The sequence below is a fragment of the Aulonocara sp. 'chitande type north' Nkhata Bay genome, linkage group LG13 (genome assembly GCF_057382095.1).
Source record: "Aulonocara sp. 'chitande type north' Nkhata Bay isolate Kocher_YH1m ecotype deep benthic linkage group LG13, A_spYH_male_GT1.1, whole genome shotgun sequence".
NCBI classification, from domain to species: domain Eukaryota; kingdom Metazoa; phylum Chordata; class Actinopteri; order Cichliformes; family Cichlidae; genus Aulonocara; species Aulonocara sp. 'chitande type north' Nkhata Bay.
The window spans coordinates 12,069,916-12,212,203 of record NC_141356.1 but is presented as its reverse complement, the minus strand read 5'-3'; the positions used below and the strand labels follow the sequence as shown (position 1 = coordinate 12,212,203).

General features: G+C 41.6%; 3 protein-coding genes and 1 pseudogene across 5 annotated transcripts; 2 read left to right on the top strand and 2 right to left on the bottom strand.

Annotated features, from left to right (window-relative positions):
* Positions 1-16,666: 16,666 nt before the first annotated feature.
* Positions 16,667-18,248, top strand: LOC147315747 (uncharacterized). Its single transcript, XM_086258068.1, has 3 exons — positions 16,667-16,795; positions 17,218-17,408; positions 17,518-18,248. The coding sequence occupies exons 1-3, from the start codon at positions 16,709-16,711 to the stop codon at positions 18,089-18,091; spliced, it is 852 nt and encodes a 283-aa protein (XP_086114194.1). The 5' UTR covers positions 16,667-16,708; the 3' UTR covers positions 18,092-18,248.
* Positions 18,249-19,826: 1,578 nt separating this feature from the next.
* On the bottom strand, positions 19,827-23,804 carry LOC147315746 (uncharacterized; annotated as a pseudogene).
* A 4,408-nt stretch (positions 23,805-28,212) lies between these two features.
* LOC147315745 (uncharacterized) lies at positions 28,213-29,001 on the bottom strand. The gene is made up of 2 exons (XM_086260166.1): positions 28,823-29,001; positions 28,213-28,729 (listed from the first exon to the last, which is right to left on the bottom strand). The coding sequence occupies exons 1-2, from the start codon at positions 28,921-28,923 to the stop codon at positions 28,213-28,215; spliced, it is 618 nt and encodes a 205-aa protein (XP_086116292.1). The 5' UTR covers positions 28,924-29,001.
* Positions 29,002-64,441: 35,440 nt separating this feature from the next.
* On the top strand, positions 64,442-124,473 carry kif20ba (kinesin family member 20Ba). Of its 3 annotated transcripts, none has more exons than XM_086258742.1 (34): positions 64,442-64,595; positions 65,180-65,285; positions 67,405-67,494; positions 67,761-67,883; positions 68,079-68,217; positions 69,309-69,493; positions 70,591-70,642; positions 70,813-71,013; positions 71,136-71,247; positions 72,533-72,604; positions 73,029-73,175; positions 73,859-74,021; positions 74,373-74,525; positions 74,640-74,756; positions 77,119-77,258; positions 77,358-77,475; positions 78,639-78,807; positions 79,079-79,233; positions 79,491-79,910; positions 80,302-81,434; positions 82,483-82,609; positions 83,306-83,428; positions 83,608-83,668; positions 84,117-84,242; positions 84,570-84,706; positions 85,705-85,860; positions 87,793-87,960; positions 91,195-91,320; positions 93,305-93,415; positions 96,017-96,226; positions 119,215-119,289; positions 120,171-120,288; positions 121,924-122,069; positions 123,552-124,473. In XM_086258742.1, the coding sequence occupies exons 2-34, from the start codon at positions 65,181-65,183 to the stop codon at positions 123,630-123,632; spliced, it is 5,559 nt and encodes a 1,852-aa protein (XP_086114868.1). In that variant the 5' UTR covers positions 64,442-64,595; position 65,180; the 3' UTR covers positions 123,633-124,473. The 3 variants fall into 3 exon arrangements, with proteins under 3 accessions (XP_086114868.1, XP_086114867.1, XP_086114866.1); XM_086258741.1 differs by having other exon boundaries at positions 82,483-82,621; positions 93,308-93,415; XM_086258740.1 differs by having other exon boundaries at positions 64,443-64,595; positions 82,483-82,621.
* Positions 124,474-142,288: the final 17,815 nt, after the last annotated feature.

Sequence of the window (142,288 nt, the reverse complement as noted above, 5' to 3'; positions counted from 1 at the left end):
AGGCCAGTCTAGTTCTTCCACACCAATCTTTCTCTTCCATGTCTTCCTGTCTGTGAGTTATACTGAAAAGTCTATGCTTGACTGTGACAGGGTTAGTCTTAAAAAAACACCTGGTTTGTGTTGACAACCTGTGTTGACAGAGTGTTTTGTGTGTTTTTGTAAAAAGTTTAAAATTAAAATTCCCAATAAACACATTTTATCTTAAGATTGGAGTATTTTTGTCAATTCAAGCTCAGTCACATTTAAATGTGTCGGGGAACCTAAAACTGTGACTATGAGCGTGCAGAGGAAGGTTTTTTTTTGTTCCGTAAAACCAGAATTCCAGAAAAGTAGGGACATTCTTTAATGTGAACAAAATGAAAATCTATGTGTTGATGATAAAAGCCTGAAAATGTATGTGTGCATTTTAATCTTACATAGGATATATAAAATATTATATGAAACGGTTGATCTGAAAAAACACTTGTGACTTCCAGTCATGCGAAAATAAAGGTTTTGTGCAGAAACTTCCACCCAACCATTCTCTTCGCTTATCCAGTTCAGGGTTTTTGAGGGGCTGGACCCTGTCCCAGCTGCCACAGGGTGAAAGTCTGTGTACACCCTGGAAAGGCCTACTGCACCTTCAGCTCTTTCCCTCATCAGACACTCACTAAAAGATGTGTAACCCTGGTGTTCTAGCACAGTAACAGGCAAAACAACAACAATAAGAAAAACTTATTGTCTTAAGTTTATCCTGATGAAAATTCACTGCTGCAATCAACAATTTCCAATCATAAGTCAGGCCATTTTACTTACTGAGAGAATTCCCTCAAATCGTTGTCACTGTTGTTTACATTCATCCCAAATCTGACGTCAAAGCTGCTGCCTGACGCCATTTTTGAAGTGATACACAACCTGCAGTCTCTCTCTCCAGATGCTCCTATTTTTAATTTTAGGCGAATTTAACAATTGTAATCTTAAGAAATCACTGAACAATTTCTTTCAATACCGTATTTTCCTCACTATAGGGCACATCCTTTAATTTTCTCAAAATTTGACAGTGCACCTCCGGTGTTGCTTATGTATGAATTCTGCTTGTGCTTACTGACCTCTAACTGATTTTATGTGGTCTATCAAAAGAGTTAGTACGACTTTGTAAGCTACGAAGAGCATTACGGCTGCCGTATTCAGGAGCCTTGAAAGGTAATCTGGGTCCTAAACTCTGTCCATTCAGGTCCCAAAGTCAAACGAACACTGCGGCATCACTGAGAGTTTAAAACTGTGTAAATCCTTTCATCTTTAATAAAATGATCAGCGTTGCTGCTTTACCAGGTGTAACAATTAAGTTTAACATCCAGGCATCCATGAAAACAGAATATATTCAATTCACCAGAGTAAGAAGTTAGCAGGAAGTTAGCTCGCTAGCTGGTGTGATTATGCGAACGTGCACCCGGTCAAATCCTTCTGCTCACCGGACCTGGAGTACCTGATGATTAAGTGCCGGCCATTCTGGCTACCGAGGGAATTTACAGCAGTGATTATTACGGCTGTTTACATTCCCCCACAAGCCGACACTGACCGAGCACTCAGGGAACTGTACAGCGCGATCAGCAGCGAGGAAACCGCACACCCAGAGGCGGCGTTTATCACAGCCGGAGACTTTAATAAGGGAAACCTGAAGAAAGTCTCACCCAAACTCCACCAACACATCCACTTTAACACTCGTGGAGATCGGCTACTCGACCACTGCTACACCTCTTTCCGGGATGCGTACAAAGCCCTCCCCCGCGCCCCATTCGGCCAATCAGATCACCGCTCCATCCTGCTCCTGCCCGCCTACAGGCAGAAGCTGAAACAGGAAGCTCCAACCCGGAGGGCGGTGCACTGTTGGACGGACCAATCGGACTCTGCGCTGCGGGACTGTTTTGATCACGCGGACTGGGAAATGTTTCACGTGGCTGCTACTGAGTCTGTGAATACACAGACTCAGTCTGCGGATTTATCAGGAAATGCGTGGAAGATGTCGTCCCATCCAGAACAGTTAAATCCTTCCCAAATCAAAAACCCTGGATTAACGGAGATGTTCGCGCGGCACTGGCGGCACAGAGCACCGCCTTTGCCTCCGCGAACACATCGGACTACAAACACGCACATTACCAACTCCGAAAGACGATCAAAGCAGCCAAACGTGAGTACAGGGACAGGGTGGAGCAACAGTTTGACAACCCTCGGAGTATGTGGCAGGGACTAAACACGATCACAGACTTTAGAGGGAAAACCAGCACACCGCAGACCACGGCCTCTCTGTGTGAGGATCTAAACGTATTCTACGCTAGATTCGACACAGCGAACACCATGAGACCGGACAGTGTGCGCACCGCGGATGACGTCAGTGCGCACACTGTGTCTGAGGAGGATGTGCGGAGGTGCTTCAGGAAGGTGAACGCACGCAAAGCTACTGGTCCGGACGGGATTCCCGGCCGCGTCCTCAAGTCATGCGTGGCCCAGCCTATTACATCTAATCTTTCACTGGTTAAATGATAAATATACATATGTGGCATCTTTATTCACACACTGAACCAACTTCCTGTCTGTCTCCCCACACTCAAACACCTGCACTACAAGTTCTGCAAAGGGTAAAGGAAATGATTCTATGTTTGTGTATAACTATGAAGTCATTCTTAAGTACTGAATAAAGTATTAGTTAAATGTAGAAATTCATGTCTAAGCCTATGGCAATTTTCCAGGCTGTTTTAGTGATTTTACAGAAACAACCAGTTGTTTGTACCCACAAAATAAATAATCATAGTCAAGTCATTAATTTCTGTTGTCCTGGAAGACAGGGGGGGTCTCAGGAGTGGCTGCAGGAATCCCTGAAACAAAAGTGCCATTTATTAGAGCTATGAAGTGGAATTAATACATTAAAGCTAGAGTTACTTTAAAACAGGCACGGGTTAACAGATCGACCAGTATACTAACCGTGTGTGTGTGTGTGTGTGTGTGTGTGTGTGTGTGTGTGTGTGTGTGTGTGTGTGTGTGTATGGTGTCATTTACATGTTGTGTGTTTCTACATTGTTGTGCTTGAGAGTCACCATCTACCAGAACCAAGCTAAGAGCATTAAAATTTAAGAACAAACAATAGAATGGAATAAGAAAAAAATAGAATAGCATACTATACAAAATAGAATAAAATACTTTGTTGTATCAGGAAAATTGCACTTGGTAATATCAGAATCAGAAATACTATTAACAAACAGTGAGTGAGAAAGGTGACTGAAGAAGAAACACTCAGTGCAACATGGGAATCTCCCAGCAGCCTACACCCATTGCAGCATAACTAAGGGAGGATTCAGGGTCAGCTGATCCAGCCCTAACTGTATGCTTTAGCAAAAAGGAAAGTTTTCAGCCTAATCTTTAACTGGTAGCTGGTTCCACAGAAGAGGGGCCTGAAAACTGATGTTCTCCCTCCCATTCTACATTTCTGTTATATTGCACATCAGATAGACAGGGCGAACATTACCACACACTAAATGTGTGTGGTCATCTGTAGAGACCATGTTGTAGAGTTTGACAGCAGTAGGGAGAAGAGACCTGCAAAATCTCTCCGTCCCACACCGTGGGTGCCGCAGCCACTGAAGGAGCTGCTCAGTGCTGTCAGAGTCTCTTGCATGGGGTGGGAGATGTTGTCCAACAGGGATGACAGCTTAGCTACCATTCTCCTGTCACTCACCACCTCTACTGGGTCCAGAGGGCATCCTAGAACAGGGCTGGTCCTCCGGATCAGCCACCCCAGCAGACTACACCAGTATCTTCCTGTGTCCAGACCACACCATAAAAGATAGCTGAGGCCACCACAGAGTCATAGAAGGTCTTCAGGAGTGGCCCCTTCACTCCAAAAGACCTGAGTCTCCGCAGCAAGTACAGCCTGCTCTGCCCTTTTCTTTAGAGTGCATTTGAATTGTGAGTCCAGTCTAGTTTATTGTTCAGACGAACACCAAGGTACCTGTAGCTGTCTACCGTCTCAATGTCCATGCCTTGGATGTTCAGTAGTTGCAGTGTAGGATGTTTGTACCTGCCGAAGTCTACCACCAGCTCCTTGGTTTTACTAGTGTTGATCTGGAGGTAGTTCTGCTGGCATCAGTCCACAAAGCCTTGTGTCAGTTCTCTGTACTTCCTGTCATCCCCATCAGTGATGAGGCCGACTATTGCAGAGTCATCAGAGAACTTCTGCTGGAAACACTGGGTGGAATTGTGGGAGAAGTCTGCAGTGTAGATGGTGAAGAGAACGGAGCCAGAACTGTTCCCTGCGGGGGCACCATACTGCAGACGACCCTGTCCGACACACAGCCCTGAGTTCTCACATACTCTGGGTGGTCAGTGAGGTAGTCCAGTATTCATGTAATGAGGTGATGGTCCACTCCTGAGTTCTCCAGCTTGACCTTCAGGACTGTGGGAGGAATGATGTTAAAGGCACTGGAGAAATCAAAGATTTTTACAGTGCTCCCAGCGGTCTCCAGGTGAGAGAGGGAACGATGTAGGAGGTGAATGACAGCATCATCCACTCCAATGCCAGGCTGTTAGGCAAATTGAAGTGGGTCCAGTGATGGGCTTACCAGGGACCGAAGCTGAGCCCCAGGACCAGCCGCTCCAGGGTCTTCATCATATGGGATGTCAGGGCCACCGGCCTGTAGCTGTGGAGTTCCTTGAGATGTGGAGTCTTTGGCAATGGTATAACGGAAGAGGTTTTCCAGAGCTGTGGGACTCTCCCCAGTCTTAGGCTCAGGTTGAAGATGTGCTCCATAACACCACACAGTTGGTCTGCGCAGGGCCTTACAACGCTTGAGCTGATGCTATCTGGACCCGCTAACTTCCTGGCTTTAATCCTCTTCAGTTCCCTCCTAACCTGGATGGCTGAGGCTACGTCCATACTAGCCCGGATAAATTAGAAAACGTCGTTTTCGTCTGAAAACACTCCACGGCCACACTATAGTTTTCAGTCGTTTTCACAGAGTTGTGCGTCCACATTGAAACGGCAGAAAACACTTACGTTCCAGTACTGCGCATGAGTGAAACACAAGACGATTTCTCATTTCTGTCTGATGTTTATTTACTTTCCGGCTCTTTGAAACGTTGCAGCAAAATGTTGAGAAAAAGCACAGAGTTTTTTGTGGAGTCCGCAGACAAGGTAGGAAAATATATCAGGCTAAGTCAATAATAGTTGGTCTTCTGGGTTTCTACTCCACTGCCGTTATTTCATACGGGTCCACATTTCCAATGCAGGCTATTTTTTGCAAGTACCGTCTCTTTGCATCCGGACGCAATCTGTCTCTATACCGGCCTTTTTCTTTTGAACTGCTTTTAAGTATGGTTCATAGCAATCTTCCTTCCAACACAGTGTGTTTGTTTTGATTCGTGGCATGCTAAAATGGTGCCGCGCTTCCACAATGCATTGCGGCGTGACGTCAACTCCAAAGCCCTATACTGAATGCTGTGGTTGGGGGTGCAGAGTAGTGACCAGGGTGTGTGGAGGTGTGAAGTGGGTGAGGTGTCAGAGATGAGTTTGTGTTTGACTAGGGACACATCAAAAAGTTGCAGTACACCGACCCTCAAGGAATGGAGCTCAACACAGCTGTTGGAACTTAAGCCTGACATCCACCTAACCACAGCAAATACTAAATTTAGAGCAAAGTGACCGCAACATGTTTCCTCAGGTTAGGTGCTGAGTTTTTGTTCGCTGAAATGTCATTTTGTTTTGGCTCACACAGAAGACACCGCATTATACAGCTGTTCTTATGTACTGCTTTTAAACTAAACATGCTTTGTGTGAAAGTCAAAGTCAGCTTCATTGTCAAACACCATAAAGCTGCCTTATACAGGAATTTGAAATTGCAATGCTCCTAAGGCCCTCAGTGTACACTAAAACAATATAAAAATAAAAAGACAAAAATAAAATAGAAGTCATATGTACAACACAATACAATGCTATACAATCTTATATAAACAGCAGTGTCCAACACAATCATAGTGATTGTGGGAAAGTTCGTGTACAAGTGGGAGTGGGGCAGTCAGTGAAAAGGCAGTGGTGGCGGTTCAGAGTTTTTTTTATGTTTGGGGGGTTCAGAAGGAAGAGGTGAGTGCAGGTCTGGAGTTCGTGCGTGAGAGGGACTGAATTCAGCATCCTGATAGCCGAATGAATGAAGCTGTCTCTCTGTCTGTTGGTTCTAGCCAGGAGGCTCTTCAGTCTCCTTCCTGATGGCAGCAAACTGAAGAAGCTGTTGGACGGATGAGTGGGGTCACCTGAACTGCAGAGGGCTTTTAGGGTGAGGGGGGTGCAGTAGATGTCCTGGAGGGAGGGAAGAGAGGTACCCCCAATCCTCTCCTCTGCTCTCACTACCCATTGTAACTTTTTCCAGCAGGACTCGGTGCAGGAGCCATACCACACAGTGACGCAGCTGGTGACGATACTCTCAACGGTGCCTCTGTAGAAGGTGCTCATAGTTGAGGCTCTTGCTCTCCTCACAGTGTTGGGAAGGTTACTTTTAAAATGTATTCCATTACAGAATACAGAATACATGCCCCAAAATGTATTCTGTAACCTATTCCGTTACGTTACTCAATGACAGTAACGTATTCTGAATACTTTGGATTACTTAATATATTGTGGCGAGTTCAGACAAGGAGGAGACGGAGGTATCGTTTGGTCTTGCTTCCCGTGAGCTAGCCAGGGAGCACAGCCCTTTATTACATTTGCAGAAGAACACACTGCCACTAGCTAACTGCTCAGCGCGGCAACCACAACACACATAGGGCGCCCTCTGACCCCGGAAGGACACACCGTCGCAGCGAGAGGGCGTCACCCGTCACCATGGCAACATACACAAAACATAACTGTACAAGCGGAACCCCGAACAGCCCTGACCCGCTACAATATTATCATGCTTTTTACAACAACGTGAATGTACTATTGCTGTGTGATTTATTACTATTACTGAAGGTCCGCGACTCCGGCAGTGCAGCGTGTGATCTGGACACAAGCGATGGAGGCACAACCTGTAGAACCATCCGAGCCCTTTCGATGTGGCCTCACAAAATTATCACGACCACAACAACCGTGAAAATAGTTGGATTGACACTGCTGCTCAATCACAGCTGCCTGACCAATGTTTTTCATTAGCAATTTAGCAAAGTTGATGGTGGTGGTGTGTCTGTGTGAGTGAAAGACGGAGAGGGAGAGCGAGCGACAGAATTTCTGTTATAACCTTCATTTTTATGGACGCACAGTGTGAGCGCTCAGGTCGCATCAGAGCATCGGGCCGTATAGTGTGAGACCCTGCATCGTGACCTATGAACTTCTAACCCCTGCGAGTCAATCGTACAGTTTGAGCAGGAGCTGAATCGCGCGACTGAAAAAATCGCACAGTGTAAGCCCAGCATAATACGGCGGGGTCCCTGTCGGCTGGTAGCCGAAAAATAGCTCTACTTTGTTGTCTGGGTCAACTTTTCTTGCGACAGACAGAGAGAGGCGTTGAAAGACTGCTCCAACGGAACTTGTTGTTTTCGGAGGAAAACACGAACACGGTGTACAGTCGAGTCTTAATAGCTTACTTACAACTGGGCTCGTCAGGCACTCTTCTTGGCTGCAGTGGTTATTATTATATTTACATGCTTCCAGCTCCCGTTTTTGCTCGATGACTGCTCGTACCTTTCCACTCCCCTTTTTCTCCCTCCTCGCGCTCACAGACACATAACGTGTATGGCAGTCCATTCTCCCAGCAGCACGGACTACACTGAACATGATGCTACATTCTTTAGAGCTATGCTTGTAGCATTCTGCCTGTTAGCTTAGCACAACAACAACAACAACGAAAAGGCACTCTCTCACCCAGGAAACACACAGTCGCAGAGAGAGAGAGCGTCGCCCTGTAACCATGGCAACCGTAACGCTGCTGCCTGGAACAAAAGAACGTAGCTGTCAAACAAAACCCAAACAGTCCTGACCCGCGACAAAATGAAACAGGGAAGTACCCCAGTGTATTCCATTTATTTCAACAAAGTAACTGTATTCTGAATACCACCTTTTTAAACGGTAACTGTAACGGAATACAGTCACTCATATTTTGTATTTTAAATACGTAACGGCGGTACATGTATTCCGTTACTCCCCAACACTGTCTCCTCAATTTGCAGAGGAAGCAGAGTTGCTGTTGGGCTTTACTGACTAGTGATGCTGTGTTTTTTGACCAGGAGAGATCTTCTGAGACGTGTACACAAAGACACAACACTGCCTCACTGACTTCAAAGTGAGCGTAAATAATCCAGTTTGTTGTGTAGGGAGCGCACGCTGGACAGTATGATGGTGGGGATAGCGGGTTTGTGTGGATTAGCCTCTAGCCTACTCCGGATGCCTCCATGCTTACCCCTCTTCTGTTTCCTCCCGCCTGAGACATTTCTACTGTGGGCGAGATCTAGTGACGGGGGTTGCTGATGGTAGATGCCTCCGAAGCAGTCTGCAGTTCCTCAGTGTAACTTGTAGCTCTTCCGTGATTGAAAAGTTTGTGAATTTTCTTCTCTTGATTTTGAGGAGCTCACCATTGTACGAGCATTGTGAAAAACAAGAAAAAGAGCAAAACAAAGACGGGAACCTTGTTTTGTTGAGACAGAGAGCAGTTAAGGCATCTGAGAAGGGATCTCAATCCCTCTGAGATCCCTTCCCAGACGCCTTAACGCCCACTCACACCCTGGGTCATCTGACCTCAGGAAATCACATGATAGGGTGCGGTTAGGTTTCACAATGAGCTCACCCAAAACCCTGGCTGATTGTGACCCACACCCTAATCACACCTTGGCTCATGTGATTAGGTAGAGGATCATCAGGGGGTCCTTTGTCCTTCATTGGGGGAAACTCCCACTAGGTTTAAATCTGGGACTCTCCACCATTTGACCTTAGAACTGAAGAAGCTTCTCGGATGAGAGGTGAAACGTCTTCAAGCAACTTAAAGAAGTCCAGACGCTTTTCTTTCCAAGATCCTAGACTACGATGACCTGGATGACTGAGAACCTTCAACAGACAATGTTAATGGTTGTATATAACTATAAACACGGGAAGGCAGACAAAGAAGGCAAGGAAACTATTTTTTAAAAAAGACATGTAAAATCAGAAGTAGGTAAAATTAAACCCTTGACCCTCGGGTTAAATAATGATGGGTTAAAGGGGGGTTAAATAACAGTGTCACGGTCTGAGCTAGCAAACCGTGTGGAGAGGAGAAAGAATGCAGACACATTAAGCGGAGGTGAATGTTTAACAAAAGGCGAGCCTTTATTGTTGGCTACACAAACACTACAAAAGGAAAAGCAGGAAGGGAACTAACAATACCTAAACTGGAAACAGCTAAACGTGAAACTGCAAAAGTAGAACTAAAAAACCTTAAACCGACAGACGATCTGACAGGGAGCAAAGGAGAACACACACTAGTGTAATGAGGAAATGGACAACAGGAGGGTAACACAGCTGTAATTAATCAGACAAAACGAGATCAAAAAGAGTGAAGCAGAAAACATTAACAAAGGACACGAGAGTATCAAAGGAAAACAGGAATCACACAAACAGAGAGACAGCAAGAACAGAGCAAATAGTGAGCACAGAGACAAGAGTAACTTAACATGAAACGTGGAACACAGGGAAGACTAGGTAACTAAGAATATAAAGAATATAACATAAGCAGAAAACAATAATGAGAATCAAAAACCATGAATAAGATCAAGGAATATGATTAATCCACAAACAGAAAACATTTGGTCACAGACCCTGTGCCATGAAAAACTGTAATTTAAACAAGAGGGTTAAATAATAATGGAAAAATAATCCAAACTCAATGTGTTGCTGATGTATATACTGTGTTTTGATGGTGGTAACTCCTAAATAATGGAGACATATATTTTCTCATCGGCATGAGCTAGCTGCTGTGTTGTTTCTTCTGTGTGCATAGAGAGGAAATAGGTGGCGCTGATGTAGTTTAGTCATAGGCAAGACATCAGGATGACGTCACCTCTTCTCACTGATACTTCCTCTGTAGAATATTCATAAGAATGGCCTGACAGAATTGCTCCTTATATTCTACATGGTGCCCTGTATTGTATGAACATCACCTTGTTTTTATCATTTTGGCTACATTTGACTTTTTTGCACAGCTTATTTCTCACACCATGTGTCTGACTGTGTACTTCAGGTTTCCTGGAAGAAAAGTCAGACTGATGATGTAAAAGTCTCAAAATCTCTTTTATCAAAAGTGATACACTTGGCGTTATGAGGTTAAACACTAACCTCAAAGAAGGCAGTGATAGACAACACAAAGAAACTGCTTCTTCCATCTAGTGGTAAATAGAAAAAATGCAAGTAATAAGAAATAATTCTTCAAAAATATTGTCGAAATCAAATTTTGAACTTTTGCTATGAAATCTGGCATACTGAATAATAAAAGGCAGTGGCAAATGCCATTTCATTAAAAGTCATAGATGTTGTTCAGTAACATTGATAACAATGTTCAGATTTTTTTCTTCTTAACATTTTAGGATGGTGGAGAATGAGCGAGCTAAGATCCTGTGGGATTCCAGATACAGATGGACAAAATGGTGATGATTGCTAACCAACTGGACATAGTGGTGGTCAGGGCTGGACTGGCCATCGGGCATACCGGGCATTTCCACTCGTGATTGTTCGTTTTTATGGGCCGATGGGGTTTTATTTCTTTTCTTTTTTTAACGGTATAAATGAATGGTGGTGGATTGGCCAGTTGGTCATGATCGACTCTGGGCTGGACCAATCGAACTTTAAAGTTGAGGTGAAAAGGAACACGATTTGTCCCGTACTACTTCATGAAACTGATCAGTGATCAGCTGATCGGCTTCTCTCTGCGCCAGAAAGAGGAAACCAGCGGTTGTCGCGCTAAACAACAGCAGCACGTTTAAGCTTGATCAGCTGTTGTTAGAATTTATTTAATATTAATTTCTAGTATCAGCTGATGTTTGCTGGAGCCACAGCTGTTAAAGCTGCTAGTCTTGATATCGGTTTGGTTATCTGGTGAGAGGGAAACGTGAAGATGAAACCAGGAGATGTCCTTACTGGATCACCAGAGCTGAACAGGTGATGGAGAAACAGGTTTACCTTTTAGGTGACATGAATGAGTTGAAGGGAAGTTATGAACTGTTTCTGAGAGACAAATAACACCAGGATCCTTTTTTAGGTAGCTGACAGCTGGTAACTGTCCAGGGGCGGATCTAGCAAAGTTTTGCCAGGGGGGGCCAGGTAGGGCATTAACAGGGAGAGGGGGGCACAAAGAAATACTTTTCTTTCTTATTCTTATTTAAAATGTCTCGCTTTTAATAAATAATTATCTGCATCAAAGTTTTCATCTGATGTAAAATGTATAGAAATCCATTATTGTATTCAGTAAATATTAAGTCTAGTATATATCCTAGTAAGAAAAGTAACAGATTTCTGTGCATTTTTTTTATACGTGCACTAAATGAAAATCGGTTTTGTCAGTTAAGCATCTTGAGGCAGAGGGTGGGGGAGTGGTTTCCTATTTTTTTTCTTTTCTTTTTTTGCTGGGAGTTGGCAACCCTATTAGTGAGCTATATGTAATTATAAATTAGGTTGTTTTATATTTTTTTTTCTAAGTACTGTTTAGAATACCAGAATAGGGAGGGTGGTGTAGGTTTAAGTTTATTATAAAGGCTTTATGGCTTTTCCTATAATACCATGGTGGGCTGGTCACTGTCAAAATGCCCGGGCTGATTTTTTGTCCCAGTCAGCAATGGTGGTGGTGAACAAGCAGAAGAAGACGGCTGTAGTGATAGACATAGCGATACTGAGTGACAGCAACATCAGGAAGAAGGAACACAAGAAGCTGGAGAAGTACCAAGGGCTCAGAGAAGAGCTTGAGAAGATGTGGAGGGTGAAGGTAACAGTGGTCCCAGTGGTAATCGGAGCACTCGATGCAGTGACTCAGTCCTTTTATGGACTCGATTCATTTCAAAATTTTATTTGATAATTTCTCTCCCATTTTACAGTGTTAGTTGCATATTATTTATTAAATAGGGAAATCTTTTACATTGCAATGTTCTCTTCAGTTTAAAATTAGAAGGCAAATTTACTTCCATCTACAGAACCGTTCGTCTCTGCTTTTTCCTCTTTTTCTCTAAAATAATTTAATATAAAACAGTGACTATGTTTTCCATTAAAAACAGTTTTGTTTCTTTGTTTTTTCTTTATGATGTTATGAACTTTATGGTTTGAAATGCTGTTTGTAATGCTGTTGTGCTTTTTCCAGGAGGACTCATGAATCACATCACCGTGGCTGTATTTCACTAAGGTCCACAATGAAAATAAATATTTAAACATTTTAAAATTCATAATGATAATTGTTTTAATTTTGAGAATACTATTTAAATCTCTCAGTGCTCCAGACTTTTTAAATATACAATTGACCACTAGATGGAGCCATGGTGCTCTCCACTTCGTGTAGATTTGAAGAATCAGAGAAAATAATCCACAGTGTGAGCCTCTTGGCAATAACTCTGTAATAGTTTATGATATTTTTCTGAGGCCACATGTTTTTAATAGTCAAGCTGAGGTCTACACTAGTGATTTTCACCAGATGTAATAACCTCAAGCTACTCTTACTTTTCATTTTATGTGTGTGGATTTAATGTGGTGAGAACAGGAAAATTAAATTTATTAGAATTATGGTTTCATGAAAGAGTTGCCAACTATTGTTTTCAAAAATTTGGTTACTGGAGTTTAATATAGAAAAAAACGGATTGTGTTTATTTTTATACATGTGCCAGTGTTTGCAATGTTATTATCTTATTGTTTGTTTGTTCATTTATTTCCATCATGTAAACAATATACAGGTACATTTTGCAAAGAAAAGAAGAGAAAAAGCACTATACAACATAAAGCTATTACATTTCAATATTGCTTCTGTTGTGTTTCAGTTACATATCAAAAAGGAGTGGGAAGAAATACAGACTTATTTAATCCCACCCCTCTGCCATAAGCTATCAGTCAATATTTAGTCAGTTTCCTTACTGATATTATCTGTAGTAAAAACAGCAAACAGGTTTCTAAAGTAATATATACATCACATCATGAAATGTTCTAAACAGAGACATTGACTTAATTTCAACATTTTCCCTGTCTTTATAATGAAAGAAGATCATGTCTTTATATTTATGTACAGGGTGTCAGGAGGGTGTTTCAATTATTTTACAGATTTAGTAGTCAGCCAGTGAGCAAAGTTAATCGTCATAGTCAAGTCACTGTTTTGTGTTGTGCTGAAAGACAGAGGTCTGCTCAGCCTGCTGTACTCGCTCAAGCTTAAGTTGAATTTATCAGAGACATGAAGTGGATTTAATACTTAATCCTAAACAAAGCTGAAAATAAAAATGGTTTGACTATTCTCATCAAAGCGTGTGAATGTGCTGCCACAGGGGCTGTGGGGTGGAGTTTATAACCCACCACAATTTCCTTTTTCTGATTCGCTCTGATAAAAATATCTTAAAAGTCAGAATGCTGAACTAACTATTGAGTTGGAAGCTGCGCTGAAGAAAGTAAGGCTGATGTTTACTTGTATTCACTTGTATTATCTTAGAAGAGTGGATGAGACCAAGTCAGAATTTGAAGTTACAGGAGGCGGTTACTTTATTCTTTTGTGCTTCCCTGTAAACAGCATGAAAGCTGCTTACATGAAAACCAAATGAAAACATATTTATTGATTATGCTTTATTTCTGCTTAATTTTGTACTCCGGTTAACTGGCTTGTCGACAGATCAAGCTTCCTTATAGGTAGTCGGGTACAAGTTTATTAAGTACAGCTTGCTAATGAAGTTAATTCAGTTAGGTTCAAAAGTTTAGCTTTTTTTTTCATCTGTAGAAAACAAAATCAAGGGAAAACTGATTCATTAGTCCAGATGGCTTTGACTCAATATCGGACACATTCTTAGATGTTTTAATACCAGATTTTGTTAAATTTTGTTTAAATGTTCAATAACAAAACAAAGGGTGTTTTTCTTTCCCACTGTTGCCAAAGCGCTTGCTCGACGAGGGTCAGATGATTGTTGGGGATTCTTTGTTTTCTCTGTTATTGTTATTGTAGGATCTTTATGGTACAATATAAAGAGCCTTGAGGCAACTGTTATTGTGATTTGGCATTATGTAAAGAAAACTGAATAGAATTTAAAGAACTTTATTAGATTCAATTTAATTCAACCACTATTTTGTTTTTTCCCCTTTTGTTTTATTTCAGCATAATTTTCTCTAATATCTTTAGCTATAATTTCATATCAAAATAACAACAATGTTGATCTGCTCACTATTTTAACACCTCCTGTCAGAGGTGGGACCAAGTCATTGTTTTGCAAGTCTCAAGTAAGTCTCAAGTCTTTATCCTCAAGTCTCAAGTCAAGTCTCAAGTAATGTCAGGCAAGTCAGAGTCGAGTCTCAAGTCACTGGTGTAAAAGTCCGAGTCAAGTCACAAGTCTGAAACTTTGAATTTCAAGTCCTTTCGAGTCTTTAAAAAAAAAAAACAACGAAAAAATAATGTTGCAGTTATGCTAAATGTAAATATTAGACCATGTAATTTTTAAATCTGTGTTTTTCTCAACACATGACAAAATAGTGAACTTAGAAAATATACACAAATTGTGAAATTGCACCTCTTTAAAATGCAGCTCAATTAAACCTAGCTCCAAGAATAATTTTCACCGACATTTCTGAGATACGCTGCATGTTATTCTTGGATGCGGTTGTAGGACCGGTGTTGTGCCAAAAAGTGATTGTCTGCCAAAAACTGATTTCCGGTATTTGCCAAAAACTGATTGCTCGTATTTAAACTGCTATAAGTAACTTGATGGCCTATAATATGTGAAACATATGTCAAATGCATCCCTCATGGATGACACAAAGTCATATTGAGCCACAAACAACATTCGTGTAACCAGGTAGAAGCCGCAATCAGTTTTTGGCAGTGACTTTTATAGAACCTTTATTTATGCAGTTGAAAAAAAATCTCATTAACATTAAAAATGTCTTTTGTAAGAGTAAGACAGCAGAAATGGCAGCAAATATTACAATAGTTCAGTAAAAATATTGTAAGTGGGGGAAAAGGACCGGATTGGTTATAATGTGAGTACAATAACACAGAGTTATAAAGATACTTGAAAAAACAGATAATCTTTTAATTCTATATATAACCCCTTTGTAAACGCTGTTCACCGAAGTCTATTTACCAACATACGTAAAGATATTACACATAAAAAATACACGGAAACATTGGAAATCACTTTTTGGCAGGCAATCACTTTTTGGCACAACACCGGCTTTAAAATCGCATGACAAAAATATCATACACATTAAAAAAAACTGTATCACCAACGTAGCCTGGACAACATTTGCTAGTTAGATGAAGTCAGCTATCTCATCGTAGCATATTTATATGCATATTTATAATTATACGGTTCTTGGAGTGAGTGCACACACTCATGAAGTTTAGTAACTTCAGGTCACTGCAACAAGCCCAGGTACAGTTTACCGACGGATGGGTGCAGGACCTTGAAATGCACCGTGTAGAAAGTAAAGACCATCGTACATATCATAAGTTTACCAGTCTCACAAATCGTCGTCATAAATATACATTCCTTAACCGTTTATTAATAGGACCTTTGAGCTCAACGGTAATTAATTAGTAGTGGAAATAATTTCTGGTAACATCACAGAAATGTAGCAGTGACAATAATATTGTATGTTGTAATCGTACTGGGCAATTAGTGATACAAAAAACCTGTTTTATCCTGTGAATAAAAGTATATGTTTTTGTCAATGTACCATAATAACAGAAGCGAAACGCAATATTGTGTCAGGACAATTCACTATTTATGCACAATAAATAAAGGAGCATAGCGCGACAATTTCTGTTCAGCGCCAGACTTGCTTGTAACCTATATCACTAATTATGTTATGAAAATGACGTATTAACTACTAAAAAATACTGACCTTTGTGTAAATGCTTGGAGCAGACTAACCTGTGAGCTGGAGGGTTCTGGGACGTTATATTTGGTCATTGAATGGCTGCAATCCAGGCCATCCGTCGCATCTTTGTTACTTCGGAAACATGGCTCGAACAATTTCTCTTCAACGACGTAATCCGATAACAACCGATCTCTTTACCCGTCGGCTTCCCGTGGCTGTCATGCGACCGGCTATTGCAGTTAATCATACAACAGCTTCTTGACATTTTTGTGTTTCTTTTTATCGCTGTGTGACTGATTTCAATTGAAAGCCTGCGTGCGCTAGTACCGCTTGCCACGAGTTCCCAGAATCCTTTGCGGTTCTACCCGTGAATGACATCACATTTTCAATCTCTATATAATATGCATGTTAAATTTTATATTTGGGGTAAAATATCAAGTCTTTTCAAGTAAACCGGTTCAAGTCCAATTCAAGTCCCAAGTCATTGGTGTAAAAGTCCAAGTCAAGTCACAAGTCTTACAACATTTTTTCAAGTCAAGTCTAAAGTCATAAAATTAATGACTCGAGTCTGACTCGAGTCCAAGTCATGTGACTCGAGTCCACACCTCTGCCTCCTGTTGCACTCAGGCAGATCCTTTGGCAAAGAGAAGAGAGTGGGTAGAGCTTTTATAGCGGATCCATCATACAGAAAGTCAGCTGGAGATGGATAGCGTGGATATAATGTTCCTGATAAGCGTCTGTTTCTGCCTTCCTTTAACTATGGCAGTGAGCTGTTGGGTGTTTTTTGTGGTACGTAAATGAGAGACTTTCATTACTTTCTATGTCTCACTCCTGCTGAACTAATTCACTTTTACAAACAGTCTAGTTTTATAAGATTTTTCCACTTTGGTCACGTTAAATGTTCATTTTCTGAGTTAATAGTTCATAAAGTTTAGTTCTGAATTCATCCGTCCATTTTTTTTCTGCTTCTGAAGTGGAATTTTATCCCAGCTGTCACAGTGTGAGAGGTGGAGTGAAACCTGCACTGGTCACCAGTCTGTCACTCTTTTTAATTCCATCAGACCATTTTGCAGCGTTTACACATTTTTCAGTTGTCCGTTATTCTATATCACACTAAAGATATTTTCTGGACACTCCACATTATTTGCAGTTAATATTTAAATGTTTAGTTCTGAATATCATGTTTATTACTGCATTGATATTTTCTGCAGGTACGAAGGGAGCAGGTCCCCATAACCTACTACACAAACCTCCTTATCTCCAATCTGATCCAGTTCAGCACGTTGATCTTCTTCTTGATTTTCCACTTAAACCATGCTCTCTATCATTATATTTCTTTTGGCATTTTTTGCTGTGCCGTGTTTGCTAATCTTGACTTCAAGATGTGCATTGCTACTGAAAGGTACCTGTCTGTCTTTCTCTGTGTGTATTGCATTCAATCAAATTCTCAAGCGTCCCTCTAAAGATAAATGTCCTCCTGTAATGATCAGTATGTCTGTCTTGTGTTGCAGGTGTTTGGTCATCACCCGTCCACAGTGGAACTGCATCAGACAAACTAAAGGTTCTGTGCTGCTCTCTGTTCTGGTCTGGATCCTGTCTATTATCTCTGGATTTCTTGTTGCATTCTTCGATATGATTTCACTCACTGTGTTAATTTTTTTTAACCTCGTCCCTTTTTTCCTGTTCGTCTTCACTTTGGTTTGGACCCTCAAAACTCTGCCTGCTGCCACCTCAGTGCTCACTGAAGAAAAACAGAGAATTGTAGGAATCTTAGTTCTGTTGTTAGTTAATCATTGTCTGATGTTCCTTCCTCTGATCATGTTTTATATTGTATCAATTTCACTTTATTTTCTCGCTTATTTTTCTTATTTTCCTGTCCTTCTAATCCACATGAATTTATTTCTGTTCAATCCTTTCATGGATGTGATTTTTGTTTTTCTGATGCGGAAAGACCCCATCGACAATCAGCTGTTGTCTCTGTGCTGCTACACTGGTGGAGAGGTAGCTGCAGATAAAATGCTACAGCTACAATATTGCAGTGACTGTAACAGCACAGTGCTGTACACAGCACTGCAGCAGATGTAGCTGCACATAATCAGACAGGTGGTTGATTGTAGATAAATTAAGCGAACTACTATTCTGCTCCTCTGTAATTTGTATTTCTTCACACATACTAAGAAAGAGCATGGTACATGAAAGCCTGGCTCACAGTCTCTGTTCTAGTTCATCCCAAAGGTTCTATCAGGTTGTCAGGACTGTGTGCAGGCCTGTCTAGCTCTTTCACACCCATATTTCTCTTCCATGTCTTTATGGACCTTTATGGACCTTGCTTTGTGCAGTGGTGAGCAGGGCTGCCACAAACGATTATTTTGATAGTCGACTAGTCACCAATTATTTTTCCAATTAGTCGGCTAATCAGATCATGCATCCATTGGCCGTAAAACATACAGCTTATCAGTCTTGAAAAACACCTGGTTTGTGTTGACAACCTGTAACTGTTTTATGTGTTGTTGTATGCAGTTTTTAATTAAAATTCCTAATAAACACCTTTTATCTTAAGATTGGCGTATTTTTGTCACAATATCACTCTGTTGCATTGTGTTCCAACACAAACAGTTATGTTGCTTTGGGAATTAAACGATCTTAATATAACCACTTCCTGTTTTCCATTGTGATCTTTGGTTGAGAGAGAGAGAGAGAGGGGGGAAGAGAGAAAGACTGATGGGGACATCAATCTACTGGAGAGTAAAACAGCTCAAAAATGTGAGATCATTAGAAACAAATGAACATGACTTATTGATGTGCAGAATTTAGAGGTATGGGTGGCGGTAAGATGGGTGGGCTCGTCTATGACACGTGCAGGAGATTTACATCATTAATAAATCTTATGCTTTTTTATTTATAAATATCAGCATTATTGTTATTAACATGATGCATATGAATACAGATTGTTTATAAACAAAGATAATTTATTCTGTGTTAGCCTGTTGATTTATTCAGTACGTGTGGGTTTTGAGGGATTTTATATTTCCTGTTTTTCTTTTACTGGTTCGTTTCAATTAATCTACTTATTTGTTTGTAACCAAGTTAAAACTGCCATTTATTAAAATGTGTTGAAATGTTAAAATGATGAAATAAATGTTAAAGTGTAAATTAAAAAAAGTTTAAAGTATTTAGAAAAAAAATGAATTTGCATTATCTATGATTCCTTTGTGTAAGTATTGTGTTTTATTGTGAAGAGAAGTGAATGTGGTTGTTGTCAGTAACAATACTGTAAGATGTTTCATATGAAAAAAGGACACATTCTATAAATCAGACACAGGCATTAACTGATGACATGACAATTCACTCTACATGATCTCAATGATGTAAACTGGAGCAGAAAATCATTTTTTACCTTTTATGAATGTAATATTTTTATAAAAATGAAAAATAAGTCAATACAAACTCCATCACACAATCCAAAAAAAGCAATAAAAATAATTATCTTTCCGTGTGTACAAAACAAAGCTAAGTGAACAATAATTCACATACTGGCAGACTTTTACACAGTACAACATTACTATTTATGCATAACACTTAAAACTTTATTCACCTTTCCTCAGCAGATTAGCAGAAAAGAGAATATTGTGAAGGCACACAAAGAAGAAAAGGACATCACTGAAAATATTATCTAAATATAAAAGGTAAAATTGAAAAAAAAACTGAATCTATTGTCAGCTGACACTTATAACAATATTTAAAAACAAATTTCTCTTTTTAATTTATCAGCAATCTCACAAACCATTTTCTCTATTTTCCTCTCTCCAATGAACTCTGACTACATCAGCCCACCTCTCTGTGCTGCCATCAGTCCCACTGATGCGGTGCTGACAGCTGCTGCAGTGCTGTCCATCCTGCAGCAGCACAGACATGCCAGCAGCTTGTCAATGCAAATTTTCTACATGAAAACAAACAGAATCAAGTCCAGAAAAGGATGTAGCAGAAACAAACTAAACACCACAATTTCTATGAAACAGCAGTGAAAGGGAGATGGCACATAGACCCAAGGAAATAACCACCAAACAATCCATATTTGAACCATCATCAGACAGTAGTTAAACAGCAACAGAACAAGAGTTCCTACAGTTCTCCGTTTTTCCTCTGTGGGCACTGAGGTAGCAGCACGCAGGGCTTTGATGGTTCCAGCTAAGCAGACGATGAACAGAGGAGCAGGGAGCAGAGCAAAAATAGGGGGGATTATAAACTGTTCAAAGACTGTGGCAGGAACTACAGTGATAATGCAAAAGGCCCAGACCAGAGCAGAGACCAGCAGAGAACGCTTTATTTGTCTGATGCAGGCCAGCAGTGGGCAGCCGATGAGGGAATATCTGCAACAGAAAACAGACGATTTCTCTAAATATCACAGAATATGCAGCCAGATATATGCAAGTACACAAAAACACAGTAATAAACACTGTTACCTTTCAGCAGCAAGGCACATTTGGAAGTAAACATTGGCCATCACACTGATGAAGTAAAAAGCAACGGTGATGTCATGATGCCATCTTCCTGTTGTTACAATCCAAACAATCTTTGCACAGATCTGGATTACGTTGGAGATGAGGAGGTTTGTGTAATAAATGGTCTGGGCCCGATCTCTTCGCACCTGCAGAAATATTTATAAAAGTCACAAAATGCAAGAGAAGCATCTCATATTATCTCAAACAAGTTTAGAACAAAAAAACAGTGATGGTAATATCAGAGGTTTAAGTGATCAAGTACATTTGACTTGCTGTTGATCTCATGGTTCCCACGTCGCTGACTCAGTGCTTTTAGCTTTTTAGTCTATTTTTCTTTATTTTTCCAGGTCTGGTATCTTAGTTTAATCTTTTCCTGGTTTCATTTTGTTGCTTGAGGGCCTTTATTATTCTAACCTCCCTTGTGTTTCCCTGTCTGTCCTTTAGTTTCATCTGTATTTGGTCTCTCTTTGTTCCCCTTCATGGGTTCCTCAGTCCGTCGTGTCTCCATGTTTGTTTTCCTTTTATCCTTATCAGGTTCGTCTCAGTGTTAGTTTCCTGTCTCGGTCTTTCTTTGTCTCATCCCCCCTCATTACAAGCTGTGCATCCAGTGAGTGAAAGTGAGTTCTTAGCCTACTTTCATTGTTGCTTGATTCTCAGTTAACCAGCTATGAAGCTGTTTCTGAGTTTACTCGTCCTGCATTTCGGGTCTCAACCTGCCTGCTGCACAGCTACATACTCTGTTTGTCTGTGTCTGTATTTATTGTGACTTATAGAGCAAAACAAATGTCATATATAAATGAATCAAAGTCAAAATAATGATGAAATGTTTTCATCTCTGCAGCACTACAAATGTTTTTGGATGATTCTTCATATCATTCACAGTCAGACTGATATAAAAGTGATTAATAAAATTCAACATTTACATACCACACAACAGGCGAAGACTATGGTCAAAGGCAGGCACACAAAGATGCTACTCAGAAACACCAAAATGAAAAACTCCATCTCTGGTTTCTCTCTGTGTGACGGAGCTGCTGAAATAAATTCGTTCACTTTTTCTGCAGTAAAGAAAAACAGTTGTTGAATATGCAGCATGTTAACATTGCTCTTATATCAGTTTGAAATTAAAGATGAAAACAAGGCTGAAGATGAAACTTCGGCTGAACTGAATTATTTAACAACATTCTGGCATCAGAAATGTAACCTAAAAATGCATCACAGCGCATTTCAAAGCCAGCATGGTTTTTCAGAAAAAGATGATTTTCTTGAAATCTTCGTTCTTTTCTCAAAAGTAGTAAAAAAAAAAAAACCTTCTGACTCACAAACTTCAACTTAGTTTTATCTGAACTCAAAACCAGCGGATAAAATGGGATTCATCAAGAGAAGGTTGGGTGTAAGAGTGAAGTGTGGGGAACAGAATTATTATGAAATAAGTCACAAAATAATTTAAGATTTTTCTTTGTGTGCAGGCCGTGATCAGCCCGACAGCTGAATTCAACAAGATATTAGCACATGTTAAACCAGAAATCAAGGCTGATTTTAATCTGCCAGATAATCTAAAATTTGTATCAAATGTAAATGTGGTGAGTAAAACTGATCAGCATCTAAACACAGCCTTGTGTGGGCCATTATCACCACAGTCTGCTCTGTGCCAGCCGTACCTGCAAACTTCACCACACTACACAGTTTAAACTGGACTAAACATTTTATTCAACTTTCGAATGACATATAAGTATATTTCAATATGTTTGGGTGGTAAGGCAGAGTTAGAAGTTGGTGTCATGCTCTACACACACACACACACACACACACACACACACACACACACACACACACACACACACACACACACACACACACAGATCTTTGGTCGTTTTGAAACGATAACAGAAAAGCATTTCTGTAATTTCAGCAATAATATGATTTTAGTGAAAAAGGGGTTTAATTTAATTACTGATGTTTACCTGATAAAAAGCTAACTGTATGTCCATATACACTGTTACATATATTAGATTCAACACTGGAATCTATCATCATCATCAGGGTCTTTCAGTTAAAAAAGTTAATACAGACATTTCCATTGGGTTTTCATTTATACAACACCCATGTCATTCATATAAAAGCACCTCAAACATTAAAAAAATAAAAAAAAAACACAACAAAGAAATCAGTAAAACACCTTTGTGTAACTTCCTGTCTCATAATTCTGATTTGTGCACATGAACATGCAGTTTCCTTAAAACTGATCTCCTCCTAAAGATAATGTGAATGTGACTCACCTCAGGACGGCTTCCTGTTGAGATAGTTTGTAAAATCAGCAGTCTAACGTTTCGACAGAATCTGAACGGGGAAATTGTGGTACTTTATATACCCCACCCCTCACGCATGGGCACACAAACACACTATAAACAGAATAGTCAGTAGATTTCAGTGGAGCTCTATTTAGTTGTAGTTTTAAAAATCAACACTTCTCTGGAAAATTGTCTTTTTATTTTAGAGAATTGTGAAGTGTTGAGTGGGCCTCTGTCTGCTGGACAACACAAACTGCTGTCCTGCTGCTAAAATCTGTCAAATAATATCATAACTCAGTGTTTTTGCATAAGACACTAACATTTTTCCAACACTTCAGGAGATGCTAATGCATAAATGACTTTCTTTGCCCTCTGAAGAACTTCCCTGTGCAGCTGAGGAGCTTTATGCGGTGAGAGGCAGATAGAAAATCTATCATGTGAAGCTGGGTCTGGTTAACATGTTGAGATTGTGAGCTGAAGAATTTCAAAGTATTAGCACAGCTCAATAAGTACAGCTCAACATTTCACATCATCTGCTGTTCACACATGATCTTTCAGGACTGTGATCAATAGTCATGCTGACAATAAGCAGGTTAACAGTTCACAGGGGCGCAGTCGCAAATGTCAAAGAAACCAGAAGCAGAGTCCAGGTCCTGATAATATATGTGGCCGGGTGCTTAGAACATGCGCTGAGCAATTATGCAATATTTTTTATTACATCTTTCTTTTATCTCTTCAGCAACAGAAGGTTCCAGAGGTATGGAAAAAATCAATTATTTCTCCAGTTGCTAAGACCACAAAACCTACATCATTAAATGATTTTAGGCCTGTCGCTCTAACATCCTTAGTGATGAAGTCCTTTGAAAAACTTGTGAGGAAGGAGATCCTGCAGCAAGTAGAGAAGCTTATCGACCCACTGCATACAGGCCTCGTAGAGGTGTTGATGATGCAGTGGTCACTCTGTTGAACTTCCTCTATCGCCATCTTGATGGCGCCAAAGCTCATGCTTGGCTCTTATTTATTGATTTTTCTTCAGCTTTTAATACTATCCAGCCACATGTTTTAGCTGATAAACTTCTTAACCAGTTTAAACTTGATTTTAATCTCGTTGCTTGGATTTTAGACTTTTTAACTGACAGATCTCAGTGTGTGAGAGTGAACGGCTGTTTCTCCAAACAGCTGAACTCTTCTACTGGCTCACCACAAGGTTGTTTCTTTGCAAATTTGCATCATAAGATTGTTTTTCGTTTTTTCTGCAGTATATAAAAATTGGTGTATCTAAAAAAGAAAACTATGAATACACTCAAAATAAATTTCCTGTTGTTGTAAACTATTTTTTGCAACTTTTTTGTATCTAAAGTTTTGAGGGATAAACCTTTTAAATTTCTCCAAGTAGAAATATGTAAAGAAAAAAAAAAGATTTTCAATTTTTTGTAGTTTATTGCACTTTTTTGCAATTTATGTCGTTACTATGGACTTAATGCATACATATTATTAAAATGTGGGCTATAACGGTTGTATTGATGTATAGCAACTTGAAATGCTCCCTAAAATGGCACTACAGCATGTAAAAATATAAAGTAAGCTCTGGCGGCCTTGGTTCTATGGTAGGTGTTAGTGTGAAAACAATAGGACTTGAATATAAATACTGTATATCCAGTCATATATAATTTGGTACATTTTGATATATTTTTGTTGGTGCTGATTTCAAATCGTTTTACTCCCTTAAAGTTGCAGTTTTACTGTTTGTAGGAAGTGAGGAGCTCTGTGTGTGTTCTCATGCTCTCATTAATCAGGCATTTCAAACATGAGTTGTAGCTCAAGCTGTGCTGTTCATTGTCTCTGCACCTCCAGATGGTACCAGGTGATTGTAACATATTCAAAATACATTATGAACAAACATAATAATGCATTTGATGGTTTATTGAAACATGTTTGACATTATTATGACATCATGGTGCATCAACTTATTAGGAGGATGAAACAAAACTCTGTTGAATGAACTTGATGTTCTTCTTCATGTAAAATAAATGTGACAAACTGAAAACCAGTTTGTGGATAATGAGTCATAGATAATGAGTGAGAAGTCACAGCAGCTTATCTCAAGTTGTCTTTTATGCTCAGGTTCAATAAAACTCTGTCCTAATGCTGTGCATTCTTCTTTTAAAACGTGCTTCAGCTAAAATGACAACCCAATATTCTCTATTGTTAGCTGGCTGCCCACCTACTATGGAGGTCAAACGTTATTAGAAAGAAAATCTGATCAGGGAGCTGTTAACAAGTCTGAATCATAATCTGCAGTGTTTGCTGTAGTTTTTTTTTTTTTTTTTAAACTTGGTAAAAAAGAAATTTGCATTGAAGTAGCAAATAACCTCGTCTTTGTGGTTTCTGTCAGAGCTTATGATACTAAAACAAAACAGTTTCACTTCACACACACACACACGCATGCACGCACGCACGCACGCACACACACACACACACACACACACACACACACACACACACACACACACACACACACACACCTTTTCTGGGTCATCAAATTTTGCAGTTTTGTCTGATGCTCCTGACTCCTCCCTGTCATACAGGACGCGTGATTTTCCCTCATAGAAGCACAAACTACTGATGCTGACTGATGATAGATAACCATCTACTTTTAGATATTTATAGGGACTCTCTAACAGGACAGTAGAGTGTACCACTGCCATTGTTCACTTAACCATGACACCACAGTTTGCTCCACATTCTGATGAGCAGCAGCAATGTTGTAGGAGCCAAAGATGATTATGTATAAGATGGTTTCAGTGTCTAATATTACTTTGTTTGAGTCTGCTTCATCTAGTGGCTGTGTGTGAAGTGTAGAAGTAAATTTAGTAAGAGGTACTTACAAGGGTTATGGAGCTAGTTATGTACCCATTTGGTGGTTACATAATTTGATATTTACATGTTTACACATCCAAACCACACATCAAACCATCACGTTATACAGGTGATGCTACCTGAAAGATGTGACTGGAGCAAGAAAGATGATTATGTATAAGAAGGTTTCAGTGTCTTTGACCTCATGGCCTCCAATCTAGGCCTCTATGGGCTCGTGTAGGACAGGTGCAGGAGATTTACACCATAATAAATGTTGTATTTTTTTTATTTACAAATATCAACATTTTTGTTATTAACATGACACATACAAATACAGATTGTTTATAATCAAACACAATTTATTCTGTGCCTATTGATTTATTCAGTACATGTGGGTTTTGGGGGATTTTACATTTCCTGTTTTTCTTTAACTGGTTCATTTATTTTGACTAATCAACTTATTTGTTTGTAACCAAGTTAAAACTGTTATTTATTAAAATGTGTTGAAATATTAAAATGTGTTGAAATCCATGCTAAAATGTAAAACAATAATCCATATTTAGAAAACAAAAGGCATTCCTTTTAAAAGCAGCACAATGTGTTTAATAAGTCTGAAAGAGCACTTGCATTAAATATGGTTCATTTTTACAAGCATCCTGTTTTATTGGGAAGAGAAGTGAATGTGATTGTGATCAGTAGCCAGACTGTAAGCAGTTTTTGTGTATGTTTCTTTCATTTCTGCTCCACCGAGCAGCTGCTCACTTTGTTTTAGCTCAAGAGCCCGCGCCATCTTGGTGATGTCCGCTGATCACTCCGCATTCCTTCACACATTGCTGTTATGATCTAGTCCCATTTCAGAAGATGGCATTTTGTTCAAGATCATTTTAAAATAACTTCATTTGATCGGCTCAGCCACAGATGATAATTAGAGACGCATACTAAGCTGTAAATAAAGCTAAAGAAAATTGTACTTTTGGTATGCAGAAAACATGTCCTGCACCCTCTGGAGTAACACTGTTGTTGACTCTGGTGAGTAAGACTGTTAAATCTCAGGAAACAGAGGTTTCCTCCGAGGACAGTGTATTACAAGCTTCAAGTCGAGCGTCTGACTCTAGATCTTTCTCCGTTTCATCTCCAAGAAAACATGCAGAGGCAGAAAGCAGCCATCATGATCAGTATGGTAAAATATTAATTATGCTGTTCTAGCTACAATCCACAATTTAGGATTTTGTGACATCATATTTGACATCAATTTGTAATTGAAATACTCAAATGTATAAAACTAAAACATCTCTCTGATACAAACTATGCATAACTTCAATAATTTTCAAAACACTTTTCCAAATACAATATGAAACCTACTAATCAAAGTAAGTAAAGTTATTGCAAATACAACAATTATTAATCATTAATTCATGTGAATTCAGTTTTTCAACTATAAAGTGCAAAACAGACTAAAACTAACTGAGACATACAACATGAGCTCACCAATCTTAGTGCATCACGGCCGAAGACAATGGTATGGCGTCTCTCGGTCGGAACATGCGGGGCTCTAAATAACGTAACGGGGCTTTTTTTTTCCCTCTTTAATGAGAGTAATATGATGTATCAACATGAACAAAAAAAAAACATAAGTTGTGCTTCAAGTGTAACCTTACTTCTGGAAGATAGCTAATAACCAGCAAACTTATGTGCAGCAGCCTCTCGTGAAGTAAATGTAGCAGCACATCACTCTTTTCCTCATGCCAACACACAACTACACACACAGGTAGCAGGAACACAGAGCAGGTAGGTGGGACATACAGCTGCAGGCTGCATTCCCATTAATCAAAACATACTGGAACCTTTGTTTTCTGATTGGTTGGGCTGGCCGTCCATCTTTCCTCATTTCTATGACTTCTTAAAGCTTTTATGTGGATTACAAAAGCAAAAGTGTGAACACACCACCATAAAGGTATACGTTCTATAAATGAGACACTATGGCATTAACTGATGACATGACAATTCACTCCACATGATCTTAATGATGTAAACTGGAACAGAAAATCTTTTTTTTTTACCTTTTATTGATTTATTACTTTTGTAAAAATGACAAACGAGTCAACACAAACGATATCAAATAATCATAACAAAACGAAACCAAAGCAATAATTTCTCTTGCTGTGAGAACACAAGAAAGCTAAATGAAATTCACATACTGGTAGACTTTTATGCAGTACAATATTACTATTTATGCATAACAATTAAAACTTTATTCACCCTTCCTCAGCAGATTAGCAGAAAAGAAAATATTGTGAGGGCACACAAACATGTCCAGAAATAAAAACTGAATATCACTGACAATATTATCTGAATATAAAAGCAAAGTAATATTGATATAAAGAAATTAATATTATAAACAATTTTAAAAACCAGAAGCTAAATCTACTGTCAGCTGACACTTATAACAATTTTCTCTTTTTAATTTATCAGCAATCTCACAAACGATTTTCTCTATTTTCCTCTCTCCAATGAACTCTGACTACATCAGTCCACCTCTCTGTGCTGCCATCAGTTACACTGATGTGGTGCTGACAGCTGCTGCAGTGCTGTCCATCCTGCAGCAGCACAGACATGCCAGCAGCTTGTCAATGCAACCTCTCTGCATGAAAACAGACAGAATCAAGTCCAGAAAAGGATGTGGCAGAAACAAACTAAACACCACAGTTTCTATGAAACAGCAGTGAAAGGGAGGTGTCCTACAGGCGTGAGAAAGGGAACACCAAACAATCCATATTTGAATCACAATCAGACAGTAGTTAAACAGCAACAGAACAAGAGTTCCTACAGTTCTCCGTTTTTCCTCTGTGGGCACTGAGGTAGCAGCACGCAGGGCTTTGATGGTTCCAGCTAAGCAGACGATGAACAGAGGAGCAGGGAGCAGAGCAAAAATAGGGGGGATTATAAACTGCTCAAAGACTGTGGCAGGAACTACAGTGATAATGCAAAAGGCCCAGACCAGAGCAGAGACCAGCAGAGAACGCTTTATTTGTCTGATGCAGGCCAGCAGTGGGCAGCCGATGAGGGAATATCTGCAACAGAAAACAGACGATTTCTCTAAATATCACAGAATATGCAGCCAGATATATGCAAGTACACAAAAACACAGTAATAAACACTGTTACCTTTCAGCAGCAAGGCACATTTGGAAGTAAACATTGGCCATCACACTGATGAAGTAAAAAGCAATGGCGATGTCATAATAGCATATTACTGGTCTGGGCATCAAATAGACTCTTGCACAGAACTGGATTACGTTGGAGATGAGGAGGTTTGTGTAATAAATGATCTGGGCCCGATCTCTTCGCACCTGCAGAAATATTTATAAAAGTCAGAAAATACAAGAGAAGCATCTCATATTATCTCAAAGAAGTTTTGAACAAATACACAGTGATGTTAATAATAATAATAATGGATTGGATTTATATAGCGCTTTTCAAGGCACCCAAAGCGCTTTACAATGCCACTATTCATTCACTCTCGCATTCACACACTGGTGGAGGCAGCTACGGTTGTAGCCACAGCTGCCCTGGGGCAGACTGACAGAAGCGAGGCTGCCATATCGCACCATCGGCCCCTCTGGCCAACAACAGTAGACGGTAGTGTAAAGTGTCTTGCCCAAGGACACAACGACCAGGACAGAGAGCCCGGGGATTGAACTGGCGACCTTCCGGTTACAGATACGCTTCCCAACCCCCTGAGCCACGGTCACCCCATAATATCAAAGGTATCAAAGGTTTTAGTGATTAAGTACATTTGACTTGCTGTTTATTTTCAATTCAATTCAATTTTATTTATATGGCGCCAAATTACAACAGCAGTCGCTTCAACGTGCTTTATATTGTACAGCGACAGTGGGAAGGAAAAGCTCCCTTTTAACAGGAAAGGCTCAGGCTCAGGGAGGGGCGGCCATCTGCTGCGACCGGTTGGGGTGAGAGAAGGAAAACAGGATAAAGACATGCTGTGGAAGAGAGACAGAGGTTAATAACAGATATGGTCCAATGCATCATGGGAATCCCCTGGCAGCCTACGTCTATTGCAGCATAACTAAGGGAGGATTCAGGGTCACCTGGTCCAGCCCTAACTATATGCTTTAGCAAAAAGGAAAGTTTTAAGCCTAATCTTAAAAGTAGAGATAGTGTCTGTCTCCTGAATCCAAACTGGAAGCTGGTTCCACAGAAGAGGGGCCTGAAAACTGAAGGCTCTGCCTCCCATTCTACTTTTAAATACTCTAGGAACAACAAGTAGGCCTGCAGAGCGAGAGCGAAGTGCTCTAATAGGGTGATATGGTACTACAAGGTCATTAAGATAAGATGGGGCCTGATTATTTAAGACCATGTATGTGAGGAGCAGGATTTTGAATTCAATTCTGGATTTAACAGGAAGCCAATGAAGGGAAGCCAAAACAGGAGAAATCTGCTCTCTCTTTCTAGTCCCTGTCAGTACTCTTGCTGCAGCATTTTGGATTAGCTGAAGGCTTTTCAGCGAGTTTTTAGGACTTCCTGATAATAATGAATTACAGTCGTCCAGCCTGGAAGTAATAAATGCATGAACTCGTTTTTCAGCATCACTAAGAGACAGGATATTTCTAACTTTAGAGATGTTGCGCAAATGGAAGAAAGCAGTCTTACATATTTGTTTAATATGTGCATTGAAGGACATGACCTGGTCAAAAATTACTCCATATTTCTAAGATTTTCAGGGCCGAGTACAATAACCTCAGTTTGATCTGAATTAAGAAGCAGAAAGTTAGTGGCCATCCAGGTCTTTATGTCTTTAAGACATTCCTGCAGTTTAACTCATTGGTGTGTGTTATCTGGCTTCATGGACAGATAGAGCTGGGTGTCATTTGCATAGCACTGAAAATGTATGCTATGTCTTCTAATGATGCTGCCTAAGGGAAGCATGTATAATGTAAACAGAATTGATCCTAGCACTGAACCCTGTGGAACTCCATAATTAACCTCAGTGTGTGAAGAGGACGCTCCATTTACATGAACAAATTGTAGTCTATTAGATAGATATGATACAAACCACTGCAGTGCAGTACCTGTAATACCTACAGCATGTTCTAGTCCCTCTAATAGGATATTATGGTCGACAGTATTGAACGCTGCACATTCGACAAGGCTAAGCATCAGGCTTTCAAATGAATGAAAGCCCCCCCCCCCCCCCCATGAATCGCTACCATATCGTGGTGGAGGGGTTTGTGTGTCCCAGGGATCCCAGGGGCTATGTTGTCTGGGGGCTTTTGCCCCCTGGTAGGGTCTCCCATAGCAAATTGGTCCTGGGTGAGGGACCAGATAAAGAGCTATTCCCATGACCCCCATGAAAAGACCATCAAGAGAACAGTTCACCCTGCCCTGGATAGGGTTACCGGGGCCCTGCCCTGGAGCCAGGCCCGGGGAGGGTGCCCGAGGGCGAGCGTCTGGTGGCTGGGCCTTAGTCCATGGGGCCCGGCCGGGCACAGCCCAAAAAAGGGACATGGGCCCATCTTCCTGCAGGCCCACCACCCACAGGAGCCACCGTAGGGGTCAGGTGCAGTGTGAGTAGGGCCTGGCGGAGCAATTTCCGGCTACCAAGACTGGCAATTGGGATATGGAATTTCTCCTCTCTGGTGGGGAAGGACCCTGAGCTAGTGCGTGAGGTCGATAGGTACCGGCTAGATATAGTCGGGCTCACCTCAACGCATGGCCTGGGCTCTGGAACCAGTCTCCTGGAGAGGGGCTGGACTCTGTCTCAGTCTGGAGTTGCCCCTAGTGAGAGGCATTGGGCTGGGGTAGGTATCTTGGTATCCCCTCGGCTTGCTGCTGGGATGTTGGGGTTTCCCAGTGGACGAGAGAGTTTGTTCCCTTTGCCTTTGGGTCAGTGAACGGGTCCTGACTGTCATCTGTACTTATACACCGAGTGGCAGTTCAGAGTACCCAGCCTTCTTGGAGTCCCTGGGTGGGGCACTGAAGGGTGCTCCCCCTGGGGACTCTGTTGTCCTACTAGGAGACTTCAATGCTCATGTGGGCAACAACACTGAGACCTGGAAGGGTGTGATTGGGAGGAATGACCACCCGGATCTGATAGGTACCGACAGGCCAAGCGAAATGCGGCACGGGCGGTGGCGGAAGCAAAAACTCGGGTGTGGGAAGAGTTCGGAGAGGCCATGGAAAAAGACTTTTGGACTGCCTCGAAGAGACTGTCAGGCAACTCAGGAGGGGAAAGCGGTGTTCTACCTGAACTGTGTATAGTGCCGGTGGAGTGCTGCTGACTTTGACTGAGAAAATTGTCAGGCGGTGGAAGGAATACTTCGAGGATCTCCTCAATCCCACTGGCACGTCTTGTTGTTGTTGTTGCCTGGAGACCAGCGGCAGTACCCCTGGACTGGCAGACCGGGGTGGTGGTTCCCATTTTTAAGAAAGGGGACCGGATGGTGTGTTCCAACTACAGGGGAATCACACTCCCCAGCCTCCCTGGGAAAGTCTATGCCAGGGTGCTGGAGAGGAGTCAAGTTAGTCAAACCTTGGATACAGGAGGGACAATGCAGTTTTTGTCCTGGTCGTGGAACATTGGACCAGCTCTTTATCCTCTCGAGGATACTCGGGGGTGCATGGGAGTTTGCCCAACCAGGCTACATGTGCTTTGTGGACTTGGAGAAGGCATTCGACTGTGTCCCTCCTGTGGGGGTTGCTCCGGGAGTAAGGGGTGTCTGGCCCATTGCTACGGGCCATTCAGTCTGTCACGGTTCTGGGTCAGTTTGACCCAGTATTTTGAGTTGTCATGTTTTTGCAGGTTTAGTTTAGTTCCATGTGTCATTCTCTCTATGTCGAGTCTGCGTCTTAGTGTGATGGTTTCTTGTTCCTGTTTTATTGTGAAGGTCTGCGTCTCATGTGAGTGTGTTCAGTTTTACCTCTGTCTCGTCTTGTTGATTATTCCCAGCTGTGTCCACCACCTGTGTGTAATTCCCCTGTGTTTCTCTGTGTATTTAAGTCTGGATAGTCATATTTTGGGGGGTTTAATAAATTTTCTAGAAATGAGAGCTGCTCCATCCAAATTGGGATGGATGCCTTCTCCCCTTAACAAGACCAGGTTTCCCTCAGAAGGTTTGCCAATTATCTATGAACACCACATCGTTTATCCCAGGTCGTTGACTCAGTGTTTTTAAGTTTCAAGTCTTTTTACTCTATTTTCCTTTATTTTTCCAGGTCTGGTATCTTAGTTTAATCTTTTCCTGGTTTCATTTTGTTCCTTGAGACCCTTTATTATTCTAACATCCCTTGTGTTTCCCTGTCTGTCATTTAGTCTCATCTGTATTTGGTCTCTCTTTGTTCCCCTATGTGGTTCCTCAGGTCAGTCGTGTCTCCATGTTTTATTTTCCCTTTTGTCCTTATCAGGTTTGTCTCAGTGTTAATTTCCTGTCTCAGTCTCTCTTTGTCTCATCCCCCCTCATTCCTTCGAGCTGTGCATCCAGTGAGTTCTGTGTTATTTACCAGTGAAAGAGTTTTTAGTTGATGTCCAGCCTACTTTCCTTGTTCTGCACCTTGATTCTCATTAAACCAGCTATTAAGCTGTTTCTGAGTTTACTAGTCCTGCATGTTGGGTCTTAACCTGCCTGCTACACGGCTGCATACTGTGTTTGTTCACCTCTTTATTTATTGTAAGTTATAGAGCAACAGGAATGTCATATCTAAAATCAAAATAATGATCAAAATCATCAAAATAGTCAAAATAATGATTAAATGTCTGCAGCACTCCAAATGTGTTCAGATGACTATTCATATCATTCACAGTCAGACTGATATAAAAGTGATTAATGATAGTCAAAATTTACATACCACACAACAGATGACAATTATGGTCAAAAGCGGGAAGACGAAGATGTTACTGAAAATCACAAAAGTGAAAAACTCCATCTCTGGTTTCTCTCTGTGTGACGGAGCTGCTGAAATAAATTCGTTCACTTTTTCTGCAGTAAAGAAAAACAGTTGTTGAATATGCAGCATGTTAACATTGCTCTCATATCAGTTTGAAATTAAAGATGAAAACAAGGCTGAAGATAAAACGTTTGCTGAACTGAATTATTTAACAATATTGTGGCATCAGAAATGTAACCTAAAAATGCATCACAGCGCATTTCAAAGCCAACTCGGTAGAACTCAAATACATTTTTTCAGAAAAAGGATGATTTTATTGAAATGCACATGTTCATTTCCATCTCCCAGACAATATAAAATTATTTTTGAATGCAGAATTTGGTACTTAAAACAATCAGCATTGCTGCTACGAAAACCTCTCACTGCGTATCGCCAATACACAAACTGTTTTTGGTGTAAATAAATGATGTAAATAAACACTGATTTTTGCATATAAATATCTTGTATTTTGACTACCTTAAAATTGAAAACATTCAAATGATGGGTGGAGAGCAAAGGACTGCAGTACTTTATTTACAATTTGTCATTGATGTAAATTATATTAACTTTTTGTAAAGTCAACAAGAGTTTGAACAGCAGCACAATCACATGAAATATTGAGTACTGACCTGAATGAAACACACCAGTATCTGGTTCTTATTCTAACATGATATAAGCTAACCAATGTAACCTTTTGTATTTACACACACACACACACACACACACACACACACACACACACACACACACACACACACACACAGATCTTTGGTAGTTTTGAAACGATAACAGAAAAGCATTTCTGTAATTTCAGCAATAATATGATTTTAGTGAAAAAGGGGTTTAATTTAATTACTGATGTTTACCTGATAAAAAGCTAACTGTATGTCCATATACACTGTTACATATATTAGATTCAACACTGGAATCTATCATCATCATCAGGGTCTTTCAGTTAATTAAAGTTAATGCAGACATTTCCATTGGGTTTTCAGTTATACAACATCCATGTCATTCATATAAAAGCACCTCAAACATTAAAAATTTTTTAAAAAAAACAACAACAAAGAAATCAGTAAAACTTCTTTGTGTAACTTCCTGTCTCATAATTCTGATTTGTGCACATGAACATGCAGTTTCCTTAAAACTGATCTCCTCCTAAAGATAATGTGAATGTGACTCACCTCAGGACGGCTTCCTGTTGAGATAGTTTGTAAAATCAGCAGTCTAACGTTTCGACAGAATCTGAACGGGGAAATTGTGGTACTTTATATACCCCACCCCTCACACATGGGCACACAAACACACTATAAACAGAATAGTCAGTAGATTTCAGTGGAGCTCTATTTAGTTGTAGTTTTAAAAATGAACAGTTCACTTCTCTGGAAAATTGTCTTTTTATTTTAGAGAATTGTGAAGTGTTGAGTGGGCCTCTGTCTGCTGGACAACACAAACTGCTGTCCTGCTGCTAAAATCTGTCAAATAATATCATAACTCAGTGTTTTTGCATAAGACACTAACATTTTTCCAACACTTCAGGAGATGCTAATGCATAAATGACTTTCTTTGCCCTCTGAAGAACTTCCCTGTGCAGCTGAGGAGCTTTATGTGGTGAGAGGCAGATAGAAAATCTATCATGTGAAGCTGGGTCTGGTTAACATGTTGAGATTGTGAGCTGAAGAATTTCAAAGTATTAGCACAGCTCAATAAGTACAGCTCAACATTTCACATCATCTGCTGTTCACACATGATCTTTCAAGACTGTGATCAATAGTCATGCTGACAATAAGCAGGTTAACAGTTCACAGGGGCGCAGTCGCAAATGTCAAAGAAACCAGAAGCAGGCAGAAATCCACCATTCAAATCAATAACAAGCCTGAAAACCAGTCAGAGAGGCAAACAGAGCTGGTAACAAAATATATAAATAAATAACTGAATGAATGAAGTTTATCAATCTAAAATCTGTTTATTGAGAATGTTATTCAATGTTTATCCCAACTTTAATTAAAAAATACAGAAATCAGACAGTGTGAAAACAATAACTAGGACTTGAATATAAATACTGTATATCCAGTCATATATAATTTGGTACATTTTGATATATTTTTGTTGGTGCTGATTTCAAATCGTTTTACTCCCCTTAAAGTTGCCGTTTTACTGTTTGTAGGAAGTGAGGAGCTCTGTGTGTGTTCTCATGCTCTCATTAATCAGGCATTTCAAACATGAGTTGTAGCTCAAGCTGTGCTGTTCATTGTCTCTGCACCTCCAGATGGTACCAGGTGATTGTAACATATTAGAAATACATTATGAACAAACACAATAATGCATTTGATGGTTTATTGAAATATGTTTGACATTATTATGACACCATGGTGCATAAACTTATTAGGAGGATGAAACAAAACTCTGTTGAATTAACTTGATGTTCTTCTTCTTCATGTAAAATAAATGTGACAAACTGAAAACCAGTTTGTGGACAATGAATCATAGATAATGAGTGAGAACTAACAGTAACTCATCTCGGTCCAGCAGATCTGCCTGAGAATTATTCTGCTCCAAGTGGGCTGAAGTATTGTTTTTCCCTCCCTCTGTCTCTCTTTCTCTCCCTCTGTCACCTGGGCGGAGTTCATTGTGGGTTCCCGCCTTTGCCAAACACACCTGAGAGATGGTGAACACCTGCGTCTCATTAACCAGCTTCTGCTTAAGGGAAGAAGCGAGACCGCTCTTTGCTGGATTGTTGCTTTAGTCGTGTCAGTGAAATCCTGGCTAGGACACTATAATTTCCTTGGTTTTTGCTTCTTGTGCTAACACGTTGTTTCCCTGTGTACAGACACCCTGGACCTGCTCTTGTTCCTTACGAAAAGTCCAGTGTGAGAGAGGTGTGAGACACTAATGAGACAGAAGAAAAGAGAGTGTTCACCCTCCTTTTCCCTGTGGATTCCCTGGAGACCTGATCCCTGCACCCTTGTTTATAGCACTTTTCCACTGTCACACATTTCACTTGTTGTTTTTGAATAAACCCCCATTCTTTCTTTGAGCGAAAGAGTCCTGCGCTTGAGTCCTCCAGTTACCATAGCAAATTAACTTTATGTTCTTCTTCTTCATGTAAAATAAATGTGACAAACTGAAAACCAGTTTGTGGATAATCATAATCATAAATAATGAATGAGAAGTGACAGCAGCTCATCTCAGGTTTTCTTTTATTACTTTTAAATTACTTTTAAAGACCCAAAACGTGCAAAGTTAACGAGTGCTTGATATACATGTCCAGGGCCAGGACTGTTCGCTCGCCCTTTTTGTCTCTGCACTGACAACACATAGTTTGGAGTAACTATGAATGGCCAAAACAGCTACTGCTATTGCTGTTATAGTTATCGGTGCCTTGCTTTTCTATGTTCATAACCCCCCCCCCCCCCCCCCCACCCCAACACATCTCCCCTCTTCCCATTTTCTTCCTTTATGGGCTACATTTTCTCAACACCGCATTCTTTGCTAAACTCTTACTATGCCCTCAGTAAACGGACCACTGACCAGCACCACTTTGGTTAGCTAAATCTCTGGGGACTAAACCATCCAGTTAAACGCAACAAAATAGTCTCTCATCTCAATACATTGAAAAGTTGCATTGCTTATTTACAGGAAACCATCCTGATGAATAAGGATCAGTCTAGACTTCTTAGAGTCTAGACAATATTTTCACTCAGATTTCAATAGTAAAAGCAGAGGAGTGGTTATTCTAATACATAAAGATGTGCAGTATGGGGAGTCTAAAACTCTTAGGGATAAGAATGGCCGCTGTATCATTACACAAGCCAGTCATTCTTGCTAATGTTTATGGTCCCAATTGGGATAATGTAGATTTCTATAGCAATCTTTTTTCCCTTCTACCAGATCTTGAGTCACACAATTTAATACTGTACATAACAGTGAAAAATATCAAGTCCATATGCCAGCCCAAGACATTCTTTCTCAATCTGAGCTTATTTGGTTTCAGCCTTAGTCATGGATCTAGAAGCATAAGCAACTGGTTTCCAGCTCCCCTCTTCAGCTTGAAGTAAAACAGCTCCAAGCCCATCCTTTGAGGCATCTGTTGAGATTTTCAGACTCTTATTTGGATCATAATATGCAAGCACTGGGCGCGTTGTCAGTGTGGTCTTTAAATCGTTCCATTCTTATTCATGCTTCGCTGTCCATTTAAATTCCATGGAATCACAAAGTAACTCCCGTAGTGCTGATGTTCTCACTGACAAGTTAGGTATGAATTTTCCAACAAAGTTGATCATTCCCATCACTCTGAGCACACCTCTCTTATCTGTCAGCCGTGGCATGGTTGCAATTGCTTTTATTTTTCTTTCATCTGGCTCAATACCTCCAGCAGAGAATGTGTCTCCCAAAAATGTTATTTCCTTTACACCAAAGTGACACTTGTCACGACTGAGCTTTAATCCATTCTCACTCACCCGTTGCAGCACCTTTAACGGTTTTTCATTATGTTCTTGTAGGGTGGAGCCCCAAATAACCACATCATCAACATAACAGCGAACACCTTGTAATCCCTCTAACGAAAAATCTCAGATGCTGAGATTATGCCAAATGGCATTCTGAGGAATCTGTACCTACCAAAAGGTGTATTGAAAGTACAGTATTTTGAACTTTTCTCATCCAGCTTTACTTGCCAAAAACCCTGTGCTGCATCTAGCTTTGAGAAGTATTTGGCACCTGCCATTTCTCTTGCAATCTCTTCACACTTTGGTATCTGGTAGTGCTCACGTTTTATGGCTTGATTTAAATCGCCAGGGTCCATGCATATTTATATTTGTCTCTGTATTTATATATGTGTGTGTGTGTGTGTGTGTGTGTGTGTGTGTGTGTGTGTGTGTGTGTGTGTGTGTGTGTGTGTATATATATATAACAATTCTGTAACTGTAACTTCGGTCGTTGCTGTGCTTTTTGGAAGTCGAATTTCCCAGAGGAACCCACCCGAGGGATTAATAAAGTTCTATCTTATCTTATCTTATCTTATATTCTCAAATCATTGTCTTTATTCCTTTTATCCATGCACACCATTGAGTTTACCCACTCAGTTGGTTCTTCCACTTTTGTAATGACCTGCAACTGTGACATCCTGTCCAGTTCTTTCTTTAAATGGTCCTTCAGTGGAGCTGGGACTCTACGTGATGAATGGATCACTTGCTTTCCATCATCTTTCAGCTGGATGCTATAAGTGCATGGTAGACATCAAACCTTTGAAGACATCCTCATAATGATGTACAATGGAGTCACCTGCTCCTCGTTGTCCAGTTGCTGCTTCTGCACAGCTGATGTGGTACACTCTTTCTACTAGATTTAATCTTTTGGATGTCACGCCACCCAGCAGCGATTCACGACCCTCTGGTACAACATTAAACAATACATCATAATCTTTGTGTTTTATTGACACTTTAAGTCTGCATTGACCACTGCTTTCAATATTCTTCCCATTGTAGTCTTTTAGAGGTACTCTTTTCTTTATTATTTTGGGCTTTGGTTTCATAGCATTGATCTCTGTCATGCTGATTAGGTTTACATGTATCAATCCTTAGTGTCACCAAAGTTTCTTGTATTGGGAGTGAAATACTCCACATGTCTTCATAATCTGAGCGTCTCTCGCTGTCTTCTGCTTCATTATGCTCAGTTTTTACATCCCCAAGTGACACTATGCCCACAAAGAAAGTCTCACTTAAGTCAGTCACTAAATGCACCGATTTGGGTTTGGTTTCAGACAGACATTGTATGGCAAAATGATTTTTTCCATTGCATTTTAAACATCTTTTGCCATAAGCAGGACACTGTCTAGGTTCATGTCTGGCACCACATCGCTTACAGGAGTACAGTGTATCCTCTTTGCTGGACTTTTGTGACATATTCTTCCTTAATTTCTTTTAACCACAGCTGTTTTTGCACTATCATGTACTGCAGTGACACTTGTCTCATTAAATGTCTTTGCATGCTGCAGGGCTAACTCACTTGCATGACACAGTCTTTCTGCTTCATCCAGAGTTAGTTGGGAATCTCTGAGCAGCCGTTCTCTAGTACCTTTATTATGGATCCCATACACAATTTGATCACAAATCATAGACTCTTTCAGCTCTCCAAACTCACACGACTGTGACTTTAGCTTCAAATCAGTCACAAAGCAATCAAAAGTCTCTTCTGGTTGCTGCATCCGAGATCAGAAAACATACCTTTCATATACTGTGTTCTTCTGTGGTGAACAGTGTGCATCAAACTTTTTAACCACTTTGTCGTACTTATTCCTGTCACCAATTTCCTCAAACTCAAACATGTTGAAGACTTCAATGGCTTGAGGAACAGCTACCGTGAGCAGCAATGCAATTTTCCTGGCATCGGGTTTAGAGTCCAGTCCCATGGCAGCCATATATACATATAAACTGCTGCTTAAAACACCGCCAGTTGCTGGCCACATTCCCCACCAGTTTCAGTCCTTCCGGTGGCTTCAAACTTTCCATCTCAAACAGAATTTTGAACGGCTATCACTTCCACTCTTTCACTTTTACTCCTGATACCATGTGTTGTCTTCGTAGCGCTTGACACAGCATCCACTTATGGTTCCACTTCTTGTGGCCGTGTCTTGATTTTCTCTACATGCATGGTTCCCACAGTAAAGCATAAAGGTGGAGGTGTGATGGTGTGGGGGTGTTTTGCAGGTGACACTGTTGGGGATTTACTCAAAACTGAAGGCACACTGAATCAGCATGACCACCAAAGCATCCTGCAGCGACGTCCCATCCCAACCAGTTTGCATTTAGTTGGACCATCATTTACTTTTCAACAGGACAATGACCCCAAACACACCTCCAGGCTGTGAAAGGGCTAAAGAAGACCAAGAAGGAGAGTGATGATGGAGTGCTGCACAAGGTGGCCTGGCCTCCACAGTCACCTGACCTAAACCCAATGGAGATGGTTTGGGATGAAATGGACCACAGAGTGAAGGCAAAAGAGCTCAGGTGGTAGAGCAGGTCATCTACTGATGGGAAGGTTGGTGATTCAATTCCTGGCTTCCTCTAGTTTGCATGCCAAATATTCTTGGGAAAGATACTAACCCCAAGTTGCTCTCCAGTGCATCCATCGGAGTATGTGTGTGAATGTTACTTAGAAAACACCTAGAAAAATGTGCATGGGTGAATGCACAAGTTGTGTAAAGTGCTTTGAGTGCTCAGACGAGTAGAAAAGCGCTGTACAAGAACCAGTCCATTTACCAAAAAAAATCAATTAAAATAAAAAAACATGCTGTATTTTAGCCTTACTGATTGATTAATGAATTGATTTTTCAGAGTGAAAACAAGGAACTTGTCTGTGGTACACTACATGCTCCACCCTATTTACACACACACACACATACACACGTTTTAACATCATAGTGAGAACATCTGATTGACACAGTTTTTCCCCGAGCTCCTTAACGTAACTAACTTTAAACCTAAATCTGCATTTTGAGCTGCAAAAGTCCCTTCAGATTTGTTCAGACTATGGTAAATACTTTGGTTGATCTGTTAGCCAGTGCCTATTTTAAAATTCTACTCAATGCTAGTTATTAATGTATTAATTTCACTTCATATCTCTGATAAGTGGCACTTTTATTTTAGGGATTCCTGCAGCCAGTCCTTAGCAGTCCCATGTCTTCCAGCACAACAGGAAACAATGACCCTGCGTATTTGCCATTTTTATTTTAACAGACTTTATTCAATTCAGTTCTGTGTAAAAACTTGATAATAGGGCTTTGGAGCGTGATGTCACGGGGGTGGGCGTGGAAAGGATTTTGGCCCGATCCGCCATTTTGGGGGTCTAAGTAAGGAGCGAAAGCATAGCCATGGTTCGTACTTGCTGTGTGGTCGGCTGCAATCTTACGACCGGCACGGGAATAAGTTTCGATTGTCTTTTTATGCTTTCCCAACCTGGAAGCAACATGAAGGAGCTCATGTATCGGATATTACCAAACGAAGGCGTCTAGGCTGGATAGCAGCCGTGAGACGAGCTGATATCAAGTTCTGTTACGTCTCCAGATATCAGCTGGTGTGCTCAAGACATTTTCATTCCGGTAAGTTCTAAATATGTTCACATCACACTTTATAGCTGAATAATATCATCGTTGGTGGTCTCGGAAGTTATAGAAATTGCGATCAAACATAGAATGGAGTGACTTGATTGGTTGATGTAAAGACAATAAATGAAATGAGACAGGAAGGACACAAATTGGCGTTAATAATTTACCTGATTATCAATGTGTTAATTTACATGTACTTTACAATTATGGGCATATAATATGATAACGATATTTTAGCAGTTCAATGATAAATGTGTAACATTAATTATGGTGGGGGGTGGGAAATGGCTATTTCACTCGATGCACTCCAGCTGACTTACTTTGGTATGAATGACGACGTACTCAGAGTTTGGCGGCTTGAAAATAGCCAAATCTTGCTGTCATAGCCATTTGTAAATTGGATGTGCGCCTCCAGTGACTTGTAATTACGAAACTGGTTCGCTGTGTAAGCGCTTACTCCACAAACAAGATACGTGAAGATATCGGGGTAGGACAGTGGCGGTAAGTCGTCTGGGTCTTTACTCCACTGACGTATTTCATTTGGGTCCATATTTGCGATGCACTCTATTTTTTTTCAAGTACCGCTGCTTCGCCTCTGGACGCAATCGGTCTCTATACCGTCCGTTTTCTTTTGAGCTGCTTTTAAGCATCTTTCTTGTCGTCGTCGTTCCAACACAGTGTGTTTGTTTTGATTCGTAGACCCCGAAAATGGAGCTGCGCTCCCACAATGCATTGCGGCGTGACGTCAACTCCAAAGCCCTATTACACACAAACCTTGAATAATTTCCTTTACCCTTTTCAGAACTTGTCCCTGTAGTGCAGGTGTTTCAGACAGGAAGTTGGTTTAGTGTGTGAACAAAGATCTCTCATATTAGGTTCATTTACCCTGTGAAAAATTAGATGCAAACGTCAGTACAGACTATAGCTGCAATGTAATGTACATATGATATGTAATCAACATGTTGCATGAGCATTTAATGATTGTGTCTCTCAAGGAAAAATAGTGGGACATGTGTCTGGACAAGTTGATGACAAGAGTTAAGTTCAAATAGTCACATTTCCTTAGAATGTCCTCACTGACATAGATCATCACAGTACAATAAGTGAAAATAAGTCAGTTTGTCAGTTAACATATTCCATAAACCCATAGTTGAAGTCTCCATGAAAATAATTACTGACCCCTGAATTCTTGTGTAATGGTCATATTTGTTTAGCACACACACAGTAGACTGTGATGGTGAAGGTTTAAATGTAAGTAGTTTACTCTAACAGGTCCTGCATGCTGAGAAACAAGCAGCAGTAACCACACGGGGAAACATCTGTGGCTGAAACAAGAATCAGTATATTAACTGTGGTGACTTTCAGGTTGCACATGGTAAGAAGACATCTTTACCATCATGTACATCCCCAACATTGACATCTGAGTGTAGGTAAGATAGAGGTTTTTTTTGTTTGTTTTTTGTTTTGTTTTGTTTTGGGGTTTTTTTTTGGGGGGGGGGGGGGGGGGGTAATCCACAATGGGTTATTACTTTTTTACTTCACCAAGCTGTTCACATTTGCATGAATGCCAAAAAACAACAGAATGAGAAGAACAATGCAAAGTGTCTGAGATCAACTGCTTGTTGCCCATCTTCAGGATAGTGATGCTGCAGACTCATGTCAGCAGCATCAGCTGTCATAGCCGTCTGCATCTCTTTGTCCTTTGAATTTGTAATACTATCTATCAGAATAAAGCCACAATCAAAGTCCAGGATAAGTGTTTGAGGAAAGACAGGTGGGATTTGGGGGGTTATTAAATTAGGATTGATTATCGCACTGCAACAATACAATAATATCTTCTGCTCTGGAGAAAAAACAGTCTGGGATATAATTTATTCATGTTTTTAATCATAATTCATTATGCTTATGTAAAATACTTGCATTTGAACCTTTACCATTGTTTCCCAGTAAAGTGTGTCTTTGCTTGACAACAGTGAGCTTTACCCACAAGCTGAAAGGTGTCACAGTAACCACGGTGACCCATATTTCAACCACAAATGTTTTCCTGTGATGTTACTGTTGATCATTTCTCCTCATACAGGAAATGGTTGAGCAATTTTTCTTTGTCTTCATTTTGGATTTATAAATTCAGTTTCCACACACTGCAGTAGACTGGTGATCCTGTCCAGGGTTTAAAATTGATGTAAAATTTAAACACACACACATTTTGAGGCTAATATAGAAAACGGAAAAATAAGTAATAACTGTGGTTCGTTCTTCATTCACACGATGACCTTCAACCTTCCTGTCATGTTCGGGTCAAATCAGTGGGGCACCATTTGTAAACTGAATCATGCTGAAATTAACGCCAATATTTTTCCACATTTAACTTAAAACCTTACAAAAACATGTTTTTTTGAGTCATTTTTTACAACATTTAGTAAAATATTTATAACTTTTTATATTTAAAACACAATGTTAAATATTAAACGTTAAATGTTAAATCTAAATATTATATTTAAATCTAAATGTTAAATCCATTTAGCTAAAAACATGAGAAGAGCCGTTTTGTCGGCTAATCAACTGTTCAGCAGTAGAGCACCCTCAGCAGCTGCAGTCTCCACGTCGCAATTCCCGCAGCACAGCTGGCAGGCAAGAAGTGAAGCAGCTCATGGCGGCGGAAGTGACCATCAGGGAAGAGCAGACACAATCTGACCACTATCGGCACACATTAGCACCGGAGGGTTTCGTAAACCTTTTATTTTGGTATTTCTGTTGACCTGTACAATAAAAAATACATTTGCATGTTAGCTACATTTTTATTTTCCTGTAACATTTAGATTTAACATTTAACATTTACATTTAAATATAACATTTACATTTAACATTTAACATTTACATTTAAACATAACATTTAGATTTAAATATAACATTTAGATTTAACATTTACATTTAAATATAATATTTAGATTTAACATTTAACATTTACATTTAAATATAATATTTAGATTTAACATTTAAAATTGTGTTTTAAATATAAAAAGTTACAAATATTTTACTAAATGTTGTAAAGAATGACTCAAAAAAACATGTTTTTGTAAGGTTTTGAGTTAAATATGGAAAAATGTTGCCGTTAATTTCAGCATGATTCAGTTTACAAATGGCACCCCTTACAAATCTGACCGATTTACAACTTAAAAGAGTCATAAATATTGAGTTTTACATCTGTTTGCTTCAACACCTTATGATATCCTCCACACTATGCACACATATAAAAGTGATGAGCACCACCTTTCACTGAATTTTGAGTGTTTTTATCAACCTTATGTGGTGTTCCTGGTCAGACTGCCATGGGAAATGAATGGGAATCAATATTAATATTAATAATAGTCCATATTAAACAGGTCAGATTAAGACTTCATCTTTAATTTGATGTCATTATGTCATGTTAATAGTTAAAATGTTGAAATTTAATCATTCTTATTAATAAGATGTATAAAGACCTGGAGAATTGTACATCTGTAGAAAGTCTTTAGAAGCAGAACAAGCTTGTTTTGTGCAAACATTGCAACAGTTAAAGTTTTACAGTCAAACTCCAGCATTCATTAATGTGAGATGAGTATCTTCCCGTCCACTTAGGCTTGCAAAAAAATGACTTCAATTTTGAATGATAAAAACTGATAAAGACTTCTCTACGTCAGATATGAGGAAGTCTCTGATTAGTTTTTGACTTCCTATCTTTAAAATGTGTTGCCATTTCAAACCCTATGTCTCCATCTAGTGACCAAAAAACTTTCTTTACATGGTCATACTCAATGAATAAGTGGCTGTAGCTTCACTAACATATCATTTGGATAACATGTGCATTTTAATTTGGTTTTTTAATTAAAAAACTAAATGTATGATATGATGATGGTACTTGGTCTTCGACCCAGCAGTCTGAGTTTGTGTTGACTTTATTGTTTATTTTTTTGGATTTAAGAGAAGATTTATAATCTGTCTCTATTTTTAGTGTCGAGTATATTATTTTTTCATGCATCTGAGTTTATTTTTTCTGAATTCTAATATTGATCCTTTGTTCCTCATGATGTTAGTTTCAATGTCAATGTCCTGTTTCCCAATAATGTCCCTGATCATGTCTGTCTGTGTTCTGTCTCCATGGCTCTCTGCATTTGTAGTGCTATGTGTTTTTCTCAAATTATGTTCCCATGTTTATGTCTCTATGTTTTGCACCTTTGCTTTATCAGGTTGTCATGTCTCAATGTCTGTTTATCCCCAGTCCCAGTGTCAAGCCCTCATGTCTTAGTCTGAGTCTCAGTGAGTGTGTGTTACTTCCTGTTTTATGTTGATAGTCTGCCAAAGCTTTAATTTTTGCTTCCCTTGTCTCATCAGTCAGATTGTGTTCAGCTGTGTCCCCCAAGTGTGTCCCCTCTCCCCTAATCTCCTGTGTATATATTGTCTGAGTCCCTCTGTGTCACATTGTCCCCACAACCTGTGTGTTCCCATGTAGTTTCTCAGTTTGTAGTTTCATTCTTTCTTAAATATTTGTGTTTGTGTCATCATGTACAACAATAAACCTGCCTCCTTTTTTTATTCATCACATCTGCTGCAGCATCATAGCTGCAATGTTGTATCTGCAGCTACCTCTCCTGCAGTCTTCTCCAAACTGCAGCAACACAGAGATAACAGCAGCTTGTCGATGGAGCCTTTCCACATTAGAAATAAAACAGAATCAAATCCATGAAAGGACCGAGATCCAAATTGAAGATTTGAAGGTCAGGAAAATTAATGGGGTAATGAAGTGAAATTGTTACAATATAAAAGAAAATTATGGGAAGGAACATCAACCATTAAACAACAAGAGAACTAAGGTTTCTAAAATTGTGTTTTTCTTCAGTGGGCACTGAGATGGCAGCAGGTGATATCAAAGTGTGCTCGTAAATCTGCACAAACTGGTGTGTTTAGTCACCAGATGGTGGCATAAAGCTGCAAATGGCACTCTGTATTAAATATATATGCTAGAGGGTGTGTTAAGCAGCTGCGCTGGTTTTAGTCTTCAGTCATGTAATAAGTACATGGCTATGTACCTAAGTATTCACCATCACTGTCTGCGTGACATGTATTCATTAATGGCTTTCACTGATATTGATTTTTATTTTTCACTGATGCTGGAATTCATCTCTTTAGGCTTCAGTCACACAGTCCTAGAAACCGGTCAGTGACCAGAGATGGGCAGTAATGCATTACTGTAATCCGATTACTTTTTTCAACAAGTAAAGTAAGGGATTACTATTGCAAAAACGGTAATTAGATTCCCGTTACTTTCCTGTAGGAACGCTGCATTACTGCGTTACTCAAACCGTGATTTTTTTTTTGCGAGAATGTCTCACGACAGTGACGTAAGCGAGTGCGACGTTCGTGACAACAGCTGTGTGCAGATCAACAATGGATCATATATCGAGTGCGGGAGAGAGTATGAGCGTGCAGCGTTTAAAGCATGGAAGTACTGACCTTACTTTGAGTTTGATTCCATACAAAGTGACAAAAACATTAGTGTCCGCTGTGCGTGGGAAGAAAACTTGTTTTTACAGCGAAAAAAAACCCTAAACTTCCAAGGAAGCACCGGGTGCGCTACCACATAATGGGAAATTCACAGAGAAACTCGCTGATTCTTCAACTGACCGCTGCGGCTCACCTGCACCAGGGTAAACCTCCGCCTACCCCACTCCTGCTTTACAGGTGAAAATAGAGCAACAGGACCGCTGAGTCTTTGACTTTATTTATTTTCTGCTGTGTTTTACTTGCATCTATTTGAAAGACTGAGTGTAAACACAAAAACTATTTTATTTTATGTGCTGGAATGTGCAGAAAATAGGTTTAAATGTTAAACTAATTTCTTTCAGTCAGAGAATGTTGCATATAATTTAATTTTGCTTGATGTATAAAGTTAAAAGATTAAAACTAATAAAACAAATTTTAAAAAGAGACTTTTCCATTTGATTACATTTTGTATGATGGATTATGCAGAAAAAGTAGAATTGGGCTGAAAAATCTATTTCTTTATCACCTATTCAGGTTGTAAATCATCTTTTTAAAAAGTAACAAAGTAATTAATTACTTTTGAAAATAAGTAATCAGTAAAGTAACGGAATTACTGTTTGGGGGAAGTAATCAGTAATTAGTTGCTGATTACTTTTTTCAAGTAACTTGACCAACACTGCTGCTCAGTAGACCATTTTACACTTTTAATTTCTCACAAAATTACTTCTAGAAGGGAGCTGCGTCCTGCATGACACACTGCCGCGAATCTTGAAATGGCGGTATGCGCTAACAGTTTTATCACCTACCCCATTCTAGGCTAAACAATAGTTACACAAGCATTCAGTAGTCGCGCTGCGTAGCGTACTCAGGGGTTATTGTCTATTAGCTGCAACACACCTTTTCTCAGCTCCAGCGAGGCTGCGACCTTGTCTTACTTCTCCTCTGGTCTTTTCCCGTTATCTCGACTTTTTGCAGCCAAGTGTGGGCGAGAGTCTCCTGCAAACTTACTTCTAAGAGAGTGATACGCTGTAAGAGCCTTTATTATTCAGGGCCGAGTCCATTTAATACTGCACTATACAATTAGAGGGCACTTTGGTTAATATAAAGCATATATTTAAATAATTTCATCTCAACAGTTATTCCTTTTTATTTCAACCTGAGTGATGGAGTGATTTTTTTCACCAAGCTGTCCACATTTGCATAAATGCCAAAAAACAACAGAATAAGAAGAAACAATGCAAAGTGTCTGAGATCAACTGCTAGTTGCCCATCTTCAGGATAGTGATGCTGCAGACTCATGTCAGCAGAATCAGCTGTCATAGCCATCTGCATCTCTTTGTCCTCTGACCTCGTAATACCATCTATCAGAATAAAGTCCAGGATAAGTGAAGACAGGTGTGATTTTTGGGGTTATTAAATTAGGATTGATTATCGCACTGCAACAATACAATAATATCTTCTGCTCTGGAGAAAAAACAGTCTGGGATATAATTTATTCATGTTTTTAATCATAATTCATTATGCTTATGTAAAATACTTCCATTTAAACCTTTACCATTGTTTCCCAGTAAAGTGTGTCTTTGCTTGAAAACAGTGAGCTTTAACCACAAGCTTAAAGGTGTCACAGTAACCACGGTGACCCTGTCCAGGGTTTAAAATTAATGTATAATTTAAACACACACATTTTCAGGCTTTTATAGAAAATGAAAAAACATGTAATAATCGTGGTTCTTTCATTCACATGATGATCTTAAATATTCAACAGGTCAGATTAAGACTTCATCTTTCATTTGATGTCATTATGTCATGTTTATAGTTAACATGTTAAAATGTAATCATTCTTATCAATAAGATCTATAAAGGCCTGGAGAATTGTACATATGTAGAAAGTCTTTAGAAGCAGAACAAGCTTGTTTTGTGCAAACTTACCAACAATTAAGGTATTAGAGTTGAACTCCAGCATTCATTAATGTGACATGTGCATCTACCAGCCTCTGAGGGTGTGTTATAGTTGTCCTGTTGTTATAGTTTAGTAGTTTTTATGTTCCCTTAACATAAACAAACATAAACAAATATAAATCCATCCAAGTAAACACTGACAAAAAATGTCAGTGTTATAAAACAAAGTACAGCTCTGCAATGTCCATCAATGGAACACTTTTTGTGCAACCTGAAAAAGGGAATTTACTCATCTAAATAAAAGTGCTTATGGGATTCAACCAAAATATCAAATCTGAGATTTTACATGTTATCGTGTTTTCTCAGTGTTTATTTTTAACTTCCAAATTTTTGTGCAGGAATACAAACTGGTCGACATGCTCAGCTCTCAGGACACTTCTCTGTGCATTTACTGTCTCCTGCAAAGGAGAAAACTCTCTTTGCAGAGACACTTGTTCCAGGAATGCAAAGGAAACTCCTTGCTACTTTGGATAGCTGTTCATAGTCCTTCCACCAACGTAGAGGATTTCCTGTGAGATGCAAAGGGGCCTCATCTCTATACCTCTTGATCTGCAGCAACATCATGTTCTGATTTTGATACAGTATCATCACCAGTAGAGGTAAACGTAGCTCCATCCAAGTCCACCAATGCACATGAGATCCTTGGTCTCCTTAGGGGTGGCTGAGGGATGAAGGCAAAGCTGTCTTTGATATGTGGATGATGAGCCTCCTCTTTGGCATTCTCCTCCTCCACCCGTTTGTCAGTCTTATTCTTTTGCTGCTGAAAAACATTAAATCCAACTAGTATTAATGTCACAAAGTCAAAATTCAAATCCAAGATTTACCCTGTTCTGCACTAATATTTACTACAAATGTCTTCAATACAATTTTTTTTTTACTTTATTCACTTGCTTATAACTTCAATTGAATTTTTCCAATTAAATTAATTCATTTATTTATTTACATTTTTTTTTCCTTCTTTATCACAGTCACCACAGTGTCCAACAGTCTGGAATAGGTCTCACTGGTCTCTGCTTCAGACAGGAAGGTCCTTAAACCAAGGATCAACAGTTGACGCCATCAATAGTGTCGCCCTCTCATTGACATATCTCTTTCCCAGATCTTCTGTTATAGCGGTCTTAAGGTCCCTTACTGTTGGGGTATCATCACTTCTTGTGCACCCATTACAAGCACAGCATGATGAGGAGCAATGATGGACAGGGTTGGCATGCTCTCCTCTGACATCACCAGGGTGGCGTCCTTTACAGGCTTCAGCGCAATGACAACTTCTGCACATATGATGTCAGACTCACTTAATGTAAAATTTCTTTTTCACTCTTCCTAACTTCAGCAAAAAGCAGAGCCGCACAGATGGCTGGTTGCTGTTCTAAAAATCGTTCTATCACATCATAGGAGCTGTTCCATCTTGTAATTATGTCCATGATCAATGTGTGAGCTGGTACCTGAAGGAGGCGCTGTTTCTGCTTCAACTGATTGCTGGCTGTGGTGCTGCGCCTGAAAAAGGCTGTTACATGTCGGATCCTCCCGAGAAGTTGCGCCACGGATTGTATTTCCAGTGCTTTCTGTGAGGCAAGATTCAGACTGTCTGCACAACGTTGTATGTGCATCATGCCTGCAAGTCTAGCAGCGACAGCCACGTTTGGTGCATTATCGGTAACAACAACAAGGTCCTTTGCGTTGAATTCCTATTCAGCCACGGCGTCAGTTAGTAACGCTGCAATGTGTTCACCTGTGTGACTGCCATGCATGGCTCAGGTTTGTAGTACATGAGACTGAAGGTTCCACTGGTCAGTAATGTGATGTGCTGTAACAGTTACGTACGATTCAGTGGCTCTCGAAGTCCAAGCGTCGCATGTCAAAGCAACTGTCTCTGCCGAGCTGAGAGAGTCCGGCACTGTCGCTTTGGCATCTTGGGTCAACTTTGTCAGAGCAATGTCCGTGATGTGTTGTCAGAAGAGAACAGTGTAACGCGGCTCCAGCATTTTAATCCTATTAACAAATGCTTTATTCTCCACAACACTTAAAGGGCGCATGTCATTGCAAATAAAAACAAGTACTGATTGCGTTATTTTTGTTGCACGAGTTGAAGTTGCTCATCGTTTCGAACTTCTTCAATTGGCCATTAAGCGGGATCACCTCGTTTCGCTTTAAAATTAGCATTGGACGCTACGTTGCTATATTGTCTAGACACATGTGTTCATACATTTGTTGTGTTACTTGAATATTTGACTCTGGCAGTGCAGATTTTATAGACTGCATTGCTCTTGTCATAGTCTTTACTAACTTCTTTTGTCCTGAATCCAAAATAAGTCCACACATCAGCTTTGTAAGCTGCTCAGTCAGCAGTTAGCTGGCACCATTTGCCACACATCCACTGTTATACTAGTATACACTATATTTTCACAAGTATTCACTCACTCATCCAAATCACTGAATTCAAGAGTTCCAATAACTTACACAGGAACATAAGATCAAGCCCCGGGTCAGGCACACTGCTTCTACAAATATTTCTGAAAGAATAATTACAGTCCTCCAAAACTTCAAGTGGCCATCAGATTAGCTGAAGAACGGTGCGTAGAGAGCTTCATGGAATGAGGCAAAGCAGCTGCACACAAGTGTTACACCAAGTGAAATGTAATGCTTCTGATACATTACTGTGAAACACGACACCACTGAGCAGTGCAGACGCGTTCTCTGGAGAGACAAATTACGCTCCTCCGTCTGGTAATTCATGCTCTCAACTTTGTGGGAACAGTTTGCGGAAGACCCTTTCCTGTTCCAACATGACTGCGCACCAGTGCACAAAGCCAGGTCCATAAAGACATGGATGAGCAAGACTGATGTGGAAGATCTTGACTGGCCTGCACTCCTAAACCTTGTGGAAAGCCTTCTCAGAATAGTTGAAGCTCTTATACCAGCAAAGGGGATCAGACAGTGTGAATTAAGAATGGGATGTCAATCAAGTTCATTTGAAGTCGAGTGGCTTTATTGACATTTCAACCATGTGTAGTGGTACAGTACACAGTGAAATGAGACAACGCTCCTCCAAGACCATGGTGCTACATATGACATATAACAGACAAGCAACCCAAGACTACATAAAGTTGCAAAACAAAAACAAAACAAAGACAGTGCAACACCAGACGGAACAGACACAGTGCAATAGAAAAGTGCAACGTAACAGTCGAATCAAATCAAATCAAATCACTTTTATTGTCACATCACATGTGCAGGTATATTGTTACAGCACATGTGAGTGAAATTCTTGTGTGCGAGCTTCACAAGCAACAGAGTTGTGCAAAATACAATAATGTAAACAAGCAAAATACAAGAATGGCTACATCTGAAACTAATAAATATATGTACAATATATAATAGTATATGCATTTCTGGATGTGTATACTAAATATTTTTCTACACGTGTGTGTGTGTGTGTGTGTGTGTGTGTGTGTGTGTGTGTGTGTGTGTACATATTTTACAAATTAAATAGAGTAAACAATAAATAAAATATATAAAAATATACAGAGTTGAGACATGCGCAAAACAGTGGCGTTACTGTACAGTATGTAGTGCATAATGTTAAAGTTCCAGTAGTGAAGGTGAGGTGTCTATGACGTGTTCAGCAGTCTGATGGCCTGGTGGAAGAAGGTGTCTCTCAGTCTGCTGGTACGGGACCGGATGCTGCAGAACCTCCTTCCTGATGGAAGCAGTCTGAACAGTTTATGGCTGGGGTGACTGGAGTCCTTGATGATCCTCCCCGCTTTCCTCAGGCAGCGCTTCCTGTAGATGTCTTGGAGGGAGGGAAGCTCACCTCCAATTATCCGTTCAGAGCACCGCACTACTCGCTGGAGAGCTTTGCAGTTGTAGGCGGTGCTGTTGCCATACCAGGTGGTGATGCATCCAGTGAGGATGCTCTCAATGGCACAGTGATAGAAGGTCCTGAGGATGCGGGGGCTCATGCCGAATCTTTTCAGTCTCCTGAGAAAGAAGAGGCGCTGCTGCGCCTTCTTCACTGTTTTGTTTGTGTGTACTGACCACGTAAGATCCTCAGCCAGATGTACACCAAGGAACCGGAAGCTGCTCACTCTCTCCACAGCAGCGCCGTTGATGGTGATAGGGGTGTGTACTTCTCTGCACCTCCAGAAGTCCACTATCAACTCCTTTGTCTTTGCGACGTTGAGGGTGAGATGGTTGTCTTGACACAAGTGGGTCAGGGCGCTGACCTCCTCCCTGTAAGCCGTCTCATCACCATTGGTGATAAGACCCACCACTGTAGTGTCGTCCGCAAACTTCACAATGATGTTGGAGTTGTTAGTGGCTGTGCAGTCGTAGGTGTGGAGTGAGTACAGGAGAGGGCTCAGTACACACCCCTGTGGAGCACCAGTGTTCAGTGTGATGGGGGATGAGGTGATGCTGCCCAGTCTGACCACTTGGCGTCTGTCAGACAGGAAGCTAAGGATCCAGCTGCAGAGGGAGCTGCTCAGTCCTAGATCCTGCAGTTTCCTGTCCAGCTTCGAGGGAACGATGGTATTGAATGCTGAGCTGTAATCTACAAACAGCATTCTCACATACGTGTCTCTCTTCTCCAGGTGTGACAGGGCAGTGTGTAGTGTCAGGGCTATGGCATCATCAGTGGACCTGTTGTGGCGGTATGCGAACTGTAGAGGGTCCAGTGAGTCGGGTAGTGCAGAGCAGATGAAGTCCCTGACCAGCTTCTCGAAGCATTTGCTTACGATGGGGGTCAGGGCTACAGGTCGCCAGTCGTTCAATGAGGAGATGGTGGAGGATTTGGGTACAGGGACGATGGTGGCCATTTTGAAGCAGGCTGGGACTACAGACAGAGAGAGGGAAAGGTTGAAGATGTGCGTGAACACTCCAGCCAGCTGAGCCGCGCATGACTTGAGGACGCGGCCGGGAATCCCGTCCGGACCAGTAGCTTTGCGTGCGTTCACCTTCCTGAAGCACTTCCGCACATCCTCCTCAGACACAGTGTGCGCACTGACGTCATCCGCGGTGCGCACACTGTCCGGTCTCATGGTGTTCGCTGTGTCGAATCTAGCGTAGAATACGTTTAGATCCTCACACAGAGAGGCCGTGGTCTGCGGTGTGCTGGTTTTCCCTCTAAAGTCTGCGATCGTGTTTAGTCCCTGCCACATCCTCCGAGGGTTGTCAAACTGTTGCTCCACCCTGTCCCTGTACTCACGTTTGGCTGCTTTGATCGTCTTCCGGAGTTGGTAATGTGCGTGTTTGTAGTCCGATGTGTTCGCGGAGGCAAAGGCGGTGCTCCGTGCCGCGCGAACATCTCCGTTAATCCAGGGTTTTTGATTTGGGAAGGATTTAACTGTTCTGGATGGGACGACATCTTCCACGCATTTCCTGATAAATCCGCAGACTGAGTCTGTGTACTCGTCAATGTCCCTAGCAGCCACGTGAAACATTTCCCAGTCTGCGTGATCAAAACAGTCCCGCAGCGCAGACTCCGATTGGTCCGTCCAACAGTGCACCGCCCACAGTGAGTTATGCAATATGCGTGTGAAGACAGACGAATATGTAACCCAACTTACGATTTATTATCAAGAATAACCCACTAGCCAGTATCAGAAAATCTAGGATCGGCAGGAGCCCAAGGTATAAACACCAATAAGGAGGGACCACACCAGAGAGACTGTTAGCTTAGCTGCTAGCGGACTTTCCGTCCCGTTATGTCTGCCCTTTTCTCCTTATCAAATTAGGTTTTCCCCACTTTTCTTACTCACCGATGACATGATGAAATTTGCTTGCAACTCTTAGCAATTCGACTTTGGTAACATTCGTTTCTCAGGCACATCGCTTTGTATGAACAGGAACGAAATGGCAACTACAGAAAGTCATGTGATCAAGGTCAACAGCAAGGGTAGCTGGGAGCTCATTGCTGATTGGCCAAGTAATACAACAACAGATAATCTTATTTGTCCACATCTTCCTTTAAACAAAAGAAGAAAGAAATAACTAAATTGTTTACATCATACACTGAAAAATTACTTTCCACTGCTCTTTTTTTCTAGCTGGGCTACAAATACTTTTGGGATTATATAGTGGTTTTCCGTTCCTGGTTTATTTGAAGACTTCTCTCCAAAGCCACCGTGAAAACTATGCAGCATTAACATAATAAAACTCAACGTAAGGCACACATGTTTGGCTTGCAGCCTGGAGCAGACTGGGATCAAACCACAGACGTTCTGGTTAGAGGCTGACCTGAGCTACAGCCACCCCGTGCAGCTACGTCTGGTGCGGTAGCATAGCAAACCAGCTGTTCGTAACACTTCCCACATTGAAACAGACGTCAGCGCGAACTATCGCATGTCCGCCATTTCCTGTCCGAAACCGGAAGTGACGCCATATTCGCGGAAAATGTAGTTTTTTTACTTGTAGGCCTTAAAAGCCTATACTGGTGTTTTTATAAGTCATGTTTGACTTTTCTGAATAGTTTCTGGGATGCTTAGAACTCGAATTGCACAGCTGGAAATAGTTTATTTTGATGCTGTTTTCTTTGCAAATTTGCATCATAGGATTGTTTTTTTGTTTTTCCTGCTGTATATAAAAATTGCTGTATCACCAAAATAAAACTATGAAGACACTCAAAATAAATTTCCTGTTGTTGTAAACTATTTTTTGCAACTTTTTTGCATTTAAAGTTTTGAAGGATAAACCTCTTAAATTTCTCCAAGTACGCCACTACGGAGCACTGGCGGACTCTGGGCATTAAAACTGCAAGGGCGGCAGACAGCGCCGTCTGCACCGCTGTGGCTCATCGCCACAGCAAAAATTAAAATGTACAACTCCGCTATCAATATCGACATAAATGACGACAGAAAACTAAACAGCAGTGGCATGTGTAGGGTTACTGAAGTTGGGCTAGCTGGTATATAATTATGTGCTGTGTGGTGGCAAGTGACACAGCTATGGTTAGCATAAAATAAACACAGTGAAGCTGGAGGATGAACACTAACTTTTTTTCACTCGATAAATTTAACGTGACGGTTCCCGATAGTTAGGGACAATGCAATTGCATGGCATGATGCTGTAAATGGACCAAACTTCAGTCAGGAGAACAACTGTAATATAAGGTTAGTCATTAATATACTGATGCATGGGCTGGGCTGTAGTTACATCGTGAGGTTTTAAAAACCTCACCAGGAACACAGGGGAGGCACAGAAACTAGGAAATTTTAAATACAAGTTATAAAGAATATAGCTTAAACCAAAATTACAAACACTACCTCACAGACTCGAACTGTGACCTTAATAATGGATTGGATTTATATAGCGCTTTTCAAGGCACCCAAAGCGCTTTACAATGCCACTATTCATTCACTCTCACATTCACACACTGGTGGAGGCAAGCTACAGTTGTAGCCACAGCTGCCCTGGGGCAGACTGACAGAAGCGAGGCTGCCATATCGCACCATCGGCCCCTCTGGCCAACACCAGTAGGTGGTAGGGTAAAGTGTCTTGCCCAAGGACACAACGACCAGGACAGAGAGCCCGGGGATCGAACCGGCGACCTTCCGGTTACAGATACGCTTCCCAACCCCCTGAGTCACGATCGCACCTTGTCAATACCTAAGTAGGTGCCTCTGGAGCATATGCTCCATATGATCTTCCAGGACAATAACATTAACATGTCTCTGGAGCATGTTATGTTATTGTCCTGGAAGATCATATGGAGCATTGAGCACACAGTGCAGATAGTATGAAGTGTTTACAGACCATCTAAAGTCTTTGTCTTTCACAGATGAACATCAATATATGAATCATTTTATTCCTATATTGTGTTTTGTTAGGTGTAAGAAACCTTTACATTTTTTTGGTCTTATATAACTTATTATAGTGAAGGAATCCAAAAATAATGCACCACATTTTCTTTTTATTTGCAGGCCCTATATAAAATGATATAAAGTGGACTTAAAAAGTCTGCATACATCTAGCACTTCCCAGACACACACACACACACACACACCTCTTTCAGATGAACACACTCGTCCACGCTCAGCACAGCCACAGTGTGTCTGACACACTCTGCTACCTGTGATTGCTAAATGGAGATCTGCAGCAGCTGATGGAAGTTTGTTGCTTTCATTTTTGCTTCTAAGTAATCTAACTTTAGCTCATGCTTTTGTAATTGTTTGAGCTTTTTATATTTATGTTTCAGAGCACTAGCTTTATATTTGTGCTGGATTTGTTATATTACTATGTTTAAATAAACTGTAGTCAAAGGGAGGAAACAGCTGTGACAAACCTGATGGAACCAAGCACAAAACACTTGTGGCTGAAACACGAGTGAGTATTATCTGTACAAACTTCGAACAGCTGGCAAAAAGATCTGCATCATGTATGTTAGTGCAACAGGTTTCTGCTTCACTCTGCTGTAACAGGCCGGCCCAAATAAACTCCTCGACTTTGCCTTGTGTTGTATTTTTACTAATACAAAACTCTGGAGCGGAGGTGTCATCAAGTACACCCCCATTCCAATTGTAGAAGGAACAAGCTGCATTCTCGGGAAGTCCGGACTTCCGTGTGAACTTAAGAAGTCAGGACTAGCGAGAACACGAGTACCCAGGGGCGGTCCAACCCCCCCCAACACGAACACAGACACATATAACATATTAAGGATTGTACATTAACATATTTTATTGTAAACACTGTTGTCATAATCAAACTAAATTTAACCAGAGAAACACATAGATAGAGAGAGGGATACAGTACTGTCAGGGCTGTAGACTTTCTGCCACGGTTGCACTGGTGCTCCTAACTTTTGTGTGTGTGCGCCAAAGAAAAAAATTTAGGCGCACCTACAAAACACAACAAACGTTAGCCCGCAAAGCCACAGTGAACAAAGCAGCATAGCGCAACAAAATTCAATTCAAATCAATATAAGACTTATTTGTAACCTACATCAACAATCATGTTATGATAAATTACGTAATTACAACTACAACAGAAGACTCACCTTTGTGGAAATGCTTGGAGCAGACTAACATGTGAGCTGGAGTGTTCTGGAACGTTGTATTCGGTCTCCGTCGGCTCTTTGTTACTTTGGAAACATGGCTTGAACAATTTCTGTCATGCGACCGGCTAATGCAGTTAATAATACAACAGCTTCTTGCCATTTTTTGTGTTTCTTTTTATCGCTGTGTGACTGTTTTCATGTGAAAGCCTGCGTGCGCCAGTACCGCTTGCCACGCGTTCCCAGAATCCTTTGCGGTTTTACCTCGTAATGACGTCACATTATCAATCTCCTTTTGTTCCTGGAGAAAGTATTTAACTGAGAGCCATGTTAGGCTCAGGGAGACTCTCCACCAAGCTTGGTTTTCTGTTCTTTGTTTTTGATTAAACAATGTTAGCTACCGCTCACCACTTGTCTGCAGGTTTTATTTAATGGAAAACTTCCACAACATTAAGATCATACAACCCTCCAAAAATTGAAAACCACCAGACCAAATATTTAGTTATTTACATTGGTCTTGATTATTCAATACAACATAATATCATAGGGGCTTATCCCATCTGTCTATCCCCTCTGGCAGGCGGCAGGGGACACCCTGTCACCAGTTTATCACAGACCCAATATAATAAAGCATTATAATCTGATGAGACTTTAGGTTTTTTGCTATATTTTGTACATAACTTGGAGTATGATAAAATGGCCTTGCATACCGGAGCAGAAGGTGAACAACTTATGAAACAATTTATTTTCATGGTGTTGAAATCTCCCAATTCTTTGAATCTTTGGGCTGAAGGAGGGACAATACTCGGTGTATCAATGCTCAATCAACAATCATTTATTTCCATACAATTCAACAGTCAGAGCATTACAACGTCCGGACGGGAGAGATGCTACCAGAGGGTCAGGCACATGTCTCAAAATGGTGACGGGTTGCTCAGCTTTTTATAGTCTCTAGTGGCCCCCAGCTAGTCGTAAAAGCCAAAACCTCACATTTTTTCTCTGTTACAGCGCCTAAGTTATGACCTCGGCAGTTGTTTCTCTGCTTTCTGTAAGGTGGGGGTGTGGAATGTGGTCTATCTATCTCCCCTGTCTTTAGACACAGAGTCTCCTGCTTACAACCATCTCTTCATGATTCAACAATTAAGCATGTCAAGAAAACAGTGTAACACATTCCCAGCAGATCAAGGATACAGAGTGATGCACATTTATCTAATGAACTAATATGTGAATATGTTCTGTTAACTCAAAAGTATAATGAGAACTAAACTACATACAGCTCACACACTCTATATTAAAGGGTATAATGTGATCTACAGCAGTATTCTAATTCAACTACTTTGATTACATATATAAGGTAACATATAATAACAGAATAATCTAATAATGGCTAAAAATAAAGTTACTTTATTAAACCCCAAATCCTGCTTCACTGTACAGGCCTCTGGCAAATCTAATGAGGCTTTATCAAGCGCAGATAATTCTTAGTCAAACTACTGTTACAGAAGTTTTCCATTTAATAAAGCCTGCAAACAAACGGTGAGCAGTGGCCAACATCCTTTAATCAAAAAAGAACAAACACCCAAGCTTAGTGAGAGAAGCCATTATCGCGGGGCCTCGACCGGCAGGGTTTCACCTGAACCTGGCAGGTTTAAATACCTTCAGGAACACAGCTGTTGGCAAGGGAGGCTTAGCACTCCCTTGCTAACTCTTACAGTCCTTGAAAAGACAAAAGGCTCTTCTCCCCACTCTGGGTTCTTTGTGGGTTCTATGCTTAGCATCTGTTAACAGCATGAATGTGAGAGACATTGAGAGATATTAAAAACCCAGAGGCACCGAGGCATTTTACAATAAAATAATGTAAATAATACATAAATTCCTCTACACTACAGATGCAAATGAGCCTTTGTGCCATCTTCCATTATGTGAAGAAATATATAAATACTTTCCTATTTTTGAGCAACATTTGAGTCTAGTATTCATTATTATTCATTATGCTTTTGTATGTTGCTTGACAAAAGTGAGCTTTTACCCACAAGCTGAAAGGTGTCACAGTAACCACGGTGACTCATATTTCAGCCACAAATGTTTCCCTGTGATGTTACTGTTGCTCATTTCTCATCTCATTTCATACAGGAAACGGGTGAACAATTCTTTGTCTCCATTTTGTTTTTATATTATCAAAAAATTAGTTTGTGTTATTATTAGGTTAAGTTGTAAGCTTTACCACAACAAATGTGAACACAAGCCACAATTGCTCTTCCTGGTATCTGACTGCAGTTGATGCCTGAATTAGTGAATAACATCAAATGTAAACTCTCATCAGTATCATAGTTCTAGAGAAGATCTAACATATTATCACATTTTGTACACTTTAACATAAATATGATGTGTAAGAGAAATTTAGCTGATTAAGGTAAAGACCCTACAACAATGCAAGAAAACAGAGAAAACGACAACAATCATATAACCCCCATATGAGCAAGCCTGGGAAAACTGTGAGAGCATGTACTCTCCTCTTTGAAATAGACTGAGGGTTTCAAAAGAAACAAAAAAACCTGAATATTAAATAGGAAACCCTTAAATATATAAAATGCACCTAGTAGTATAGACCAGCGGTCCCCAACCCCCGGGCCATGGATCGTTAACGGTCCATGAGCCGTTTGGTACCGGGCCGCAAGAGTTAAGGCTCAGGTGTGAAATCAATGGTTTTCAGGGTTTTTATCAGTTTTAATTGTTATCTTTTAATCGTTTTTATCGTTAACTCCGCTTCCCTGGGTCTTTTCCCATGTGTTATGAATAAAACACAAGGTTTGTTGTTGGAGAAACACCGTACAGTCCTGGTAGGTACGGTGTTATCCACACAGGAATTAATATAGTCAGTAATGCATGTAGTAAGGCTGTCGATGTCCTCTCCATGGTCGTCACAGATCACCTCCCACACAGTCGACTCAAAACAGTCCTTAAGAGCCTCCTCGCTCTCCTCTGACCATCTCTGCACTGTTCGGGTGGCTGGTGGCACCCTGCGCACTAAGGGCTCATACACAGGGACAAGGTGCACCAGGTTGTGGTCAGATTTGCCCAGTGGAGGGAGAGGTGATGAACTGTATGCCTCTTCAGCATTGGCATACAGTAAGTCCAGTGTTTTATTGTCTCTGGTTGAGCAGGTCACATACTGGGTGAAGGTGGGCAGTGTGGAGTCCAAAGAGGCATGATTGAAGTCCCCTGATATTATGAGAAGGGCTCTCGGAGATTGTGTTTGCAGTCTGCTGACCACTGAGTGGAGAGTGTCACAGGCTGCATCCGCGTTGGCCGAGGGGGGGGGGGGGGGGGACATACGCTGTTATTGCGATAACATGCGAGAATTCCCGGGGCAGATAGTACGGACGCATGCTAACGGCTAACAGCTCTTTGAATATATATATGAGTGCTTGTGTATAAATACACAAACAATACACATATGCTTTCAGTTGTGTAATTTAAGTAATCTAGGTAGCTCTGTTTTGGAAGTTCAGTTCATGCTAGAAATGTGTTTTGGAGTTTGTACATGTTTTGTCTCTAGGGGCCACCACCTGTATTTATATATAAGCATATATAAATAAAACCACTTTTTTTTTACATTAATAATTCCTTTTGTGCATAATTTTATATTATTGTTTATAATAAATTAATTAAAGTAACAAAACAACCTGAAGAGCCGGTTCGGAGCCGAAAGAGCCGGCTCTTTTTAGTGAGCCGAGCCGAAAGAGCCGGTTCTCTAAAAAGAGCCGTGAAATGTCTGGTTTTCAGGGTTTTTATCGGTTTTCAGCGTTATTTTGTTATCGTTTTTATCGTTAACTCGGTTTTCCTGGGTCTTTTCACATGTGTTATGAATAAATCTTCTTTTTTTTCGGTACCGGTACTAGTTTTATTTTGTTGTATTTATCCGCGACACCTTAAAGGCCGGTCCGTGAAAATATTGTCGGGCATAAACCGGTCCGTGGCGCAAAAAAGGTTGGGGACCGCTGTTGTAAAGCATCGTAATTCTAAGAGAATGACTTGTTCTGCATTTACGGTGTATGTGATGAAAATATCCTAAATACATATTTTGTTTTTAAAAAGCAAATCCAATTTTCAGTATAAGATAACATATGAGGGCTCTTTTTCATTAATGTATTTTCATTGAGGTTTGTCAGTCCTTAAATAGGTGCCTCTGGAGCATGTCACGTTATTGTCCTGGAAGATCATATGGAACATTAAGCACACAGTGCACATAGTCTGAAGTGTTTAAAGACCATCTAAAGTCTTTGTCTTTCCCTGATGAACATCTATGGAGTCATTTTATTCCTACATTCTGTCTCATTAGGTGTAAGAAACATTAAAATGTTTTGTCTTATATAACGTATTATAGTCTTATACACAATGTTTTAAAGTTGACTTTAAAAGTCTGCATTCATTTAGCACTTACTGTAAAATGTCTGTATGCTTAAAGTACTGCCTGATATTTCACTTCCAGATGTCGATAATCTTAGCTGTCTGATTGCAATTCTAGAATTGACATTGATGGCAGCAAAAGTTGGGAAAGAGTCACGTTTACTTTGGTGAACAGAGGAGACGATTTAAAATATACAGTCAAGAAACAAAATAGTAAAAACATTGCAGCTGTTTTAAAAAGATAATTGACAACAGCTGCAAAACATATATATAAACTTAAGTGACACCTCATTCTTAATACGTAGTGTTTAATATGATCCCCCCGTCCCTGCTACTATAGGAGCTTCAACTCTTCTTGGAAGGCTTTCTACAAGGTTTAGGAGTGTTTATGGAAATTTATGGCCATTCTTCCAGAAGCACATTTTTTTAATACAGTTAATATTTGTGAGGGTTGATTTGCTGGATTTCTCTGTGTTTCTAACAGTGTGCTTGTAATTTGTTTTCCCCCTTTTGTCTGTGTTACATAAGTCATCACATCAACAACCAGCATGTTATCTGCAGCTCTTTCTGCTGCAGTGTTCTCCGCAGCATAGAGATGACAGCAGCTTGTGAATGGAGCCTTTCCACGTGAGAAAAAGAAAATTCATGAAAGGACCAAACAGAAACAAACTCAGGTAGAGCTGATGGAAAGGAAAATAAATGGCATAATCAGGTGAAATTCTTCCAATTGTTACAGTGATGAATATAGGAATATAGCAGAAAGCTGCATATATGCACCTCAGTCTATGATTTTATTTGGCGTACCACTTCATGACTAAGCTGTTGTCGTTCCCAATCGCTTCCACTTTGTTATAACACCACTAATAGTCCTTTTCCACTAGTGCCTACTCAGCGCGACTCGGTTTTTTGGTTTCCATTAGCTAGTACTATTAGGTACCAGGTACTTTTTTTAGTACTCGCTCCGTGATATGAAGTAAGCTGAGCCGATCTGAAAACCTGAGCCTGCATGCCACCAAGCATTTAGTCGTGAAGAAGTTTCGTGGCTGGACTTGTTGCATAGGTGGCATCCTATCATGGTACCATGCTGGAATTCATTGAGCACCTCAGAGCGACCTATTCTTTCACAGATGTTTGTAGAAGCGGTCTGCAGGCAGAGGTGTTTGATTTTGCACACCTGCGGCCATGGAGGTAATTGGAACACCTGAATGCAATGATTTGAATGTGTGAGTGAATATGTTTAGAACTGTACTGTACATCGTGTGATGAGAGCTCTTCTACGCATTTTGTTTGGGCTAAGGTGCTTAGCCCACATTAAATTTAGCTGTAGGCCTTTTACAGTGACTCAAGAATTGAGGATTAGTAAGTAAACTTCCAGCAACTCTGGATTTTCAGCATTACAAAGAGGTTCATTTCCTGTTGGGGTACACAATCATGTGAAACTTAGACTGATCAGGCCTAACATTATGACCACTAACAGGTCTCTTAAAACTAGGTCCCTTTTGTGACATAGAGTTTTTGTTTACAGATTACGAACATCGTGAATCCCGTATCTCACTAAGCCCAAGCATAACAGATGGTTAAATTCACTTTTGTCCTCTCATTTTACCATCTACCAAAAATTAACTCTTCATCACGTCATTTAATCCTGAACTAGCGAGATTTTGATGTATTTTGGTTTTAATGACTCTAAATTAAATGTTTTGTTTAGATAAGCTAATTTAACAATTTAATTGTTTACTTTGTATTATAACAACTCATGTGATAACTGGTTGATAACAGCCTGATAACAGACGCTTTGTAGAGATCTCCGCTGGTTTATTTACGAGTTCTAATATCCGCCTGTACGCCTTACATGTGAACGCAACACAAAGCACGCATGTGCAAGTTTCTTGTCGAAGCCGATTGGTTCGTTTCAAACTCAGAGCGCCGTCCTGTTATTTTGTTTAGCTCTACGTTGGTTAGCATAGAAAAGAATATTCTTCTGTTTTAGCGCCCGATGTTCCAGATATAACAGCAACGTGAGTATGTTTGTCGAGTAGTATCCCAATGTAACGGTTACTGTCCGACTCCTGTTTCGGAAAAGATACCGGACATTTGTTAAAAAGTGTTGTGATTGTTAACTGACAGGTGCGGCTCCTTGTCAAGTGAAGAGTGGCACTAATCAGAAATTTGTGATACATCAATGAAAAGTGCACGAGTGTCTGGAATAGACGTCGATGATACAGTGATGATGTTTGGCTGTGACTTGGCAAAAACGCTCACAAATCTATTGTTACGGTGTTTTCCCCTGCAGTGCTAACCATTGTTGTTAGCTGGCTAACTTAGCAGTTAAATCGTAGCAATGAGCTAATCAGTCGTTGGCTAACGAAGCTGACTCACTTCTTTTGTTTATTTATTTGTTTGCCGAATTCACAGCGACCCTCTGAAACGCCTGCTTTTTGAAGGGCGGGATTTGCACCAACTTGATGACCATACTAAATTGATAAATGTCATGTTTTTGTACAGCGAAATGTGTATGTGTGATCATTTAGCCCTGTGGGCTGTTTTGACAGTTAATTTTTAAATCTACAGTTGCTTTCTCATTTTGTTGTTGTTGTTGCAGGATGATGGAATCATGCCCTGACAAGGCTGATAAGCAGGAACAGGTAGCAGCTGACGTTTTGAAAGGGGCGCACTTATCAGAAGTTGGCACCTTACCAGACTCACAGGTAAACCAGGTCTTTTATACAGTGCTGACATAAACGCTTGTGTTGACCATACGGGTGACTGTGTGACAGAAATAACGTGATACGGGGTACCTACTATGTTTAAAACATTATGAAGTGTTTACAGCAGCATGCGCACACTTGGCTGTACACCTGGGGGTTTCGTGCCTAAGAATCGGTCCAAGCACACACTCTATTAAACAGAAATGTGTACAGATTCAGCCTATTTTGGGCCATTTTCTAAACATTTCTATCCACAATTCTTCAATAACTGCACCCCAAATGTCTCCATGCAGTCAAAACCTTGTACATAAAAAAATATAAATCACAATCACCGTCAGAAAGACTATCCCCAAGGGGCAATTAAGATACAACAGAGCAGCATGATGTTGAAGATAAAGACGGGGCATAAACAGGCAATAAGAGTGAGATAATAAATACACAGAATATACATCATATACACAGTTTTAAAATTAAAGTGACTGAATATAACTGACTGAAAATAGATAATTTATTAAATATGTTACAAATAAAACTAGGATTTCATTGATGTAACTTTTCCTGGACTGATACTGACTTGTTATTAGTAGTAATGAAGGAGCTGATATATATTTGCTGTCAAATAAATAATAATTTAATGTTGGTGTCCAAATTTAGACTAAAACAGTTCACCAGTCATTCAGTGTGTTATTTGTTAACACAGGGAACACTGTTATTCAGAAGCAATGTTAAACGGGACTAATAACCAAAACAAGTAAGTATGTCAGGGGATTTGAATGGCCAGCTAAAGTTTGCCTGTGAAACAAAGTGGTGGATTGTTTTCACAGTAACCGAAGCGTATGAGGTAACTGAAGGAAAGTCTGCTCAGAGGTGTGGAAAGTTCAGCAGGAGGACAATGCTGGTGGTGAAGGACTCAACGGGGCAAATACATCAATTAGTTTTTCAGCTATAAATAGATGACTCTAGCACTTTAAAAAAAAAAAAAGTATTCGCAGATTTAGTCCCAGCTGTCTCCATTTTTGATTTCACAACAGCAGTGAAAGTTACTGCTGTAGATTATGTTGAAGCCACAGTCTTGGTTGTTAGAGACCCGCAGGGAGTGACGGAGATGTTGAGTAGATGAAGCCGGGTGGAGTTTGAGAATAAAGTTTTCTAAAGTGGACGAGAGCAGCGCTTTTTTACTGTGATTGCAATTAAAAAGCCATCAAGAGTCTTTTATCAAACCACCTGATCAACAAGCATCCTTTCACTGGTCCCATCCCCCGGCTCTTGGTTCCACATGTGCCCGAAGAAAGACAACGTTAAAACCAAAGCTGTCAGAATGCAGACGAACTAGTTTAGTTTAGTTGAGCCATCTTTAAATTTGGCTGAATTCCTTTTAAACTTTGCTGCAGACTGATGGGAGACATCCGCTCTCTCCTCTTGCAGAGGTATTTGTACAGATACCAGAAACGTGTCTAAAATATTGGTAAAAATGGCAGCGCTGCTGTCACTGTTTCTTAGAAAGCAAGAAATGTTGTCCCAGTGTTGCATTTAATGACATTAAATGCATCATTTGATTGGCAGCGTAAGATTAAAACATTAAACTGGAAACAGTGGAGCTTTTTTGCACCCAAGTCAAATTCAAGCTTTCATTTACTCTGTTTCTTCAGTGTGTTGAGTTGGGTAAGATGCATATATTTGACTATTAAGATATTTAGGTACTTGGTTATACATTTTGGGATTTGGCAAGCAGCAAACTCTCAATGTGAAGAATTAAGCCAAAAACTGCAGTTCCTCTAAGAGCCACTAGAGGCTCCAGAAGTGGTCCAGTCCCTGTAGGCTCCCATGTTGAAAAGTTTACAGCACAAATGAACATGTTAACCTTTCAGCCTTGGTGTTGGTGCAGGCCTCAGGTTCAGACTCGGAGGTAATGAAACTGTTTTGCTGATGTTAAAAACATGTGCAGGCCCCCAATTTCCCACAGAGGAAACTGATTATGAACCAATAATGAAGTGTTAATGGAACCTTATGTATAAACACCTACATATCCATCCATGGCCTGTTGTGCAAACTGAACGTAACACCAAAAATCTCATCGTTCACTTTGTGATTTTTCACTGAAATCCGATGTTTCCTGCAGGATTCCTGCACTGAGGAGAAAGAACACCTTCAGGTCTACCTCCGAGTCCGACCTTTCACCTCAGCAGAGACAAACAGTGGAGAGTCTCAGGTAAAAAAAGAATGAAGTCATGGACGTAAGAGTAATTAATATGCTGGATATTGATTGGAACTGAATTTGTGTTCAAAGTGCAGACACCGAATTCAAAGGCCATCGAATAAACAGAACAGGCTTTGTTTTGTGGTGGAGAACTTCTTCCACAGTGTCAGAATGATGAGGTTCTGCTGATGCTTCTGCAGATCATGTTAAGTGAATGTAAACTGAACCAGAATAACCCCCGTCTGTGTTCCTCCTGTTACTTATTCATTCACTAACAGGACTGTGTTACCATCAAGCTCCCTGACACAGTTCTGCTCAAGCCTCCCAGTTCGTCCCTCTCAGCAAGACTGAGCACCGACAAAGCTTTTCCACAGACTGGACAGCACTTCCAGTTCTCTCAGGTTGGTGTTTCCTGGTGTCACAAAGTGTTTTTATCATCAACGCCCACAGAAAGATTCTGATGTTCCTTATAAATGATCCATACCCTGTCTTTTTTGCTCAGTCTCAGGCCAGAATGTTGGAGAATTCCTCATATTTAAATATGAGACGATAAGTTTACCGTCAGTACAGATGTGCCTTTTTCCTTCCTTGGACAGGTGTATGGCCCTGAGACAACACAGAGGGAGCTGTTCGCAGGCACGGTGAAGGATTTGGTGAAAGATGTTCTCGAAGGCAGAAACTCTCTGGTTTTCACTTATGGAGTCACAAATGCTGGGAAGACCTTTACATTCCTCGGTATGTGGCAGTCCCTCATGTCCTGAAGTGCATCACTTTTTATGTCAAGGAAAGTTGCTTTGCAGTTTTGTATGAAAACCATCTGACTGATGCCATCTTGTGGTGGATCAGTGTAACAGCAACAAACACTCATGATTGTGAGTCCACTGTCTTCAACACTGGATCTCGTCCAGCTGCTGTCTTGAACCTGTTTTGATGAACTCTATACTCTAACATGGAAAGACATTTAAAAAAAAAGAAATAACAGTTGAGCTGTTTAACTCATCTAAAATTGATGTGCAAGTGTTAAAGCTTACTAGCTTTACCTATCAAGTCGCAATTCAAACTTTAGCTAGCTTCACTTTTATATACGACTGCCAGGACTGTTCGACAGAGTCGCTGAGTTTTCCTTTTAAAAAATAATTTCTTTTCTTTTCCTTTGGAGGTATTTGATCTCATTAAACAGCCTGTATGGCTTTCATGCTCAGGCTTGTGGAGCAGCCTGTAGAAGTGAGATCAGAATCAGTGTTTTGAGTTTTTATTGTAAAGGCTAACAAACGTGTGTGGGCTGGCTGGTTGATGATGATGGATTTGACTGTAAGAAATTAATTGTACATTCATTCCCTTGATTAGCGATGAGAATCGATAAGAATTTAGCTGGTTTCTGATTCATTATCGATTTTTGTTTTCACCATGTTAAAAGTCGCCACCGTCTCTCAGCAGGATTTCAAAGACATCGATGCTGTGTGGTCGCCTGTTTGTGCTCTTTGTTGTGATCAGTGTTGGAGTTGTTACTTAAAGTATTGCACAGGATACTTTTTGCTAAAGTGATGCAGCAAGTTACTTAATTACTCCCAGGCGAAAGTCATTCATTATACTACTCCACGAAATCAGCCAATCACAGTGCAAGCAGATCGCCAGTTCCAAGGAATTGAACTACTGGGAACCAGTTCTTGATTCTCATCCCTTGATGTGTTTCTCACGTCACGATTTAACACTTCATACTTTTATGACTTTTATTCTATGTTAATAACTGACTGACTTTGAAAGTTAATAAAACTCGACTGCCTGTCGATGTGTCACAGTCCATCATCATGCTTGTGTCACTCAAGGTCCGGATTCTGACGCTGGCATCCTGCCCAGGTCTCTCGATGTCATCTTCAGCAGCATCAATGAAAAGGTTTTCCCTGGAATGAGCATCAAGCCGCATCGCTGCCGAGAGTTCACAAGGCTCACTGTGGAGCAGCAGACGGAGGAAGCATTGTTCAAGCGAAGCCTCCTCAGACAGCTAAAAGAGGTAGTGTGTGTGTGTGTGTGTGTGTGTGTGTGTTTTAAGCTACATGTCGTTTATATCATGTGGAATTTTGTCTCTTGCTCACACACACACACACTGTGTTTTCATATCTTTGTGGGGACACCTAAGTAACATAATACTTTCCCTAACCTTAACCATCAAAAATGAACTAAACCTAACCACAACCTAACTGTGACCCTGACACCAAAACCACATTTTGAGTCCTTCACATGCGGCATGTTCGAGCGGCACAAAGTTCTGCTGTGTGTGTGTGTGTGTGTGTGTGTGACTGCAGTCATAAACATGTTGTAGGAAGTATTTCCTGACAGTGAAGAAAGACTCTGCTGTGGGAACACCCGACACCCACCCTGTGGGGCCAATCAGTGATAGTCTGTTCTGGAAGGTTTTGAACGTTGTTCTGTTGTGTTTTAAAGAATTGAAGCTGTGTTTTACCTTTGTTTGTTTGTTTTTGTTTTTTTGGAGCTTGTCGGCAATATTTTCATACACATATTTGCAGTCAAATATAGAAATGTATCAGCTACGCCTCACACAGCACATGATCATCAGAGGACCATTAAAAACCTTCTATAGAGCAGTGTCTGCTGCACAGTTTCATCACATTAGGGGGAAGTGAGGCCAGAATAACAAACAAACAAGGGACATTTTAAACAGTAGGATGTGAGGAAGAGCCAGGTGCTAGCAGAACCATTCAACATGCACACCAATGAGCCCTGCAGACAGACACTCAAAGATCCTCGTGAGCAGAGAGGGAGAAAACAAACAGGTGCACAAGAACGCAGGATTGCAATTAGACTCAAATATCAGCAGGGCTCTAACAGGGTGTTAATATACGGCTCAAAGAAAGCATTGCACAGCACTGCAAGATTGAATATTTGCTCTGAACCCACAAAGTGGTTTTCAGAATTGCAGGAGTGGTTTTATTTTACTGTTGCATCCTGTAAACCATTTTAAAGCTTGTGATGAGTCTTTGGTGAGTCTCAATCATGTGGTGAACTCTTCTCTAAAGGTTTTTGTCTGCTCTTGCTTATCAGCCACACATGGTTTTATGTATTTATAATATTTTATTATTTTTGCTTTAGAGTGCAAAGAGCAACATCAGTCTGAACTCGACCAACAGGACTGTCATTGAAGGCAAGTTTTACATTTTAATGTAGCGCATGCAACACTGAACATGTCTGTGCTGTTAATATTAATGTTGTAGTTATGACAAACATTACAGATCAAGCTCCAAGACACGAATGTATTTTACAAAAGCAGTGGGGATGGTACAGTGTGTGTGTAAATGTGTGTGTCTGCTGCAGGCACCTCCATGCTGTGGACCAATGCAGAGGATGAAATCTCACTGGAGGTGGAAGCTAACACCAAGTTCTCTGTTTGGGTTTCTTTCTGTGAAATTTACAACGAGAACATTCGCGACCTCCTGGAAGTGGCGCCTGGTGGGGCCCTGAGGAGGACCGCACTGCGCCTCTCGCAGGATGTCAAGGGAAACGCGTTCGTCAAAGGTCAAATCTAAAATTATAAGTAAAAGCAGAACTAAATGTCAGCTTTATCGTAAGTTTTCTTATGAGAATGTAGGAGAGCCTTCTCAGTGACTCGTACGCTGTGTTTGTGTATTTCCATCTAGATCTGCGCTGGGTTCAGGTCAACAGTGCCGAAGAGGCGTACATGGTGATGAAGTTGGGAAAGAAGAACCAGAGCTTCTCCTCCACTCGACTCAATCACCTGTCCAGCAGGAGGTGAGGACGACAGGCTGCAGCATTTAGACCCAGGCTGAGGCTGCGTCCACATGTACACGGGTGTTTTTTATAAACAGTGGATGTCAACAAATCCCGTCACACGTGCAGTTTTGGAAATATATCTCCATCTGCTTGTACACGAAGTCAAAGACTGTCAAGAACACGCCAAAGCAGCAGGTGACCAAATAATCCTGACTGTGTAGAAATGTTGGCCAATCAGAAGTGTAGAAGCCTGGGAGGGGAAGCGTAAACAAAGATGGCGCATAGCAGTCTGTCTAAATACAGGCACAGTGACTGTGTGTGAAAACAGCATCATTGTAGAAATTCGTCTCATGTAAACAATAACATGGCGCACAGCTTTGACGTCGGGTGAATAAATCTGTTTTCTACACGTAAACGCAAAAACTACGTTTTAAAAAATCTCAGTTTTCAGTGATTTTAAACGGCGTTTATATGTGGACGAAAGGCCCAAACGCATGGAAAAAGCTGCGTTTTCAAAAACACCCGAGGACGTGTGAAATGAACTGTGGTTCGTTTGTGTGAACGCAGTGATCCCACTCAGGTGTGGACCAACCGCACTGAGACTCTTTGGAGTAGGTGCTCTAAGAATGTGAATGAATGTGTTATGGAGAAAGTCCTGGCAGCCCAGTGCTCAGACTTTGGGTTTAGGTGTGGACGAGGAAAAATCTTGTTTTCAAAAATACCCGTGCACGTGTGGATGTAGCCTAAAGGTTTCATCAGTGGTGAATAGTTGAGTCATTTAAGGAGGCAGCACTAATACTTTAGTCTGTCTGACATCATTTCAGCCCTTTGACCAACAAGGTTTTTCAAAAGTGACAGAACTGAATGCAAAGTTAAAATGAGGAATGATCAGTTTTGTCCAGTGAACTTGTGTTTGTACAGTGTTTTCCTGCATGCAACATGCAATGAACGTTTCTCGGTGTCATACGTGTTTGCAGCAGTGAATTTCCACAGTTTAAGACTCTGCACACTGAACTCCACGTTTGTTTTACTTCAGACTTTTAAACAGCACGAGATTGATCAGGTTCTGACATCATTAAACATGACAAAGTCAGTCATAGTGGTCAGTATCAGGCAATATATACTAGTGAGAAAGAGAAGAGCTTTTACAGACCTCACTACAATTATGTATTTAATATGAAGCAACGCCTGCTCTGGGCCGTCACCCCATGAACTGCACGAGAGGGCGGATCTGTTACCGAGAAATTGTTCTGCTTTTTTTCTTTTTTCATTGAAATGTGTGCTGTGATTCTTCTTTGTGCAGCCACAGCATTTTCTCCATTCGAATTTTGAGGATTGAGGACGTCGGGACACCGAGGGTCCAAACTGTCAGCGAGTGAGTAAAACCAGTGTTTGAGCACATAAACGAGTGTTTGATGTGTTCTCAGATAGTTAAAAATAACTGTGTGAGGTGGGATTTAAGCTTCTTCGTCAAATCTATATCATATGTATGTTGTAACAACAAATCCTTCTGGGAAGGGTAAGCCGTAAGCTGATATGCACTTTCCTAAAAATGTAACTGCGTGTCAGTACTGTCATTTCCTCCAATGCATTTGTGGTTACTACATATGAAACTGTTTTTTTGCAAAAGGCTGGCATAGAAAGAATCAACTGGAAGACAGAAACCCAGCAGAAATTCCAAAGCAACACAAGCCCACTGTGCACACGTGTAAATGCTGCTGTGGCTGCTAGCATAGACTACCTTATTGGCTTTATCTAGATTCAGCACAAAGTATGCTCTGTGTTGTTTGTGTCTTCAGGTTGTGTCTGTGTGACCTGGCTGGCTCTGAGCGTTGTGCGAAGACTCACAACAAAGGAGAGCGTCTGAAAGAAGCAGGAAACATCAACACATCGCTGCTCATTCTGGGAAAATGCATCAATGCTCTGAGACACAATCAGCAGGCCAAGTGAGAGTTTTATCCATCCTTCGTTCCCTCTCTGTCTTTGGTTGATATTGAGTTTTATTTATATCATAAATCACAACACTTATCACCACACTTTGTCACGGGCTAAATATCCCTACAATATTAGAGGGGAAACCCCGACAATCATGCGAGGGAGCACTTGGTAACAGTGGGAAAGAAACGCTCCCTCTGAACAGGAAGAAAGCTCGATCAGAACAGGAGCAGAGAGCAGAGTAAACTAATGTTTAAATGCAGATGGTGCATGAACGCTGTACGTAAAAGGTGGACTTTTGTTTTTATCTCAGGAAAGTGAAGCCAGGACACTGGCTGCTTTGGACCTGCATTTTTTTTCAAAGTGTGACAAACAAAAGCATCAGATGCCTTTAAAGATCTTTTTCAAATGTTGCAGGATTAATGATCCAGTCTGCTGTACGGTTAAAAATGACAGAATTACTGCAGACATCCGCAACTCGTCTCGTTTTAGCCTGATTTTAAATCTTCTTGCAGTCTGGTTTAATGCTTACTATAGCTTCTCTGGAGAATGCTGGAGGCCACTGCTTAAAGGAGTGTGAACAATGCATTGGTAGTGGACACAAACACAAGTGCTAATGCTGATGCATGTGTTATAAAAATGCATTACTGTTTCACAGTGAAGCTGCTCTGTACTCTTTGCCCGTTCCCTCCAGGCTGCTGCAGCACGTTCCCTTCAGAGAAAGCAAGCTGACCCACTACCTGCAGAGCTTCTTCTGTGGTCGGGGTAAAGCCTGCATGATCATCAACATCAACCAGTGCGCCTCCATGTACGACGAGACGCTCAACGTCCTCAAGTTCTCTGCTGTGGCGCAGAAGGTTCATACATGTTTCATTGTGTTTGTTCGTGGGCTCCGGGCTGCATTAAGTCTGCAAGTCATCCCTCTGTTTGGAAACTGTGCCAACACACACCCACCCACCCAGAAGTGGAAAAGTACAGTCCACAGGCTGAACGGTTAAAAATCTTCCACGTGGCAATCTGTGACAATCTGTGCAGCAAGAGAACCATGCAGTCGTTGTATTCCTCTGTGTGTCACTGTAACCTATTCATATTACATTCATATCTAACCTACCATGTCAGATTATGGCACTTGGTAAAATTCCTAAATGTTCTCACATGTATTAAACATCATATATTTAGTTTACCTTTTTCTTCTTGTGTGTTTTCAGGTTGTAGTTCTGTCCTCCAAACCCGTTCCCTTCATGCCACAGAGGTCTGTCGGTGAGGTGTCCTTCATCATGAACAGCACGGAGAGTAAAGCTCTCCGGAGCAGCAGGACGAGCTCCCTGATGGGCTTTGAAAGCAGTCTGGAGGACGTACAGGTAGGACGAAGAGATCACTTCCTCACCGCGGTTTACAAAGTATTTCATGTCGTTTACATCTTTAATTGGCTTGACTTATTGTCACATAAATCTCCATTAAATGTTTTTATCCAGGAGGATGAGGATGATGAGTGTGAGGAAGAGGAGAGCATGATGATGGACACCACGGATCAGGCCGAAGCCGAAGAAGACGGTGAAGATAAAATTCTCGTCTGTAAGAAGACGCATCAGGTGAGCACATTTTTATTTCATCAATGATCTGGAAGCATTCGCTGCCCTCAAGGTGTAGCTGTGCTGTGTGGGTGGAGCCAAACTGGTGGCAGAGAGTATCACCTTCCCTCACTGTGGAAAAACCCCGGGGGGGGGGGGTGTGTGTGTCAAACGTCAAGCCCTGGGGCTAAAGTAGACCACTGAGCTCTGCATAGTTCGAATCACTGTGAGACTGTAGAGTCAGATGTTAGTGGTGTTATAGCAAAGTGGAAGCGACACAGAGCAGAGTCAGCAGTTGCTGAGCTACGTGATTCAATTCCATTTTATTTACACAGCGCCACATCACAGCAACAGTCGCCTCAAGGTGCTTTATACTGTAAGCTAGAACCTACAATAACACATGCAGAGAAAACCCCCCTATGAGCAGCACTTTGGCGACAGTGGGAAGGAAAAACTCCCTTTTAACAGGAAGAAACCTCCAGCAGAACCAGGCTCAGGGAGGGGCGGGGCTATCTGCTGTGATTGGTTGGGGTGAAAGAAGGAAGACAGGATAAAGACATGCTGTGGAAGTGCGCATCTAGTGCTCAGATGTTGCCACCTTTTCTGCAGTCAGTGACTACAGCCCTCCAAACTTTACGTGGCCTTCAGATTAGCTCAATGCAGGTGCAATGCAGTGCTGTGAAGCACGCCGCCACTGGACAAATCGCCATTCTCCATCTAACAGTCCAGTGGACGAGTCTGTGTTGGTGGTTGCCAGGAGAACAGTACTTGACTACATCGTGCCAAGTGGAAAGTTTGGTGGAGAGGGGATTGCAGTGTGGGGGTGGAAAGAACTCTTAATGCTTCAGCATACACAGACATTCTGGACATTTTCATGCTCCCAACTTTGTGGGAACAGTTTGGGGATGGCTCCTTCCTCTTCCAAAATGACTGCACCGGTGCTCAAAGCCAGAAAAGACATGGATGAGTGAGTTTTGCTGTGAAAGAACTTGACTGACCTGAGCAGAGTCCTGACCCCAACCCAACAGAACACCTTTGGGATGAGTTAGATCGGAGACTGCGAGCCAGGCCTTCTCGTCCAACATCAGTGTCTGACCTCACAAATGTGCTCCTGGGAGAATGCTCAAAACTTCCCATTAAAACTCCTAAACCTTGTGGAAAGGCTTCCCAGAAGAGCTGGAACTCTCATAGTGGCAAAGAGTGAGCCGACATCAAATTAAACGGTGTGGATTAAGAATGGGATGCGTCCCATATGTGTGTGAATGCATTTGATACAGTTTATGTTCACACCCCCTACCTGAGTCCACAGCAGGGATGGACACCAGCCTTTTTTTTTCTCAGGGCCACAGTGATTTGGATGAAACATGTGAACGGGTGCTGAACAGTTGTATGAAGATTTTACACCCATAGCTTTGTAGACATAACCGATAAGAAAAGGTCCTGGAATTACCTGGTAGAAGATACCAACTTGTTTCTGTCAGTATGGATAACTGAGACATAAAACTTGATTTTTACCATCAGAGAAAAGAACAGCAGTGCAGCGCTCTGTTTAAACAGTTACTGTGCAGTGCAGATTTATCGGCCTGTTCTGCTCCTCATGTGGTGACTGAGCTGCAGGTGTTTTTCTAAAATGGAAAGGTAACATCAGAGTGTGTGTGTGTGTGTGTGTGTGTGTGTGTGTGTGTGTGAGTGAAATTGTGAGAAACATGTGGGTAACAGAATGTTTGAACATTCATAGGATGCTTTATGTGTGTTGACAGATGTGGAAGTGTGAGTCAGTGTGAGTGCATGTGTGCGACTGTTCCATGGCAGTTTGGGGTACATGCTGTATGAGAAACGTGCTGACTTCAGTAGCTTTGCTCGTACTTGCTCTCGAACGTGACTCTGCAGCCTCAAATTAATTTGTCTATCACGTGCAGAAGGACACGGAACATTTTTGATATGAACGCTCTGCAAAAATGTTGCTTCATAATTTGACAAAGTTCTCATTTTTAATTTAACTGTGAAACTTGGGCAGTCTGTACCTAAACCTCATCAGACTCCTTTAAATGGTTTGTTGCAGAGGTCTAAAGGCAGAAAGCTCTGATCGCAGCTGTAGCCTTCTTCTGTCTGAGAGGGGCAGCCAATCACACCAAAGGGTGAATGAACGGAAGCCCAGTATGAGAGAAATAAGGGTTTTTTGAACAGTGACTGGTTTATCCTATTACACCTCATGTGCATGTCTGCAGTGGACGACTGAATATAATTATGCTCTTCAGTCAAATGCAATAAGAAGTCATCAGCGTGTGTCCACAGAGGATTATCAAACTGTGTGAAAAGGTTTTGTCTAAAGAAGTAAAAAAGTACAAAAGCTCATGTTATGTTTTGCTGTTTTGTCCCTCAGAGGCAGGCGGTGCTGTTAAACCACCTGCAGGTGCAGCTGAAGAAAGCCAGAGCTGAAAGTCTGCTGATGGAGTCCCGAGTCCGAGAGGACATCGGCAGAGAGTTCTCGGAGCTTTTCTCCGAGATGCAGAACGATTACAAGTGAGACCCTTTTAGAGCTGTCCTAACAATGATCCAGGGGGGGATTTTATTTTGACATCTGAACTCAAAGTCACGCGAATGTGTTTGTGTTCGGCTCAGTGAGCGTCTGGCCAGGGAGAGAGAAATCCTGGAGGAGCGAGCTGAAAGGAGGCTGGAGATTTTCAAGAATCTCATCAACAAAATGGCTGCTGGACCCAGTGGAGAGGCAGAAGCCGTGGTAACACAAACCTTCATTTACGTTCTTCAAAGTCCTTCAGTTATTGTTGTCTTTACCAGTTTGTTCTGTGCCTGCTGATTCACTTTTGATTTAAACATAAATGAGATAAAAAGAAATCGCAGACTACAGGTGGGTAATCCTCTCCGACGTCACATCGTCCTCATGTGAAACAACAATAACAGATACATCGCTGCTGGATAAGATAAGATGACCTTTATTAGTCCCACAAGTGGGAAATTTGTTTTGTTACAGCAAAAGTACAAAGTTATGTAGCAGAAATTAGAAAATACTGAAATGCAATGCAATAAAATAAAATACTATATACAATAGAATAGAATAGAAATACAACTGCTATATACAACTGAGTAAGAAAATACAAAAGTACAACTTCGTCAGAAGAAGGATTGTACAAGAATTGCACATATAGCAGTCTTATTGCACATGTGTGGGTTTGATCAGTTGCAAAAGTCTTTGTTGTGGAGTCTGACAGCAGTGGGGAGGAAAGACCTGCGAAATCTGTCAGCTAAATACCTGAAATAATGCTACACAGTGCCATCTTTGTTTGCTTCCTGCCTGCAGCTGTTTGTTCAGTCTGTTTTCATCACCACGTGTACAGCTCAGTATTGTAATGAAAAACATGCACGCCCTGACGGGGTCGCTCAAAGCCCAAATTCATCACGTTTCAAGCACATTTGTGATGATCATATTTAGAATAAAAGATGAACATAAGGCAAATATAAGCACTGAAGTAGCCTCAGTGGTGGTCTGTTGTAAATGAGTGAAAATCTAACACAACTCGATAGTTTTTGTTTGTTTGTTTTTTCCTCGAGTGTTGAAAACGAGTTTGTGGTTTCCAGCTGCAGGGGGCGGCTTTCTTTCATGTTTTGATAAATGTTGTGCTCAGAGGTCCGACCTCGAGTTTCTTTAAATCTAAATCGTCACAAATTTCTGTGCAGTCGCCTGAAGTGTTTGGAGGATTCTCCCTGTTGGAGTTTAAATCAAAAAGCTGTGGACCTCACCCTGTTACTGCAGGCATAACATGCATAAGGGATGCTATATGTTGTTAGAGGTATATGTATACATGTGCATGTGTGGGGTTATTACCTCTACATTAAATAGGATTTCCAGGATGCGCCCACTAAACTGTTTCTTTCTTCCTGCAGGACAAATTTCTGAACTCCTGCTCCTCTGAACTGGTGGGAGGAAAGAAATCCACTGATGCCGCTCAGAGAAGTGCAGATCCAGGCCGAGCAGGGCCTCGGGCAGGTGCTGAGCTGGAACTGAATGAAGGGCAGCAGGAAGCCCCGGAACCGCTGGCTCACAAGTGCAATGGTAAAAACAAGACAGCGAACACAAATCTATTAGTTTATTCGTCTAATTAAGCAGATGGTTTGCAGATAAACACCCAACAGCGTGAGCACATGGCCTGCAGAAATATTTTCTGTTGGATGAAGAATGCATTTGTAGCTCTGTTCAGCCGTAGCATAAAAATGTACTCTGATAAATTTGTGTTTGCATATTTGAAATTAGTTTTGAGTGGCCAAAATGAAGTATTACTGGTGCCCTACTTTTGTTCCTTTTCTCTCTTACTTAAATGGTGTAGCCAGAGGAAATGAGAATGAGGAGAAGAGGACAGTCCTCTTCGAGCTCCAAGAAATGTCATCAGAGGTTTCCCGGCTGGAGAAACAAGTGGGAGACCTGCAGAGGACGGCAGAGCTGGCCCAAGAGAAGAGCTCACGTGAGAAAGAGCAGCTGCAGGTGGGGAGCACATGAACAGGAGGTGCTGTGTGGTCTCATCTGTTTCTTGTCTTCACAGCTGTAACCGTCCATGTACAGTTAAAAGTAGCTGTTCATCAGTATTTATTACCCAGCCTGGTTTGTCTTGGTGGCAGTACAGACACTATAAATTACACCTGTTTACTTTTGTCTGCATTACATGAATATCTCTTTTCACATTTCATTTCACGCCTGTTTATATGTTAAACTGGGAGTAATCCATCATTTCAATCACTCAGGGGGCTTTGACAGCTCTCCAGAAAGAGCTCCGAGCCAGAGAAGAGGCCCTTGCTGTGTTGGAGGGCCAGACTTTGGGAAAAGAGGAGGCACTAGCATCTTTAAAGGAGGAGAGGAAAAAAAGGGATGAGGCCGTTGCAGCAGTTGGAGATCTAAAGCAAAGTAACGAGAAGATGCTGGAGTCCCTTGAAGAAGAGAGAAAAGGCAAAGAGAAAGCAATGGCAGCCCTGGAAACTGAGAGGAGAGCCAAGGAGGAGGCCATGGCAGCGCTCGCTGCTCTTCATGAAGAGAAGAGTAGCAGGGAGGAGGAGGAGAGGAAGGAGATAAGCAGGCTGGCAGAGCAGAGGAGGCACGAGGAGGCGGACGCACTCCGACAAGAACTGGGAGAGCTGACTGTGAAACTGGAAACTGCAGAACACCAGGTATGATTTTTACCCAGAAATGTGACCAAAAATGTTAAATCGATCACCCCGAATACGGTGACGGCCCTGGAAACAGTTTACAGCGCTCTCACGCATCAGTCGAGATGTAGTGATTTTAATGTTTTTCTATGTATCAAACTTGTGTATAAAAGTGTGGCGTCAGGAAGAAGATCCAACTCAAATATCTGTAGAGTTAAAGTTGTGGGAGCTTCCAGCTGTGGTGGGAATAAGAGGGCAGCCAAGAGTTTGATGCTTTTGTTTGTTTAAACTCCAGAAAATGCCCAAATTTTGTGTGTGTGTGTGTTTTCAGCTACATGTCGTTTATATCATGTGGAATTTTGTCTCTTGTGTTTGATTAAAACTCCCTGTGCTTACCATGAAACTGCCACAGGTGACCAGCAACGCAGAGAGAGCTGAAAAAGCCTTTGTCCAACTACAAGCTGCTCAAGCACAAGTGGATGAACAAGCCAAGGCAATTCAGGAGAAGTGTTCCCAGATCCAAACTCTGACACAGGAAGCTGACAGGCTAAAGCAGGAAGTGCACACCTCTGCAGTGTCACAAGGTGCGAATGAGAAACTGCAAGAGGAAGTGTCTCAGTTTCAGAAGAGCCTGGCTGAGGAAAGACAGAAAACTGAGGCCAAGCACAAAGAAGTGCTGGATCTGGAGCACGAGCTGGCTGAGGTCAAACAACAGCTGGCACACAAACAGCTGGTCCTGGACCAGCAGCTGGAGCTGTCGAGTCAGAAGGAGGCATCTTCAAAACAGGAAGTTGAAGAACTGCAAAATAAACTTAAGCAGCAGGGAGAGATGTCACAGGCACCACTGGATGATCTCCAAACTCAGCTCGAGTGCCAAAAACAGGATTCCAGAGAAGAAGCAGAGGAGCTGAGAGGAAAACTCGAGCAGCAGACGGCGGCCTCAGAAAGGCAGGTCGAGCAGCTCAAAGAGAGGCTGCGAGAACAAGAAGCATCATCGCTGCAGCAGCTGGAAGAGTTGAAACGCAGACTGAGTGAACAAAAATCCAATTCCAGCAAGCTCGTGGATGACCTCAGACAGAAGCTCAGCGAGCAGGAGCGAGCTGCAGAGCGCCTCAAGACAGAGGTGGAAGACGCCAGGATTCACTCAGAGGCTAAAGAGCTCAAGAGGATGAACTCTGACCTCCAGGCTGAGGCTGCGTCACTCAGGGAAAAAGTTTCCAATATGGAGAAACAAAAGGAGTCCTGCAAAACCGAAGCTCAGCCGTCGTCCTCAGAGACCGAGAGGATGCTGGAGGAAAAGGACAGTCAGATGGAGGAGAAGCTAGCAGAGCTGCAGAAAGAGCTGCTGGAAAAGGATGCACAGGTGACATCCCTGAAGAAGAGTTTGCAGGAGGCTCAGGAGCAGCGTGAGGAGGATGAGTGCCAAGCTGTTCAGGAGGCCCGGCGCAAGGAGGTCGAAAGGAGACGGGAGCTGCTGGCGGTGGCGCACGAGGCCATCGCTCAGAAGGAAGTCGAGCTGAAGAAGAGAGACGAGGACATCAGCAGGTAACTCGTCATTGTGTTTAGATCTGAGGCAAGTTGGAAAGTTGGGCCTGTAGCTGCTACATCATCGTTGTTAAGCCCAGTGAAACTGATCAAAGCCTTTTCATGTTACATTTAGCTCAGGATTACAGACGCGTCGGTTCCCGCTACAGCCGGAGTGTAAAATATCTCCGCTCTCAGCCCGGCTCTCTAAAATCCCGCCTCCGCCTCCCTCACGTATCTGCTCTTCCAAATCACTGTGAAACACATGCTTTCAATCATTCTGATGAGTTTTATCTACAAGAGTTGCTATTATGGGAAACTCATCAGCCCAGAGCTGAGCCTGCCTTTGTAATGACTGCATTAGTGCGCAGCTGCTCTCAGAGCCAGCGCAGAGCTCACAATGTTACTGATGGTAAATGAGAATTCTTGCTGTTTGAGTCTAATTATAACTTCTAAAGTAACAACAAAAAATCAGGAAAGATGAAGCCGGGTTCATACTGCAGGTCACAAACATTGTTCCTCTTCACCTGAACAAAACTATTAAATGTTTTTATTTACCTACATCTGTGATGATTTCATGACTGTATCAGGTGAACATCGAAGAATATTTATCTCTAATTAAAACCTTGACTCGATCAGGATGAAATTAATTGTTATAGACCGCCTGTATTGATAAAGGTGTTCGTTCAGAAATTTCTGCCCCTCTCTTATAATCTGGGATTTAGAGATGGTTCCCTGGAACATAAAGGTGGTTGAGTTTCTAATTAACAATGAAAAATGACCGTAAAATGTTGTTCTTATATAAACGGTGTTAAAGGGAATACTAACTAATGAGAAATGTATCGCTGTAGAACAGACTGAATTCTCTCTGTAGGTGTGTCGCTCTCCCAAACTGCTGTTTATATCCTCTCAAGGAGAAAAGTAACAGAGTGGGAAGCACTGACTGTGTTGTTCATCATTTTTTTTAGCACTTATTAGGCTGCTTTGGTTTGTTCGTACCTTTGAGTCTGGTGGACGTTGTAAAAATCCAGCCATGAAAGAGTCTGAACATCGTGTCTTTCCCTCTCAGGCTAAAGGAAAACGCCAAGCAGGACTCAGAGAAGGTGAAGAGCCTCAGCGTGGACCTTCAGAGGAAGGAGGAGGACTCTTCAGACCTCAGAGAGAAGCTGGCTGACTACAAGAAGCAGATGCAGCAGGTCCAGAAGGAGGTGCACGCATTATTGGATGTTTCAGTCTGTCGCTCACACTCCTCACTGCTGATGCAGTTTACTGCAGCACATCAGCTGCTTCCAGCAGAGTTCTTACAGTTTTTTCCTAATTTGGTTTATTTTATTTAGATTTTTAAATTGAGTTTAGTTTTGGTTGGTTTCCAGTGTGAGTTTGACTGTTTCAGTTCGGTTTTATTTACTTTAAAATGTTTAGTGTCAGTTTAGTTTTGCGTGAATATTAGAACTCCAGTGCAAAGATGGCTTTAGTGCCAGTGAGAGGTCAGGATTGCTGCTAATTCTTAAATAAAGTAGATCCAGTGATCTACATCAGTGACAGCAGGTCCTTAAAATAACAAACTTGGCTTAAATGGGCTTAAATTATGTTTCGATGTGTCTTAAATGTTTTTAGCCGTGTCCTCACAAACATTTCAGACATGCACCACATTTGTGCCTGTACACATTTATCCTCACGGTGCTATCAGGAGTGAGCTGGACCCCGTTCATGCTCCAGTTAGGCTGGTACAGCCCTGAGCAGCAGAGCTCTGAATCACAGTTAACCTGCAACCTTTAATGCTGATTTGTGTTTGTAAAAATAGTAATGACTGCTCTGTGGTCTAGTAAGATAGATTACTGTGACTGAGTAAAGTCAGCTTCAGATCCTTACTTTTTGTCCTTTTTGTCCAGATTTCAGCCATGAGAGACGAGGAGAAGGTTCTGAAGCAGAAACTGTCCGACGCTGAGAAAGCAAAGAAGCAGCTTCAGTCTGACCTCGCCGGCAGAGACCGAACCATCCAGCAGCTCAAAGTGGTGAGGTCATCTGTTCCTCCACCAGACACTACTCACTGTGTGGGAGCAAGATCATCATGCTGCTGATAATAATATATTGTGTAATGTACATGTGATGATGATAACTAGTAAATGTGAGACAGTCGTTCTCTTTGTGGGGAGCGTCTCATGTTGTTGATGCCTTCTGCCTGCCTCTGTAGGAGCAGTCATCTCATGCAAAGTCTGACCAGACGCTGCAGCGCTACCAGCAGGCCTGTAAAGGTCAGAGTTTCTCTGTGCTTTATTCACTTATACATGTTGTTTTTTCCCCAAACACATTTATCTTAACGTTTAAGCCGTCCGTCCACTTTCTCCCACTTACCTTTATTGCAAAGGCAGCGCTAAGCTCCCCTTTCTCCGCCACCTACTCTTTCTTACTGAGTGAAGAAGGAAGAGTAAAAATCTGTCCTCACCAACTGTCTTTACCTGTGAAAGGTCCTTCAGTAAAGACGTTGGTGCTCTTCCCATGTTCATGTGTCCTGCTCTTAACTTCACACAATATGGACTCTTCAAATATCGCCAAACTGTTGAACAGGAAAAATGTTCACTCAAGCTTTCCCAGTAGTGTCTAACTGGTTTTTATGTTAGTAACCAGCAGAGGTTACTAACTTGTTCATCGTGGTGGATGTGAACCTGAACTTTTGCTGCGTGTGTTTTTGGTCGTTCGTAGAGCTGGAGGCCAAGGAGCGGGTGATGGAGGGCATGCGTTTGGCTCTGTCGGAGCAGGAGGATACTCAGGAGCAGATGGAGCAGGTCCTGGAGGAGAAACTTAACCTCATCCAGGAGCTCTCCAGTGGTAAGAAACAGGAGGTGAAAAGAAGGCAGGTTTTAGTAGTTAGAGGAAGTCGAAGGCTCTCGTACGGACACTGGCTCAGGTTCAGTCTTTTATAGTTCAAAGCAACAGTTGATCGACTTTGACCTTTGACATGCTCTACTTCTAGTTTTCATAGTTTTAATTATGCAGTAAATAGAGATGTTCTCTGCCCATTTTCTTTCTCTTTTTTTTACGGTACTTCTTGCACTCTCATGTCTTACTAGTTATTGTAAAGCTATACTTAAAGTTGCATTTAACTTTACATATGCTGTGTCGTCAGTCTTCGTTCTGTGCTGTAAACCTTTTCAGAGGTGGAAAAATTGAAAGAGATGCTGCTGCAGCAGCAGGGAAGTGGAAACAACACACACCAGCAGCTCAGCAACAGCCAATCAGATGACTTAAAAAGGGCCAAACAGGAAGCAGCTGAAGCTCAGGACAGCGTGAAGGTACGGAAGCAGATTCATTATTAGCATTTGTGTTGATGTCCCAGAACAGAAATGTTACCAAACAGTGTGTCTGCAAGTGGACTTTGAGCCCAGGACTTAAGATTACATGTATATTATATTCTGTACGATCATGTGTTCAGTCTTTTCAGTCCTGATTACAGTTCACGTGTCTTTGGCTGGTCCGATATGCGTGTTAAACAGCTGTGTGCGTCATCGTCAGGATGATGGGGATCATTTTGTTATGCTGAGGTCTGACTGCACCAGATCTTCATCTGCGATTGTCGAGCCTGATCTCAACAAACCGAGAAATAGTCTAAAAAACAATCAGCTTGTCTTCATGGACGTTAGTTACGATTTTGTGGCAGTCAGCACAATATCGCGTCACCTTGGCAACCAAATAAATCAAGCTTTTTTTCTTTTTTTTTTTTTTAAAAGAAAGAAAAGAAAAAAAAGAAGAAGAAACAGAAACTGTTGTTTTCAACCTAAACATTGATTTTTGTCTAAGTTTAACACCCAACTTCAACCTAATACTTTGTGTTCTGACTCTAACCAAGTACATTTTTGTTAAAAGAAAAAGTGTGACATATAAAACTCCGACCTGCTGCGTGGAGGAAGTGACTCGCTCGAAGAAGAATAAACCTTAATAATAGCCGGGGTCACATTGGTTCTTTTTAGGACTGAGGGAACTGCTGTAGGAGACTGTCAGCTGTGTGATATGTTTCATTCCCACGTGACCCTGATTGGATAAGTGGAAGAAAATAGACAAATTTATTAAATATGTTTTTTCTTTAGACAGAAGGTGTAATTCAGTCTGCCAACTACACACAAGGGTTCATGGTTGAGTTTGGAGGAATTCCTGTTAGCAGGCCTTTGATTTTGAGTCAGGTTTGCAATAACATAGTTCAGCACCTTTTTTTTTTTTAGTTAATTTGAATACATGTTTGCAATTTTACCTTTTACTATTTTTAGTTTTATTACGTACTATTTTTGTTCCGTAGATTTCTGCAGAGAAGCACCAGGCGGACCGCAGGAAATGGCTGGAGGAAAAAGTCTCCCTGATCGGCCAAGCTAAAGAGGCCGAGGACAAGAGGAACCAAGAAATGAGGAAGTTTGCCGAAGACAGAGAGCGCTGCACTCGGCTGCAGAGCGAGCTGGTAAGAGGAGGACGATGCTAAAAACTGTCTGACACACACCATCGACCAATGAGGGTTTGAACCGAGTTAGATTGTGATGGCCATTCAACCACTTTCTTATTATCAAAGGACCCACCTTACAATAAATTCAGCACAGACATACGTATTAATAACAAACCTGATTAGTTAAAATGTGGCTTTTGCTTTCAGATATGAGCTTCACAAAGTTGCTTGTGATGCTTACAGCGGAGGATGATTTTTACTGATGGAGTTACTTTTTGGAGCGCAGCTTTAATTGGCGAGAATGTTGGTCGGGCATATACAGTGGGGCAAAAAAGTATTTAGTCAGCCACCGATTGTGCAAGTTCCCCCACTTAAAATGATGACAGAGGTCAGTAATTTGCACCAGAGGTACACTTCAACTGTGAGAGACAGAATGTGGAAAAAAAAATCCATGAATTCACATGGTAGGATTTGTAAAGAATTTATTCATAAATCAGGGTGGAAAATAAGTATTTGGTCACCTCAAACAAGGAAAATCTCTGGCTCTCACAGACCTGTAACGTCTTCTGTAAGAAGCTTTTCTGTCCCCCACTCGTTACCTGTATGAATGGCACCTGTTTGAACTCATCATCTGTATAAAAGACACCTGTCCACAGCCTCAAACAGTCAGACTCCAAACTCCGCCATAGCCAAGACCAAAGAGCTTTCGAAGGACACCAGGAAAAGTATTGTAGACCTGCACCAGACTGGGAAGAGTGAATCTACAATAGGCAAGCAGCTTGGTGTGAAAAAATCAACTGTGGGAGCAATCATCAGAAAATGGAAGACATACAAGACCACTGATAATCTCCCTCGATCTGGGGCTCCACGCAAGATCTCATCCCGTGGGGTCAAAATGATCATGAGAACGGTGAGCAAAGATCCCAGAACCACACGGGGGGACCTGGTGAATGACCTGCAGAGAGCTGGGACCAAAGTAACAAAGGTCACCATCAGTAACACACTACAACGGCAGGGAATCAAATCCCGCAGTGCCAGACGTGTTCCGCTGCTGAAGCCAGTGCATGTCCAGGCCCGTCTGAAGTTTGCCAGAGAGCACATGGATGATACAGCAGAGGATTGGGAGAATGTCATGTGGTCAGATGAAACCAAAGTAGAACTTTTTGGTATAAACTCAACTCGTCGTGTTTGGAGGAACAAGAATACTGAGTTGCATCCCAAGAACACCATACCTACTGTGAAGCATGGGGGTGGAAACATCATGCTATGGGGCTGTTTTTCTGCCAAGGGGACAGGACGACTGATCCGTGTTAAGGACAGAATGAATGGGGCCATGTATCGTGAGATTTGAGCCAAAACCTCCTTCCATCAGTGAGAACTTTGAAGATGAAACGAGGCTGGGTCTTCCAACATGACAATGATCCAAAACACACCGCCCGGGCAACAAAGGAGTGGCTCCGTAAGAAGCATTTGAAAGTCCTGGAGTGGCCTAGCCAGTCTCCAGACCTCAACCCCATAGAAAATCTGTGGCGGGAGTTGAAAGTCCGTGTTGCTCGGCGACAGCCCCAAAGCATCACTGCTCTCGAGAAGATCTGCATGGAGGAATGGGCCAAAATACCAGCTACTGTGTGTGCAAACCTGGTAAAGACCTATAGTAAACGTTTGACCTCTGTTATTGCCAACAAAGGTTATGTTACAAAGTATTGAGTTGTATTTTTGTTATTGACCAAATACTTATTTTCCACCCTGATTTACGAATAAATTCTTTACAAATCCTACCATGTGGATTCATGGATTTTTTTTCACATTCTGTCTCTCACAGTTGAAGTGTACCTCTGGTGCAAATTACTGACCTCTGTCATCATTTTAGGTGGGGGAACTTGCACAATCGGTGGCTGACTAAATACTTTTTTGCCCCACTGTATGATGCTGTTTCTCCTTTTCCGTCAGGAGTCCCAGCTGGCTGAAAAGGAGAAAACCATGGAGAATTGGAGGCAGGAGCGAGACACTCTGGTCGCAGCTTTGGAGGTCCAGCTAAAAAGGCTTCTTTCCAGCCAAGCAGAGAAAGACAAGCTCATCCAGCAGCTGCAGCAAAATAACACACAGCCGCCACAAGAGGTCAGTATAACATAACGAGGATCACAGGCCCCGGAGGCAGAGTCTTAAATCGGGCTCCTGTTATAAAAGAAAGATGGGAAAGGTTAAGCATGGTGGTTTAAGGCAGGATCGTCTGTTTCTTGTGCAAGATACGGGGTGATATTTTCAATGTGTGTCTCAAACACCGTCAGGTAATGTCCTTCAGTATAAAGTATATTTAGTATATAATAAAATAAGCCTACAGCCCTGCTGTGTTTCACCTCAGTCTATTTACAGCCCATCAGTTTAAAACCTGCTGTGATGTGATGGATCACCGTTTAGTCAGAGGTGGACGTTTGAACTTCCTGCCATGTTTTATTTCTTTATTTAAATCTTTAAACAGGATTTATTGAAGAGGACTGAATAATGCCTCGTAGAGCGAACAGGTTATCTGTTCCACGTTTTCTGCATCCCTTTTTTGTTTTTTTAAACCTCACATACACCTTTGTGAATGTGGAACTATATCTGTTTTAGCTTTTAGGCTTTTTATCATAGTATCATCACTCAATGTGACCGGGCAGTCCACCTAAAGCATAAAAGAGTCAGTTGGGGGAGGGGTGTTATAATTATGCACAAACCGTATTGATTTAAAAAAAAATTGGTGGAGATCTGCAGCCAGTTTGCTGCAGGCGTCTCTGTATCGGAAAAGCCACTAAGTGACGTAAAGGAAAGTCAATAAGTGTGAATGTGGGAAAAACAGCTACAGCATTGAAATATTGACACTGCAGTGCTGATTGCACACAGATATATGAAGTCACTACAGGGAATCACTGGACTTGTATTATGAGTGGATACAGTTTCAAATAAAATAGCATCGAGCCCTCAGATAGCACATCCTCTGGTCCTCTCCATGCCTCTCTAAGGATGACTTTATGGGTTGAAACCCTACGCTGTAACGTACGCCGGGACCTGCTGTGCATTTCTGCAGATATTTAAGTATGCGTCTTTTTTTTTTTTCTTTCCCAAAAAAAAGAAAGAGGAAAAAAAAGTATCTGTCAAATTTCTGCCGCCGGTTTTCAAATTTATTTCAAGAAAATGGATCAAAACAAAAAGAGAAGCTCATCCAATGCAGAAGGAGCTGCTACCAGCTGATGGTTAGTCACTAATGGACAGTCCACACTAGCGTTGTCTAGGTAACCGTCTAATACATAACCCTCCTCCCCCCCCGTCATATGTCAGCCAGCAGTATCTTTTGGTCTTATTTATAGTTTAATTCAGTTTGAATTCTACCGAAATCGCTGAATGTCATTGGCTTTCTATGATATCGCTGCTGGTCACTTCCTGCGTGGCCGCCCTTTAGCCCCTCCCACCAGCTACGTGAGTGCAGGAGGTGAGGAAGAAAGGAGAGATGAGTCGAAGCGAGTAAAATGTGACACCCTTGTGTCTGGATCTCTTCAGATATGATGTTTGATAGAACTGCAGCGCGAGTTGTTCTGCCTTAAGTTGTTGAACAGCCACTGCTGTTTTTTGACCTCAGGTGTGACAGGACAGAAAGTTTGATCATGTTTGTTAAAAACTTGTTCTTCCAGTGTTGTTTTCATGCTCCTGCTGTTTGCCATGACTTTTGTGCAGTGAAGGTAAAAATGCTTCAGGAGGTTTGCAGCTTACCTCCTGTGCACGCTTCAACATGGAGTACTGAGATGGATGTCTGAGTTGCAGACAACTTGTTGGAGATTTTAAAGGGGAATGTAATAAAATGTTAGTCATATTTTTACACAACTCAATTTTATCATTTGGTATCGTCTGCATCAAATATATCTTTAATAAATAAAATAAGAGTTTCCTTCGCTGTGTCCATGTTTTGATCAAGTGCAGAAACCTCAATAACCTAATACTGAAATGTTGGCATCAATTTGGTGATGGAATGAAAAGAGTTCCTGCCTGTTGCCTCGGTCGTTTAAAAACGTCTCCGCACAGCAGTGATAATGAACGACGGGGATCCGCCGCACCGGCCTGCTTTTGATTGTTAGCTCATTTATGTTGCCGGTTCCTCTGCCGTTTGTCCAAACGTAGTTCTTCATTTTCCCACTTTGATGGAAGTCAAAGCGGCGTAAACGCTTCCAGGTTTTAATGGAGCCATAAATATAAAAAGTGTGTTTTATATCCATTTATTTTAGTCTCCAGAAAACAGTTATTCTTCTTTATCAGCTTGTTTCTGTTTGAATGGTTGCAAACTCGCCAGGAAATACTAAACCGTGCCCGCTGATCTGATTATTTTCCACAACAATAACAAATAAAAGGAAACCAAAGAGAAAACACTTCACAGCCATTCGTAACAAGGAAAACACGAAGCCTTTATATCTGAGCGATGCACAGAAAATGAGTTTCAATTATATTTTTTTGTGCTGTTTATCTTTCTAGTCATACAGAACTTTAAATTGAAGCCACTGTATATGTTCCAGGATGATTCAAAGTCAGAGACCTCAGTTCCGATGTATTGGAAGCAATTTTGTTGGTTTCTTAAGAGTTCAACCTTTTCAGAGTGTTCCTTTTATTCTGTGGTGAGGGGAATGGATTCTACATCTGCAGGCAAACAGGGCTCCCCCCCCCCCCCCCCCCCCGTCTCTCCCTGTGTATAGGAGGTGTACCACTCTTAAGCTTTATGTAGTGCGAGCTATTGTGTTCAGTGCGACTTCCTTAGAAAGTATTAAACTTTCCACTTTGACCTTTCGAAGTTCTTCTTCTGGCATTGATTTAAAAAATGAAAAGCTCATCTCTGTTCGTCAACGTTGCATGCTGTTTTCCATAAAGTAATCCCTTCACGCCTCAGAGTGGCTCAGATCCAACTCGACACCTTTTGCTTCCTTCGGTCTCCTCCATCTATGAATATGCAAATTAGTCCCAGTTTCTATTTCCACCCACCGGCCTGCAGCTCAAACATACCTGCTCACCTTCGACTTCTGCTCAGATAGCATAAACTAGTCTAGGCTGGGCTAGTAGTTGTAGCGTTGGGGTAATTCAGGCGAAGACGTTCAAGCCAGAAACCAATTCTGATGGAGGGTGAATGGGTCGGCAGCAAGCTGATGAATCAGGAATGTGCCGGGAGGTGTGAGAGCGAACCGTATCGGTGTATCAATACAAAGGAAAATGAATTGATATGTGTTGAAAGTCTATATTGTCAGCCATCTCTGGCATGTTTCAAGGGTCTCTCAAAAGCATGAAATTGAAGGTGAGATGCAGAAAACATGCTCAGTGTCCATGAACTTCCTGTTTCAGGGCAGCGACGGTGGTCCCAGCGTGGCGACGCTGCAGGCTGCTCTGTCTGAAAAGGAGGCAGAGATCCTGAGGCTGACGGAGCAGCTCAAGGCCTCCACAGTGAAACAGGAGGACACAGTGACACAGGTCAGTGTTTTAAGCCTTACTCGAGTCAAACAAGAACTTTTCAAAATCAGATATCCACCCATGGTCGCATTTGAAAGGTGGCTTTAAAGATTTGTGGTTTTAATCCTCCACACTGGACGGCAGTGGTGCTTATCTTTGATTTATAGCCCCGTTCAGACGTGCACTCTTTTCATCGTAAGCCGACAACATCTGAACCTGTCGGCTTCATGTCTGGATGAACGTTCTGCTAACTTTTACTTAAAAGTTGTTCTGGTAAAACCTTTTATGCCCTTAATGACCACCAGGAGGAAACTCCTGTGGTTTCCAAAGCACTGCAGGTCCTGTAGAAGTCTATCAGGAAACAGCCCTTGGACGTGACCTCTGTAAAGCCTGAGACCATGCAAATCTGACTTTATCAGGCAGGGAGCAGAACGCATCCTGTGTCTGAGCAGGAACCGAGACGCTTAAAAATGTTCAAGCATGCTTCGACATCTTTGCGCCCTCAGATTACTCCTATGGTTTAAAAGTATGTTAGGAGCGCCTTTAGCTTAAAGCTCAATGTTTTTATGTAGCATCTGTCAAAACTGAGGAGTCTTTAAACAAAGGGCCGTATTTTTAGTTTTACATGGAAAAAGAGAGCAGATGTAAATGAGTGCATAGCTCTGTAGTTGTTTTATGTTTGAAGGTGAAGATGGCGGGCAGCAGGAACATTTTTTTTCTCTTATGTTCAAACAGATGTTCGTTTTCATTTCTCAGCGAGCAGGTCAGAGGATAACGGGACGAGAAAAGAGCTTCAGGCATGCAGATTTGCTTTCGTTGGTTTGCTTAGCGCTTCAGCTTAAATGTAAGAAGTGTAAATATAATGAAAAAGGCAGAGGACGCCCGGATTAGACACATCTGATCTCCATCTATAAACAGAGGCAGAAGATGAGCAGAGAACACGGACAAACTGGGCTGTTTGTAACAAGGAAACGTCTGGTATAGTTTACCTGATATAATATAAAACAATCCCATCAAGAAAGTACAACAATACATACCAAATTGAAGTGCAGTGGTCAGTTATGTGTTAAAAATAACTCGCGATAGGTGAAATCTGCCAGCTTTATTTCTCAGACAGGCATGAACATTTTCACACTTTTCTCTCTTGCTTAAACACTCAAAGTTCAAACCCTCATAGAAAAATAAGTCCAGCATTGTAGAATGAAACCAAAGACCCGCGGCTGCCTGCAAAACGTCTCGTCGACATTGTTGTTTGTTGGGGAGAAAACCTACAAACACACAGTACAGCGCTTCAGTGCTAGAGATCGAAGACTTATGTAAATTAAATAAATTTGACAAGCTGAGCGCATTCTGTACTGTACAGGAGACACGGCACGAGATTGATCTACAGCCAATCAGGACGCAGAACACAATGAGACGTAAAAAAAGTGAACCGCATTAAAGCGAGGGACCACTGTACTCTTATTTTATTTCCCCTCATACACAGCATCTCATGGAAGTAGAAAAATTGTATCATCGGAGCAGCAAATGAAAAAATCCCACTAAAATTGGTGACAAATCGTTAAGTAAAACAAATAAAACGAATGAAACTGTGTACTTCTCTTTGGTCCACCCATTCCTGGGACGTGTGGGTGAAAATCCCCTGATGTCCCAGGATGAGTGAATGTTTCCTTTTAGTGTTAAACACCAGCTGTGAGTAACCACAAAGATGAGTGTGAATGACAGCACTGAAGGAAACAAACTAAGATCTAAACCCTGACCCGATATATGAATAAAATCATTTCAATGGTGTGTGTGTGTGTGTGTGTGTGTGTGTGTGTGTGTGTTGGAATGTGAACATATAGAAGTAAGATAGCAAAGCTGTACCTGTACAAAAATATGTAGTGTCCAACTTGTTTGTGACTTTTATCACTTTTTATGTCTTTTTTTCTGCAATTTGTAGCTTTGGGACCAAAACAATCAAAAGACGTTAATAATAACATGAGATGTTTTCTCGTTCTGGCAGCAGCAGGCTGGAAACAAAGAGAGCTCTGCTGCTCTCATGGAGAAACCCAGGAGTGAAACCATCGTCAGGAAGTCTGGAAGGAAAGATACCAGAGCGTCTGTCAGCAGCCAGGTAAGCTGCTGAGATGACACGAGTGCAGGAACAACAGCTGTGTACTGAACCTCCTCCTCCTGTGGTCTGTAGATATCCCCTCACACACAGTCCTTATTAGAGTCACAAACCAGTGTGTGGGATACGTGACAGAGCCTTTGTGGTGCTAGAGCTGGGGAGTGGCGAGAGGCGATTTTTCTTTATGAACCGATAACGTACGCTCGAGTTGGCGCGTGTGCTTGAGCCACGGCTCTTTTGAGTGGCTGTGACCACAGTGGTGAGTTTCCGTGTGCTCAGTTACAGCTGCATTAGTCAGCCGACTTTATTCCCTCTACTTCACCTTTTTCTCCAGAGTAATAGTGACACACAATAGTAGCCACAGAGTTAACGTTATAGCCATAAATAACACATTACAGATAACATAAAACTAAGGCAGATTTGGCAATTTGAATTAAAACATAATGCAAAAACCAGACTGAGAGAGATAACAATACTGTGTATTAAATTAATGATACAGATCAAACAGAGGGAACGGGAAAAGGTCAGATACAGTCTGCAGCTGAGGTCATGTGACTGGAGTCATCAGAGCGTTCTTCCAGTGCAGTCCAGCAGCTCTGCGAATAATCCAAACACATTCAAAGACTATTGATCTGACACATTGATTCAAAGACGAGCCAGCAGTGAGTTCTGCCTGCAGCTCAGACCACCCCCCCCTTTGCCTTTTTGTTGAACCGTGCCTTTGGGCGACAGAATTTCTGTATAGATTAAGTTTAAACTTTGAAGTTTGAACTCACCACAGTTCTTCCTGTGGTGGCTGTACCCTCTGTGGCATCTTTGCTCTTTGTGTGAGTTCATAATGTTCTTTATGGCTCTGGGTGCTTTGGTGCACGAGTTTTGGATCTAACAGACCCCTGACGGTGTTGTCCAATACATACTCTCAACTTAGTTTGCGGATATGCTCCCTCGAACCTGCGACGGATCTCCAGCAGGCGTCACTGTTTCCCCTCTCTCCAGCCTGCAGTAAACAGAAGAAAAACCAAAGAGGCTTCTGTTGGAGTCCTCATTATCAGGCACTCAGAGTACCAGCTCTCACACTTTAGACTGTAGGTGGTTGCACTAGAAGCCAATTGGTTTCTGCCAGTTCTGGACTTTGTCCAAATTCAATTTCAAAGAGAAGACAGCTTGATGAGTTTTTAATCTGCTGTGTTTGGCCAAACACTAATTCCTGTCTGCAGCCTTTACAACACCTGAGATTTTACTACATCCAAAATGAATAAACCAAGAAATCCAAAGTATTTTGCGTAAACACTAACAGCACATATAAAATAATAATCTAAGATTCACGTGTGAAGTCAGTTTTAAAGCGTTCGTGCTCGAGGTTCCAGCGGACTGAGGCCTTTCACAGCATGTCTGAACCTCCTGGAATGCAGATATGTGATAAACTGCCTTTAGAGGTCAACAAGTTGCAGGACTGCATGCAGCAACTTTTCCCGTATCTTTCACTCTCAGAAAAAACAAATTTCTACACAAGTGTAAGGGCCGCCCTGTTACAACAAGCTTCTTTCATTTCTGCCGACTTTTATGCTCAGTGTCAATTTTTGCACGACCTTTGTTTTTTCCTCGTCAGCGAGTCTTTTCGCGGCGTGCAGATGAGCACTTCAGAAGTTGTCGTGATGTGCTTTTCATAACCGGAACTGTTTTGAGTCGCTGTCTGCTTCAGTGTGGGTCGTGTGCTACAAAGCAGGATTTGGAGCTCAGCGAGGTGACTTCAGGGTTAACCCTGAGTTTTCAGGGTCACAAAGTTTTTTTTTTTTTGACTTCCTGCTGGGGTGTATCGCCATGGTAACTTAAGCCACACACCAAATATTCACCTGAGCAGATTATCATTAAAAGCCAAAATCAACACACATAAAAACCATCACATAGCGACTAATCTGTTAGCGTCACGTTTCCTGGACGATCCATCAAACCTCGACTCTGTGGGACGACAACAGTAAGGTGTTCAGTTTATAGAAACGTCTTTCCTTCATGAGCATCACTGAGAAATGTGCTTATGTAGCTGTCTTATTCCTTGTTTTTCCACTTAGCTGAGAGTCATTTTAAAACCATTAACCTGCACACTATTACATCTTGTACAAAGCCTTGGTACCAGGTTGAATTTGACTGTTGTTTTAATTGTTCCTCACTCGCTCTCAGACTGTTTAACGCTGCGGGGCTTCAGCTGAATGACATCTAAACAACATGGAAACTTAACTACATGTCACATGTTTAAATGATGGTGCTGTGAGAGTCGTCTCACTTACAGCAGAGATTTTTATTACGATACAGCTGTGACGTGCTTTTGCTCTCGCTGCTGGCGTGGCTCTGTGCCTTTTGTGATGTCGCTCCTTATTTTAACCCACATCACTTCTGATTGGCCTGTTCATGGTCACCTTTCATGTGAGGTGATTTACAGCTGATGGCTCGGCTTTTTGATTTGATAACACTCAGCAGTTGTGCCATCTGGCCTCGACACCTTTATTGTAACAGGCGGAGAAGCCTCGATCGCCAGACCTTGTGACATTTCTCTCTGGAGTGATGATGAAGTGACCCTTGACCTTAAGCCCACATGTGGTCCCGCAGGTTTCGAGCGGCTGTCCGTCAGTCCTGGAGTCCTCTGAGATTTCCACAGAGGAGGGCAGAATGAGTCGCTTCCCTCGGCCTGAGCTGGAGATCTCCTTCAGCCCGCTGCAGCCCAACCGCATGGCTCTGCGCCGGCAGGGAGAGGAGGGCGCCGTCACCGTCAAAATCACCCGCTCAGCACGCAAGAGGAAGAGCGGCGAGATGGAGAAGGTAAGAACCTGTAAAATGAAAGCTGCTCGTCATCAGGATTATCGAGGAAGTAAAAATCATAAATTAGGAGGTTTGTTTTTGTTATTGGCTGAACTTTGCATTTAATATTTCCCACATTTCCAAACAGGTGCAAAATAGTGCGCACGCAAACATCACACTTTAAATGAACCCACACTCGTAACAGTGCGTCCCTCTAGGTTTCCCAGAAATAAATCAAATGGGGGGAAAAACCCAACTGCACACAGAAGCCTGAGCCGTGATCCAGTTACAGTTTCCAGGTACAATCAGGGGTGAGGGTTGTTTATTTCTCCACCATGTTGTGTTCAGAAAATCTTCTCTCAGCTCCATTAATCCAGCCGGTGCAGGCTGAGCATGGTTGTCCTAACACGTACCTTTTGCAGCAGCAGCTGTAAACAGTGTTAGATTTGTTGCTTTCTCTCCAGCAAAGAGAAAACAAACAGCTGTGACGTGAAAGTCAATTTATGCTTCTAGGAATTTCTGCACTTCATAGTCTAACAGTAAAGCAGGCAGCAGCACAGTTATTCAAGTTTTGTTTTTTCTAGTTGGTTTGTAGTTTTATTTCATTTCAAGTTTTTATTTTGCATTTAATTTCACTTCAGTTCATTTCCAGATTTGCTTGTTTCAGTTTTTGTTGTGTTACTGTCATGCACGGTGTTTGTCAGGCAAGACTTCAGTTCACAGCTTTGTGGAAGGCAGTTGGCTCAGTCCTGCAGACGAGCTCCATAAAAAATGTCTGTAGTTTCTACACAGATGCACAGAAGCCCTTAAATTAAAGCTAAAAGTCTGCGCTTCGGTCGGGTTTGACTGGTTGCTAATTTAAAAGCTTCCTGGTGTTTTTAATGCTCTGCTGGATCTTTGAGTGGTTGGTTGGTGACGAAGACGTTTTGCTGATGTTTTTCAGAATCACTCTGACGTAAATGTTTCCTGAAACATCTGCAACAGAGCACCGCCGCAAATGACCACACACAACACAGATGCACATAAAATGTGTCCAGTAGAAAACATTTTTCAAGGACCAAAAAAAAAGTACTTTTTATTTAACATATTTCCCACAACAGTCCCACAAAGAGCTCCATGTAACTGCCAGGAGCTCAACGTGTAGTCTGCATACTGTGTAGGCAATGTGTGACTCACACAAGTAACAAAGTCGATCCATTCCCATCTGTGCCATCTGGAAACGGATCACATAAGTTTTCATCCTGTGAAATGGTCAGCGCCGCGGATGCTCTGTGATGCTCTTGGAAACCAGTCCCAGAGTGGGCTGAAGGGGCTTCGTAGAAACGGCTCTCAGACGGAGGCATGTATAGAAAAGTGAAACTGCACTGGAAGCTGAGCAGAACTGTGGACCTGCGCTTGGGTCGCTCGGTTGGCTTTGACCAATCCGAAGGAAGCACATGTAAATATTAAAGGGAACATGAATACGTGCACACACCTCTGGTGGTGCATTAAATTGTACAACTTCAGTTTGTTGCAGAGAGGAAGCAAAACCAATGTGTGTGCATCTAAAGAAAACATAACAATCATTCAGAGCGAAATATGGAAATAGAATATTTTAAACATCGAGTACGGTTCATTTTTAGCGCCAATAACATTATCCAAGTGATTCCTTCAGATGTAACACATTCAGTGCAGATGATAAACACCAACACATGTAGCAGCCACATATGACACTCATTCATCATAAATACCAGGAGAAACACTCAAACTTCCTCCCTGAGAACACGTTAAACGACCCCACACTCACAAGCAGACGAGGTCGAGTGCAGTTTATTCGCTTCATTCGACGTATCGCTCTTCCTGTCTTTGGCACAAAAGATTAATGCTTGTTGCAGACCTGTGTGTTACAGATCATTCACTCCTTCTGTCACGCTGACAGACTATTTTGAAAACTTAACATGGCTGTGTTCAAGAAAATAATTTTTTAAAAATATGTTGATGTAAAGTGAAAAATAACACACTGCAAATAGTTCTTTGTTTTGTTTTTAATTGATGGCGACTCAGCCCAAAGTCGGCGTTTCCTTTCTCTGTCAGGATCGGGGGTATCCTAAATGATTTTTATATGTGCTTCCAAATATTGCCACACTGAAGTGTTCTGGTTTTCTCAATAACATTAGACGCAATTTTCCAGACCTGTCACCGTGTTGCTCCTATAAACGCCACGTTGTCCTTATTTCCATATAATCACAAGAGGCAATGTGTTTGGGAGGCGCTGATAAATCCAGAGTGCTGAGGCATGAAAGTGCCTTATGGCAGTAATTCATACTCACACGTGCTCAGTGTTTTTAAGTTTACTACTGACAAAGTTAGTTTAAAAGCAGCTTTGTTAAGACCCAACAGTAAAGTTTCCCATTTAGAGCATGCCAAACTTTGGGGTCGGGTCAGGTTAGGTTAGCTCTAAGCCGTGTCTGGGTTAAGAAATGTCGTCTTCTTTGGTCATTACCCAGAGCTCGTGGTTGTAGGTGGTGGTAAGAACGTAGGATGAGTGTAGGTCGACATCTTTGCCTTTACACTCAGATCTCTCTTCTCTATACAGGAAGTCCTGAAAATGCACAAGAACCTTTTAAAGCAGCAGCATCGCTCGAACCCTTTAGTAGGATTTGGTTTTTAGTTCAGTCCAGCAAATCACACTGACGCTTTGCAGCAACGAGGAGCTGTTTATGGAGGCGATTTCATTGTGAGAATTCTGGTGTGTTTTGCACTTTTCTGTTAAAATGCACGACTCTGATCAGTCCACAACAAAAACTAGTTTGGGGGTTCCTGTGATGTAGAACTGTGGACTATATTTAACATCTCGACCTTATCCTGGCACGTCCACACATTCAGGTTTTGTCACAGTGACAACAGCAGCATGCAGCTCGTATAAAAGCTGACTATCCTACATGACTGCACTGCTGTTACACGTTCCTCTCCTGCTGTGAAAACAACTCACTTTTGTGGTCATCATATCTTTCAGTTTGACATCCTTGCTCATGGACTCGTTGGCACTATTTGACAGCAGATTTCACAGGTTCAGGCAACAATAGGAACTGTTTGTGACCAAGAGCAAGGGCATGAAGGATGATGTAAACAAGCAGGATCAAATTTGGGCTTTGACCATACAGAGAAAAGTAAAACCAAATGTTAAAGGAAATTTGGTTTACAGAGATTTCTCAAACATTGAAACAACAATAGGACGATGAGCTTTCACAGATGAAAACTCATTACCTCTATAGTAAGGGAACATGGTGATGGTAGAAGGCAGCTTTCATTTGTGGGAGAAGTGCATTTCTCAAAAATAAAGTGTACAAAGACGTGCATTTTAATGACAGCAGTCACCTCAGGTTGTTGTCGTAGTTTTGTAACTGAATCTAACTAAAAAATGAATTAATACGTTTTATGTAAATGCTCTTCAGACTCCATTTGCCTGATCCGTCATGGCACTCGAGCCCTCTTCACTCCACAAAAAGCGCACCTTGTTGAATAAAAGATGAAGATCATATTGAGTTGGTACCAGGAGGAAAGCTATTTAGAAACTAAATGATTCAATGTTGTGATGAAGCAACTTAAGATGTTCCTCACTCATGTGTTCTTCACTCAAACTTTTAAAAATTGGGGTTAAAAAAGGGCAGACGAGTAGGGCAGAGGATTATTTGCAATAGTAGTGCCAAGGAGGTACTCGAGTGTTCGGCGCTGAGACCGCGTAATGGTCTGTGTGAGCTAGAGCTCCGGTCGTGTCGTCCGACCACGTCTGTTGGACAATAGAACTTATTTTGAGGTGACTGCTGTGACACCAGTGCTGCTGGTTTGGCCCCATACTCCTCTCTCATCTCCTGACAGTGCGGCAGTTAGTTAAATCTGATTTTATAACATCAAGCAAATTATATGGAAACCGAGACCTTCAACAGCTGTACTCACGTGGAAAAATGCCCTTTTAAAGAGGGAGAGCGCTCCAGTAGAACCAGATGTTTGGGAACGCAGACCACAAACAAAGAACACACACATTATTATAAAATGGATTGCAATAGAGTTAGTGGTTACTATAATGTGTTTGAATTTGTTCAGCACTTTGTTATAATGTTACAATATTAAGCATTATTAAGGTTGGTAAGGGTTCATACCCCTGGGAAGGTATTAGCAAGTGTTTCATTCATCATTTATGTAGCATTACTACTTCTTAGTGTGCCTTTTGTAATTATACATGTATTATTATGACAATGATCACGATTACTCCTTACATATTTACAGCATGTTCAGCAGTGATAACTGTACATGCTGTAACAGTAACAGCAGGATAGATGTATCTGTGTTCATACATGACATACTAAAGAAGAGTCATGATATAGAAATGATGAGTCATTTACAGCAGGTATAAATACTCCTGCTGCTGTTTTGGTACCAGCAGCAGGAGTATTTACACCGGGGTAAGAGCCGTGCGATGGAACCCAAAGTAATTCCACTAATGACTGTTGTTCTGCTGACTGGGCTCAGTTCAAGAGAGAAAACTGGAACAAAAACAGAAGGCAGGGAAGCAATGAAAAAAAAGATGAATGGCTTTGTGTTGGGAAGGGGCTGAACCGATGTGACGTTACATCAGATTTTATTCTCGGTATCTGGGGCGCTTCAGTCAACATTTATGAACATGAACACCGGTTTTAAAAGGCAGTCTAAAAAAACCCTCACAGAGACGCTGAGACAAATTCTGCACTAGATTTATTTGTTTGTTTGTTCTAAACAATGAGACGGTCTAATAAAAATCCTCAGTTAAAGCCCAAATGTTTCATGGAGTAGAAAACATCAATGGAGGCATCCTCATCTGTGCAAACAGAAAAATAAGGCGGGAGGTTGTGGAAGAAGAAGGTATACAGGAAACAAATGAGGGGGAGGAAAGTTTTAAAATCAGAGTGAACTGGGCCAGTATAAATTTGAGGAAAAGTGCAGAGGGAGGCAGAGGCAGCGCAGAAAATTGAGAGATTGGTTGAGGGTAAGGAAGGAGAATGTCAGCCAGGAAGGAAGAAAAGAAACAAGGCAGACGGGAATCACAGAAAAGAGACAGCAGAAGGAACACAACAGCACAGTCGAGAGGATGGTAGGAGGAAACGAGGGGAGGCAGGGAGGAAAGAGGAGAAGAGGAAGATAAAAGTAGCAGGCGAGCAGAGACGAGGGGTGGAGGGAGTTTGGATGGCAAGATGAAAGAGGAGGGATTGTGGGTAGGGCTGTCGGATAGGAACACAGACTAAGAAGCAACGAGGGAGGGTAAAAAGCGCAGCATCTGACACGGTGGTGACAGTTACTGCTAACCTCACTGTGCTCGTAATGTTGGCTTCCATTAGAACAACTCTTATTAGCTTCATCGGCCGTCTTTTAAAGTGTGTACACTTACTGCACCGTGCTCATCCACCGCTGTGTTTTATTGTCTTTGCACAATAAAGCCTTGCATTACCTCTGACATGTAGGACGTACTAACTAACAGGGATATGCTCAGAGTGGATTTGTTATGCTAATTTCCAGCTCCATAGTTGTCCTTAGACTGCACTCCAGTAAAATCTTGACTCATCTTATATTTGACCTAATGCAGACCAAAAACACATTGTGGCATCTGAACTTGCAGGTAAGGAGATCAGGTCATGGTTCTGCCACTAAAGCAACATGTTGTCTGCTATCAAGCTGGAAATGTTGCAGATCGTAACACCTTCAGGTGTTTCTCTTTGAGCCTTTTTCCATTAAAGCTGTGATGTTTCGCCCCATAGTCAGATATGCATTTTATTGTCTTTTTTTCCTCTGGCTGGGAAAGTCTGCAAATACCACGGGAGGGATGTTTACGTCCTCCTGTCTCTCCCCACATCATAGGTGGATGCACACTTCCTTATGTGAAGCAGTGGTGTGGTTGGTGGGTTTAGATTGGTAGAAAGATAACAGTTTTAATTTGAAACAGTGAGGTTTGCAGATTCATGTTTTATGTATTTGTTTTGATGATTTCTGGAAAGTGACATTGCTTCTGAATTTTATATCTTTGTGGTATTTTGAGCGCCAGCAGTTTTATTAGTTTGATTATATCAAAGGAGACGGAATCTCTCTGATGTGTCCCAAACTGGGCAGCGCACACCAATGCAGTGTGGACAAAGTGTGTACATTTAGATACTAGCGCAGAACAATTTGTTCAGTTTCTGTCGTCACCGTAACATCATGTCTAAAACTTTGCAGAGTGAGTAAAGACGAGTCGTCTTGATGCATTGGCTGCTGTGATTGCAGCCATTCCCCAACTGTGTGAATGCTACTCGCGGTCTTTGATCAGTGGGCTTTGGTCAGTGGATGTTGATCAATGGTCATGAGAATTTGCATAATTAAGATTAGCCCATTGTTCCTTCAGTGGGCTGGTTTCAGTCATTATGCAAATGTACTGTTTATAAGATTGAAACCTGCAGTCAGCTAAGACTAAAGAAGTTACCTGGATGAGTGACCAAACGTTTCTCCCACTGAAAACGTCCAGATGAACAGAATCAACTTTTGGAGGCAACGATGAGTCATTTTCTGAGATGAAGGCCGTGTGAGGCCTTTGTGCTCCCACATGTAGGTTTGTTTCCTCCATCATTTTAATTATTACAACCTGCCATCAGTTACTGACATTTACTCTTCTTTTTTTTTTTTTTTTTTGTTTTTTTTTTGTTTGCCTGTCCCGTTTGGCTCTTTTGCATCAGAATTGTTGTCTAAAGGCAAAGAAAGATGCCCAACGGATTTACTTTACCAAACTGACCATCCCAGCCTTGCCGTAATGGTCCATTTGATTCACCTTTTATTGTTTATTTTATTTTCACTTGCTGAATACGGGACAGACTGGACTGGGGGAAAGAAGGGGAGAAAGAAAGAGGGAAAGAGAAACAGCTGAGAAGAGGGACGGGGGAGAAGGGCAAAAGACAAAAACCAACAGAATGAGCAGAGAAAAAAAAATGCATATATCGATCACCTGGATCACCTGCTGAGAAAGAAAAAAGAAAGCAAGCAGAAGAGAACAAGAGTAATAGAATAAACAACATCACAATGATATATGGGAATATGACAGTAAATACTAAATGTTAAACATTATTGTGCAGCACATAAGATCAACAGAACACAGTGTGCTTTGAGGTAGGAGCCAAAAAGGGTGTAGTTTGTGGGTGTGATCACCCGTGTGTACACCTGTGAGCATGGATGTGCTTGTTTTTTTTAAAAGGTTCCTTCATGTAATGATCTGCTAGAGGGTGTGGGGGGGCCACAGCCCCGTCCTCCAGGGTATGAAGCAGGTATGGAGGAGATCAAAACTCCAGACATCCAGAGGCCCCCAGAACACAAGAGACCAAGGAAGACCAACAGAGGGGCAGCCGCGCCACTGTCCCAGTAAGAGCTGAGGAGAGTCCCAGATGAGGGCTCACTCAGCAGCCGCGGAGCAGAAGCCAGGGGGAGTTGCAGTGACGCGCCCGTGAGCTCCGCCGGCAGCCAGCTGCGCCTGAGTGACCGAGCCCCAGGCCGAGAGGCCGGGGGCACCCCACCTCCGAAGTGGCCCGAGCGAGCCCCAGGCTCCAGGCCGCCAAGGAGTGAGCCGGTGTGTACCTGGACACCCATCCCCGGACACAAAGAACCACCAACGCACCGATGTCTGAGGGGGTCCGCCACTGGCAGGGGAAGTGGTGGTAGGGGGAGATAGGCCTCCAAACCTTGGAGGGCCTGAGATGTCCCCAGAGAGGTGGCGCCTGACACCCAACCTGACATATAGACACAGAAATACAGGCACACAAAGACACAAACATCCATTCCCACCCTCATGCTCTCATATGCACTTACTCCACACTCAACCAACGTGGAGACAGACATAAAGAGACGTTGTACACACAATCACACTCCCCAAGCGTACTCTACAAACCGGGTCTAGGTACCCTTGCCCCTGGAGGGGGGAACTGCACCCAGACCCAGGTGGTGTTACCCTTTTCCCTGCGGTGGGGGGAGGCAGACCACCCCGACTCCGCAGCAGCAGGGAGGCCCCACACTCCAGACCGCAGTCGGACGGCCAACTCCTCCTACTAGCCCCCCCGCTCCAGCAGGTCGCAGAGAATGGGGGTGAGGGAAGACTCCAAACCTCCCTCCACCCGCTCATTGTAGTGTTGATGCATGTGTGTTCTAAGGTGCAATTAAAACCCAGGAGGGCATGGAGCTACCTGCCAGAGAGCAGCAGGTAAGCGCATGGTCCCTCCTGCTAGCCCTCAATGTCTACGTGTATTTAACATTGAGAGGTGGGCAACGATGCCAGGGGTGGGGTGTACACCCTGATGGTAATTTGGACTCCGTGTATCGTGCCCACCCCCAAGATCCTATATGTATGTGTAATGAGAGTGTGAGTAATGTGAATGTCTAAGTTGTGGGATAAAATTGAGGCAGAGGCAGCCAGAAGGGGACAGAGGGGGGGGGGGGGGGGGGGGGGTAGCCATTTACTCTTCCTATGCATCCAGTGTGGAGTGGATTACAGTGTACTGTGGCTGCATTGGCTTTGTTATTTTTATTTTTTTGTGACACTCTGTGTCAAAAACAACTCATGTTCGTGGTAGCAAAATCCTTTCTCCCACCATTTAACATATAACTACATGCATTGAAACAATGCGGTGCTTGTTCTTTTAACCACAATAGGGTGTGTATGTTTTTGTATTGCTTAAAGTGACTCACAGCCAATGTTCTCCTGGGGTAGGGAATAAGTAGCGGATATTCGCTGGATCTTGTAGAGGCTCTGTAATTGACTAGTCGTGTATCGGCCCTTCAATCTGTCTCTCTGCGGGTCTGTGTGCCGGCAGGATCTTGGCCTATCTTTGATCCAGCTGAGAGCACAGGCGGAGAGCAGGTTCGTCACTGATTAATGGGATCACTCTTAATAGAGCCTCACAGAGGTCAAGGAGAGACTGAGAGTCGGGAACAAACAGACATATGAAGCCCTCACAGTGTCAGCTATTTTATTTTATTAAGCTCAGTTTCCTGAAGGAAAACCTTCATGTTCAACACAAATGTAGTAGATTAGTCAGAGGTGGAATTTGAGGTTTGATTTAGTGCTTATCTGCCACATTATTAATAGATTAGCAATTATTTCTCTTCCCTCTTGATCTGAAAGCCGACGTGAGCGTGGCGAGTAAAAATGAAACTTTCGTAGAGGAGCTCTTTTCAGCTTTAAACTGGTTAGTAAATAATAAATTAAATATTAGCGGTGGTAGGCTCTAGGAAATATTTTAGCAAAATAGAATTTTAATTATAGCCTGTTTAAAAAGATCAGTGCGAAGTTCAGTTTTGCAACAGCCTGCAAATGATGCCGTACAGTGTCGGAGCTGGGTGATGTGGAGAAAAGTGGCAGCAGTATGAATACACAGTATGCATCTTTTTACAAACAAACACGTTACAATCACTGTTGTTAACAATGAATGTGTCATTTCGAAGCTCACAGTATAAACCATGTTGTTAGGTGGGGTTTTACCATAGATGGTGTAAAGATGGACGCGGCCACTGATGTTACCCGTGGGCGACTTATTTTAGAACTTAAATGCCACTGACAGCAGGAGATATGTAGTTCACTGACACTAATGTCTTTCATTAGACAGGAACACGAACACACACACACACACACACACACACACACACACACACACACACAGATCTGTACATAGTGTGTGTGTGTTCCTGTCTAGCTATCTTTGTGAGGACCGAAATCTGCATTCTGCTATACTTGTGAGAACCAACAGTCACTTGTGAGGACACACAACCCGGTCCTCACAAATTTGAAGGCATTTAAAGGCATTTTTGAGCCTCAAAATGTGGTTCTAGTGTCAGGGTTACAATTAGGTTATGGTTAGGGTTAGGCAATCATTTTTAATGGTTAGGGTAAGGGGCTAGGGAAACCATTATGTCAATGAAGGTCCTCACTAAGATAGCTGAACGGGGTTGTGTGTGCGTGTGTGTGTCTGCGTGTGTGCGTGCGTGATCAGCATCCCCGTTATCATCAACCTCAGGCTCAGCTTTTCTTTGTGTGGTCCTACACACCCCAACACCCATAACACATCAACATAAAACAAGCTCATTCTGTTCATACAGATAGCAGCATTAATCAAAATGAACAATAATCACGTAAATACAGTAAAAGAAGCGTTTTTAATAAACATTATTTATCCTCAAGTATAATTTCTGATTGACTCTTTTACGTCACGTCTCATTTACATTCATTTACTTCAGTTCCAAGATCGGGGTTCTAAGATTTCACCCATATTCACGCAGCACATACACACCCTGCCATCAGCTGTCTCTGTTTCTGTTCTTACTGGTTTTTATATTAGTGTCTTAAATATCTTTTTCTGTGTATATAACATTGGTATATTGCTATTTTATCTAAATGTCACCAAACCTCCCCCCCACCACACTGCAATAAACTGAGCAAAAAAATATTAATGCAATATTTTTTTCCTCTAACAAACTATATCAATAATAATTCCAAATAGAAGACTTCCTGATATGACTACCTGATCATAACTGCAATAACTTTTCAGTACAGACACGCCTTTCAGCTCTAATGGAGCAGAACGAAAAAAAAGTCTCTTGGCTGCAGAAGACACCGACCTTATTGCTCCCTGAGCCACACAAGCCTTTAAATCTTTAGCCGTGTTTCTGCTGCATCCAGGTTGTTTTCTCCTTGGCTAAATTCAATGGTCGAGGCTTTCCAACAGAATGTGCTGACCATTGAGGTGCAATGGCATGCACATACTGCACACAGTGTTAATATTAACATCCTCAGGCCTGTGTGAGTAATGTTTATAATAGTGAGAGTGTGCATCTCCAGGCACACATGAGAGAAACTATTTGTTTTGAGCATAAAACATGACTGCAGCGGGGAGATGGGGACCCTTTGGGGTGCTGGGTCTTGAAGAGACTCTGCATAGCGTCATAGGCCACCTGTAACTGAAGTGTAAAAAATGTTTTTCTTTTTAAAATGCCAGGAAGCATTAAACCGTGTCAGTGCATCCTCCTCTGATAACCTGCCCACAAAGATAAAAGTTAAGTGTTTATATTTCGTGTGTCCTCTCCTCGCTGTGCAGAGAACCTCAAATTAGCAGGTGAATTTTAAGAAGACAGACGTGTCGGGTGGATAACCTGTGGACTCGAACACGTTTACCAGAAACGCCACAGCTGACATTTTCTGCACAGTCTCTTTGTTTTCTGTACCACTGCCATCCTTTCAGTAAATATCAGGCTAAAGGCAGGAGCCACACTCATTAGTATTGGTTAACACACTGTTAGTTTAGTCAGTTAACAAACAGTCCTGGAAGTCCAGGAATATAAAGGGATTAGTTGTGGTCCTTCTACAGCAGCAAACCTCGGATTGTGCTGGGAAGGTTTTGCAGCCGAGTGAGAAGTGCTGCTGAAGAAAATAAGCCAAATGAAAGTCTGAAGCCACGATCCTCAGCTGGAAAAGAGTGGATGGCCCACTCCAGATGGAAAATGAGTTGGTGCCTGTGGAAGAGTTCAAGCATCTCTGAGTCTGTTCACGAGTGAGGGGAGAGCATAGCAGGTGATGCAGACACTTCACCTCGCTGCTGTAGCTGAGAGAGCTGAGCATGAAAACAAAGCTGATCTACGTTCCTACCCTCACCTATAGCCATGAGCTGTGGGTGCTAATCCAAAGAATGAGATTGTGGAGTAAAGATCTTTTCCACATCAAAAGAAGGGAGGTGAGGTGTTTCTGGCAGCTGACTGGGACGCCTCCTGGAAGCCTATTAGAGGAGATGTTTTTGGCAGGTCCAGCTGGAGGAGATCCCGGGTCAGACCCAGGGCAGGCTGGGTATCTTGGCTTGGGAACGCCTCAGTGTCCCTGGGGAGGAGGTGTGAAGTTTGTACCTTTGTTTCCAGTCAGACATGTTTGTGCTGTTTATCCGCTTTAGAAATTGGAGCATTTTCTGAAACCCCAGTGTTATAAGACCTCGCCATCAGAATCGCAGTTTAATGTTTCCAGCATTTCTCTCGTTATTTATTTTCTTGTTTATTATTTAAATTGCATTTGCACCTAAATATCATTTTTTCAATTTTCAGAGTAATTTTCAGTTTACAGAATTTAAAAAAAACGTTCTCAAACATGCACAAGAAGCTACCACAGAACACAAAAAGAATTCAGTAATAATTCTAAATGAGCTTTTATTAAGGTTCAAGGTTCTTTATTTGTCACATGCATAGTTATACAAGTATAACACACAGTGAAATGTAGCCTGACACGCTCCTCGACATGTGCAAAAATGGGGGGGGTGGGGGGTGTAGAGGAAGAACATTATATATATCTACATATAGTATATACACTGGGTGAATGTGCAGTAGTAGTATTACTCAGCTGAATAAACAGTAAAGGGTGCAATACTGATGTTTTTACTACAAGAACACAGTTAAAGGAAATGTACTCAGTGTTTTATCCAAATTATATTCTAAACGTTGAATACTCTGTAGAATACTCGACATGTTACATTGTAACATTTTAACACCTTTTCCCCTGTTTTTCAAAGTCTTGTGTTTTCAGGAGGAGTAAGCGGCGAACAAAAACTGAGGTACCTGATTATTTCTATATCATAAGCCCAGAAACATCCACTCTCATGTTTTTCATCATCATTCGCCTCATTAGTGTATATTTCACTCCTGGATCTAATACAGTTCTAACTCACCATTTTCCCATTATGAACACGTTACATCATTTAGTAAATCCACTTTGCAGAATCACATCTAAGCATTAAGTGTGTTGAGTGACCTGAAGGCTGCATAAATGCGAGGTGTGATCAGAAACGTCTGCCACACGGCCGTCTCTGCAAAGACCGTCTTTGATTTCATTAACAAGGTCGTGCAGCTCAGGAGCGTTCCAGCGCTGCCCGAGTTTCTGTTCAGGCCACTGCTGTATGTGCACATCTGCTCTTTCACTATGGAGCCCCGGCAGAGAGCAAACATCAGCATCTGTGAAATGAACCCAAACTATGGCGTCTTTAGAGGAGTTTCGCTGGAATCCCCTGCCATATCGAAGCCCACAGGGGGGCACATGTTTGTGACCCTCACAGGGTCTGAGTGGCTCTCACACTCAAGATGATGATGATTCCACCAGATTCAAATACTGCTTGGTGTATTTATTTATTTATTTATTTATTTATGTAAGGCTGAATACGTGACAGAGTATAGAACCTGATCAGTTTAAAGGCTTCACTCCAGATGTGAATTGAAAGTGCAAAACTGTGAAACATGGGTGATGGATGAGCACTCCACATGTTTCTGGGTCACTCAACAGATCTGGATCACCTTGTCTTCTCTGCTAATTTAGGATTGAAAATGAAGGATTGCGGTTTGACACTGTAACAGGTCCAATCACGTCCCAGACACACAAGTGGGACAGACAGACAGAGCCGGGACTTCAGGGCAGCAGTCTGGAAGTAGCAGCTTTGCTGAAGGTGGTGTAGCACTGTCCAAGGATATGTTGAAGGGGAGACTGGGGCATGTTTAAACTGCATGTTTTTTGGTGACACAGAACCTGATAAAAACGCCTCGTGTAGGAGCCGTAAATCAGGAAACCTTTTTTACTGTGAACGAGTTTTAGTTTCTTCTTTGGCTCCAGGCCGACAGATGTTGGACTGAAAACCGTTAAAATGCAGTGCAGGAAACCACCCTTTCATCCAACATGCCGTGCATCAGTAAGATACGTTACGGATGGTGTAGCCCACCGAGGGTGTATCTGCATGCACATAATGTGATCGTTCCCAACAAGCGGAGTAAAGCATCACACCAAATGAGGTGTTTACATGGGCTGCCTGTTGAGGTGTTTCATTGATTTACTGGTTTCCATCCTACAGAGTAAAGTGTGACTAATGATCGGAGGCGCCACCTTCAGCATGATGCTGTAGTGTCACAGATTCCCTCCTCTATTTGACCTCTGAAACACATTTGTTCCATGATACAAACGGGCACACAGCTGCTTGGCTCGGATGAGGTTTTGCTCATACTTGATGTGATTTGTGCGGTCGGGAGAAAAGCAGATTAAGTTTTTATGTGTCATATGTAAAAATGTGGCTCATTAGGCACCGCTGGTGTACATGTTTCTAAACTCACAAAGGTGGGGCCTATTCCCTGCTCTGTTCGTTACAATAATGTTCAGTTACTGACGCAACTTCATGGCTGCAGGATGTGCTGTTGAACTGTATTGCATCATATCCAGGAAGTTGTCTCTGTTAGCCTACCTACCCTCATTTAAACAGCAGTAGACAGTAGCACACCTGCTCATTAATAATTTACTGCAACAGAGTTCATCTGTCCGCTTAAAGGATTTCTTCTTGCTGTCTATCTTGCGTGCGCTGTCTATCTTGCGTGCTGCACAATATCGTTTATTATTTAGTAAATATTGATATCTATGACTAGCTAGTTTATTGTGATGGTGCTTTGTTTTCTCTATTATTATGTTGCTCTTTGTTGTTTGCTGTCTCCTCTGTTTGTTTTTTTTGTTTGTTTTTTTTTTTTTCTCCATACAGGTGACCCAGGAGTTCTTTTTTTTTTTTTCTCTCTCTCTTCCCCCCCCTTCTCACCGTCTCTTCTCCCCTTTGGTTTTCTTTCTTTCTCTCCCCCTCTTTCTCTCATTCATTCCCCCTGTCCTATTTATTAAAAAAAAAAAAAAAAAAAAAATGACAAAGGATGAACTGAAGCTCTGCCATCACGTAATGTCGCATACTGCTGTTTCTGATGTCATTTAAAAAAAAAAAAAGGATTTCTTCTTTTTTCCCTTTGTAATCTGAATATGTGTCCGATTATTGTCTCCCCCGTGTTTTTTGCTACATAAAGATGTGCGGCAGCAGTAGATGCTGAAATTAATAAATGTTTACGACATTAAGACATTAGCAGGAACTACTTATCATAAAAATGCTTTGTAATTGTCTTTATTGAGGGGACATGGGGGCGTTTAGATGAAACACATGACAGTAAATGGAAACCGGTCAGTAAACCAACAATAAGTGATAAGCAAAGAAAAATATAACACTGGAAACCAGAGCAAAACAAATCTATTGTTTATAAATATGTAATTAGAGTTGTATTAAGCAGAGATCACACTCCTGAAGACTTCCCCCTCGTATCAGGACGTATTAAATCTGCCTCTCCTTGGTCTTAACTGCCAAAAAATGGCCTAAATTTGTTTGTTTTCAACCCGTTAATTTACACTGTTCTTGGTAGATTGTGTTGATCATTATTTAAGTGAACCGGAGGTCTCTGTGTTTATAAATGAGCACACTTCTACATTATGATATTTTCACCCCCTTCGGCAACTTTTGCAACTCCAGCTTCAAGCTCGTTTGGCCTAACTAGTAGATGTAGCTTGAGCCAGAGTCGTGACAGGTCTTTCCACAGCTTGCTGATTCTCATTTTAGCTGCAGGATAGATGGAGTTCAAATCATTCATTTTTTTTTTCTGGGTGTTTAAAAAAGTAAAGTTTGTTTTTCAACATAAATTTTCTCTGTGAATGTTTTTAGTGTTTCAGTGCAAGAACATCACAGTAAGTACAGCGTTGCTCTGTGTTTGGTTTCCACAAACACTGCACGTGTATTTGTGGAGCTGTGCTGTTGTCCTCCGTCCTGCAGGGAGGTCAGCGTCGATGTGGAGCTACAGAGCGGTGCTCCTGGAACCTGCCGGGGCTCAGTTCAGTTCAAGGACACTTGAGCAAATAACTCAGGGTCAAAGTGTAAAATTATTATCACCGGGTCGCATGTACGACCACAGGCTTAAACTGACCCCTGACTTCTTCTTGTACTGCTGAACTTTCAAAATATAAGTCGGCACGATCCACTCAGCTTAGTATCTGCTGAGAAACTTCAGCTATGCTCATGGAGGTGGAACACTGGATATTCTTCAAGTAGCCCCATAAAGTAATAAATACCAATGCTGCTGGATCGGTAAATAAGCAGTTTCCTTATAAAATATATGGAATCTAATGGTGATATGTCAGTGTTGGGCTTCGAAGGGTTTTTATGAGAGAGAAGACAAATATGCTCCAGTTATGAGTTTTGACAATTTATTATTAAACTAGTAGAATTTCCGATTAGTTTTACATGCTGCCATGTTGGGCTGTTCGATATAACGATATATATTAGATGATGATATGAAAACGTCTTGTTTCATTTTAAGCTATCGTTTGTTTCATGGTGTCGCAAAAGAAACTGTTTATGGCAATATTTGTTTTCATCGCTTTGATGGTCGCTGTAGAAGTTCTTAAAGTTCTCTCTTTCTCTTATATTTAATATAACCACACTACCGACGGATAAACCTTAGAACACGCCGTGTACTAAATACAAAGGATATTGCGGCCGTTTCTACTTATGTAACACTCGACTCCAGGTACACGATGCCCAGCTGAAGACGCTTCACGCAAGTAGAGTTGCCTGAGATTCACAGAATATACAGAAAATGTAAAATTTTTGTGACGTATGTTGTTGTCGGGACGATAAACGTCTTATATTGGGATATGAGATTTTGGTCGTATCGCACAGCCCTACTGCTGTGGACCTCCTCTCTCTGGCTCAGAGACAAAAGGCTTCCACACCCAGACACTAAACGCTTTTATTGCACGTCACAGAAAAGTAATATTGACGTGATTGAAACAGTTTAGCGTGGCCTCCTCGGGTCTCATCTCGGGGCGTCTCTTATTTGGAGACGACCCTTTTGCAGGCAAAACTCCCGTTACCATGACAGCCACCTCTTGTGCACCGGTCAGGCCTGTAGATTTAAAGATGGAGGAAGAGTGCATTCCATAGGAGCAGATTTATGAGCGAGGCTACATCCCTGCGAGGGGGTCTGCCAGTATCAGAGTGTGCCGTGGAAGACAAAACACAACTACTGTGAGAAGAATGAGATGTTAGCCTGAGATTAGGTTTATGGTTAATTTCAGAAGCATCTGTTCTTGTTTTTCCATAGATTTTTCAGGATCAGTCAACATCCCAAACCTTGTTGAAGCAGTGACACTAATATTAATATCTTTGTTTGAATGGGGAGAAAGACGGCTCTCATGACGTGGTGACGGCCATGAATCGATTTTCCAAGAAAGCCGTTATGTTTGAAGTGCTCAGTGATTAGTTATAGGTGGAATCCTTCATCGCCACATTCTGGTATTTTCTTTTATCTATTCTAATGAAACACGGGCTGCATTTATATCTGCATCCTGTGTTTCATGGCTAAGTGTTGTTTTTATTATAAAAACATTAAATTATCATTATGGTGATGATTGCGCTCTTGTCTTGTTTTAGAATCCGATCTCAGTGCTAACGGCAAAGTGAAACCCTATTTTCAGAAAAGTTTCCATGCTGTGTAAAATGTTGGGATATATTTATCTGGAAACAGTAAACACAGTTAAATGCTGAAACAAATTGGTTTAATATGTTTGCATTTTGATTTTACATTTTTTGTGTTTCATCAGTAATCTACCCGGGGAAACCAAACGTTTCTTTAGTTTTACTCCTGGGAGATGAACTGAGCATGTATTTAAAATCACATGTATTCCATTCTTTGCGTGGTATAAAAGGTAAATTGCAATCACTCCATTTTTGGAAACGGGGTTGTTGTGTTCCTGCCATTCGTCTTGTTCTTCAGAGCAATTATGCTCTGGAATCATTTACATTAAATTGCTACTTCTTAAACGGAGTGCTCATATTTCATCGCTGACACCAGGCAGGCAGTTGCATGGTGAAGTGGCTTCTTCTCTGATGGGTTTGACATCTGCAGGCAGTGACCCAGCAGAGATTCGGCTCCCGATTTCATCAGCCTTCCAGACTTCTGCACCAATTCAATTTTTCTCTGAGATAATGGAGCATTGGCAGCTGATGCATGTATGCTGACACGCCACGTTCACGCATGAGCAAATAAACCGCTTCTCCTTTTACTCTTAGCACGCAACCCTTTTTCCTTCTGCCTTCCCCGATTTTTCTCCTTTCAGTTTTTTTTATTTTTTCTGTTAACCTCGGACCCCTTTCTCCACATACCCATCCCCCCCCCCCCCTCTCCATCTCATCTCTCCCAGCCAGCCATGTCTCTGTTCAGCAATGATTTATTGATGATGGTGCTTTCTGTAGTGGAAACATCAGTGCTAGCCCAGAAAGTCTTTACCTGAGTTTTTTGGTTGTATAATGTTGGCGTTGGTGAGGAGTCACTCTGATCCACACACTGATGCACTGTCCTATTTTAACTACGGCTCAAAAGTTACAGAAACCTTCATCTGACTCCATGAAAACACAAGTAATTGGAATATTAATGTCTTTATCACTTCAAATGTTATCAAACAGATTGACAGGCTTGAGATCCTGTGAGAGAGAGAACCACCTAACTGCTTCCTCTCTGCGTGCGGCGCTTGGAGCTCTGATTTGGCTCGCTGTTCTGTGGTAGGAGTAAACTGGCACCAGTGGAGCAGCGTCTACTGGATATGGCACGGTGCTAATCTAAATCTCTCTTGTCCTGCACAAACCTCCCACTTTGATACCAAAGCTCCCAAAACATCTCATTTCCTCCATCGCGTGTGACGGTTGTCATTAAGTGCTCCCACAGCTTTTATTCTACGTCTCACAAAGATTTCTCATCCTGTTCATGACATTTTGCTTTTTTACTCTTACGCTTTCTGACGTCTGCAGATTTGTCTTTTCCTGTTTATAACGTGGTTGGAGATATTGGTGTTCCTCTGCACTTCTGGCCAGAGGCCAGCTTCCTGTAAATATTCCCTGTGTTTTGTGGGTCCCATTTATTGAAGCTGCCAGTTGAAGGCCTGTTTATCAAACACGAGTCTGATGTACTGTCCTCTTTCAGCTCTCCACCAGGACCTCCCACTTCTTCTTCTGCTTCTGCTTCAGGAAAGTTTGTAATTATCCAACAAAATGTGAGCAAAATGTCTCTTTTGTTGGCAGTTTCCCACTTCATCACTCCGAACACAAACACTGACAGACTTCAGAAGAGAGAGATTCTTTTTTTCTGGCCCTTTTGTTCCTATTAAACTGCCCGTCACATGTTGATGCTCCAAAACCACAACTAGCCAGATGTATTGATTTTTTTCCCATTTTTTCTTTAAATTTAACAAACAATTTTTCGCTGTGCCAGTTTTACTTTAAAAAGAGATGTCCATTAAGTGTTAAGCCTCTCAACAAGATGAACTTGCATTGTGTAAAATGACTGAATCTGATGAGCTACAGCTTCTCTTCAATTAATTCTTCGGGTAAAAGAAGCAAACTTTGACGTTTGAGCGTCTCCTGTTCAGACCAGGCTGTGTCTGACGCCTGTTCTGTGCTTCTCCATAAAGAAACAGCTGTAGTAATAAAGCATGTTTGAGTCCAGAATGGGAAATAAACTGGAAATTTCAGCTTAACTTTGTTGCGTAGGTTGCCTGTGAAATTTCCCAGCTACTAATATACGTTTAGAATGAATCATGTTAATTCACAGTGAATATATGGAAGATTAATGCTCCTGTTCCTGTTCTGTAGGTGGATACAGGCCAGCACAAGTACATTTTAAGATCAGTTAAAGGCTCCGGTTTCCTGTGTGTCACATGCAGAGCAGACATTGTGCTGTTGAGATAAATGTTGTAACAGTTATGACATCAAAGAGGTTTCTGAGGTGTATCAACCGCTTAGTGTCCTGTTTTTATAGTGAGTGAGTACACGGTCTGAACGTGGCGCTCTGGTGTACATTCATGTGTACGACATGTAGCAATGACCACATCTCTGCGTCTCGCCATCTGATCTGCTTCTCTTGGCGCTTGATTCATTGTCTCTGGTACATTTTTGTTCTCCACACGTTCCCTCTATCGTCTCATCTCTGCGCCTCTACTTCTCTTGCACACATTTCATCTCGCTGACTTTCTCCACACATTCCAATTACACGTTCGTTCTGTCGCTTATCGCGGCTCCTCTGCTCGTCTCCTCTTCTTTCACGCTTTCCTCCCCGCTCTCTCTTACACTCGCTCCAGCTTCATCGTCTGCGTTCTTCACATATTTTATCTCTGCTTTCGTACTTGGCGGTCTGCGTTCCCTTCCTCCTTCCTTCCTTCAATTTATTAAAAAAAAAAAAAGTCCAGTGAGTCACTGGTGACTCCATGTTGTGACCTTCTTTCTGCTTTCAAAATGGAGCGTTTTCATCTCATCCGCCACGCCCACTCCTCCTCTCAGGTCAGCCTCATCCCAAACGAGAGTGAGTCAGAATTGATTCACTAAAAAAAAGTATATGTTCAGGGATTTGTTGTGCTGGAGCTAATGCAGGCGCATCATATCTGAGAACGCTGTTTTTAGAAACGCACAGCACACATTTGTCTGTTTTCTGTTCCTTTGTGGGCTCCAATGAAGCACAGCGTGGAACCCGTTATAGCCACCCCGACCATGAATACTACACGGACATGATCCCTCATTGACTTCCCAGCCTCGTAATGGGTGTAGTTGGTTTTGCTTGTAGCCACAAAGGCCCTTTGAAATAAAGCAGCCAGTACAGATGTTCCTTCCTTCACTCTGCCAGAACTGAGGTTTGTGCTGCAGTACACATCAGGCAGTTGGTCTCATTCGGTAAGGCTGGAGTTGTTTGTGATAAGATACAAAATATGCTGATTATTAAGTTATTAATTGTAAAATATGGCCAAGTATTTGCAATTTATAAAGATGACAATTAGTATAACACCGGTTTAAGGTTGGCGCATAAACGTTACATAAACGTCTAACTGTCTGCATTTTGGTCTGTGAAGAGAATCAAATGGGCATTTTTCATTAAACTCTACAACATTCAGTTTGTACAGCTTGTGTTGATATGGAGACAAAATTAATTTCAGGCTGAGTCGAGGCTGCCTCACGAAAATGCTCTGAAAAAACAGGAAATTTCAGGTTTGAATCGGTGGATACAGCTCGTGTAAAATCACACTTTGGTTTGTGAAGTTTGATTAGAAAACCTGAGATGACTCGTTGGCTAACAACTTGGCAATCACCAATCATTCGCTAATGAGTATGACCTACATGGGGTGATGTAGCTCAGAGGTGGAGCAGGTCATCTGCTAACTGGAAGGTTGGTGGTTTGATCCCTGGCTGCTCCAGTCTGCATGCCAAATATCCTCGGGGAACATGCTAACCCCAACTTAAATGTCTGTTAGATCTTACATAAAAAAAAGCACAGCGAAAAGTGCTGGTGTGAATCGTTGAATGGGGGAAGCTTTGTTAAGAACTACATAAGAACCAAAGTTTACAAAATGGATTTAATGTTCTGTTCAGCATGATTCAAAAAACTGAACTCATAAGTTCGATCACCAGGAAAGTGTTTACTGAGGTCGGGGCTGTTTTCCTTGTGTTCACTACGAACCCGCGAGATTCTAAAGCCACGGAAATGAGAAATTCTTCAATGGCCAAGTGAATCACCTGATGTCAGCTTTTATAGCACGCTTTTCATTTACTGAATACAAAACTGAAGGCACAAAGAGCCACAAACACACAGGTGCAGTAAAGGTCTGGCCGAGCATCTCAAGGGAAGAAAACGGTGTTTGGTGATGTGCTTGGATTCTAAAGATTTATCCGGTTTGTCCAAGTTCAGCTTAAAGTTTAAAGTTCGCTCACATTTTGTTTGTGGTGTCTGTTTCCAAAAGCCTTTGGAGCCACGAACATTTGGCTGATCTCACATTCATATTCTTGTGCACCTGTGGACGTTTTCAGCTGTTCTGTTAGCTGAAGTCAGAGGCTGATGGCGTCCACTCGTTGGGTCTCCTTCAGCATCGAAACGATCGTCACTTAGTTTGATTTTTATTTCAGAGAAGTGGGCAGAGTGCAGATTGGGCCATTAGTCGAATCACTTGGACGTGCCTGAAAGGATAAAAGTAATCACTAATTTGAAGTTAGGAAAGTTTTTTTTTTTTTTTTTATCTTTACTCATTTTTAATGAACGTGTTCAAGACTTCTTTGTCATTGTTGTTTTTTCTTCTTGCCTCTAATTGGTGGCTGTATCAATGAAACACAGACTCTGTTCTCATACTCACCTTTATTTGATTGACCCAGTGGGAATTTGCATCAGTTTACATTCTGTATGTTACTCGTGTACACTTTGCACAGGCTGTAACCTGGTATTACGGCTATTTGGAACTGAAAGCGTTTCCAGCTTTTCAAAAGGTCCAAAGTTTCTTTTACAGGTGGAAAGAAACTTTAGCAAAAGTGGTTCAGACGAAACATTTGTGAATTTTGAATTTCAAACTGCAACTTACCAGATTTAGAAGTTGCAAATTGAATGCATCCATTCACCATTTACTCACAGCTCCATGCAATCATGTCATTCCACTCATCATCCTGTCATTAATACGCTGAAATCTGAGATGCTTCCTTTAATGAAACATTCTTGCAGGATAGTTGATTCATAGACTGATCCCTGGTAAAGTTGGGAACGACGGAGGAAAACAAACCCAGCTGTTATTCACACATTAGCAGAGGCTTCCCTCAAAAAGCGTATCGATCCAGAACTGAAGCAAACGTCCAGGCGCTCATTTTTCTTTGTTTGCCGTAATGAAAGCTTTTCCACACACTGTTGACAGAAACTCATTGCTGACATCAGAATCTTGTTTGAAAGCGAACATTGAAGCTTAATTGGGTGTTTGGGAAACACCCAGGCATTATATTTTGACTGGTAGTAGTTGAGCTTGTCAGCTCTTTGAGTCCCTCTGCAAAGTAAATACGGCTAAATTGGAGCGTGTTTTCGCTTCTCGAGAAATATTCAGGCTGGTAAAAGTGTCATTTACCTCCTACCGAGGCCACCGGACAAAGCGTGTGAACATCTCGCTCTCGTCTGCATCGTATTAATGACCAAACCCATCTCGTCCATAGCGTCCTGTCATTATGAAATATTTTGGTGGTTATTTCTCCTCTGGTACGGATGACTCAGTGCACACTCAGTATTTTAACACTTTGTACGTGCCTTCATGTTGCTTGTGTGTGTGTGTTTGTGTTTAGGAGGAAGTGGAGGCAGAGAACAGGCGGAACACGAGAACCAAACTGACGCCAAAGCTGACCCCACACCGGGAAGAGGTGAGAACCACAGAGAGACAAACACACCCATGTGATGTGCAGACACACACTGAACATCACTAATTCATCATTTCACTTGAACAAAGCCTTGTACAGTGCAGTGTTTCTGCTGCTCGCCGAAGTTCACATGATGATATTTTATGGTTAATCGCAGAAATATAGGGGATTGAATTTACCTGTTTGTCGTCAGCTCCACCTCATGTTTAGTTTTAATGCAGACTCTCAGCGATGCTGACAAAAAGCAGCTTTTGAATTTTGATTACGTGCACATCAGCACTATGGTGAATTTAAACATGTCCACCAGCCAAGAAGAGATTAGGTCTTCAAACATCCACATGACAGGACACAGCTCACCTCCACATGCAAAAAGCCCCGTCATCGCTGTGCTTGCATCTTTAATGCAATTCTCTTACATGAGAGAATACTTCCATCCAGGATCAATTTACTAATGGTCTCTGACTGACGGCCAGTTAGCGGCGCCCCTTAGCTTCTCCCGTCCGGTGGTCAGGCCACAGTTGTGTGATCCACGCCACCGTCAGCTGCAGCTGTAGAGCCTGTAACACGTGAAGAGCTGCTTCATGTGCTGCTGCAGTCCAAGACGGTGGAGTTGGTCAGAGACAGCTGATTGTGCTGCTCAGTTGTTTTTCTTTTATTTGAAGAGGAGCGACTGTTAAACAGGATTGTTAAATAATGAAATTAAAAAGCAGAGCGCAGATGTACCCACACACCGTGACATCAGTCTTACTCTGTGGAAAACACCTCAACTGTCAGACAGTTTTCCCATTTAAACGTCATTATCTGCACTCACCCAGAACTCTGACGCAGCCCTAACGAGAAGCTGTTTCGTACGTGCTAACTGTGCTTCGCTGTTCTTTGATCAGAGCTCCTCCCCAGCGGGTCGTCACGACTCCCAGATCAGCGTCCGCAGCAGGAAGGAAGGAACGCTGCAGAAGATCGGAGACTTCCTGCAGAGCTCCCCCACGCTGCTCGGCACTAAAGGTCAGCACGCGACTCGTTATTGTTGGTGACGTTAAACTCGAACTATCTTTGTTGAAGACGATCGTGGGACTGAAAAATGTTCTTTATTTCGAACATAAGACGGAGCAGCAGAAACCGATGCTGCGATTGACGAAAAGTGCGCTTAATGAGTTTTCTGTGCTGCACAAAAGTCACGTTTTACAGAAAGTGCAGAAATCTGAAATGTTCAGGGCGTTTTTTGCAAAGAGGAAAGTTAAGATCACAGCAAAGTAAGTCTGTATAGAAAACTACAAAGCAAAGTGACTGCATTAAAGAGGGTTGGTATTCACATGATCCCACTTCCTCCCTTTACAGTCTGGGATAGATTTTGCTAGTTTGTCTCCTTCACTCTGTTCTGTGGTGCACTGCAGTCACTCCAGCAGTCAGACAGGCCCCAGGCACGCTGTCTTGCTCCTGGCGCAGCCTTCTGGCTGTTTTTAATTGCCTGCGTGTAAGAACCCAGATGTGGCGGCTCTTGTCTGTGGAACAACTGAAAAGGTCAGCGTGTGGAATTGAGGCATTTTTAAAGGAGCCTGGTTCACTTACAGAACAGCCCAACCTGAAGTTTCTGGCGGTCGCCGGTGCTTTTATGCATTTTAATTTGTAATTCATCAGGATGCGAAAACATGAACGTGAGGACTGCAGTGGCCGAGCCTGCATCAGTCCATCAGGAGCTGTCCTTCACTGATGCAATGTTTCAGAAATATAAAAGTGATGGTCTGAATGTCTTTCATTAGACAGGAACACACACACACACACACACACACACACCAGAACTTTCCCCACAGATACAGTAGATCCCCTCTGCTGCATTTTATTCATTCATCTGCAGTTATTTTTACTGAGAGTCCAGGAGGCAATCTTATCGGTCCAGATGGGTTTTAGGAATCTTCAAATTTAACTGTGAGTGTTGGGGGGGAGAAACGCAGGGCACACAAGGACAAACCTCAGAGCTCCTGCCGGAGTTATTTGGAAAAGCATTGCGCAGGTTTGACAGAGTAAAAGGGCAAGGGCAGTGAGTTTGGGACACTAATGATGGCTTAAAGGAGAGAGTTAAGACAGCCAACATATTGGAATCAACCAGAGTCTTCTCTGTTTTATCCTCAGGGACCCACAGTTTCACTCGGTCAATTAATTGTGGCCTCAGGGCTCCAAGGCAAGGTTGCTGTCATCTGCAGCCATCTGACCCACCCTTCATCTCTCTTCTCACCTTCACTCGTCTTTTATCGTCCTTATTTTAATTCCTCCACTACTTCGCTCTAGCTTTCAGTCTCCTATTTCACCCTGCTCATCCTCGAATCGTGAATCCGTCTTCCTGCAGGAAGAGCTTCCTATTTAACCTGGAGAGTAACTCTAAGAGCCAGCGTTGGTTTACTGAGGCAAACAAGTTTTCATAATGGACCTAGCTTGTTTGTTTCAGCTGGATAAACACGCCGTCAGCTTTGGATTAATTTGTCTCCCGAGTCGTCTTCACTGATAATTCCTGTTTAAAGTTTTTAGGCTTTAAATCTGCGATTAAAATGATTTATACACGCACACTAAGCATTGTGATTAACGGGATGTAGTTAAGGATGCTGTTCAGCATGCTTCTGCTTTCCTCTAAAACTGTGTCTGCAGCCAAGAAGATGATGAGCCTGGTGAGCGGACGGGCCGGCACAGATGCAGCAGCCTCCTCTTCCTCCCTCAGTCTGAGAGCAAAGAAGAACAAAAGGAAACTCTACAGGCCCGAAATCTCCTCCCCCATCGACATGCCCGCGCACCCAGTGAGTCTCACAGCGTTTAGTGCAAACATGTCCGTATCAGCGCAGACTTACTTTTTATTCACACAAAGCTCCGAGGAACGTTTATTTTCCTTAACAAGTGCTGATCCCGGCCTTTTTCCTGGCTCGGAATGAGCTTTATATTCGTTTGAATATTCCGAATACTTTTGGCTCCAAAAGTTATTTTGCACTCTTTGAAATACGAGCACAGATGTGATGGAAATGCAGACCCTCAGCTTTAATTCAGAGGGTGCTACATTAACTGTTTAGTAGGGATGGGTATCGTTTAGGTTTTATCCGATACCGGTGCCAAATCGGTACTTTTGAAACGGTGCCGGTGCTCAAACCGGTGCTTAAAGAATGGAGAACACAAAATTGGTCCAAAAACCTCTCATGTTCATCTGTTTTTTGTAAAAAGATAACAATGTTAGCCTTTTCTGCAGCTATGGGGCATATATGGTATCACTCTTGGCTGGAAGCTTAATCAATGGAAAAAACACAAACTTTGTCCAAAAACCTCTCATGTTTAACTGTTTTCCACTTTTTCTTTGGTCATTTTAGCCTTTTTGGCCAGGGTGAAGGGAGTATCTGCCATCAAACAAGAGGACAGCTGCATGTAGCTATGATGATGTTTGCTAGTTCACCTTACATGCATTAATGTAATAACGTGGTTAGCCTACTCAACGTAAATTACACACGAACAACATGAAGCTACTCACGCAGAGACGAACGGCTGCTGCTGCCATCAAATACGGTGCATTTCTCGGCTTTTAAAAAAAACGCTATGCGTCTCCAGGTGTTTCATGAGATTCGAGGTGTTACCTCCTTTGACAGTATCACAGTATCAGCTTAAAGCACTTGTTGCTGCTGAGTTTGCATATTTTGCTGTGAAGTACAGCCAGACTTTTGACCGCTTCGCCTTGGGCATTTTTAATCTGTAGCTCTGCTCTAACAGAACGTACGTACCTGGCCCCGCCTACTATCCTCGGAAACGTAAAATGATTGGCTAGAAGTGTATCACAGCTCAGGAGAAATAAAGCACCGAAATGTGCGCTGCTTTTCGGTCTGGTTACTACCGTTTATGTCAGAACCGGTGCCATCATGGCACCGGACACCAGTACCCATCCCTACTGTTTAGTTATTGTTCATTTTTATACACAGCCCGTCATTTTCACAGGTCACAGGTAACCAACTGGACAATGGAGTCCAGTTGGTTACGGTCATGTGAGGCCTGTGTCATACTGGCATTTTCCAGCTGTTCACTGGAACTCTCAATATGAGGTTTAAAGAGACGGACCGACATCATCCTGAAAAAATAAACCAGCTCAGCAACAACTAAATGCCTGAAAGACCACAGGAGACATTTATAGAGTGATCACAGAATGATGTCTTTAGTATAAAACCATTGGTTCCACTCAGGAGGAGGAGGGGCAGATTAGACTTCACCCTTTCATCTGAGGGCTCTAATGTTTGGTCTCATTTCAGATCATCAGCAGAGAGCCGGAGGAGAAAGAGAGCGACCATCAGATCATCAAGAGGCGCCTTCGATCCAGGAAGGCCAAATAATTTAGTCCATTTGGAGGCGTGGCCCGCACCCATGACCATTTCCAGGCTAAGCTAACAGCCTGCTGCTACTTAACCCAGACATGGTGGTGATTTCAGTATTTTCCTGACCGATTCAAGTATTTCAGCGTTAACTTAACGTAAACTTAATTTTGAGTTTTTCTCAGTAAATACTTCACTTGTTAGATTTCTTTTGTGATTCTTAAGAATCAGAGATGGGGAGAAAAATACAGGCTAGCCAGTTAGCAGTTAGCAGGGAGGCTCAGCTGCAGGTGAGGGGGCAGCATCTGAAAACAAACTCAAAAATCATCAAATGTAAATAAATCTGTGTGACGCACTCAAGACTGACATTCCAATTTACTCTCTCAGCTGTTCGTTGTCTAAATGTTGACATTTACTATCAAGTGATTCTTTTCTGATAACTGTAAGCACTCTGACTTTTTTTTAAAACCTTTACGTGCAATCTTTTGATACTGATGTGCTGGAGGTCCAGGTGCATTGATTTTTACTTTCTTTTACTTCTTTTTCTAGGACAGTTAAAGTTGACATAGTTGAGACATATTTAAATGTTACAAGTGGTTTTGTATTGACTTCATGTGCACGTTTGAAAGCTTCTGCACTTTATCTGAGACGAGGAGCAAATTGTGACCAAGTGTGAGAAAAACTCCGTCTGGTGCTGCTGTGGTAGCCAATCGCCTTCCTGCAGTTAAAGTCATGACTGAGTGTTTTCCCCAGGATAAGTTTTCGGGACTTGTGCCTACCTTTAGTTCTCTTTAGATCACTACACTGAACACCCGACTTTTCTTCTTTTCTACACTACATTAAAAGTTTGTTTCAATCATAATATTCTGAGTTTTCTTTTTTATAACATCTCCTGTTTCGATATTATGTTGAAGATATTGTGGGGTCTTAACTTGAAGTGTAAAGCATCTAAAATAGTGCAATCTAAATAAACAGACAGAATAATGATACTGTTGGGATTATGGGAAGACTAGTGCATGTTTGTGATCTGTGCATGTTTGTGGTCGGATTAGGTTTAAAGTTAAAGTTTTCCAAACAGCAGCTTTTCAATCATCCAGGTAAGCTTTCCTTACCTGGATGATCGAACATGCATCAAGAAGCCATTTTCGGTCCAACTGCTGGTGATCATAGAGAATAAAGTTTGAGCAGATGTGACGGAGGAACCAAAGCCTGGACTTCACTGAACCAGATGGATGGACAGTGAAGGTTTGTCTATTACAGGCATTCATGTTTTTGAAATCGCACCACCTCTACACCAACAAGAAGCTCCTACAGTCCAAATACACTTTTTCTTTGCTTCTCTCTCTCTGGTTTCACGGTTGATGACTTCGTTTTGGTGTGTCTGAAAGAGAAAACAGCATTTTCTCTTCCAGACACTTTTCAGCTCACAGACTGCTGTCCTGCCAAAATCCTTCAGCTCCGTTTTCAATGTCTTCATTAAAGACGTCTTTGTGAATTTATGGTCTGGTTTGGTATTTTCATCTTTATTTTTTGGTACCGATTGGAGCCAGAAAAGAAGGCAGGCAGAGAATCCCAACTACATCTCGACAGCACCTCTCAGCCTGTAGGTTTCACCCCACATTTTTGGAGGACAAAAAGCAAAGTCCGGGCGCACTTCCAGTCTCATCTCCTTAACTGAGACACCTGATTCAACAGCAGTCTGTTTTCAGTCTGTTCTACATTTATTAGATTTCGTATGTTCCATTTTGTTTGTAATCTTTTGTAAACTTGTTCTAAGTGACCTTTTAAAGCTGCGCCGTAGTCCAAAACCCACAGTCGTGCCTCCACAGGACTCCATTACTCTGCAACATGCCGACAGTAATCACTCAGTGCACAAAAAATTAAGCAATAGATGAATCACCCACATAATTACAGACATTACAGAACCGCACCGAGGCACTCGAGCAACAAGAAGCAGTTCTGATTTTTGTCATTAATGTCACTTGGGGTGCGGAGGTGGGAGAACGAGCTCCACAGTTGTTGGTGTGTGGGCGACTGAGCTAAGAAGAAAATACTGCAAATAATTTCTCTTCTGTTCACTTTGACGCTCATTTGAAGACTTGGGATCAAATATGAACGTCAGTTTCAGTGGCCATCGTCTCCACGTTTACAACTTACACTGAATATAACAGTAAATCTGCTTCTGGTTTGCTGCTATAAACATTTTTAAGTATTTAAAAATTGATTTTTGTTTAGTTCAGCTTTTCCACATGATGCAGTTTGTCACTCAGATTGTTTCAGTTGTATAAATGTGAACATCAGAATATATTCAGTGCTGATGCAGCATGTTAGAAGACTACAGAGACAAAAGAAAATTCTTCATTATACTTGTGCAATTTAAGTTTTGGGAAAATAAGTTTCAGAGATTTTTGTGACTTTTGAGAAATAAAGGCTTGTGTGGAGCGCTCTCGCTCTCTGAAGACTAAAGGGGAGAGGGAGAATCTATAAAATCTGACTATATTTAAATACATTTGTTGCAAAGATGTTAATAGAAATGTCGAGTAAACACAGCCTGACGCACTGAAAAGTAGCCAGAGGTTAAAATCTCTTAATGCATGACAGGAGGGGAACTTTAGCACTTAAGCATCTGGGGTGAGGGAGAATAGATGGTGTTCACATGTTTTTGTTTTTTGTGCACCACCTGAAAACTGAAGGCTCTGCCTCCCATTCTACTTTTAAATACTCTAGGAACAACAAGTAGGCCTGCAGAGCGAGAGCGAAGTGCTCTAATAGGGTGATATGGTACTACAAGGTCATTAAGATAAGATGGGGCCTGATTATTTAAGACCTTGTATGTGAGGAGCAGGATTTTGAATTCTGGATTTAACAGGAAGCCAATGAAGGGAAGCCAAAACAGGAGAAATCTGCTCTTTCTAGTCCCTGTCAGTACTCTTGCTGCAGCATTTTGGATCAGCTGAAGGCTTTTCAGGGAGTTTTCAGGACGTCCTGATAATAATGAATTGCAGTAGTCCAGCCTGGAAGTAATAAATGCATGAACTAGTTTTTCAGCGTCACTCTGAGACAGGATATTTCTAACTTTAGAGATGTTGCGCAAATGGAAGAACGCAGTCTTACATATTTGTTCAATATGTGCATTGAAGGACATGTCCTGGTCAGAAATGACTCCAAGGTTCCTCACAGCGTTACTGGAGGCCAAGGTAATGCCATCCAGAGTAAGAATCTGGTTAGATACTATATTTCTAAGATTTTCAGGGCCGAGTACAATAACCTCAGTTTTATCTGAATTAAGAAGCAGAAAGTTAGCGGCCATCCAGGTCTTTATGTCTTTAAGACATTCCTGCAGTTTAACTCATTGGTGTGTGTTATCTGGATTCATGGACAGATAGAGCTGCGTGTCATCAGCATAGCAGTGTAAATGTATGCTATGTCTTCTAATGATGCTGCCTAAGGGAAGCATGTATAATGTAAACAGAATTGGTCCTAGCACTGAACCCTGTGGAACTCCATAATTAACCTCAGTGTGTGAAGAGGACTCTCCATTTACATGCACGAATTGGAGTCTATTAGATAGATATGATACAAACCACTGCAGTGCAGTACCTGTAATACCTACAGCATGTTCTAGTCCCTCTAATAGGATATTATGGTCGACAGTATCGAACGCTGCACTGAGGTCTAGCAGGACAAGCACAGAGATGAGTCCACTGTCAGAGGCCATAAGAAGATCATTTGTAACCTTCACTAAAGCTGTTTCTGTGCTGTGATGAGCTCTGAAACCTGACTGAAACTCTTCAAATAAACCATTCCTCTGCAGATGATCTGTTAGCTGTTTGACATCTACTCTTTCAAGGATGTTTGATATGAAAGGAAGGTTGGAGATTGGCCTATAATTAGCTAAGACTGCTGGGTCTAGAGATGGCTTTTTGAGTAAAGGTTTAACTACAGTCAGCTTGAAGGCCTGTGGTACATAGCTGATTATTAGAGATAGGTTGATCATATTTAAGATTGAAGCATTAATTAATGGCGGGACTTCTTTGAGCAGTTTTGCAGGAATGGGGTCTAAAAGACACGTTGATGGTTTGGAGGAAGTAGAATTCCAGCACTTTTGATGTTTTTTGATTCCATAATTTTTTGTTAATACATAATTTGGTCAGACAAATGTCAGCATAGATTTCAAAAAGATTTTAAACTTAGATTCATTCATCAAGATCTGATGTGTGCTTTGAGTGCTTCTCTTGTGGGGTGAATTTGATGCATATTAAGTAACAGGTCATCTCTAAGAAAAGTTCTAACGCGTTACTTTTGGTCAGGCTCATCCCCACAGGAGGGCGAGGCTTTTAAAGCAGTAAAAGGGTCCAACACACGGCTCTGACCACACGCCTTCCTTACAGCATCAAACAAAACCTTTTTCTTTTGTGATGTGAGCCAAGAAACAAGCAAAATGTGACTATTTTATCCTTGTGGGATAAGCAGTCTGTGATCTCTCTTTCAGAATACATTCACTCGATTTGGGATTTGATGCTCTCCACCAAACCGTTTTCTTTTAAATGTTGAAGTTCACTCAAATCTGTGCTCGGCGCTCTCCGAACATGTCATGCTACAGTCCGATCAGGAGCTATTTGTCTCATGTCCAGTGTGCAACATTAACATTCTGACCCAGAGGTGTCTGTAAAAGTAAACAGGGCTTCAAATGGGGGGGGGGGGGGGAATTGTCAGCCAGGACATTTGAAAGCCTGCGGGCAGACTACTGCAGAGATTTCTACAGTACACTCACCCAGAATGTCACTTTAAGGTTCAGGTTCACTTTGAAATGTTTGCCTGGTGATTGAAGTGGAGAAAGCTTTGCAGGGTAACTCTCAGTGAGTGGACATCTTCAGGGGACATGATGTTTTTCCAGAGGCTGGACAATCATCAGTGCCTCTCTGCTCAAGGACCTCCTCCAGGATACATACAGGGCAAAAACAAAAATAATTGTGATGTAAACAACAGACACACAAAAGGAAAGAGAGAGAAAGGAGTTTCAGAAGTGGCTTCTTTCCTCTCTCTTCCACACTAAGCCTGTCCGGAGAGAGAATAGCCCAGGTTATTTTTGAGCAGCGACAGCGTATTGATTTCCCTTAAGCGTGTCACGTGCAGGTAATCAAAAAGTGACTGTGGTGAAATGAGGACTCCCTCCCTGAAAGCTTTGAGCTTTTTAAACGTGGCTGTGCAGAATGAGCAGAGGGGTTGTAATTTTGTTTGGATCTGCTCATGTGATGAAAAAAAAATTGACATCTCCACAATAATAAAGTCCTCTTATGTAGCCTGAAGCTGAGTGTTGCCATAGACACTGCCTTAGCTTTTTAACACCAGACATCACGAGTGGATCCGACTGTGAAACTGAGGGAGCCAGCATCCACGTCACGCACAAGTCTTTGACTATTTTACCTGAATTTGAATTTTTAAGTCATACTCTCACTTCTGTATATCACTGAGCTTACTGTAAGTATTACAGCGTCACTGTAAAAGGGTTCAAGTTCCAGCACTGGCAGCTTCACGTTCCAGGAACACAAGCTGAACTGTTGCACAAACACTCCTCACTGAGGTGATGATTTAAGATTTTATAGGTCTAGCTTTGGAGCTCCGACATGCTTATTTACACAGTGTTAAATATTGAGGGGGTGAGGGAGGGGGGGGGGGGGGGGGGGAGCTGTGAAATGAATTTGGAAGCAAAGAGAGGTGTTGCTCACACACACACACACTGTAAGTGTGTGTTTTCCAGATCTGCTCCTGCTGACGTCAGAGATGTTCGGGCCATTCGTCCAAACACTGACAGTGTTACTAGCTCACAGCGGTGAGGTGGTAGGGGGCAGATTATCTGTGGGTGTGTTATTGTGTGTTTGTAATGGCTTTGCACCCACAAGCTTTCACGCAGAGAGCTTTCCAACAACACGAGTGGTTCAAGCAGCAGGCAGCGACGGACAAGTTAGACTCCAAAACCGAGCGCGATTCCGTCTTCTTTCTTCCTCAGTTGTGCGAGCTGCCGGGGACAGGAGTTTGGAGGAGCGTCAGCCTCTTGAGTTTCATTTCTGTCAAACCTGAGTGGCCTCCATCTTTGCCTCCAACATACAGAGGCTGGAGCACCTCCACCTCCAACACAGAAATCAATAAGAAAGAAAAGTTACTGTAAGAACAGATGGATTTGCAATCTAAACTGCAGCTGAATTTAAATGTGAAATTCACTCGATGCCATGTTGGATATTATCCAGTGACAGTCTGTGAACATGCACCAGAAACATGGATGTGAGGATGATTTGACCAACATGTTTTTGGAGTTTGTGCTCTGACTACAGCTGAAAGGGAAAAAATTAAGGTTAAAATCTAAATCATGCACACATTTAATCAGAATTAAAATTTCTTTAAAATATCTGACTGAGAAAGTTTGGAAAAGAACATCTCACTTAAGACAGTAAGGGCATCATATCAGAGTTCATGTTTCTATCCTGTTCAGAGAGTTCACAGTATAAAGTCAATGCAGGCATGACGTGAAAATCTCCCACAGGACCAGAAGTTTAGAGTGAATGAAGCTAAAGAAGAGTGATTCAGTGTTTGGCAGAAAGAATGAAACATTTTGGGAAAAGAAAAGATTTTCTCTCAAGTAATTTTATTAGCCGGCTAATTGTTTCTACTTGGTTTGTATCCAGGGAGACAAATAATAAGAACAAAAAGCATAAAAGCTTTCCAAAACAAACAGTTCCAGAATAAAAACTTCAAATTTGAATTTTATTCAATCTGCATTGGAGAAAATAATTGCTTTAAGAAACAAAGAAACAAACAGTCTAAAGTTTTTATGGTAGTTTAATTTTAACGGAGCCACAGAATATCAACCAAAGGTCCAGAAAAATAGAAACACATTACACAAAAGTCCCAAATTGATTTGGAGGTCTGGAGAAATCTCTGTGCACAAGCAGTAAGGCCAAAAATCACTAGTGCATGCCCTCAAGTGACACTGCATTAAATACAGATGTGATTCTGTGCTGGAGATCAGTGCATGGGAACACGTCCAGAAATCACCATATTGTAAAGAAGCAGCCATATATGAACACGATCCAGAAACACTTCTCCAGACCGAAGCTCGTTTAAAATGGGCTGAGGCAAAGTGGAAAACTGCTCTGTGATCACATGAATGGAAATTTGAAATTCGCTTAGGAGGAGAGGCTCTGGTACTAAGTTCAAAAGCCTGCATCTGTAATGGTAGGGGAGTGTCAGCGTGCACATCTGGAAAGACTCCATCAGTGCTGAAAGGTTCAATTCAGTTTCTTTCTTTCTTTTTGTTATACAGTTTATCAAATTTGTGTTTTGCATTGTTATTCTTATTAATGCCACACTGCTGAGCCTTTGATACTGGCTGACTGCTAGTATACTTAAATATGTAAATACGTCAGGTGTTCATCTGTCAGATGAATCCTATTAGTCCTTTGCTTGAATGTTGGGATGATTGAGGTATTTTCTCTGTGCATAAACAAAAACATCTCAAGGAGCTGATGAAGGTTGAATCCACCAAAATGTTGTAATATGATAAGAAAATAGCAACAATGAATGAAACAGTGTGCAGCTGATTTATAGCCATAATATATATAAAATCAACTGATTAGTCAAAATAATTCACAAGATTGAGATTGAATCTGTTTCTGACAGAAACACATATTTAAAACAAAACAAAGTATTATGCTGGCAGATATTTTGTTACCACTTGTGGTTTCATTGTCAGTGGATGGCAGATTAATTTAGCCCAATAATCACAGCTGCAGTGGGAGATTCTGCACAAACACATTAAGATAATCATCAAGTCTTTCACTGCATGAAAAGTGGCGTTTCCGTCAGTAAGAGCACATTAAATTGCTGTACAAGGTCAGGCTAACAACTGCTAACAAGCAGAACTGTGGAAATGGTCACTGTGGTTACTTTAATCAGTTTTGCTATGCAGACAGAGGAGTCGCCCCCTGCTGGACACGAGAAAGAAAGAACATTTAATTCAAATTCAAATTCAAATTTTATTTGTCACACACACAACCATACACAGTATGACATGAGGTGAAATGCTTGTAGCTGTGCAATGCAATGCCCGACCATTAAATGACAGTGGTTTTACAGTATTTACAATTTACAGGTTATTACAAAATTTACAGATTTAACTTAGAAATTTACAGTAAAAATGTGCAAATAGCAGAAAGAGATGAAAAATTATAGGAAGTGTGCATGAAGAAAAACCAGAGTGCGTGTGGTGATGTGTGTGGGAGAGTCCAGTCCTACACCTGGTTCAGGGCCCGAATAGCCTGGGGGAAGAAGCTCCTCCTCATTCTCTCTGTTTTGGCCTTAAGGGAGCGGAAGCGCTTCCCAGACCTCAACAGTGAGAAGAGTCCATTGTTGGGATGGGATTTAAGGTCATTTCAAAAAGCAGTCAGTTTCCACAGATTAAGAATGGCATAAAATACAATTCTTGTGAGATAGAAACTCACTGTTTGTTAGGTACACCTGCTCAACTGTTTGTTAATGCACACATCTAATCAGCCACACACATTAGCAACTCAGTGTATATAAGCATGTAGACATGGTCAAGACTGCCTGCTAAAGTTCAAACTGCATGAGAAAATGGAAGTGAGGTGATTTACGTGACTGGATGGGCTGGCCTGAGTATTTTAGGCTGGGATTTTCCCATCTCTAGGATTTACAGAGGACGGTCTGAAGAAGAGAAATCATCCAGCAAGCAGCAGTTCACTGGGCAAAGTGCCTCGTTGATGCCAGAAGTCAGAGGAGAATGGCCATACTAATTCCAGCTGGAAGGCAACAGTAACTCAACAGCTAGAAACAGGAAACTGAGGCTACACTTTGCATGGACTCACCAAATCTTGACGAGAGGCGACTGGATAAACACTGCGTGGCCTGATGAGTCTCGATTTCAACATTCAGATGGTAGGGTCACAATTTGGTATGACGTGAAAGCACAAATCTATCCTGCCTAGGATCAAAGATTCACGCTGTGAGTGGTGGTTTAATAGTGTGGGTGATATCTTTCTGGCACACTGGGCCTGTTAGCACCAACTGAGCATCGTTTAAACACTGTGTACACAGTGTACCCATCATCTGATGGCTGCTCCCAGCAGACTAATGAGCCATGCCACAAAACTCAAATCATCTCCAACTGGTTTCTTAAACATGACAGTGGGTTCACTGTACTCTAATGCAGTTGTCAGTCATCAGATCTCAGTTCAACAGAGGATGTTTGGGAGGTGGTGGAATGGGAGATTCACATCATGGATGTGACCAACAAATCTGCAGCAACTGTTTGATGTCATCAGGTCAGCATGGGCCTAAATCTCAGAGGATTGTGTGCTCATGCAAGAATTAAGACAGCTAAAGAGGGTAAAAGGTTGTCCAGACCATTGCTAACATGGTGTGATTAATGAAGTGGGCAGTGGAAAAGTGGAGAGACAAACTTTAATCAAGATAATGTTGAGGACAAATGTTTTCAAATGTCTACAAAAGTTTAATTCTAAATCTTTATAAAAATGACATCAACAATCCATTTAACCTGGGGTTTTAATATGATATGATTTATATAAAAGTGAACCAAATGCATTCTCTTGTTTTAAACTTGTTGATTTTAATGGGTTTTTTTTATTTATAAGCTATAATATTACCCTAACCGATGCAGTGGTTTCTTCCTAAATCATCCAGCTCAGCTTCCTATTAATCATCTTTATATCCAACCAAATATCAATTCAGTTCATGTGCTGGTGGAGGAAAATAGCGATGCAGTCTACAGCGGCGATATGAACATTACTGTCATTTTTATAAGAGCACAAGAGTGCAACGGTACAGTGCAAACTGTGTCCAGAACAGAAACAACTGCCTTATTCTGCTAACATCCTCCACAACTTCAGCGCTTTGCAAGCATGCTAATGCATGTTAGCAATAAGCTAGCCAAACTTTCCTTGAAGGATGGCGGGCCTCTTCCTTAGACATAGGGTGAGGAGCTTGGCCATCCAGGAGTGGCTCAGAGTAGAGCCACTACCTGCTCCACATCAAAAGGAGCCAGTTGAGGTGGTTCATGCAACTGATAAGGATGCCTCCTGGGGGGCTCCTGGGTGAGCTGTTCTATGCATGTCCTACTGGGGGGAGGCCCTAGGGCAGATCCAGGACACGCTGGAGAAATTATATCGTTTGGCTGGCCTGAAAACGCTTTGGTGTTCCCTCAGACAAGCTGGAGGAAGTGGCCTGGGAAAGGAGGTCTGGGCTTCTCTGCTTAGACTGCTGCCCCCATGACCAGTTTTAAGAAGTGTTCTGTGTAATGTGTACAACACGTTACTTATTTTGAGTAGTGCCACCAACAGAGATCACAAGACAGGAAATACATGCACAGACATCTGACCAAACAGGATCCAATTAATCTGCATAAATGGGCTGTCTTTGATATGCTGCCTAGCGATGGTTTGAGAATCGATAATGGAATTGGAGTCATTCAGTTCCCATCCCTACTAATATGCTCACTAAAATCATCCCCAACCAATCACAGCACATGGCCCCGCCCCTCCCTGAGCCTGGTTCTGCCGGAGGTTTCTTCCCGTTAAAAGGGAGTTTTTCCTTCCCACTGTCGCCAAAGTGCTTGTTCATAGGGGGTCATATGATAGTTGGGTTTTTCTCTTTATGTATTATTGTAGGGTCTACCTTACAATATGAAGCTCCTTTAGTCAACTGTTCTGATTTGTTGCTGTATAAATAAAACTGAATTGAATTGTTTTATTGTCCCATCTCTATTAGGAATAAGTTCACACACAAAACAGTGCCGGCACGCAGTTGCACAAATAATTTTCACATGCAAAACACAGATAAACTTGTCTTTTCTTTCCTCACCGATGCGTCTCAATTGTGGCGCTTCTGTTACTGAGTTAAAAGAGGATCTTCTTGTTTGTGATCTGCCAAATGAACTGAACATATTAAGGTTTAACCATGGATGCAGTATGCATTTCTATGCTTCAGTGTCACATTAGTGGTGGCAGAAACCCAGCAGAGTGCTTTGCTTTGTGTGCATCAGAAAGACTTCAATCCAAAGACATCATTAGGAGGAAGAATCATAATGACAGTACAATAGAAAGACAGAGAGAAAATGATAGCCGCACAGGGTAAATGGAGAGGAAAAAAGAAAAAAAGAACCAGGCAGAGCAGGGTAACAGAGAACTTACAGAACAAAGAAAAAATGAGACAAGAAGATGAGTGAAGGTGAGAATTCAAATAAGGACTTCCATCTCTAACTTGTTTTTTCCCCGCCTGAGAAGTCTTTGAGTGAACTGAGAGAAAGGGGAAGAAGTCATGTGTTCTGTGAATGATGGAGAGGGCGCCATGATGCAATTTTAGCACTCACTTCCCACACAGCTGGGCCCTTTTGTGCTGTCTGTACAGCTCTGCCTTCCTGTTCCCGCTTCGCATATACACAACAACATGGATGCGTGTGTGTCTTTCATAACTTTAGAACAAGCCGGATCATTATTCAGAGCCATACTTATTGATCAAATGTCCAAAGGCATGGGGATTCGCTTAAGTCATTTTCAGTGGTAAATTATCCTCAGACAACTGGGGGATTAAAACATCAATTCAGGATTTAGATGGACTTTAATTTTATATCAGAGTGACAGGAATTCAGTGACAAGAACTCAGACTACTGTCTTATATTTTAAGCCTATTTGTCATGATGGCATTTTATAGGTCTAACCTTTGTTGTAGAAACGTTAGAGAGAAAAGAACACACAACGACTCTCTGATAAATAACTGCATCAATGGAATTGCAAGCCAGTCTACAAAAAAAAAATCTAAGTTTTTCCAGCATGCATATATACCTTTTTTTTGTTAAGTTCATGTTACTGAAATAGGCTAACTGTAACAAATGTAACATAGTTTTAAAAAAAAAGATTTTCTATGGGTATATTTGAATTCTCGGGCAGCATGGTGGCATGGTGGTCAGCACTGTTGCCTCACAGCAAGAAGGTCCTGAGTTCAATTGGCCATCAGGGTCTTTCTGAGTGGACTTTTCATGTTCTCCCCGTGTTTGCGTGGGTTCTCCCCGGGTACTCTGGCTTCCTCCCACCATCCAAATACATGCACTTTGTGGGGATAGGTAAATTGAAAAATCTAAATTGCCCATAGGTGTGAATGCAAGTGTGAATGGTTGTCTGTCCCTGTGTGTTAGACTGGCGACCTGTCCAGTGTGTACCTCGCCTCTCGCCCTATGACAGCTGGGATAGGCTCCAGCACCCACCGCGACCCTGAAAAGGATAAGCAGATGGATATATTTGAATTCAACTGAACTGAAAAATTCTTGTTTTTCTTTATACACTTTTTGCAGGTGCACACTTCTTTTTCTAAGACAATGAGCATTCGATGTGATCAGTTTGCTGTATATAAACACACAGTTTTGGCTCAGTGTGAGTAATTATATCAGCACAAACAAACCAAACAATACTATGGCATGGGCATGTACCCGTATGGAGAACTCACTGGGTGGCTGGTTTGTTCCAGAGATTGATGAGGAAGGACACAATAAGCAAAAACATCACTGACTGCACTCAACCAGGCTGATGGTGAATAATCAGCGTGATGGTGATGACACCTTTGTGGGCCAAATATGGGAAACAACAAAGAGAAGTTTTTGGATGGCCAGTCATTGAGTTTAGTGTTTTACAGGTTTGGATGATGTGTTAAAATCTCCCAAACAGCCAGCACCAGTCCAGCATGTGGCATTTCGCTGCATTCACACTCACTCAAGAAATTTGTTTAAAAAAACAAAAAAAAAATGGCAAGCTGACAGCTGAGGATCAGATAAGTTATTAAATAAATAAAAGCATGCATGGTGTATTCAATGAGACTTGGAATTAGTGACCAAAACCCTAAATAAGCTATCTCACAGACTTCTGTAGTATCAGATATAAGAGTAGAGTCGCCCCCTGCTGGCCACTAGAATACAATAACGGTTTAATGGACTTTGGCACTTGAGTCTATGTTGTATATGTGGCTCTGAGACAGCTTTTGAAATGTTGTTAGACATGTGGATGAAGACTTCCACACAGATGCTTTGGTCCACAGTATGCAACATCAATCCATTTACAATGGCAGGTCTCCAGTGCACACAGCAGCATACAACTCTCAACTAAAGCTCAACATAACGAAAGCAAGGAACCAAAATCAGGTCTGAAGGCGTCATCAGTTCAAGGTTTAAGTTTGATGCTGATGCCTGTTCAGCGCCAGCATGTCAGCAGATTTACATTTATCTCAAAGCACTGCAGTCACTACGTATACAAGCAAAAAAACAATGGTTTGGCTTTTCTGTTTTTGTTATAAAAATGGGCTCGATTCAAAATGAACACAAAAATTGACATTAGCTTGAAGCTTCAGTCCAAAGGACCAACGGAAAGTGATTTTCCAGCCGCTGACAGAGAAGATTCCTGTGATTTCAGACACGCCATCTCAGATCTGAGACCTGATGTGAATCCATAAATTACCGGGAACCACGAGGTCAGTGAAGACCACTTCTTCCTGTCATCTTTTAACACTAACACGACACCGTGGCTCACTTTGGTTTGTGAGGTGGAAAAACATGGAGATTGCTTCGAGTATTTCACAGGGACTACTTTCCATATCAAGGAAAATTCTCCCACTGCAGGATTATAGTTTGTAGTTTACAGAACAGAGTGAAAATGTAATGTCCTAGATGAGGGACCCTCATCTGGGACTCTCCTCAGCTCTTACTGGAACAGTGGCGCGGCTGCCCCTCTGTTGGTCTTCCATGGTCTCTTGTGTTCTGGGGGCCTCTGGATGTCTGGAGTTTTGATCTCCTCCATACCTGCTTCACACCCTGGAGGACGGGGCTGTGGCCCCCCCCCACACTCCCTAGCAGATCGTTACATGGAGAAACCTTTGGAATACAAGCGCGCTGATCCACACAGGTATGCACACGGGTGTTCACTGCTCGTAGACCCAAATTACACCTTTCTTGGCTGCTACTTCGAAGCACATCTGTCCTGCGTGCTGCACAACAACATTGAATATTTAGTATTTACTGCTGTTTACACTTAGCTAGATTAATGCGATGGTGTTGTGTTTAGTATGTTGCTTTGTTTTTTTTTTTTTGTCTTTTTTTGCTTGTTTTCTATTCTTCTCTCAACAGGTGATCCAGGAGATTTTTATTTTTTTTCTCCCCCCCTTTCTCACTGTCCCTCTCCCCTTCTGTTTTTCCTTTCCTTCCTCTTTCTTTCTCCCTTTCCTATCCCTCACTCATGTCTGTCCCGTCTGTAACATCTGAAAATAAAATATAATAAATAATAAAAACAAAGCTCGACCAAATGGACCAATACGGCAATGCCACGATGATCCATTTGGCAAAGTAAATCCATTGGGTATCCTTGTTGGTCTTCAGACAACAATTCTGATGGCTAAAGAACCAAATGGGACAGGCGAAAAAAAAACAAAAAGAAAGAAAAAAAAGAAAAAAAAAAAGAAGAAAAAAAAAAGAAAATGTAATGTCCTTACGGAGCAATCGGCTTCGCAGGCAGCAGCCCAACACAAACACATATACAGCATGATGGAAAAGGACTCTGCGAGCCACTGAGGGAAAAAAACATGAGTATACTGGTAACTTTGAGAAAATCAAAGCTTTGACTTAGAAGTCAATTCAATTCAATTTTATTTATACAGCACCAAATCAGAACAGTTGACTAAAGGAGCTTTATACTGTAAGGTCGACCCTTCAATAATACATACAGAGAAAAACCCAACAATCATATCACACCCTATGAGCAGCACTTTGGCGACAGTGGGAAGGAAAAACTCCCTTTTAACAGGAAGAAACCTCCGGCAGAACCAGGCTCAGGGAGGGGCGGGGCCATGTGCTGTGATTGGTTGGGGTGAGAGAAGGAAGACAGGATACAGACATGCTGTGGAAGAGAGATTAATAGTCAACGTCTAACAGATGCTGAACAACATCCTTGAGATGTCCCACGTACCATAAAGAGATCTCCTGGGGCGACATGAGTTTGTTTCCATTTTTGAGACTGAAACCCCCCAAATTGACAAATCATAGAAAAAACACTGCAATCACTTCTGTTTTTAACAATAAAACACAGAAACAACTTTGAAGACAAGAACAGCTGCTTTGCCTTTTTTACACAGAGCATTAGTATTTACCAAACTGCACCTGCTGCATCACCTGTAATCAGACACGCAGAGATGGATTTCAGCTTTTTTGCCCTCGCTGTGGTTGATGCCAGATTTTGTGTGATTCATAAACTCTGGGAGGTATAATATAAGCAGCCCACACAGGCTATTGTAATTTTTATTCTACAACATTAAAATATATAAAATTTGTTCTGGTTTTGAGCCTTAAATCCATAAAGTTATAATTAAAAATTAGCTGCGGCTTTGTGTATCATTGTTTTCTGCTTCAGGCAACTTACAGCTATTTTTTTCCTGTTAACAAACGATTGTTCTCATGATGACCGGTGCTTCTGAAAGGGATAATAAATTAAAGAAAAAGATGTCACGTCTCACCTCAACCACAGCTGCTAGCACCAAATATGAGCCTGCGGGGTAATTATTTGCACAGTGCCGGATGTTATATTGTAAAACCTTTAAATAAACCAAACATGGTGACTCATTCGTATCTTTATACCCCACCGTGTCCTCTGCTCCTCTCGTCTTGCCCTGTCAAGAATTTATTTGCTGCATGTTTGAAACATGATATGGGATTTACAACATGTGCAGAGGAAGTGGAAGTAGGAGGCATGTTTTTATATATACAGAGGCATGATGTCAAAGGCTTAAAGAGAGTGTCACCCAAGGTTTTTAAAGGTACATTTGATACACTAAAAGCCTGTGTCAAAGAATATTTTTCCCCTCAAGTTGTTTCTACAGAGACCAAAGACATAAAATAAGAAAAGGCACTGGCTCTGACGTGGTCCTCTTCAAATGTAACCCACATTTTCAAACAGCAGGAGCAGAAAGATCACTTTATTTATCGGATTTTCAGTGAGTGACTTTGCTCCTGGAGTGTATCCAGCTCACCTCGATCCCTCACACAATAAACTCACTAAATAACTGGGAAAAAAGCCCCACGTCTTTACAAGAAGAATTTCAGGAAACACTTTCTTGCCAGCAGGTGCATGAGGGGATATACTGTTAGCTCGCTAACAAAGCAGAAGGAGCAAAGCGCAGCCTGGCTAAGTTCTCAGGCAACATTGAGAAGGAGGACGCTTTATTTCTGGCCCAGTACATATAAAAGGAATAACAGGAGTAGAAAAAAAAGACGAATCAATCATCCTAACCAGCCGCACCTCATACCTTCATCCACAGATATATTCAGTAGGAAACCACCTAAACATCCATATTACTGCCTGATCCTTTGGCCCATGAATCTTTTTCTACTCCTGTTTAATGACGGGAGCAGTCTAAGCAGACCCAGCAAACATGGTTAACACAGCAGCGTCATCTGTGCTACCAAGCATCATCTCATCCGGGTAACTTTGGGGTCAAACCTGGGTTTTCTGTAGTACGAGGGTGGATCACTTCTCCTTGGTAACTTATGCTGTGACCCTAACCTTCTCCGGACCAGGCGTGATCCAGATTAGAGATCGGCATGTGTGAAATCATTGATCGACCTACTGACCGACCAAGTCTGCAGAAAAATAAAGCCACCATTCCTCGAAGATCCATCGACCTTTGTGCATCCATAGCCGGAGGGTGGGAATGTTTTTTGTTTCCCAAATGAGCGTCAGGAAAAATACAGATTGTTTGAGGCAACTCGGTTCGTTTGTTCTACAAACAGCTTTTTGCACTTGTGCACTTTATATTAGTCGCACGCAGACTACATTTGTATTTATTATTTGCTTACTCTCAGACCATTAAACTCCATCAGTGCAGCAGCATAAAAATAAAATCTAAAACTATCTGAACATCCATTTAATGAAATACTTGATTAACACTCGATTAAACTAAAATGAATATAGTAGCTCTTTTCCAGTCTTACTGACCAAAACATTTAAAGCGAGCACACATTCATACAGCACCTTTAACACTAAACTGTAAAGTCCTTTCCTCTCACATCGATGATTCATCTGCAGCTGCTGTGTTACTTGAATTCTTTATTATGTTTAGAACCCCTTCATATTTTTCCAACTATCGTTCCCAATCAGCGACTGGTACAATAAATGTGCACATCACTGTATGATCCTTACAACACATTATTATTGGTCAGATGTTGCCAATGTCACACCTTTCATGTGAACATGCTCATGACTGGATCAGCCGACAGATCGGACCTAGCTCCGGGTGACCACTTACCCACTAAGACACCCTGGGTCTGTTCAGCTTGCTTAGTAGTAGGAATATTTTTCACATTTGTGATTGTAACCAACTTTAAGGTATAAAGGTGAATTACAGCACAATAATTACTTGGGCTCGTAATAAGACCCTGGCCAGAATCAGAAGACACCAAATTCGTATGGAGCCAAAGTATTGAGCAGCAATAATGACCTGGACACAATGTTAACTTTTGAGTAGCCACTCTTGTATTGTTACAAAGTATAACAGGTATTTGTCCAATTTGTACAGATAAAGTATAAAATAAAATAAATAGTGTGCACACTCAACAAAATAAAAGTACTCGTTGGGGCCCTTTAAGAATTTAGAGTTAAGCTGGCGATAGCCAACTTCAAAGGTCCTTGTGAATGTAACTGGAATGTATGAGTGTGTGGTGTGTATCTTCTTTGGGGTAGATCGTCCTCAAAGTGGTTGGCTCGCCATCTATCACAACCAGAATATCGTCCTGGTCCTTGGACTTTTCCGTCCTCTCCAAAAAACCTGACCTATAATCCAGGTCATAAAATGTACATTCTAATCAGTCTGTTTCAGATGCATTGTTTAAGGTTAAAATACAAAATCAAAATATTGCATCACCTCATATTCATTGCATCAACATCTTAAATCTTATCAAATCTCACAGTTCTGTTGTACAACATTCAATTTTCAAGCATATCAAATATGAGAACTAAACATCTAAGTTGCTCAAATATTTCTCTATTCATGTAAACATTAATTAAACAATACTTATGGTAAGTAACCATTGACACTCAAAATACAATACACCATAACAAATTCAGAACTATGTGCAAATAAGCAACAAAATATACATATGAGTTCAGTTCAGAGGCATTAAAGCAGTGTGCTTAATTTCTCCACACTATAGGCCTATTCGTGAGAGAGAAATGCACTAAAAATTACCCTCTAGATTACTTTAAACTCACAGTGAACTGACAAAATTTAGCTTTAGAGCAGCTAAGAACATGTTGCTCACCGTTGCTCTGTTTCACAAAAGCCCAACACACACTGGCGTTGGAATTGCAGCAGCTCTCCGGATGAAAGGTGAGTGGTTAGCCTGTGAGACACCGAGCTAGCATTAGCATGATCGCGACGGTAAGTCTCTACAAGTTTTTTCCATCAGAATAACACTCGTCTTACCGACGTTGCCTCTCTCCTTCATCCAGCCACTCGACTCCGGACTTCCAGCAGGTAAGTGCGCTGGCTTTCCTTCCTCTCAATCCTGAGTTTTCCTCTCTTTTGTCCGTGGATTTCTCGGTTTGAGTAGCAGATGCCTC

Excerpts from the sequence above, each read along its gene's own strand:
- LOC147315745 (XM_086260166.1), bottom strand. The coding sequence starts at position 28,923 with ATGCCCAGACCAGTAATATGCTATTATGACATCGCCATTGCTTTTTAC. Across the intron at positions 28,730-28,822 it reads ATGTGCCTTGCTGCTGAAAG|ATATTCCCTCATCGGCTGCC; the intron begins GTAACAGTGTTT and ends TTTCTGTTGCAG.
- kif20ba (XM_086258740.1), top strand. The coding sequence starts at position 65,181 with ATGATGGAATCATGCCCTGACAAGGCTGATAAGCAGGAACAGGTAGCA. Across the intron at positions 82,622-83,305 it reads TGCAGCAGGTCCAGAAGGAG|ATTTCAGCCATGAGAGACGA; the intron begins GTGCACGCATTA and ends CTTTTTGTCCAG. Across the intron at positions 96,227-119,214 it reads AGAGCGGCGAGATGGAGAAG|GAGGAAGTGGAGGCAGAGAA; the intron begins GTAAGAACCTGT and ends GTTTGTGTTTAG.
- LOC147315747 (XM_086258068.1), top strand. The coding sequence starts at position 16,709 with ATGGATAGCGTGGATATAATGTTCCTGATAAGCGTCTGTTTCTGCCTT. Across the intron at positions 16,796-17,217 it reads GCTGTTGGGTGTTTTTTGTG|GTACGAAGGGAGCAGGTCCC; the intron begins GTACGTAAATGA and ends TATTTTCTGCAG. Across the intron at positions 17,409-17,517 it reads ATGTGCATTGCTACTGAAAG|GTGTTTGGTCATCACCCGTC; the intron begins GTACCTGTCTGT and ends CTTGTGTTGCAG.